Source organism: Sinohyriopsis cumingii, chromosome 1, assembly GCF_028554795.1.
Source record: "Sinohyriopsis cumingii isolate HCF-2022 chromosome 1, ASM2855479v2, whole genome shotgun sequence".
Lineage (NCBI taxonomy): Eukaryota > Metazoa > Mollusca > Bivalvia > Unionida > Unionidae > Sinohyriopsis > Sinohyriopsis cumingii.
This window is the reverse complement of record NC_142961.1, coordinates 64,323,693-64,467,871: the sequence shown is the minus strand read 5'-3', so window position 1 is coordinate 64,467,871 and position 144,179 is coordinate 64,323,693. Positions and strand designations below refer to the sequence as shown.

Below are 144,179 nucleotides of genomic sequence, written 5' to 3'. Positions count from 1 at the left end.
TGAACAGTTTTGTTATCTAGTAGACTGGTTCTGGCTGGTTTCTCTAAATGCATGGATGGAATATGAAGAAAAAAAACACTGTTGTCAATTTTTGTTTAAAGACTGTTAATTTTCAAAAGCAGTAGATTTCAACTATAAACTGTATGTGTGGCAGGCAACATTAAAAATAATAATTTGTCCTACTGCTGGTAGAATTACATGTATGTTAAAGGCAAGTGAGCACTATTTTATAAATAATCTAGATAATGTGTTCCCCATTCATTGGTCACATGCTTTGTTTTGTATGCAAAGTTTACAGCTATCGATAGAAGATTGGTAAGTAGACAATCTTCATAAAGGTGTGGGGCATACATGGGATATATATTATTAATTCACTAGTTTTTCAACCATTTGAAAATAAATTTCCTCATTTCATCAGTGTGATTGAAGGTTCCTTAAGCAAATTAGATTTCTTTTTGTCGACAGACGTGATTGGCACTTCACTTAGAATACCGGAGGGGCATAGTCTGAAATTAGAGGAGCCTCTGGTGTCAGGCTATCCAATTTTCAGCACTGTTTTATTACTCTTAAATGATTTCCATCTATGACTAATACAAATTGACACTTTTATAATCTGATAAGGAGAAGGAATTTTTTTGAAAATTCATGGATGCCATGTTAATTACTGCAGTTGTCTCCAAGATTGTTGTAATCAAAATTATTCAACTACTTTTGTCATATATTCTTGGTGTGTTGCTGTCCATCAGCCCTCTAGTAGTTGGCCAATCTTGACCACAAACTTGTCAATATATGTATCAGAGTTTACATCATTACGGTTCATGTTATCATTAGTCCACAACTATTAATCTTTGAGAAATGGGGAGGCAAGTGATCTAAAAACTCACCTTTGACAATCACGGCCATCTCACCTGTGTCCACATGGATTTGAGTCTCAGGCTCGGCAAATGTTAGTATGTAACAAAGCTTGCAGGTAGCTTCCCATGGGTTGATGGTTCCTAGTGGGGTTTTCCCATGTTCTTTCATTCAGCCATATTTCTTTAGCTAAAATTAGCCAACAGAATCTACTCATGCTAAGCAGCAAGTGCCAGTTTCTTGAAGTGACAAATGAGAAAACATAATAGAAGATGATAGGCATTCAGTTTGGCAGGACAGAGTTTTAAAAAAAATACTGCTACCATATGTTGGTGTGTTGACAAAAGATGATAAAGAAAGCCTTGTTTCTTAAGGATTCATTCTGAGGGGCTGGTAGTATGGACTGTTTATTTAATTAGATAATGAGTAAACAGTATTAGTGTGGCCCCTTACTAGTAGCAGTTACCTAGTACTCAAAATGTAGGTACATGTACCTAGGGGAATTATTTAATGATCAAATGCTTAGCAAATATTTAAAATTCCATTAAATTTTATAAAGTGATCATTATTAATATTATTTTCATGATTTTTGACATAGCTTTCATATTGGCAAATATGGTTGCATAGCATTAATTTGTAGCTGTTCTGTGCAGTGGATTATTCAGGCCCTGCCATTCCATAAAATTGTTGAGGATGTAATGAATGATATCGATACATGTAAATAATTAAGTTATATGATAATACCATATCAGTATGTTTTACAAGCATTAAGTCTAATACGAACACACTAATACATGTAATACCTTGTACTTAAGATTAATTAAACAGCTTTTGATATTTAAAAAGTAAATGCTCTTTTCTTTATTTTGCCAGGCAATTCATAATCAGGATGACTGGAAAAGAGGTATCCTCTACATGTCCAAAACATGGGACAGTCTTTTATGTTACAAGCTGTGATGCTGACCAACTTGACCAGTGCTTGCCACAAATTTTGCAGGAGTTAAACAAACATGCAGGTTTCTGAATTCCTTTTATCTTGACAGTTACATCTATTCATAAATTACTTTTCATGCTAGATCAGGAAAAAAAATTGCATCTAAAGGCGAATGAATTTTAATTTTTTGTGTAAAGCCATGAGATGCATTCAGATTGAATTATGGTTGTTGTGAATATTTTTTGTTGCAAATGTAAAATTGGTCATTGAATATTGGTCATTAAATTCAGATCTAAATTATGAAAGGCTTAAGATCTTGAGCTGAACATGCAGATTGTAGGATTCTATCAGTAATCTGAGACCATACTTTAATCACTGTCGGCATTATTACTTGACATGGCCTTGAAGATTTTCTGGCTTTGTTCGGTAATAAACAGAACTTAAATATCTGTTGCACTCATCGTCCTTTGAGGTAGTACACCAAAAACAAACAAGTACAGCTGAAGCAGCATGTTAATAGAACAACCATTGTTAGTAAAACATAGAAGGATCAACTTGAAAATAGCATACCCTGGCAAGTGGTGCATTGAAGGTATGCTACATTCAGACAGTGACAAATAATAACAGCACAAGTTTAGCTAATGCCTATATTTCACCAAACATGATGCTGTGCTTTCTGCCTTGACAATATGTTGTGATGACAATTATTTTTCTTTTAAAATACTTTTATTTTCATTCCTACAGGTAATGAGTTGAATGTTGTGCCCCTGCGCAGCAGGCACCAGTATCCTCTTCATCATGCATATTTAAAGCCATCTCAGTTTTTCATGATGCTGTGCAGGAAGTATAGCCTTTTCCACAATGAGAGAGTCACCCTTCTTTCAAATGCTGATCAGCTGATTGTTACACAACTCTGTCTGGCAGAATGCAATAAGAAGGTGTGGAACTCCAGTATCTTATGTACAAACAGATTTTATTTGTATCATTGTTTCTCATACATTGTGCAATGCAAGGGCTGAAACATGGCATTCTGTTTTAATATGTGTCTTTCTTAGGAAGTGTCAAAAGATTGTAAGAAATTGTTGAAGAGTTCTCAGATGATGCAGTGGTTAAGCATTTACATGTCACAGCAATTCCAAGATGATTAATTTTATTCTTGATCACATTATACCAAAAACGAACATTTAATATTATGTAACTTGAGGTAACTTGTTTCATAACCAAAATTTATTATCAGAATTAGATGAAAACAAGAGGCCCCAAGATCCATATGGTTGCATAGACTTGTGAAGGAGTTTTTCACCTTGAAATCACACCCGATTCCATTTCATCAAAAAAGAGATCTGGTGCAGGTTTTCAGTTTTTATTTGCATATAATACCTTTACATCCTTTACTATAATGGCGAAAAACAAAATCAACAGAAAGACTAATAATAGGAATTAAAAAAATTACAGAAGCAAACTTGTCCAGGAGTGAGTGGAAAATAAACTTGCTCTTGGAGAAATTTGGGCTTGTCCCAAACATAATATTCAAATATGAGTGAAAAAAGGAAAATAAAATGAGAGATATTTTAAAGAAGTTGTTATAAATTATTTTAGCTTTATTTTGGCAGCTCCTTAAAACCATATGCTGATAATTTAAGTTATCAAAAATATGTATGTAAATAATACATGTAGATATGTAGATGAGAATGTAGGTATAGTTAGCAGAAGCAGACATGCATATGCATATAAACTGATAAATGAATAGATAAAAAAGGATTTGGAGATAGTTTGGATTTAAGTAAGAGAGAGAGAGAGTGAGAGAGATGTTTAGATAAAAGACCTTGAGCTGAAAAGTGAAACAATAACAATACTGTAACCAGGGATACTCATTAACCCAGGATGATTGGAACTTTCTTGTACATTTTGTAGCCTCATACTGGTTATTCTTCTTTAAAACAGTTTCTTTAGAGCTAGAAACTTCATCAAGTTTCTTTCTATTGTCTAGATAGGATAAGCAGACTCATTTTATCAGCCACTTCAACAATAATAAAAGCTTGTCTATGTGTAATGTTTTATTTATATTTGCAACTAAAGAACTTGTGAACATACTTCAGAAATTTACTAAAGATCAAAGATTTCAATAAATTACCAGGTTTTTTTAAGATAAAATTCACAACCCGGTGATGCAAGAACCTTCACTTTGGTGAGTAATTTGCTTATAGCTTTCACTTCACACTGGTATAAATCACACACAGCATTGATCATTATTTGGATGTATCCAGATTCATATACAAGAATATTACTGTCTTCAACATGTTTGCACTTAATTATAAAGCGAATAGACACATGTTTAATGCCATGTTTAACTTGGTCAGGGATGCTGTATTGACTTCCTCCATACTCAATCTAACATCTCTTCTGCATGACAGGGAAGGATGGAAGTGACCATGCCTGGATTCAGTAGACCACATCACAAAGGCAATCAGTTTGGCTGCTCATTGTATGATGGCAAACACCCTGATGGCCTTTTTTAACCTGCACTGATTAGAAGAGACATACTTCTGCAGTCTTTTTCTTTGAAACCACATTATGTGTTGACCCTGCACACACTCCCTTTCTGTTCTCACCTTCTGTTTGGCAAGAAAGTAAGTGACACCAGGGCTGCTCCTTCAGCTTCCAGTGCAAGTAGCTATCTCTACAAAACTCCATCAGAGAGCATACTTTAGAAGGGCCAGTTGATACCACAGGAGTAATTCTCAGCAACAGCAGCAACCTCTTTAAACATATACAGACCACTCATACACCATGTTCCCAAAATGGGTCTTAGACATGGTTCAACTCATTTTAGTTTAAGCATCTGTCTTCCAGCTTGCTGAACAGCTATTATAAAGACTTGCTTCCTTGATAGCACTAGCATCAGCATGCAGGGTGAGTCTGTGGATCTGAACTACATGCAGCTCTCTTCCTATTGATCAGTTACACCAATCATGCAACCTGGTTTCATCTCTAAGAACAGGTTACTATTGCTATGCAACCAACAAATAACTATCCTCTCTCAGTCGATCCACTGAGAAAGCCAAAGCTGCAGGATCAGGTACATACCCTCAGATGCTATCTGAGGTGTATGGATAATGTTCACAGCAGTTGATAACAAGTATTTCTACAGATTAGGGCAGAAAAGCAAGATATAACTCGACAAGTGCTTGCCACATGACTAAAGGGTGTTATTAGATCAGAGTACTCTGAACTCCTGTAGGCTCAGATTCAACTATGAAGATTTCAGTGAATGATTTATATGAGTCTGGGCTTCAAACATAATGCCTCAATGCATGACACAGTGCAGTCATTTGATAGGCACACTCAGTCTCCTTTCGTAAGCTTCTATTTGCTTGTCACAGGATTGTAAAGGAGAGAACTGAATCTCGTTGGGCAGTTACCATGACAGCAGAACTTCAGCCCAGGGCAACATCCTGCAACTTTTGTAGGATTCATCTGTTAAACTTTTAAATGTAAGGCAATAACCGGGTAGCTGATTCCACTGGAATCTAGCTACATGTATATAAACACATAAACTTTGGTTGTGCTTACATCACATCTGGAAAAGTTTATACTTTCAGTAAAGCAATCTACAGAGTGACACAGGTAGAAGCTGGATGCTTGAGCATTGATATGATTGAGTGATTTATTTGATGAAGAAAGGAAAACTTAAGTACATCATGTTTCTCCTAAAATACTTACCTGATCACCTTATTATCAATCACTTCCACCCATCCTTGCAATGCAAACATCCTGTTATAGGTTTTACTCAAGCTTAAACTGGTTACATCTGGGATAGGGGTGGCCACCTAGTGAGAACCAGGTGTATTGACCTGTAAGCGCTACTTTCCTTCATGTATATGTTATACAGATGGAAAGGTGCTTTCTTGTCTTCCAGTTAGGGCTAGGGCAGACAGTAATCCTATTGTTAATGTGATTGGGTAAGTGATTTTGGCGAAACATAATTTACTAAAATAATTTCCATTCTTTTAGCCAGGTGTCAATGATTATTTTTGTGAGAGTTGTTTGTGAAGTATGGGAATTCCAAAAGTCAGACTGTTTATTTTGTAAATGTTTACTGACATTCAGGTATGAGTAAATTGGGTTCACAACATGTTTTTCAGTGTTTTAGACTTGTTTGTTAAGATATACATTGTCATTTTCAAGAGTTATTGCCCCTGATTGCCCCTCATTTGGTGTTTGCCATCATAACTTTAGTAAGGAATATTTCAACAATATTTATCATGCACCTTTACATTGATGAGACATTGAAAGAGTTGGATTTCCTACATTATATGTCCTCATTTGGAGTTGTGTCCCCAGATTGCTCATTCTTATGTTGTCTTACCACTGTTTAAGGCTCTGCTGAGCAAATTGTAGTGAGTAGTGCCCTTTGTTATGCACCCATCACTAATAGCAAATCATAGTCATACCCATTGCTAAAAGCAAATTGTAGTGAGTAGTGCCCTTTGTTATGCACCCATTGCTAATAGCAAATCATAGTCATACCCATTGCTAATAGCAAATTGTAGTGAGTCGTGCCCTTTGTTATGCACCCATTGCTAATAGCAAATCATAGTCATACCCATTGCTAAAAGCAAATTGTAGTGAGTGGTGCCCTTTGTTATGCACCCATTTCTAATAGCAATTGTTAGTCATACCCATTGCTAATAGCAAATTGTAGTGAGCAGTGCCCTTTGCAATGTACCCATTGGAAATAGCAAATTATAGTAAGCTGTGCCTTTGTGATACACCCATTGCTAATAGTTATAATTTGTTTTGTATTTTATTCACACTGTTTAGCAAAAACATTTTGAAATTGTAAAAATGAGGGTGTGTCAAAAATAAATACAAAACCACATTCACAATTTGTTCTAAGCTGGGTAAAAGATCTTGTTTTATATGGCATATATGTATGTCAAAGCCATCAGTTCCTACACCTATCAAAGATCTGTCAGCTTTGAACAAAACATATGTAGTTTTGTGAATGTACGATATAAGTGCTAAACACATGTTTTGAAATCAGTTTTTTTAAAACTTAATTTTTAATAGAATTTGCTTATGTTGACAGGAAAGAGGGGACTTTATGGTGGAATCAAGTGTAGTGATTGACACCAGTAACTACATCATTCACCATAAGCTGTCAGCTAATGGAGGTATGAGCAGTGAGAGTTCAGAAAAGCACCAGATCTGCAATAAGTTTGAGAAATTCCTGACTGAGTGTAACCAGGTGGATCAGTGTGATATATACAGCCTGGTCTGCAAGGATCTGGAGATAAATGAGGAACTGAGGAATGAGCTCCAGACAACAAACTTCCTGTTCCTTGATATTCCAAGAAATAGTGTTGAGGTACAATCATATTCAAGCAATGTAAAGTGAAACTGTTTCCAAAACTTCAGGATTAATTGGTTTTATATTGAAATTTTTCAGCTTTGTTTAAAATAGTAATTTTGGTCATGTTTAGTCAGTAGCACATATAATAGATATGTAATTTCATTGCTACGTTGTGTTCTTTGTAGCAGAAGCTGGATACAATTTGAAATGTCCAGTGACACTTGAAACTCAGGTTTTCAGACATTTATTGATTTATTTTCACAATGTTACAAAATTTATTTTCTTTGAAAAATTTGCAGAAAATGTGATCCGTACATAAAATTTATTAAAAGTGTTAATGCAGTAGTCTTTTTTTTTTTAAAGTGTCTGTTACATGTACAGTTTAAAATATTATATTTATGTATGTCTTTGAAGTAGTTTGGAAAGTCATGGGTTCAGAGAAGAAAATAGTGTCTGAGAATTACTGAAAACAAATATATACCTTTTGGTTAGGTTTTCTTATCCTGTCAACTCTTAGTGTAACACCATTAAAATTAAAAGTGTTGACAGTGGCCTCCCCTTCTTTCTAAATAGGGCAGAGTCAAGGAAGAATAGGGAAAAGTGAGGCATAGAACAAATTGTGTCATGGGAAAGAAAGTTCATCAAACACTTTTCTAGCTTTAATCTGAAATTTTCATAACAGCATTAGTTGGTACCCAGTAAAATAGTGGACTGTTCCATATATAAAGTGACCAATACTCTTGGAGGTAAATCAGCTCATTCTTTCTTGGTGAAATATTGGATGAATTAGTTTTTCTATGTTGAAGTTTTAGTCTTGAAACTTCTTCAGTGATACAGTATTTGGTTTGGGGTTTTAAAATCTTGGTATGTCATATGTTAGAGTTTAGGGTATGGTTAGTGGTAAAATCATAACTTAATGTATATTGGAGGGGACTAGGAGCTACAAAAATGTGTGCAAGTTGATTTTAAAGGTTTATGCTAGTGTTTCAAGACTGTCAGCATAAGTTTTACAATTAACAATGATGTAAAATTAACTGTTTAGACAGAATATCAATATGTTAAATTGGGAAAGTGGGTATGGGTGAGCTCTGATTCATGATCAGGTAAAACAACTTCACTTATGTGATATTTTGAAGTTAAATTTCACTTACATGTTGAAGATTCTAGCATCTGCTTGGTTGTTTAAAATTGATCTGATGAAGTATCTGTGTAGGAATAGGATTGTCATGCAGTTGATTATTTTACAGTTGTTGCCGGATACATGTGTATCTTTGTTTCAGTTGTCCATGATGAAGGTTTTGTGTAGGGACAAGTCATTCCTGCAGGTGGTGGTTGAAGTCCCATTAGAAGGAGAGGCTGACAACCATTTAAGTGTCACTGTATCAGATGCACAGATTGAAGATGTTATACAGGCAATGAATCAACTAAGTACTTTTAAACAGAGCACTTCTGTGAGTGAGGTGAGATTTTATGGCACTCTCTAGTACGATTCAAATAAGTTGTGTGGCCCTGCTAAGAAAATATTTCAAAATCCTCATTCATAGGAAAAATCAGACAGCATCATCTCATGTTATGTATATGTATATCTTTTGTAACTCATGGCATTTGACTGTATCAATATTATGTGTAGTTTTGTTCATGACTGTATATTGTAATGATCATCTATAATCAAGATATTAGATAGCTAATTTTTGTACACAGCTATAAAATTCTATTTTAAGATATTGATAGTGTAGCTTGCATAGGCTCTAAAAATAGGTGTTTACATAGGTGTTTATGATCATTAATAATAATATTATTAATAAACCTGTCAACAAGTTTGGGGTTGTTTCCAATTGGACAGGTCTGTCAGGTGGGTTCTTAGAAGAATTAAGTTAATTCCATTTGAATAGGTTAGGTCAAATGGGTTCTTTTATGATGTGGGATATTTGCAAAATGTCATGTAGCAAGTAGGAGTAAAATGTTGTTTCATTCCTTATGTTTGCATATACGTATGTGGAGCTGGACAATTTATCCTTTCTTATTTCTTATGTTCTTGTTGTAACATCAGTCTGCAGATGTATTTAATTTTGTGTTTAGATATTATTTGAGAGGAAACATTTGTTTAAATTACTCATTGGAACTACATCTTTACAAACACAAATCTGATTGATTCCCATTGTTGGAAAATATTCTTTTTCTTTAAGTTGTTGATTGCTGATGTTTGGTACAGAATCAGCTTTTGTTATATTGTCCTTTCAGTGAACAGTGCTACCAATATTTATAAGCCCACCATAAGGCAGAGTAATTATATTTTGATGTCCATCTGTCAGTCCATTGATCTGTTTGTTGCCAGTTTCGTTTCCACAAAATGTCTTGTTCTTGATCAATTACAACTATCAAAACTAAATAGGAGGCTTGCAGCTGGGAAAAGAAAGAAGCCTGTTGTTTTCAGGGTCAAAATATCAAGCATCAAGGTGACCTTGAATGAAAGAAGAAAAATGGTATCAGCACAAAAATATTAGTTCTGAATCACAGATCTGGGCCAAACTTTGCGGATAGCCTATAAATTTCATAGTCAAAATTTCAAACATAAAAGTCACCATGACTGAAAGAAGAAAAATGGTTTCAGCACAATTACATTAATTCTGCATCTCAGACCTGGACCAAACTTGATAGAAGCCTATACAAATTTTTGTTGTTAAAAAGTCAAAGATGATGGGCATTGTGATCGAAAGAAGAAAAATTGTCTTAGCAGAAAAATTCAATTATTGGCCATGTACCTTCACCAAAATAGGTGAATGATTTGCACTTTGCAGAAGAGGGAAGCTTATTGATTTTGAGGTCAGAGGTCAAGGTCACTGACAAAAAAGAAAAATGGTTTTAGCATAATAAATCAAGTTCTTAACCCCGTACCTTGACCAAAGTTTGTGGAGGGCTTTTACTTAAGATATGTAGGAGGCTTGTTGATTAGTGGACCAAATGTCAGAGTGATTGTAGTGCAATAAGAATGTGTTTCGCTTATGAATAAACTAATTTGCATTGCAGGCCTACGTAAGACTTGTGTTTTTGTCTTACCTGGAACTGCTGGTGAACTCAAGGTCAGAACTAGCCCTGGCAAGGGCTATCAATGTTCCAGAGAGAGGACTGGATCACAAAGCCTTCACTGCTCTTAGGCATGCAGCAAGGCACAAAAACATGACAATGTGTCAGGTAAATGAAGCAGATATCCCATGTGCAATTTAATATATTTACCTGTATGAACCATAACCATGTACAGTGTACCATATTTACTTGTATATAACAAGCACCAAACTGTGAACAGTATAGACTATGAGACAGTTCACCAGTAGATCAGAGCCAACATATTTGTTTCAAATAATAAGAAAAGAAACATGGTCATTCATGATCAGAAGGAGTGAATGATCTACACCTGTACCTTGCATTGATATCAAGGGTGAAACGATTACTCAGTAGTATCCATATTTTTTCCATATCAATACTCATACTGATACAAGAGGTGAAGTATCAATACAAAATGATATTTAACTATACAAGTTACTTTAATGTTTGGCAGTTGTGAATAATTTTTAGTTATTTGCCTTTATAAGCTATAAATCAGGAATTCATCTAAGAAAGCCATAGCAGGCACATGCATTTATTAATGTCAGTAACAAATAAAAACTATCGACAAGAACCACCTGCCTTCTGCAAGTTAGTAAAGACAAAGTGACTAAATCACATGGTTTGAAATCTCGCCCTCCCCATCCCCACCGGTCACCAATTCCATGGTGATTATTTTATCTGGTCTGCGTGTTGAGTCACTCATAACCTATATCATGGTAAAGAAGACGTTCCAGATTTGTTCACCATGTTTGATTTAAGTACATTACCAATCATTTGATCAGTTTTACGTTAAGTTTTGCTATTGCTTGTCTTCTTGTCTTGAATATTAGGGCTTCACTTCCAGTGTGTCATGAGTTGAAATATGTTTTATTCAATTCAGATTGATGCTTATTGTTTGTTTAAGTCCAGAGTAAAACAGTAACTAGCAGTCAGAACTGGTATTCACTGTGTGTCATACCAGAACTCAATCTAAATGGATACAAAACAACAGAGAAACTTTACGCAAAAGTGGGTAATAAATGATTCGTAAAATATCTAAATCATACATGAGGAGTAAGTTTTAAATGTCTCCTTTTTTGTTGATATATATAATCAGGACCAAATATAACTGGGTAACAAAAGTTAGCACAGAATTGGCAAGGAGGCTGATTCAAGCTGCATAAGTTATAGTCACCTTGTTAATTTATAAAGGAGACTGGGTGTTGTCAGTAGTTTACTTTTTCAATCAGAGAAACAAGGGTTTGTGTCTGTGGCAATTGTTTTGCATCTACAGAAAGTAAAGGATTTTCCTTGCACTCAGAATTTGCCCTATTTATTCTGTTTAGAAGATAACACCATATTACCTTCCAAATTTTAGTGAAGACATGAAGGTGTTTTAAAAGCATTAATGCAGTGTGAAACAATGGGCATTTTGTCTAAGAAGAATCCTACACCTGATCAAATGGAGCAGCCTGAAATGGCATAAAATGCTGACTATAATTCACTGATGCATAACAATCTGCCTGTTTGTCTTTTATCGTGAATGAGACTGGCATATGAAAAGATGATAAATATTTGTACAGTTTAATGTACACTAGACAGTATGGTGTATTTTGTACACCTGATGCAAACTATCCTCAGGACAATTGTCAGACTAACCGAACTGTTGGGATAAATGGATCAGATTATGCCAGGTAGACTTTATAATCAAATAAACTGTAAAAGTCAGATAAACAGTTCTAGACTGTCCAAACTTATTTTCATCATGATGCCAGGTAGACTTTATAATCAAATGAACTGTAAAAGTCAGATAAACAGTTCTAGACTGTCCAAACTTATTTTAATTATGATGCCAGGTAGACTTTTTAATCAAATGAACAGGAAAAGTCAGATAAACGGTTCTTGACTGTCCAAACTTATTTTCATTATGATGTCAGGTAGACATTATGATCAAATAACTGTAGCATAAAAGTCAGATAAACAGTTCTAGACTGTCCAAATTTATTTTCAATATGATGCCAGGTAGACTTTATAATCAGATGAACTGTAAAAGTAAGATAAACAGTTCTAGACTGACCAAAAATGCAAGATCTACACCTGTTAATGATGTAATCTTTGAATGTGCTGATGCACCTGTTAAAGATGTAATCTTTGAACATGTGTTTGCAACTATAAATGATGTAATCATTGTACATGTTTATGCACCTGTTAATGGTGTGATCTTTGTACATGTTTAAGTACCAGCTAATGGTATGATCTTTGTACATGTCGATTCAACATTTAATTACGTAATATTTGTGCATGTTCATGCATACCAGAGTAAGTTAATATGCCTTGAAAGCATATAATGACATTTTATTTATTCAGAAAAACTGCAAATCATTTTTATGGAAAATTATTTTATCTAACTTTGAGTTGACGTTTATCTCATTTTTACAATTTCTTCATTCAATCAATTGATATATGGATGGTGTTTATCTCATTTTACAACAACTTCATTCAGTCCATTGATATATGAATGTTGTTTATCTCATTTTACAACTCCTTCATTCAGTCCATTGATATATGGATAATGATTGTCATTTGTACAACTTTACAGTCCATTCCATTCCGGTCGCCTAGTGGTTAGAACATCCGCCATGGAAGCGGGAGGTCGTGGGTTCGATTCCCTGCTGAGTCATACCAAAGACTCACAAAAATGGTACTAACAGCTGCCTCACTAGGTGCTCAGCATTAAGAGATTAGTGTTAGGACTGGTTGACCTGGTGTCAGGATAATGTGACTGGGTGGGACATCATGCTACATGTCTGCGGCATGATGCCCCAGTGCTAGACATCACTATAAACTGCCATATTGCAGACCTCATAGCAATATGAGTGAAAAAATTGTTAAAGCTATGTTAAAATCCTAATCACACACACACACACCTTTATTCAGTCCATTGATATATGGATGATGTTTATCTCATTTTACAACTCCTTCATTCAGTCTATTGATATATGGATGATGATTATGTCATTTTTACAACTTCTTCATTCATCCATTGATACATGGATGATATTCATTTGAGCTAAAATTGTTTAATTCCAGAGTTCTTTTCAATATGCTATATAGTGTAAAAAAACAAAAAGGCAGGGATGAAAAAAATTTGCTTTCTTCAAGTTTGTCCACCAGCTTTGTATGAAGTGTTATTTTGTATTTCTTCACAGACAGCTCTTTCTTTCATCATGAGGTTGAGGCTTGGGGGCCAGGGTTATGCCCCCGATCCATCGTGTCCCCTGGGTCAGTATGTCAAGGGTCTGGGGGAGTTTGTGACACACATTCAGAGGATGCAAAACGTAGTGGAAGAGGAGGATAATGCTCAGTAAGTACTCTTCCTTTTATGAAAAATAAAAATGGAAGTTTTTAAGGACCCATCAGAAGCTAAAACAATTGTTGGTCCCAGTCACAATACAATTGGATTGAATGTTAAAATAAGTTTTTAAAATTGTGCAGTTCTGTCAGTAATAGCAGTTCATTCCTGAACATTTTGTTCTGTAATTTACTCTAGAAAAAATGGGATGAAAGATAACTTTACGATTTTCTGTTATTCTATGCCTTCTTTGTAGAAAACCGATGAGAAATAGAAGTCACAGTCTATATGACCATCTGTCTGTCCACTTGAGTGCAAAGTCCAGTTTCAGTTTTTTTTATTTCCCTCTATATCCTGTTTGCAGCCATTGGTTTTGTAATAAGACTTTATATGTAGGTTCGTTAGAGAATGTTACAAATCCAAAATGATCTGTTAGTAGAAAAAGAGTCTTTGGTAAGTGTCTAATGGGATTCAGTTTTAAATTATTGCAGTAAAAATGAAGTCATTCCTTGTAAACATTTTCCTTTCATCATATTAATTACATATTATTTTCTTTGATACCAGTTCCTTGATCATATTGTGGTTCTGTGCTGTCACAGCTATGATGCGTAAATCTCTATGTACACAGGTCAGCCTGCCAGCGAATTATTAACATTATTAAGAGGGCGATAATAAACTGCAAAGATAACACTATCAGGCTTGATAGCATCAACAGGGTGGCAGAGGGACTTGAGCATTGTGCCAGTAGCTACTTAGCTGACATTGAGATGCAGATGAAGAGGTCTCCTAAAAGGTCTGTCAGTAATGGTGGCAGTCTGGTGGGAAGACGGACAATATATGTGCTGCGCCATCTACTTGACAGACTGGGAAGTCAGGATGATGGACTGTCTACCCTGGACCATTTGACAGATATCTACTCGAGTCAAAAAACTCCTATTAGATTTCCATGCATTCTTTCTCAGTTCAGGTAAATTTCCACATGTATATTTGGCCTGTTACAATTTTTTTTAAAGTTTTGTTTTGCCTGTTAATTCCTTTACACTATATGAGTACCTCTGTATGAACCAAAAAACTACTTCAGTATCTTGTGTAAAGTGTCTTTGAACACATGGAATGTTTCCAGAACTGCAAACAAACATTGCTGTTTTAATATAATGGGGTGCAAGTTTACAAGTTACAAAAAATTGTTGTTTGAAGTATGAATTTCAACTGACTAGTTTTCAATACTCTTGAAAAATTCAAATAAATTAATAAAAACTTGGAAAAATCCAAAAGAAATGACACAGCATTAGAAAAAAATTGCTCTCCTTTTAGTCTTTAAAATACTTTATAGCAGGGTTTTAGGGTTTACTCCCATTAGTTATACATGCATTAGCTCAATAAGTAATCACCTTGTCTGTCTGTCTGTCCATTAGGGCTCGATATTGCTAGCCATTTTTATTGTGATTTGTATCATGATATGTGCCCTCTATGTGATGTTCACAATGGATATCCTGTACATAAATAGATTGAAAATATTTTTGTTCATTTTTGCAAAAACAGACATCTCTTGCATAATTGCACAATTCTGCTGCAGAATATACAAAAATTCCCTAACAAAGAAAACAAAATTGAGCTTTTTATTTGTGCCTTTCTTTTAAATGTTCACTTGACCACTTGAGTTCCATTAAAATAACTAAAATCATTTAAAAACATGTATTTTATAGTTAACACTTAGTATTCACTCAAGACCCAAAAAAAATCATTCAAAGTCTGGAAACTAAACACAAAATGTGGTGAGTTTCACACCTAAATATATATATATATATACTTAATATGGCACCTGCATGGCCATGTCTTGTTTTGTGTTGAATTAGAGGATATCATACATAAAGTTTATCATGTTACAGGATGTAAACTGTCATGGCTGATCTGATTTTTTACCAGCAAATGCTCTAGGACAAGTAGTTTTAGAAAACTGACATGTCCTATGTGCCTTTTCATTTGTCCCAAAATTTCAATCATTTGCATAAAAATAGATGTACAGCCTATATATTCAAAATGTTTACATTTTAAAAATTGCTAGCAAAGTTGATAACTGTTCGAGATAATGTTTGCAGTAACTGGAAATGTCTTTCCTAAAGTCATTGAATTCAAGCCATGGTTTAGTATCAACCCAATGTGGCTAAAAATGTATCTATTTCTTAGTGTTGTAAGTTTTTACGTTGTTTTTCTGCCACAGAATCTGACTTAAGTTGTACAAATAATTTAGTACACTGATTTTTGCCACATGGTGTCATTTCACAACTACTTCTAAAGTGATCAAAACATCTTTCCTAATTTAATTATTTAATTATAAACAGACAGCTCTTTTATTAGTGTAATTGTTTCACTTAAAACACAAAATTGTATTTGGACAGTTGATCTACCATATAACTGATTAAAAATGAAAGGGTGGGGCCATAATCAAGTGCAGAATACCATCATAGGGTTCTTCCTTGTACATGTGTAAAACTATGGGTCTCCAGTTGTGCTAAACCAGCATAGGAGAATTATCCATTAGTAGAGCAATCATAATCCTCCTATGTTACAGGTATTTCCTCCTTTTCCATATTCTTCTTATATAATGTGATCAGATGAAGTATTTGATAGATAAATCACATGTTTTAGTATATTATATTTTTCCAATAATACTTACCTGATCACATTACAAATGATCCCTTCCACCTTTCCCTGTAATGTGAGCATCCTTTAAGGATTCTCTGAAGTAAAAACTGGTTTAAAGTGGGTATAATGGTAGCGACATATTGGGTGGGAAAGAGAGTTAACCTGTAAGAGTTGCTACCCTTTGTGTTTTTGTGTGTGTGTGTATATATATATAGACCTCTCCCTCAATCATTCACGCACAACAGGGTCCACAAACATAGACTGCACTATAAGCGAGGCGCGAGTCACCGAGGGACCTCCAAAAATTGGGAAAAAATCGCTTTGACAGCGAGAAACCATGGTGGGTGGGGCGGGGAAGCGGCGTTAGGGAACTGGGCTGTTTATTGACTGAATCCTCATTTTATATCCACGTCGATAATAATTTTTAATAACGCACTCTTTCTAATGAAGTTGTTCGTTATTCTGTTTAAATAACATTTATTTTCAAAATGTCCAACATATGAAAGATCATTCCAACTGGTTTAAACAACCAACACGTGTACGCGAAAAAATATGTGTATTATGTCACTGCTTTTTGTTTTCTTGATGAGTCTGGTTCCCGTAGTGGTGTTTAATATTATCCTGCTAAATCGGGAGTCCCAAGAGCAGGGAACTAGACTAAATGTTGATACACCCCCAACAAGATATATTTATTTCATGTGACAATCGTCTGTGTCAAAACTCAATTTTTGTATTGTTCAATTAGTACGATACTGATGTCGTGATTTCATTGGAAGTAGTAATGAAACTTCTTATCATCCTTGAGGATATCTCTAAGTTCCAGTTCAAGAATTCTCTGAAACTCGCTTGCCGACAATGGAATGTATCTGTGAAATCAAGCTCTTTATTTTACAAAGTATTCATTTCGCTTGGCTGCCTTGCTATCTTTGATCACAGTAATGAAAGAGTCGGTTAATTTAAGGCAGTTTATGTAACATACACAATAACATTTATAAGTGTTTGATTGATCAAATGAAGTTAGTTCACCCGACATACAACCAGGGCCGCTAGATTTTAAGTTTGTTGGATTTTCATTTCTTTTAACTTTTTTTTATCCCACCTAATTTATTTGATTCAAAACACATAATTAACGTAATAATACAAAGGAGGCCAGCTTTTAATTCAGTGCAACAATATAATAAATACTTCCAGAAGTCAGTTATCAAAACAAGGTCGGCACCTAATTAGGTTCTCAGAGAAACACTCGCGGACATAGCTGTTACGGTAGATTGATGCATTTCACGTTTCATTTCAAGAGGACATATTGCATTTATGATGATTACACTTAAAAAGAACTAAAAGATAGAACACAAATTTCAATTGATAAAAAAAAATATTTAATTTGTATTTATTAAAGTACTGCCTCCACTTGGCGTAATTGACATTTTCATTGATCTAAATTTCCTTGCATATCGTTAATTGCAGTGTACTAGGAATGTCGTTTGGAAAGAAAATGTAAAAAATTGTATGACCTTTTTTTAAATTTGATATTTCATAGTGTTGATTAAAATTTCCAGGTCCTATCTACCATTTTCGATGATAAAACGAGTGATACATCAAAGTTTCCGTCACCAATTTTGATCGCGATTTTCTTTCTTCATGTTCAACAAATAGGGATCAATTTTTGGGGTATTTTCTGGTTTTAAAAAATGGGATCCACACCTGACCCTGTGTTATCAGTGGGTTTGTGAGTTATCAGGGCGCGAGTTATCGAGGGAGTGGTATATATATAGAGAGAGAGAGAGAGAGAGAGAGAGAGAGACGGGGGGCAGGGAAGACATTTTTTCCATCTTTCTGGAAAAGCTTGATTCAGAGGCAGCAGGGAAAAATTATCCTAATGTAATGTGTTGAGAATTATTATTGGAGAAACATAATTTACTGAAACAATTGCTTTCTGTTTATGATAGCCATATTTCTGCAAATTAGATATAGTTTCAGTTCATTTGACAATGCCATTATCATATTGTACAATCACTGCCACCAAGCTTTTTGTTGCAACATAAGCAGATATGGAAACAAGATGGCCGCTATTGCTTAACCGGCTTGAAGCAGCTGTTCCGTTTGTTATTGCCGTTTTCATGATATTTGTGCTTGTTGCCTGTTTTCATCTACATTATTGTGTTCATTATGTATTGGCTGTTAAATTCGTATGTGTTTCTTCATCTCCTTGTTTTGGAAATGAGAGCAATTAGACTTTTTCTCAGCTGTCTTGCTCCATTGTTTTTGAACAAACCGCCATCACATGATACTCGCCAGTCAACCCATTTATGCTACGATGGACCCTCATTAATTACTTTAAATGATCACTCTTTGGCTTTCCACACTACATTGTGCTCTAGACTAAACGAGCTGGGACTACTATCATCATTACCTAAATGTAAACAGAAGCGAAAAAAGAAACATTGTTTCAAAGCTGGCCGGCGTAGAACAGGAAGAATTCCAGTTACCTCCCTTATTTCAGCTCAACAGTTTGAAATTCGAAAGGTGGACCATAGAATGTTACCATCAGGTCTATGAAGAATCCAGTCTAAAATGTGACCATGTTTTTGGGTGGGTTGGTTAACTGACTGTTTCAGGTTGAAAACATTAATGGAATCTATGAGTTTTGATTATTTGGGTTTCTGGGACAGTCAGAGTGAAAGTTGAAATCTCCAAGAATAACCAGGTTGCCTCCCTGGTATCCCATGACCTTGCATCACATCACTTCTGCATTATATGCCATCTTGACGTATCAATCCCTAACCCTCCACCTTTATCTGCTACTAAGAGAAACCTCCATATGATAAATAGAACCAAACTAATGCACGACATCCAACCTAACTTAACAACTTGCTTACCTCCTACTGCAGAACAACTCAATAACTGCCTGTGTTCATTGCTTGACAAACATGCCCCAGCTACCAAGTGCAGAGTATCAATTCAGAAGTGTTCTCCATGGTATAGCAGTGTTAGGGACCAGCTTCGCACTGCTAAAAGAGATTGCCATAAAGTTGAGAGGCTTTGGCTCTCCACCAGACTTACTATTCATAAGCAGATGTATGAAACCTCTAAAAAGAATGTCACAGATATAGTCCATGTAGCGAAATCAGCCCACTACACTACTAAAATCATGGAAAGTTCCAGCTGCAATGGGCCCTTCGAGATTACTAACAAGCTAATGTCAAGGAACAAATCTACACCACTTCCAACTACCTTCTCTCCAGTCGACCTTCCGGACATGTTTGCCAATTTCTTCCGTGACAAAGTACAAACCATTAGAAATAAGCTTGACACCACAATTTCAATTGACTCGTCGTCACCATATGTACAATCGTGATGAAGAGTGCACCAGAGTCATGTGAACTTGATCCAATTCCAACATCACTGCTGCTTGAGTGCTTAGATCCAGTATTGCCTTCACTAACTGATGTTATTAATACCTCTCTCTCATCAGGGGAATTCCCATCATTTTTCAAAACTGCCATTGTAGAGCCTCTGCTGAAGAAACCAACACTAGACCATAATGATTTAAAGAACTACCGCCCAGTTTCTAATCTCCCATTCATATAAAAAATCTTAGAAAAGGTTGTTCTATCCCAGCTTGTATCTCATCTAAATTCAAACAGTCTTTTTAGCAATGTACAATCTGCATATCGCCCTTGCCACAGTACTGAAACTACTCTTCTAAAAGTAGTTAATGACATTCTCTCTGCGTTGGATAGTGGAAAAATTACAGACCTCACCCTCCTCGATTTTTATGCAGCATTTGACACAATAGGCCATGATATATTACTTCACTGTCTCCAGCATGTATTTGGCATTCATGATATAGCCTTACTGTGGTTCAAGTCCTACTTGGTCAACAGGACACAAATTGTATCTGCAAATGGAATACACTCCAACCCAGTTGATCTATGTTGTGGTGTTCCACAGGGGTCTGTTCTTGGACCTGTTCTCTTCATTCTGTACACTCAGTCGCACTCAAGTGTCATAGATCATCATCCAGTGTCTCACCAATTGTACGACGATGACACCCATATATACAAATCTAGCCACCCAACTGAAGTTGATGCTACAATCCAAGGTGTAGAGAGGTGCATTTCTGATGTGAAATCATGGATGACATGTAACAAGCTGCAGATGAATGATGATAAAACTGAAGCCATTTTGATAACAACACAAAGACTTTCTCATTCACATCCTTTACCTCAAACAATAAATATCAGCAACACCAACATTAAATTCACACAACCAGTATGAAACCTACATGTTACTCTGGACAGTACTCTCACATTGCACCAACATGTCATGAACATATGCAAGGTTGCATATCTTCAGCTCAATTTGTAAATATCTTTCAGTTGATGCCACTAAAACACTTGTGTGTTCATTAGTACTTTCAAGACTGGACTATTGTAACTCAATTCTGTCTGGTTCATCTCAATATCAGCTCCAGAAACTTCAAAAAGTTCAAAACACAGCTGCTCGGATCATACTTAGAGTACCACGATCAGAGCACACCTCCCCGCTGCTCTGTACCCTACACTGGCTATCCATTTGATCCAGAATCAAACACAAAATTTGTTCTCTGTGCTACGTTTCACTGTCGGACTCTAGTCCAACATACCTATCCGACCTCACCCATGTGTACACACCAGCAAGATACTTTCGCTCTTCTTCTGACAATCATTTACTCATTATTCCCACTATGAAAACAAAGTCATATGGACAGCATTCTTTTGCATACCAGGGCCCAGCAACGTGGAATGAATTGCCCACTGAACTTAGACACAATGACACAGTGATCACATTCAAGAGGGCTCTCAAAACTCACTTATTTCGACTGCAAGAACAAACTTAAAGACCTAATAATGTTTCCTACCTTAAATATTCTCAGCATGTTTTTTAATGTTTTCTAATTTCATGGTGTTTGTTTTTGTAATCATATCATTATATGTTTTTATCTTATAGGTGTTGTCTAATGTTGTAAAGCGCTTAGAGCTTCTAAAGATTAGGCGCTATACAAAGTCCTCATTATTATTATTATTATTATTATTATTATTATTATTATTATTATTATCCTGTTCTCTTTAGAATAAAAAATATTCCCCTTTAAAAGTGATATCTCGCTTATGAAAATGACAAAGCAGGAATTTCCCTTTCGTGTGAAAATCAAATGAAACAGACTGACATGTCAGCTAAATTAAAATAATCCACTTATTTGTTCATGCTGATATTTTTCTTCTCAGTATGAATGTACATAAGTCATTTAGACAGTCCAGAATGGTGTTGTGTACTCTAGATTAATTAAGCATATGTGAAAAAGAAAACTTTTGTTATGGAGAAAAATTACTTAATATTGTCCCTGCTAAAATGATTGAATTTTTTTAAAGCTACATTAAAAATACAAATCACACACACCCTGCTAAAATAAAAATTATTCTTTATCTGAAATTGCTCAAATATAACTTGCCAAATTTTAACAACCTTCCTTTTAGACAGAATTGCTCAATTTGTTGATTAGAATAACCAGCTATTTATTATATGCCATTACCATTGTAAAACAAACGGTTAGAAAACAAGTTTGATTTGTTTCATTTGAATTAATGTATAAATTGCATCAAAAGAATTCTTAAATTCACTTGCTTCAACCAGCACGTTTGCATTTGCCCAATGTATTGTACTTAAAACAGAATTTGTTCCTGCCATGATCAACATAATTTAAAGTCAATGGCTTCATAATTAAAGACCACTCCAGGACAACATGGTTGATGCAAAGGATAGGACAACATGGTTTATGCAAGACCAGGACAATGTGGTCTATACAAGACCATGTCAGGACAATGTGGTTTATACAAGACCAAGTCAGGACAATGTGGTTTATACAAGACCATGTCAGGACAATATGGTTTATACAGGACCAACACTGTGGTTTATGCAAGACAAGGACAATATGGTTTATGAAAGACAAGGATAACATGGTTTATGCAAGGCAAAACAACATGGTTTATGCAAGGCAGGACAACATGGTTTATGCAAGGCAAAACAACATGGTTTATGCAAGGCAGAACAACATGGTTTATGCAAGGCAGGACAACATGGTTTATGCAAGGCAGAACAACAACATGGTTTATGCAAGGCAGAACAACATGGTTTATGCAAGGCAGAACAACATGGTTCATGCAAGGCAGGACAACATGGTTTATGCAAGGCAGAACAACATAGTTCATGCAAGGCAAGATAACATGGTTTATGCAAGATCAGGACAACATGGTTTATGCAAGACAAGGATAACATGGTTTATGCAAGATCAGGACAACATGGTTTATGCAAGACAAGGATAACATGGTTTATGCAAGATCAGGACAACATGGTTTATGCAAGGCAAGATAACATGGTTTATGCAAGATCAGGACAACATGGTTTATGCAAGATCAGGACAACATGGTTTATGCAAGATCAGTACAACATGGTTTATTCAAGGCAGGACGACATGGTTTATGCAAGGCAGAACAACAACATGGTTTATGCAAGGCAGAACAACATGGTTTATGCAAGGCAGAACAATATGGTTTATGCAAGGCAAGATAACATGGTTTATGCAAGATCAGGACACATGGTTTATGCAAGACAAGGATAACATGGTTTATGCAAGATCAGGACAACATGGTTTATGCAAGATCAGTACAACATGGTTTGTGCAAGGCAGGATGACATGGTTTATTCAAGGCAGGATGACATGGTTTATGCAAGATCAGGACAACATGGTTTATGCAAGGCAGAACAACAACATGGTTTATGGAAGGCAGAACAACATGGTTTATGCAAGGCAGAACAACATGGTTTATGCAAGATCATAACAACATGGTTTATGCAAAATCAGGACAACATGGTTTATGGAAGGCAGGATAACATGGTTTATGCAAGACCAGAACAACATGGTTTATGCAAGACCATGACAACATGGTTTATGCAAGACCATGACAACATGGTTTATGCAAGACCAGGACAACATGGTTTATGCAAGACCAAGACAATGTGTTTTATGCAAGGGCAGGAAAACATACAATAAAATCTGGATAATAAACATATGTACTTATTTTTAACGTTTGTGAAAGTTCTGTTTGTTAACTTTTTATCTTAAGAAATTACACTATATGTAATGCCTTTTATTGTGCAATGTAAGCTTCCAGCATAGCATGTAATTATGCTTTTTATCATGCATTGCAAGCTTGCGCCATAGCATGTAACTTTGCCTTTTATTACATAATGTATGCTTGCAGCATAACATGTAACTTTGCCTTTTATTACATAACATATGCTTGCACCATAGCATGTAACTTTGCCTTTTATTACATAATGTATGCTTGCACCATAGCATGTAACTTTGCCTTTTATTACATAATGTAGGCTTGCACCATATCATATAACTTTGCCCTTTATTACATAATGTATCCTTGCAGCATAGCATGTAACTTTGCTTATGTCATCAAAAGAATTTTTAAAAAATTATGAAGTTCTTTTATACACCTGTCACAAGGTGGAACACATAATTTTGTGATGTTCATCTATCTAAACATCCACTTATTATATATTCTGTATTTCATTTCCACACAATAATTCTGCCAAATGTTGTAAATAGCATGTATGTGGGGTTAAATATACTTGGGACTTAGGGAAGGCACTTTAAGTGTCTTTAGAATTTTGTATCATTTTCATATAAACTCACTGAGTAACTAGTGTACCCTAGCAAATACTTTGTAAAAAGTGCCTTTCCTGGGTACCATGCATGTTAAATGGAACAGCCATAAAGAAGAAGCCTGTTGGTTTTGGGATTAAAAGGTCAAAGAGCAAAGTCACTGTAATGGAAAGAACAAACACTGTTTCACAACAATAACATTAGTTTTTCATCACATACCTGGACCAAACTTTGTGGATGGCTTGCACTTGGGGTAAGGAAGAAGCCTATCAGTTTGGGGTCAAAAGGTCAAATATCAAGGTTATTGATTGCTAGATGGAAAATGGTTTCTGCAAAATAATTTTAGTTCCATATTCCAGACCAGGACTCAGCTTTGTGGATGGCCTGTTGGTGGGGTGAGGGTGAAAAGATTAAAGGTTAAGACACTGGTTGAAAAATGAAAACTGGTTTATGGACAAAAAAATATCTGTTCTCGGCCATGTACCACCACCAAAGTTTGTGAATGGCTAACATTTTGGGTAAGAAAGACAGAAGTCTATTGATTTGGGGTCAAATGTTCAAAGATCAAGGTTAATGTGGCTGAAAGAAGAAAAGGGATTCTGCATAATAGCTTTAGTTCAAGACCACATACCTTGACCAAAGATTTTGGATGATTTTGGGGTCAAAGTGTTCAAGGTTAGGGTCATTGTGACTTGGAAAAATGGGTTTCACACAGTAACTTTTGTTCTTGAGAAGTTCCTTGACCAAACTTTGAGAATAACATGCACTTAGGGCAAGAAAGAAACCAATTGATTTTGCACTATAATGGTTAAAAAAATCAAGGTCATGGAAGTATAATAAGAAAATAATAGTTTCTGCACAGTAAGTTTAGTTTACAGCTGTATGCATTGACCAAAGGTCATTGAGACCTGTTCGTCAGTAATCTCTAGATTCAACCATGCCCCACTAGTGTCTACACATATGACTTTTAAACATAGGACAGGCATATAATATACCGTGCACATTATTCTTGTTTTCTCTAGGTCACCAGATGAGGAAGACAAAGAAACAGAATCAAGTCATGGCATTTCTCTTTGGGACAGAGTGAAGAATAAACTTCATGACCAACACAATAAACAAGTAAAAATATTGTTAAACATCTGTTTCAATAATTTGTATGCTATAAGGGCATAACTGTATTCAAGCCATCCAACATTCTATCAGATGATATTCTTTCAATCAGATGCATCCTAGACTCTTTTATTTCAATCACTAAACCAAGGGCTTCTTTTGAAATACAGTGTGATTGAACCACATTATCCATAAATTTCATATAAAATTATTTGGAATAAAAATTGTTCAGTCTTAGCCAGTAGTCTAACTGCCTGTTAGGTTTGCCTGTTAAAGAAGCCATTGTGAGCAATTTGTGGGGACCAGCAGTGTCATACTTTACACATTGTAGCTATTATTCTTATCAGATTTGTTTTTAATATAGTATGTCAGATATAACATTTCATTGGAGCCCAAAAATATTATATTATTAACCAGTAAATGTTATACTGTAGTGTTGTAACTTGTGATTAAATCACCCAGTTGTTGTTGTTGTAGGGTTTAACGCCATTTTTCAGCACACAATAGGCTATACATGGCGGCCAGTATTAGTGGTGGAGGAAGAACCCGGGAAAACCCCGGAAAGAACCACCGACCCACGATAAGCTACTGGCAAGCTTTCTCACATACCCACATTAGCCGAATCCAAGACTCGAACCTAAATCACCCAGAGTCAATTACATCTGCCTCAGTGATTCCTCCCACTGATAATTACATTTGTAAGTTAGTGTATCTCCTGTGAGAAAAAACAAAACTAGTGCTTTAATGCTTTTTAGGAATAAAATTGTAGTTACAAGAAGCAAAGCCAGCTACATAAACATGTATACAACAAGCAAACTAATATTCCCACAGTGATCAAGGAGTGGATAGCTTAGTTGGTAGATCATCCAGCTCCTATCTGGTGGGTTGCAAGTTTGAACATCAGTGCTGATGTGCAGTTTCACATTCCCTTGAACAAGATATCTTGCCGTAGCTTGGTTTATTAGGTCTGTTGCTTGTGGCAAATATGCATGTAGTTGGTAACAGGTATTACTGTACCTCATAAAAGTAAGAGTGTCAGTGATTGGTACATAGAATGGAATGTGTATTTTCCTCATGTGATCATGTCTCCCTCGTGTGATCATGTCTTCCTCATGTGATCATATTTCCCTGTCTTGTTTTATTCAGTATAATAAACAATTTATTACCCTTGTTTGGGGGGAGATATGAAGATTTGTTCACTCAAAAATAGTCATGTTCTATGCAGCTTTTGCCATTGAGGAACACAGCTTGAATTGGGTAAACAAATCTTTGTATCTCCTCTTAACCAGGGCAATAGATGTATAATGTTACTTGTTGAAAAGTGAAAAGCATCCTTTGTACAGATTATTGTAATAATATTAATAATACTGATAATAATAATTGTTCTTGTAAGAAGAGATAAAATACATTATTTCCTTGTAATGGTGGTTCAGACACAATTCAAGTTGTCATCATATGTTGTCACAACTTTTATTTTAGTAAGACCTTGATTCAGTAAAAATGAGAATGCCAAAGCTTATGTAGAAGAATGTATGAATATGTCATATGATTTATGAATACTCTATATTCATTATTCTTTGTGATATGATTTATGAATACACTATATTCATTATCCTTTGTGGTATGGTTTATGTATTCACTATATTCATTATTTTTTGTGATATGATTTATGAATGCACTATATTCATTATTCTTTGTGAGATGATTTATGAATACACTTTATTCATTATTCTTTGTGATATGGTTTATGTATTCACTATATTCATTATTCTTTGTAATATGATTAATGAATGCACTATATTCATTATTCTTTGTGATTTGATTTATGAATACACTATATTCATTATTCTTTGTGATATGGTTTATGAATACATTATATTTTTTTTGTGATATGCTTTATGAATGCACTGTATTCATTATTTTTTGTGATATGATTTATGAATACACTATATTGATTATTCTTTGTGATATGATTTATGAATACCTTATACATTAATCGTTGTTATATTACTCATGAATACATTATTCATTATTCTTTGAAATATGATTTATGGATACATTATATTCATTATTCTGTCAAATGATTTATGAACACATTGCCCTTATAATGTTTGAATGAACATTAAAGCTCATATAACATTACATGCAAAATCATTATTAAAAAGGATTTACTATCATTACTTTTACTGCTGTAACCACACCCTCCTAAACTTTCAGTGGGTGGAAAATCACAAAATGATTAGTTACCGTGTGTATATGGCAGCTGTATGCAAGAGGACTCTTCTCCATGACATCAGCTTGAGAGGGGTTTCAACACATAAATGCATTACGATTTCAATAACATTGAGATTTGGCCAAATATTATATTTGTGTATCAAATGCACTACAATTTCAGTAACACTGTCATTTTGACAAAACATATTATATTTGCACTTATAGCTAGAAGACATACAGTGTCACCACGCTATAACATGGTAGTTGGGAGCCATAGGACCTGACTGTATTATAGACTGAACTGTGTTGTAAGCAACCAGGTCAGTTAGTTGATGAAAATGATGCATGTACCCCAAAAAATTTGCTGGGGGTGGGTGTGGGTGGATGGTTATGTGGGTGGTTATATAATAAATATGGGCGCAAAAATACATGCTTCATTGGCACAGTTACCATCTTAAATCGATGCATATTAAATGAAAAAAACACCTCTACTGAAAACAGAGAAGGCATATATAATATTTTACTTGATTCAGAGAACCATGCATTGGTACAAATACATGTGTACTGTTTATATATACATGTCTAATGCACAGCATGAATAGAGTATCAACACCATTTACTCACCTGCGAAATAATTCCACAGACTTAAAATACTCAATAATTTTGTCACAGGTCATATAGGTCTGAATTCAGTGGAAAAAAATAGCACAATCCTGTAACAAATGATGAAGCACTTTACTTTCAGTGCGTCCCAAGTTGATTAAAGTTAGTTTGCTTTTTAAGCTGTCGTTGGTAACGTTTGTAAGCATAAACTTTTTTCTTTCAAAAAGGAAACTATTACAGCACAGTAAACGTGTTCCATTCTTCATGTTGGAAAATTAAACAATCCATGAAAGGTTCTTTGCTTTATTGAAGATTGTAGTCATCTTTCTTTGATGAAGGGTGCTTGCGTTATTGAAGTCACCACTAAAGGACAGCTTTGAAGAACCAAACAAATGCCCATTTCTTATTGTGGCGGCAACATCAAATAATTGTATTGTATGATCGAGACTGATGTTTTTTCCACTTGCGTAGTACATTCTCATATCAATCGGTGCTTCAAAGGTAATCTGTTTTCTTCTAAATTTCAGCAAACTATTTTATCTGAGTACATTTATAAAAAAGGAATTAGCCATTGTTTGGTGGATTGTAGTTACTGTTCCTCCCTGCCTAATAAATAGATCAACAAGTAAGATATAGGTTTTTTGTTTTTGTTTTTTTTTCTTCATTTGTGGTAGTGGATTGATGCTGCTTTCCATGCATGCATCAGAAATTTAAGAAAGGGTCAACAGACAATATAGACACAGGTTTTCTGATCTGATGACATGTGAGTGTTCTGAAGGATTTAATTCTGAGTGAAACAAAGAGGAATTTTATTTACCATCTACATACAAATGTCAGTCAGTGTAAATATATGAATTACTAGCAAGAAGCCGAAAATCCAATGAAAGATAGATTATGAGATAATGCCTCATCCAGTTGATCTCCGCTGCCACAAATGTCAACAAAAAAAAGCCGATATCTTACAACATATAGTACTCATGCTAGATGTCAACATAAGTGGATTATGATAAAACAATGCACTGTTAAGATGGCTTGTCAATCTGGACAAAGAATTTGTGTATGTAACAAAAGATAAATTTAAGTGAATTTTATATCAAGTTTGCAGCTTCCTTTCATGGGGCCTCTGAATTTCTCCACTCCAACCCATGGTTGTATATACAAGTTTACACAGCCAACATCGGCAATAAAAAAAAATATTGCCAGATGGTGTATTTTGCTGCCAATAAGGAAAAACAATCGCAATTTGCGGCATTGGCAAAGACCTGCGTGGTCCCTGATTAAACTTTTACACGTGATTTTTCGTGTATGAGGAAAAATACATTCAAAATTTCAGGAGCCATGCCACAGACATCTTGTATTATATATATGTGATCTCTTGTCCAAAATGATAATAAACTTTTTATGTTATTTTGTACTTTTAAGAAAGAATTTTTTGTGTATGAGAAAAATACATGTAAATGAAATTTTGGGAGCCACATCGTGACCATATTATATCCGAATGCGTTTTATAACAGAGAGTGTTATAGTGGAGTCACACTGTACTGTATAATGTAATTTTGGTTTTGATTCATGAGTCACTGTTAAGGTTGTGCAGGGTATCAGGCTATATGCAATAAAAATTATAGGGATAACCATAAAAATTGTTCCATTTTAATATGTTGAAATGTGTATGAAAGAATATAATTTCAAGGATATTTATGAATGAAATGATTTACCTTCTTTTATTTTATTGATTATAATAATCTTATTTTATATATATATATATATATATATATATATATATATATATATATATATATATATATATATATATATACACAGTAAAACCTTGTGCATTCGCGTTTCTGGATTCGTGAATTCACGGATTTGCGAAATTTTCATTGGTACCCTCTACGTACATGTTTTCTTTATTTTATTGAATTGTACCTTCGTTATATGACTTCTGTGACATATGAAGTTTACCTAGTTTACTTTCCTGACAATGACAAAGAAAACGTCAGTCATTAAGTTTACAGTCTCATTCGTTACTTGGTTTTACCTTACTGTGAGTGCAAAAGAAAACGGCAGCCAATGAATTAGTATAGGGGTAATATTAGTATACATGTACCGTGCTGTAAATGCGTTAGTGTGGCAAATACCCATTAGGCGATACTGTACTCTATCTTTACGTTAACCATTTATTTCTCTTTTTAAGGGTAATGTATTAAGCTAACTTTTAAATGAAATTAAAGTGCTTTGGGAGCATGATTTGGGTCATATTTAGGGTTTAAACCCTAGAAATAAGCATTTATTAGCATTTTTAGTGACTTGTACCAAACATTTGCGATTCCTCCTGATCCGCGACTGGTTCTGGAACCTAACCTTGCGAATGTTCGAGGTATTACTGTGTATATATATATATATATATATATATATATATATACCTTGTATTGTAGGGATCAAGTTATAACAAGAGATACCAATCTAGCATGGTCTGGGCTGAGCCACTTCATAACATCAAGCTGAACAGGAGGGAGGAGGAAGATTTGGGTTGGGTGCAGACAGAGATAGTCATACCCAGGTCAGGTCAGGTGGACTTGATAATTTAGAACAGAATGATGACATGGTGCAACGTTATATGTAATTAAATCCACTATTTGGGGTAGCTCTTTTAGGCTTCAAATAAATGAACCTGTTTTAAGCAGCCACCTGATTTAAGATGTACTTTATTATCATTTTATTTTGAGGTGACTCTTTGGCAAAGACTTTACTGCATCTGAATTGGCTTGAAGAACATGATTCTGCACTATGTCAGTTGTGCATGCCACATGAAGACAGTAGTAGCTTTTAGATGTACCTGTTCAGAATCATTAGATGAAAGCAGCAGCTGAATCTAGCCACAGATGGATATCATGCTTGATCTAGTTACAACTGTCATTTTTATGTGAAACCACAAACAGTATGATTAAGAAATTGTTTAAATTTAATCCAAGTATCTTTATTGAGAGAAAAATGGGTTCTAGGTTTATTGATTAGATGATACATTATGTTTGTAGAATAATCATCATGTACAATTACAAGGTCAAGGCATTTGCTGATATACCTGAGAATCAGTTTAAACATAAAGGCTTTACCTGATGCATAGAGGTCTAACTTCTTCCAGTATGTAAAATGTGAACTTCCAGATTTTGTATGATTCCAGTAATTACAGTATTTTTTTTTAACAAGGTGTGTTGCAATTTCCTATAGGATCTTTTTTGTACATTTTCTTGGTGCAAATGAAAAAGTTGGACATGAAATATAAATTTATGGACCGCTGGGCTTCATGATAGCTAAAAGGATCCATGGTAGTACAGGTGGTTGCAGCTTTTATGCTTGCTGAGACCAACCCTGGTCAGCTGCCACAGTGTCCTTGGGGAAAAAATATTTCCTCAGTAACATGTAGCCATCACTGTGCCCAAAGATCTGTTAAAAATAAACCAACTAACAACATACCATATATACCTGCTTGTAAGACAAGTCCAACTGCAAGCTGCAAAGACCCAGATCTGCCATCAGATAATATGCTAGCAGATCTGGATCTGTGTCGTTTGTTAGGAATAATCAGTACAATGAACAACATAGACCCTGAGTTGCAAGTGCATTATGCCACGACATATCAGGATCTTAGTTATTTGCAGTTTGACTTTACTTATAAGCAAGTACATATGGTAATTATATCCTGAATTTACTGTACATAATTTACCTTCTTGCAATACAAATATAGTATTCACTTTCAGTTTTTCTCTCATGATAAATTTAGTTTGTGGGGGTGGTGTGCAGGCATAATTTTTGTAAAGAAAAAGTTTAATTGACATCGTGACCTAATGTGCACATATTTGCCCTCCCCACCCACCACATATCAGAGACAATTTAACAAAGGGGATAAGAAATAAGGTTTCTTCTTTCCCAGGCTGACCAACAACCACCAGTTACTTGCCAGCCTACCTGTCTGTTAGCACCTGACTAATTGGGCAATCAAAGTTATTTCAGAGGGCCTTTGAATTTTTTATATGCAGCCTCCATCCCATTTGTGCTCACATTCCATGACAGACATTCCATCCAATCCAAAGAAAGCATTAATTTTAGAAAAGGGGATCAGTCTACTTTGACAAGCAGGTGGTGGATAGAGTTTGCAAGTCAATCTCTCCTGGATTTTATTCAAGGGTTTGCAAATCTCATTCCATTCTAGCATTTTCTCAAACTTGGTATGGAATATTTCACCAATTTCAACCTCATTCATCTCCCTTCCACGTATATGTTACAGATTATCAATTAATTTCACTTGCTACAGACATTAACTCATTCTGTCTGTTTTGCCTAGCTATAGGTCTAAAGGTCAATGTGGAACAAGTGTATCAAGAACTCTGGCTGTGAGATGATGTAATCCACAGAACTCTAATTATGCAGTTTTTTTTAAAATTTGAAAACTAAGTGTCAAAGGTGATGAAGAACATCAGTTTGCAGTATATATACTTTTTTACTGGCTAAAATAATTCCATTGGACAATTTATTTATTTCGGTTATACCAAGCATGTGTAACTTTCTCCAAGGTGCAGGTCGGATAAGTGATTTTTAAATCAACACTTTACGATGTTAATAAGCAAATATAATCGGGTTGTGAGCTGGATCTGGCCCTTGGACATAGGTTGCACATGCCTTGGTTATACAGTACACTTGTTATGAACCCAACAGAGCTAACCACTTATTAATGCTTTCATTTACAGCAAGACAATTGTTCATGCTGGGTGTAGTTCAGGCCTGAGGTTTGCCACAAAAGTGACAGAATCTATCAAAGATAAGGAAAACACTTACTCTGCTCAAGCAACCCTGTCAACAGGAAATTGTGATAAAAATAAACCTGTGGGAAAAGGACAGAAGCGTCCTCTGGAAGTGGAGAAAGAGATAATGCCAACATTACAAAGTCAGCCACCCAAGAAGAAGAAAGCATCCTCTCAACCCAAAACATGTAGGAGGAAGCTTTTACCTCAAATTAAAGGCCAGCAGCAGCTCACCAAGTTCTTCAGAGTCTAGTCTAACGTTGACTGTGGAAATGCACTTAACGAACTTTGACCTTTTTAACTATTCATTCCATATTAGTAGTTTGACCTTGAACAAGGTCACAAAGAGCACATATTTATTATTTTCTGTAATGTTACATATGTCTTTTAATCAAATCATGTCACGTAAAGGATTTAATTTCCACCGTATAACTTTTTAAGAACTTTGTGTGTAGAAACCAAAACAATACCTTTTTAAGGATTTTTTAAACCAAAGAGTAACTTTATAAGGATTTTGTGGGTAGAAACTAAAAAATCTGGTTCATTATAATAATGAAATCTAAGTTTGATTTTCACTTCATTCTGTCAAAATTTGAGTTATTCCCCTTATAAGAGTCACAGATTTACCTTGCATTATGAATTGTTTTTGCTTAGTAAGTTTTGATGGACTTTATTAACTTAAACCAAATTTAATGTCTTTAAAATGAGAAAATGTAGTTCAGGTTTTGATGGTGATCATTTATGTCAGAATTTGACAGAGTTACAGCCTATATATGACTTAGAAATTTATCCTTTTATCCTAGATTCTGTTTCCACTCAGTAATTTTTGAAAGACTTCAGAGACCTAGTATTGTATAAGGGTTTATATTAAGATAATTCTGCACTACTTTGAAAGATTTATTGCCCTTGGATAGGGGCATCCATGTTTGCTGTGACATTTCCAGTTATTTTGATGATTGCAATTGCACATTCAGAACTAGGTAAGAAGTGAGAAGCCTCTTACGATGATATCATAAGAATCTCTTAGCATATATATTCGATTATAAGTTGAGTTAAACAAGAAGGATCCTGATCTGCCATAGCAGAGTCAATGTTGCTTTCTACTGATTATTCCTGATCTGCCAGCCATTATGTGATGGCAGATCTGGGTCTGTACAGTTTGAAGGTGGCTTTGTCTTATAAGCAAGTATATACTGTAATTATTTGTCATCTATTCTCAATAATATTGAGGTCCATGATCTGTGATAGCCACAGTAAAGGTTAATTGTTTTATCATTTTTCACTGTTTTATCGTGGAAATACAGACCTTTGTGAAGGTTTATCCCCATTTGATAACTTTTGCCATATCTGTCTATTTTTTTCAATTAATAAGTTAATGCAGTTGCCAGTCAGTTTTTCTCTCCACTATGGTCAGATTTCTATTTAGATCTGAATTCCAGTATTAGGCAATTTAGTGCCATTTATTTAACACACACAAGGTGCCACTATTGAGTCCATTGGATACCTTAGCTTCATTTATTTAACATACACAAGGTTCCACGGGACCTCGAGTGTCCGAGTGGTCTAAAGCGCTCTCTGTTATGGATCACCGCCATCTCACCTCTGTCTGCGTGGGTTCGAGTCTCAGATTCAGCTAATGTGGGTATGTGAGAAAGCTTGCCAGTAGCCTCTCGTAGGTAGGTGGTTCTTTCTGGGTTTTTTTCAGGTTCTTCCTCCACCAATATCACTGGCCGCCATGTATAGCCTATTGTGTGCTGAAAAATGGCGTTAAACCCTACAGCAACAAGGTTCCACTATTGTGTGTCACTTACACACTTTAGCTTCATTTATTTAACATACACAAGGTGCCATTATTGAGTCCATTGGATACTTTAGCTTCATTTATTTAACATATACAAGGTGCCACTGACCACTCTGGTGACCTAATAGAGCATCCACCTCGGATGCAGGAGGTCGTGGGCTCGATCCCTGACCAAGTCATACCAACGACGTATAAAAATGGTACTAACAGCTGCCCCACTTAGCACTCAGCATTAAGAGGTTAGTGTTAGGTCTGGTCGGCCTGGTATCAGGATAATGTGACTGGGTGGGACATCATGTTTCATGCTACATGTCTGCGGCATGATGCCCAGTGCTGGACATCACTATAACTGCCACATTGCAGACATCATAGTGATATGACTGAAAAATTGTTAAAGCTAAATTCAAAATTAAAATCATATCACACACTTTAGCTTCATTTATTTAACATACACAAGGTACCACTATTAAGTCCACTGGACACTTTAGCATCATTTATTTAACATACACAAGGTGCCACTATTAAGTCCACTGGACACTTTAGCATCATTTATTTAACATACACAAGGTGCCACTATTGTGTCCCATTGACATTTTAGCTTCATTTATTTAACATACACAAGGTGCCACTTTTGAATCCATTTTGCACTTTAGCTTAATTTTTTTAACATACACAAGGTGCCACTATTCAGTCCATTAGACACTTTAGCTTCATTTAACATACACAAGGTGCAACTATTCAGTCCATTGGACACTTCAGCTTCATTTGTTTAACATACACAAGGTGCAACTATTCAGTCCATTGGACCCTTCAGCTTCATTTGTTTAACATACACAAGGCGCCACTATTGTGTCCCATTTACATTTTAGCTTACGGTAATTTATTTAACATACACAAAGTGCCACTATTGAGTCCCATAGACATTTTAGCATCATTCATTTAACATATACAAGGTGCCATTCTTGTATCCATCAGACACTTTAGCTTAATTATTTAACGTACAGAAGGTGCCACTATTTTGTCCACTGGACATTTTAACTTCATTTATTTAACATACATAAACTGCAACTATTGTGTCCCAGTAACACCATTACTCAAACATTGGTCATTACGTAGACAGAACCTTACTATTATAACTTTATATCTCAGCATATACAAATCTCAGCATTGTTCTTATCTTGTCAATTGCTAATATAAATCAGACTGAATTATTTTCAACTATCCTGGATATGTATATAATGGTTGCAGTAATATGAGAAATTTTCACCCTAAACAGCACACTACAAGTTTAGAGTCCAGCTTCACAACATGACTTATGTTGCCATTTATTTTACTCGGACAGTGGGATTAAAATATCAGTGGGCATTCACTGAAAGGAACCTAAATAATTTTCATGATAATTTATTATTTGGATACTTTTTCAGCCTTTTTGGTGTGATACTTATGATGATTTTATAATGTAAGTTGAAACTTTCCATCAAAACAATTAGAATTAACATAAGTATACTAGCGTTTTATTGAAAATAAACATAATCCGTGTTTTTAATCATTTGTTTTGACATTTGATTTTATATAACATTTTCAAGTATGTCCTGTTTTCTTCATTGTGTAGCCTGTTGCATCTGAATCATCCAGATCAATTTTAACAGAGAACCTACTGTTTTGAAGGCCCTCCAAAATGACGTAAACTGAAGTCCATTTGACCATTAAAATGGTCGACATAATCAGAATGAACAATTTGAACAAAATCTGACAAAACATTTTAGCATCAAAACCTTTTAAATTTTTACCAATAATGCAAATTTATATTTTAAAAAGAAATCACTGTTAACAAAAATTCTTAACACTTTACACCTCATAGATACTGCTTGATCAATTATGAACAAAGTAAATAGCAAATATCATAGACATTTTCTGACAAATTATAATGCCATTCATCTATCAGACAAAGTTACTATTAATATAAAGTAGAACAGCCATTGAATATATTTTATTTATAAGACTCACTTGACCCATCTTACAGATAGCACTCGGGCATGGAGGCCATAAGTTTTGCATGCCACATGGTTTAGATTTGCCATCCATAATGTTTTTCTCCTAATGAACATAAATTCTCAAAACAACAACACCAAATTTTGATGGAACATCCAATGGAAAGATATGTTAAATCTGTACAGATGATTCTAATTCACTGTTAAATACCGCAGCTAATATGAAAAATTTAATAACGTCACATGACATCATCTTAAAGCATCTCAACTAATTTTGAAGGAGTTTAACAAGGGGATTCACTGATGTGAGCTTCAAGGTCTAGGCAGGCCATAGTCAGAATAATATATTTATCAAATATACATAACACTTGGCTGTTACTTTTATTAGTTCTTCACCATTTTGTTTGTTAGAATATCTGGAAATCACAGAATGGACTGAAGTCACTGAGAAATCTTAAAGTCTTATGAGAATAAATTATCTGTAAAAAAAATTATTACTGAAAATTACTGAAAAAACCTGATTTATTTGAGTTGGAAAGCATATATACATTGAAGTCAGTTCTAAATATTTGAATAATACAGACAGTGCTGCTTATGATAATATCTTTGGTGGAATATCAGGATTTGTTCGCTTTTTGTCTTAACAGCATTTTTAATACATTATTGGGTATATATAGAAATGAGAGCAAAATGCCTTCAATTCAGGTCACACCAAGGCAGCCAACCCAGGCTGGCATTAATAGGTATTGAACATATGATCTTTGGATTAGGAGTCAGATACTCTACCAACCAAGTTGTGGGGCTCCACATCAGGCAATTAATGGTGTATGCAATTCTAAGTAAATCTTACTTTGTATCGAAGCGGTTTCTCTCACTAGCTAGGTCTTCCAAAATAAGACCATTTCTTTTCAACTGCTGAGTGTTGAAACCATCTGATATTTTAACAATATTTTAAAATTAACCACTGTGGCAGTCATATTGTATGTATGGTTGGTACCATTTTTATTTAGGACCAAGCAGAAGTCTTTTGGTGAAAACCTTGTGTGAATATGGCCATCCTTCTGGAGTAGAAATAAGACGACTTTCAAGATGGCTGCCATGGTGGCCATATTGGATGTCAGATCAGCACCATTTTCATTAGGACAAACTAAACAACATAAAAAACCTTTAGTGAAAACCTTGTCAAAATTACTATTCATAAAGAAGCAATAACAATATTTTCAAAATGACCATATTGGAGGGCAGAATAGCACCATTTTTACATTAAAACTAATAAGTCTTCTGGTGATAGTGCCATGCTGATATGACCTGCTCTTGAGGAGTAATAATATTAAGAGTTTCAAGATAGCGGCCATATTGGATGTCAGATCTGCATGATTTTTGTTTAGGTCCAACTAGTTATCACAGAACGTCTTCAGGTGAAAACCCCATGTTGATACAATTCTAGGAAGAGTAGCAATAAGATTTTCAAGATGGCCATTGTGGTGGCCATATTAGAGGTCAGATGAGCACCATTTTCATTTTGGGAACAAGTAGAAATTAGGATCCTTCTGGTGAAAATAACCATGTCTATATGACTTTCTGTTCAAAAGGATTAGTGATAACCTTATTGGATGTCAAGGACCAACTAGACACGAGAAGTATTTTAGTGAAAACTCATGTTGATATGACCATCCATTCAGAAGGAGTACAAAAACAAGATTTGCAATATGGTCCATGTTGGTGAGATGGGATTTTCAAGTGGCATCAGTTTCCTTTGAGACCTACTAAGATATCATAAGAGGTCTTTTGGTAAAATCCCCATATTGGTGTGACCATCCATTCTGGACAAGTAGCAATAAGATTTTCAAACTAACTACTGTCAGCTTTTTTCATTTAGGGCTAAATAGATATCATAGGTGATTTTCTTGTTGAAACCCTATCCCGATAGGACACCTACTTGGTTGGAATAGAGATAACAAGATGACTGCCGTTGCAACCATGTTGGGCATCAGATCAGCAACATTTTTGTTTATAACCAACTACCCCATGTTGATATGACCATCTATTCAGGAGGAGTAGCTATATGATTTTCAAGATGTCTGAGCAGCCCCATTTTGAATTTAGGATCAGCACGACTGTGGGATGAAGGTGTGTGTTAAGTTTTATGGAAATCCTTGAAGTTGTTTCGATAGATGTACTAACTGATGCACATTGGATGACAGATTGCCCAGTAAGCTCTTCTGATCTATGACCAGTATACAAGAAAAAAAAAGGGGAGGGGTCTCTACTTAAAGGAGGGATTTAATGAAGAAATAAAGGAGGCATGAAAATATGACGTGCAGTATTTGCACACTAGGTTGACTGTGAAGCATGTTTGCAAAATTAGCATGAATTGCAATTACATGTCCTAGACCCTGTTATCTTAGCACAACCTATTACTATCATCTTTAGTGAAGGCAACCTTGATATAATTTAGTCGTCTTTGTATATGCACTAGCCAATTGTCAATTTTCTATCATAAACAATTATTTTCTTTTGAAAGCTTTCCTTGCTAGCAGAACACTATAATTCTTATACCTTGAATGTAAACAATTTAACTGAGCAAAGCTGAAAATTGCTTGAACATGTTAAATATGTCAGCATTCAGAACAAAGCAACAAAGAATGTTATGCCTAACAAATTTATTTGAGTAAAAGATGTGCAGATATGATAATATAAATAGTAATAAATTGACACAAGTCACAAAATATGCTGGAAAAGTTATCAGAATGCTAAATCAGATGTATTCAGTATTTTAACATTTTAATGCTGCATTTAGGATGTTCAAGTTATAAAAATAAGTGATGTGTTTAAGATGTTCACCATAGTTAAAAATCTATGCTTGCTATTTGGCTTGATGAGAACAACCACATGCAACCTGCCAGTATCCAAGTACTCTGGGACAGATTAGACCCAAGTGATGTGCTTCCAACTTATTTATCTTATTAAACAACGAAAAAGAAAAATGCTTATACAGATTTATTAACCACAATAACAGCCTTGGAGAAGAAATTATAAAGTCAATGATTAGTACACAAGACATTTGGAAATCCTTAACAATCTAAGACTTGCTATAAATGGGCCACACTGTCTTTCTGTTGCAGTGATCTAAGAATTTTTTTTTTTTATAATGAAGAAAAATCACACTTATATACCCTTTTCTTTGCTTATTTGATCACAACAAAGTTATGATCGTTAATCTATGCAAGATGACTTTGAAAAAGCTCATTCAACTTATTTTTGGACAACTGGTGATGGGGTATTTTTTCCCCATTATTTTTTGTGATTATAATTACTTGGGCACAGATATTAAACTAAGATTAGCAAAGAAAATGTACACTAACCTATACAATTTTAAGTGATTTTACACTGCTTGGACCCTAAGCTGTGTACCAATAACTATCTTTCAAAAAGTGATACGCTTCAACATTTCTCAACTAATTATCCTGAAGCTTGAAATGTGGAATAACATGAAGACAATGCACATTACTACAATTAAACAATAACATGAAATAAAATACCTATTACTGCACTATGACAACAGTGTTATAAAAATAATGAGGCATAAAGAACATCAGATTTCAACGACTCTAAAAATTTGATTTATGCAATGCATACCATGGATTCTTGATCAATTCAGAGAAGAAAATAAACTGCTACATGACAAAATGTGGTGTCCTCTAGCAATTTTCCAGGGGGCTTTATACCAATGTTATCAGTCAGGTTATAAATTTACCCATATCATATAATACCAATTTGTTTGTTGGGCTTAAATTAGTATATCACATTTTTTTAAAAATGTTTCTTACTTAACAATCAACTATGATTTATTTAGTATTGTCACTAAACACTGTCCTGTTCTTAAATTCTTGTCTAAACATGTTTTAGGCTTTTTTTCAGTAGTAAGTAAGAAATACTTGAAAAGAAATTATAACTTTTTCCAAATAATAAAGGCCCATGTTATTTCATGATTTTCTGCCACATTGCTGAAATAGTGAAAGGACTATTATATGTCAGTCTACATGTGTTAACAAATGGGATCTCTTGGAGAAAATGGCAGTGGATTACTATTAAATTTTATCACATGCTTAAATACAACTTCACTGTAAAATACTTCCTAGAACTGACTGGAGATTTAATGAAAACAGCATAAGATCTGATACAAAATAATCATACTACTGTATTCTTCAAACACTGTCATCATCTTAGCTTGCTTTATAGTCCAATGTGAAATATTTCAGCAAGGCATGGGAAATGTACCAAGCCACATTTATAACGCTGTTGATATAAAGCCATATATGTGAAAGCATTATTAGTCAGGGATCCTCATTCTGGGAATGTTCTAACAAGGCTGTGCCATAATAGTGTACAAAAATAGAGTATTTAATTATGTTAATTAAATGAAATAATTCCAGTATCAGTGATAACACAAAATCCAGAATGGGAATCCATTATCATACACATGTTACAAGAGGGCATTGGTATACTGAAGGACTTTATTGTGAGGGATCACTTCAAGCACTTTTAATTTCTTCATAAGATATAATGTAAAATTTGGTTGAAGCATATTAAGACCATTCTGAATGTTTCCATTATTAATACCAAAACTTTTCTCTGAGTCATTTCAGCTATCATACATTGTACAGTATGTTTGAAGATCAACTCTGCATCATTGCGGCTGAAATTCCCAATGTCTCAGATTCATATAAACTGCCATTATACTTGCTTATTTTGATGGCGTTAAATCTGATGGACTTTTGTCTAAAGAAAAAAGTTTTCTCACAGATGACTGATCCCAAAAAGACCCATTGTTTTGCTATATAAATTGTGAAGAAAATTCCAGGGGGAGAAATAAATAAAAAACATTATGATTCATACAGTTCATTACTTTTCAACTGAGAGAGAAATATTTACCATTTATAATCAGAAGAGATGTTTAACTGCAAACGGTATAGACCCTGATGTGCTGTCACATAATGCACTGGTAGATCAGGATCTATGTTGTTTGGTCTACTAATTACACCTAACAGACTGCAGGAACCCAGATTTACCAAGGCACCATGCAACAGCAGATCCGTGTCTGTGCGGTTTACAACTTCTTCCCACCATATATTGCTGACTAGAGTAAAATGGGTAAATGCAAAGGTTGCACCAAGTGTCATACGTTCACACTATGCAATATGTGCACTAGTAATGGCCAAAATGGCAAAATACAGATAAAATAGTTTTGATTATGATGCTTAAGTTAAAAAGATAAATTTGGTTATTTAAAATTTACACACTTATCCTGTTGTGTTCCAAGTTGTAGTGCAAAATTGCTGCTGGGCACAAGTGTATCAAATTTTTCAGGTTGAATGTATGACACTAGGGACTTGAATTCTGACGGTTGAAACTTGTTGAAATATACAGTTAAGTGAAAGGAATTACTGGTCTGAAGAAAAAAGTCATTTCAGAGAAAGGGCTAACTGAAATTAAAACACTAGTAAAAAAAAGGTCAACATTAAAATGTAAATCTAAATGACAGATCTGAATGGAAAATTTAATAGTACATGACTTTCATGGTAAACCATATAATTGAACGTGTCCATGTTTTTATGGATCTAAGTTCTAATATCAGTCATGACTAAGTATATACTCAGAGGAATTGTTATGAAAATTGGCACTGGACTTGATATGGATTATCAGAATCAGAATTAAATAATCTTTGTATTTTAATTCAATAAATTTAGATTTGTGCAAAATTAAATCAATACAAGAATAAAACAAAATGACGTTTCAACTAGTCCCCTGAGCATTAATGGTAGTGAGGATAATAATAATTTATCTTTTAATTAGATTAGAAATCATTGTTGGTATATTTTATTTAATATTATTGAACCCATGCTCTTTGATGTTATACTTTTAAGTCCTGAATTCACTAAACGAAAGACAAGTTTTCAATCCCTGCAAAATATGTTATGGCCACACTTTTTTTTGTTCAGAAGGCAAAGTAATACTGAATTAATAACTAGTCTGAACCCTGGATGGATTTCATTCAAACTTCACATTGGTAACTATATTTCTATTTTGGGTTCAAGGCCGCTGGCGTATATGCCCATCAGCTAATCCATTTTGTGCATATTCCTTTACTACTCCATTGGATTCAAGTTCCTCACGGTGGAAACCATTGCTCATCTCGTCTCTCTTTTTAGCCTCTCTCTTTGCTTTCTTCTTCGTTATATAAGCATGAAAATAGAAGTTTCCAAACAATGTGAGCATAAAGATCATGTACCCACATAAAAGATAATGTCCCCACAGTGGAAAGTCGCATCCAGTGAAATAACTCTGAAGTGTGTGTGACAGAGTTATACAAAACTGTATCTGTAAAAAGAGTAAATGTAACATAGTGAAAATTTGTAACATAAAAATTATGTCACATGCAAATTAACACCAATGTATGTCATGTGCAAAATTAGGACCAATGTACATGTCACATGCAAAATAAGTACCAATGTACGTCACATGCAAAATTAGAACCAATGTACATGTCACATGCAAAATTAAAACCTATGTACATGTCACATACAAAATTAAAACCAATGTACATGTCACACACAAAATTAAAACCAATTTACATGTCACATGAAGAATTGAAAGCAACATATATGTGACATGCAAAATTAAAACCAATGTATATGACATGCAAATTTTAAAAAATGCAAAATTAAAAATAAGGTATATATCACAAGCAAAATTAAAATCATTGTATATGTCATATACAAAATTAAAACCAATATATAAGACACATGCAAAATTAAATATATCGTATGTCGTATGCGAATCTAAAAATATTGTATATATGTCAAGTTCTTCTTTTGTTTTAAGTAAATATTTGGGATCCAACTGTGTGGCCTACAGTATTCTACAAAATTTTGAATTTCCTGGAAACTCTGGTCGTTAAAGATAATGACCGATCATGAGTAAAACCATACAAAAATATGTTCTCATCCTACTGTAATAATGCTAATGAGTATATTGATAGGGTGGATAACAGATTTTGACCATTCACTAGTTTTCTGACATTTTGTATGCAAAATTTATGTCTGTGAAATTTTAGTAAGACAGCACAGAATTGTTTACATATTTTCATTTAAAAACAGTTCAAATGCCTTTATAGTTTCATTAAATGTTGATGAATTTTAAACATCTGTACCTGAATTTATCGGCGGTTCGAGTCTAAGATTCAGCCAATGTGGGCATGTGAGAAAGCTTGCCAGTAGCTTCTCGTGGGTCGGTGGTTCTTTCTGGGGTTTTCCGGGTTCTTCCTCCACCATTAATACTGGCAGCCATGTATAGCCTATCATGCTGAAAAATGGCGTTAAACCCCACAACAACAACAAGAACAACCTGAATTTATTATTAAAATGTATAATATATGATTATTTTGTGTTATGAATGCACTCTACATAATTTAATTTTGAGTACCATTGGTGTGCAGTCTTCTTGGTCCCCAAAAGAAAACAAAATCAACTGCAGTTCTCTAAGGCATCCTATTTGGTCCAGTCACAAGAAAGCAAGTTTTAAATTTGCAACAAGGATCCCTTGAATGGATTGACACTCAACTAGCTTGAGAAAACAAATCATAATGGATTTCCAAGCAGCAGGAGTTTCATGTAAGACCATTAAACACTGAAGTAGTCTTCTGGTGAAAACCCAATGCCAGCATCACTTTTCATTCAGTACTGATGATTTTTTTAATATGACTGCAAGGGCAGCCACAATGTGTGTCAGATCCACACCATTTTCATAAAGATTCAACCAGGTGTTATAATTAGTCTTTTGGTTAGAAACCCATGTCAATCTGAACAGCCATCCATTAAAGAGAGGGGAAATTATGAGATTTTCAAAGTGGCCGCCATTTTTTCAGGTGATTGGCAATAACAAGATTTTCAAAATGGTCACCTGGGCAGCCATATTAGAAATCAGACTGGCACAATTTTCATTTTTAACCAACAAGATATAGAAGTCTTTTGGTGTAAACCCGGTATTTATTGGAACATCTATTCAGGAGGAGGGGAAGTATCAAAAAAGATTTTCATTTTGGACTGGATTCAACTTTTAGTCCATTTAGGAGGAGTAGAGCTAACAAGATTTTTAAAATGGGTACATGGGGCAGCCATATTATATGAAAAATCAGCACTATTTTAATTTAGGACCAACCAGACATCATAAAAACAAAATTTGAAAGTGAAAATCTTGTGTATATTGACCATCTGTTCAGGAGTAATAGCAATTACAAGATTTTAAAAATGGGTGCAGTGGTGGCAAAAATGGATTTCTGAGGGCATCACTTTCTTCAAGGACCAGCCAGACCTTCAGATGAATGTGTGTGTAAAGTCTGGTGGCATTCCTCCATATAGCTTAAGAGGAATAGTAATAAGGACTTTGTACCAATGGATGCCAGACAAAAGGCTATCACAGTATCTCTTTCTACCGTATGACTGGTAGAGTTCAACAAAATTTGGCAGAGAGATATTCCATGTAAATTTTGGTCAAGACAAATTTTTAAAAAATACAGCATAATATTCTCATATAAAAGTTACAAATATGCAGAAACATTTACTTTTGTTCATAAATTGCTTTTTAAACAATGTACTGAGAAAAGGTCAGCAAAACAAAAATGGAAATAACATTATCCAATATAGGAAGGGGCTCATAAATTATGAAATTCATCAAAAGCAGAATTTAACTGCAAACATACCAACTGAAAATTTGTTATATGTCTTTTCCACCAAAGCTTTTCTCTCAGGGATGGAATAGCTGACAGACCATAGTAGGAATACATCACCACATGGACCAGACAATTAAGGCAGGCACCAAAATAGGCTGAAACAAAAGAAAACATTTTACACACTTGCTGCTTATGCATGACATCTTTCAGAATAACATTTAGTTAACTCTGCCATTTGACTAAAAAAATTAATTAAATATTTTTACTGTAGGCAGATTTTTACTTTGTAATCGAGATACTGGTAATTAAGTTCCCAAAGAACTCACCCAATTTACACTGTATATGCCACTCACCCAATTTACACTGTATATGCCATATAATTACTAATATTGTCATTCTGCTGTTTTTTTTTTGTTATTTTTCTTAACGACAAACATTGTGCAATGTATGCAGATGAGAGGTACGAAGTGTTGCTGCGGGGAAAAAAATTGCCATGGAGCCTCAAATGTACATGCAGTTGGATACAAGATGATAAAGAATGCAAAACTCATGTACTCCATTAACTCCTAAATTTGGGTGCACACTTGCACATTTCTTTACTTTGTGAAATCCACATAATACTCAAAGTCAACAACACTTCAGTTTAGTTACTAATGTCCTGCAAAATACACATCATGTACACAATCTATCCAAATGGAAATTAATGAAAATGATCTGTCACACAGTTCATTTTAGAGAACAATTCCCAAGTAAGTGCCTACCAAAAAAAATCTGACCTGGTACGATTTCCCAGTAGCACCTGTGAGGTGACAGTGACAACATGAAAATGGTTTTAGGTTAGAGCCTGCTATTGCATACAATTTACTGATACATAATGGTATGTATATTTAATTTAAATAGTTTGATATAATTTTTTTAAATTTCATTACATGTTATTGTAATGTAACAGTGTTTGCTGGACTTGACCTTGTCCAAAATTGAGTTCATTTCTGCTTGACCTGATTGACTTTTTTTATTTTTTTATTTTGCTTACGTAAACAACTAATAATAGCTTCATTATTCTCCATGTGTATGAGCTTATTATCAAAATTAGTATTCAGATAAACAAAGAAGGAGTAAATATGTTGATCAGGTCAGAGTTTTGGAGATTCCTAAGTGAATTTTGTAGGCTATTGTGTTGTAAATAAACAAGGCACATTAGATCATTCTAAAAGGTTATTTTCCATTATGTTATAGTTGATTTTAAAACTGCTAATTGTTACCTAAGGTCATCCAGAGAACTATATTATCTTGTGACTGAGGATTTTACCAGTCATGCTTTAACATCTAGCACTTTAAGCTGTATTATGTTGTGACCAGTTTGGGCTGAATTTTATTTTCCTCATTTTACTGAATTCAAGTTATTATTTTCTCTGGAAATATAAAAGTGCTATGATAAAATTCTTGGATAAAGGCATTCACTGGAATTTATACTGAATTCAAACCTGGAATAATATTTCTGTGATTCAACAACAGACTGTTGACACATCAGTACTTCATAGGCTATAACAGACATGTAGTCACCTTCAGTTTTGGATCTCTGCAGGACTTGAATTGAGCTTTATTCAGGACTTGTGTCTGTGATTCTTGGATTAATTTTGGATTTAATTCGCAATACGGTAAGTTCTTTTTTCTAATTTTTCACTTTGTATTCTAGGAAATAAATTATTTGTTAAATTTTACAAAGCTTGTTGTCTTCACTCTTTTCTGTTTCTTATTCAAGAGCATACACTTGTAACAGTAGACTTCCAATGAAAAAATGAAAATGGTATTAGATTAGAGCCTGCTATTTGCATAGAATTTACCCATACATAGACTTCCAATGATAAAATGAAAATGGCTTCAGGTTAGAGCCTGCTATTGCATAGAATCTACCCATACATAGACTTCCAATGACAAAATGAAAATGGTTTTAGGTTAGAGTCTGCTATTGCATACAATTTACCCATACATAGACTTCCAACGACAAAATGAAAATGGTATTAGGTTAGAGTCTGCTATTGCATACAATTTACCCATACATAGACTTCCAATGAAAAAATGAAAATGGTATTAGGTTAGAGCCTGCTACTGCATACAATTTACCCATACATAGACTTCCAATGAAAAAATGAAAATGGTATTAGGTTAGAGTCTGCTACTGCATACAATTTACCCATACATAGACTTCCAATGACAAAATGAAAATGGTATTAGGTTAGAGCCTGCTACTGCATACAATTTACCCATACATAGACTTCCAATGACAAAATGAAAATGGTATTAGGTTAGAGCCTGCTACTGCATACAATTTACCCATACATAGACTTCCAATGACAAAATGAAAATGGTATTAGGTTAGAGTCTGCTATTGCATACAATTTACCCATATGTACAATTCCAACGACAAAATTAATTTTTTCTGGTAATTATTTCCAGCCAATTGGTAACCTTCATTCTTTTAAATGCAGTATTTATTACATTCCGACACAAGGGTTGAATCCTTAATTCATAAAATATTTAGTTGCATGTTACATGTACATGTACCTATAATGATGCTTTTACATTCATAGTAAGTATTCGCAGCCTATTGCCTTGAAACCTCTTGCAGATCATATTGTCTTACAATTACCATTTTGAATATATTAAGGAATTTGTTTCAATCTGGAAGTCCACTAACAATGATAGAATTTTTAAATTTGCAAAAAAGAACAAACGTTTTCCCAAAAAATAAAATGATGTATACAAAAAAGTATTTTGGTTCTTATAATTTCTTCATCGAGATCCCATCAAAACATTTCTGTTCTGCCGTGTGAAAGAGTTAAGTATTTCAGTGTTGACTGTATGAAGAAACTACTATGATGAGAAAATCTTGCAGTTTTTGAGGGAATTCTGTTTATATAACACAATATTAGTCATATGTTTAGAAGATTTTACAGGTGTTACCTTTCTCTTCTATATGATATCTATTTTACAGGATTGTAATATTTTTTTACCTTTGATATTTTATCCACTGGTAATTCATGTTTGCATTTATTTGAAGGGGCTTATATTCCAAACATTTGTTTTGTAATTTGTAATTTGTAAATAGATGTATTTAAAACTTTAGTTTGCACCATATGGCCACTATTATGCTTAGGTGCCATAAAATGCTACATACATGCATACATACATACACCCACCCACCCCCCACACACATACACATCCTATGTCAATATATAATGCATATCTTAAATATGCAATGCATATCCTAAGCTAAATGAATTACAACATGCATTGTAACATGATTCTGACCAAGGGGAGAGGGGCCCCAATAGGCCGAGTGGTCTGAAGTACTCACTGTTAATGGATCACTGCTATCTCACCTCTTTCGGTGTGGGTTGAAGTCTCGGGTTCAGCCAATGTGGGTATGTGAGAAAGCTTGGTGGTTCTGTCTGGGGTTTTCCTGGGTTTTTCCTCTAACAATAATACTGGCCGCCATGTACAGCCTATCATGTGCTGAAAAATGGCCTTAAACCCAACAACAACAACCAAGGGGAGATTAGATGGGATTGATACATAGGCTCTAGGTAATACAAAATATTCAAAAATTGTAGCATTTAAAAAAAATATTTACTGTCAGTGAATATACTTATATAAAATCAGTAGCATTTGTTTTTCTTCCTTTAAAGAGGTATGTGTATTAAATGTTTATCTAAAAGGTAGTCATGTACAGTGATTGCCATACAAAAGGGAAATAAAATCTTAGAACCCACTCCATAATCAAGTTCAATTTTTACAACTTTTGAAAGACCAAGTCGTCCTATTCAGCATTTATAAAATTCCAAGTTATGATTTTATCAATTATAAAAAAAATAATTTCCTCAATGAGATGTATCACTGTAGCAAAGGCGGAGAGAGAGAGAGAGAAAGAGAGAAACCCATAATAAATGTTTGAGAAAACTTATTAGTTATGGAAAAATCAGATATTTGTTTATCAAGTTTTCATCTTAATGAAGCAAGATACCAAACTTAATAGAGGCCATGGAACCTTACTTATTTATCTGTTTTTGTCTGGTACATGGTTTGACAAAACATTTAAAAATTCAATACTTTTACACAAACTTTAGAAATTGTACATTATTTCCATAACCTTTCAAAACTGCAATCATCAAGATCCACAATGAAGGCCATGAACTGTAAAACATACCTATATGTGCTTGAATTTATGACAAATTTTTATGGACAAATGTTACTGATATCATTAATATTAATAGCAGCAGGGGGGGCGAATCCTACAAAATACTTTTCCGAAATACCCCTTTCACGGAAACTATTCTCGATAGAGGGCTTATTTCGACGAAATAACACTTTTATTCAGAAAACAAGACAAAAAAAAATGTCTTGAAAATGCTTTGTATTTCCGCTGGCGCGCGAGTTACTTCAATAAATCCGACTCGTATCCGACATAATTTCCACGGTGAGGTATCATCGAAAAATTAGGTGTAGTTTGCGCCCCCTCTGCTGCTCTACGAAATGAGTTTCCAAGAAAACATTTTTATGTTAACCATACAGTGTATCAAGGCCGACGCGGTATCGTGTCCGCGGGTCGTGTAAATTTATTGTCACAAATCCATGCGGGGTTCTTTGAGCGCGACTAAAGAAATTTTTAAACTTATTAATATCCATATCGCCGCTACACCAGGTTTGATGAATATTTCTCAGCGTGTGAACATCAACTCCATTAAACACCGCAAGAAGATTACAGTTATCCCTGATTACTTTTGGAATTTGTGTATAACGCTGAGTAACATAAATCACATCAGTGTTTTTATGACGACCTCGTGAAAATATTCTTGCAGGATTTTTTTGCTTGTCCAGCATCACATCATCATACACTACTAGGTTATTTATTTCCCCGTTAAGGTCTTCCACGGACGGAGCTTCTTCAATATCAGTTATAAATTCAACAACATCCTCGCCGTCTTCACTCAGCGCTTTTGCACTCTCATTAAAATCTTTTATAACATCATAACAACGTTGATCATCCACAGACGGAGCTATCAAGTATAGTTTGTCCCATTTCATCCACTTCATTATCATGTTCAGTAGCAGTTGCGTTTTACCTGATCCTGACGGTCCTATGATGATCATTCTGATAGAATTTGGTAGCGCGGAATTATGCTTGACTGGTTCTTTCCTTCGCGTCGCAGAAAAATCAGTGATCTCCATTTGTATATAAGGAATAATAATTATGGATCTATATTGTGTGAAGTGTAAGGCACAAACCCCTACGAATGATCTAACAACCATTACAACAAAAAATAACAGACAAGCACTTTCTGGTAAGTGTGCGCGATGTGGCACAAAAAAATTTAGATTTCAAAAAAAAAGCCTGACAAAGTCAGCGGAGGTGACATCGCAGCAACCCTCGGACGACTTCCAGGTACCCCTTGGGCTAAATATCCGGGAGAAAAACATCTCCCAGGATACAATTACTGCGGTCCAGGGACACGACTAGATATCAGACTTGATGAACAGTCTAAACCAAAACCGGGAGAGTATCCGATAAACGCTATCGACGCAGCGTGTCACATGCATGATGTTGCTTATCGAAGTAAAGATCTGCAAGACAGGCATATCGCGGATGTGAAATTAATTCATGCACTAAGCGCCATAAAAAATAAATCATTTAAGGAGTCACTCGCTAATTGGTTAATAAGATCAGCGATGAAATCTAAATTAGCATTAGGCGCTGGATAATTAATAACAATGGAAGCGATTTATTATTCCCCGGCCGGATACTGGAGAGGTAATGCAGCAATTAATAAACTCGCCAACGCGGCATCAGTAACACGCGAGGTTGCCAAAAAATGGCTGTCAAAACAAGCAATATGGCAAATCTACTTACCACCACCTCGACAAATCAACTTTGCACATTTTGATGTTAGTACCCCCAATGAAGTTCATCAGGCTGACATACTATTCCTGCCTCATGATACTGTCCGCAGAAAAATATACAAATACGCGCTAACAGTAGTTGATGTTGCCAGTAGATACAAAGAAGCAGAACCGTTAGCGACTAAAACAGCGTCCGAAGTTGCCTCTGCGTTTAAACGAATTTATCAACGAGGACCTCTAAACTGGCCACGATTATTACAAGTTGATCCTGGCAAGGAATTTCAGGGCGCGGTGTCATCACTGACAAAGCAGCATAACGTTACCATACGACGAGGGCATACTGAAATTCATCGGGATCAGGCAATTGTTGAGCGATTTAATAGAACACTCGCTGAGAGATTATTCGGATACCAGTACGCGAGGGAATTCATTTACGATACGAGATCTCGTGAATGGGTTGCAAGACTGCCAAACGTGATAGCCGCGCTGAATAATGAAATTACCAGAACAACAAACATGAGACCTGTAAATGCAATCACAAAAAAATATATACCCCGCGTCAGTGAACGTGTTTCAACGCAGCTATTTACGCTAGCGTCCCCGTTGCTGGGTAATGTCACCGTTAGGTATTTATACGAACCCGGCGAACTCGAAGGAGGAAAAAAAAGGGCAACTGATCCTATATGGAGCGTTACAACACATAAGATATCTAGCATAACCAGATCAACTGGGAGAAACGCAATCTACAGATTAGATTCGACTGCTCCTCAGCGTGGGTTCACACGCGAGCAACTTCAGGTGATTCCCACGGATACACAATTACCACCTCGATCACTTAAATAACTGCAGCAACACCTCTGCGTCGATTACACTCAAGACAGGTCAGCATTACATTTTCACGCGTATGACCGAGATTGCTGTCTATTCTATCCACTGTAAATTGTCTTGGGTCGTTTTTCGGATACTGCCACAGCAAAAAACAATTACAACTCGCACAGTGATTATTCTGACGCTCACGTAACGACAACACAGCGTTGATATCCAGGTTAAACTCTCTATTATTTTTCTTGTCGCTTTGTCGGTAACTGTCTAATTTTTTTCTTATTTGATCTTTTTGCGTTAACTCAACAACGGCTGACTTCGTTGACGTATCTAATACAATTCTTCGTAACTGAGCCATCTTTCTTACTCTGGACACGGCTAAATAAACTAAATTTGACCATTCGATGCGGTCATCAACGATCCAAACAGTTGTATCAGAAATAGTTAATCCTTGTGCTGAATGAATCGTCATAGCATATCCTAGTGTCCACGGTGATTTATTTATTGCTAATGCATCTTCGACCGCATCGACGTTAACTGTTACTATATCATTCAATACTAAATTTTGTTTCTCTGGTTTTCCGGGAATATCAACATCAATATTCTGCAATCGTGTATCATCTGGTCTATAACATAACGGCACTTCCAACGTTGGAAATTTCTGCCGCTGTAACTGAAATAGTCGCCGCTGAAGTGTATCTCTGACTGATTTTCTACTTGCAACAATTAAATCATCTGGTTTCCACGCCGTTAAAAAGTTATCAAATGAAGTCTCTGGAATTATTTCACGCATTATTTCACATTGGACTTTATTGGTTTGTAGCCTAATTAGTTTTTTAAACTCCTTTAATGTGTCATCAAGCGCTCTGATGTCATCACGCATTTCCTCGTAATAATCAACAAACGTTCTCAACCATTCGTGGGGGGATTCGCCGACAAATGGTGGTGGTTGACCATGATCGCCGCACATCACAACTGCGGTATTTTTCGTTAACAACCACGTCAGGAACCGTTGTAATGTATCCAGCGGCACAGTGTCTATTTCATCCCAGATGATTTTCTCCGGGATATACTTCGTTCCCATTCGTGTAGGAGTCCATGTACCGCCGCTGTATTTGAAAAAGCCGTGATAAGTGCAGGCCTTTACTCCGCGTTGTATCATTTCTCTGGCAAGTCTGTGTGTTGGTGTTAGCACGACCAAATCAGAACCGCGGAATAGTTCGATTGCACGAGTTGTCTTACCACAGCCTCCAGGTCCGTTCAAATAAACTGTTCTGTGTCTAGCAATTGGATCGTACACAGAAGGCAACGACAAAGTTGTCCACGACAAGGTTGTTGATTTACGATATTCATCTTTAATTTCAACATCAGCTGATTCACAGTACGCGTGCAACTCTTCCTTTTTTACTCGCCATGTTCCCCATTGATCATCCGATGTTGGTAAATCTAACGCTGTTAAATCGTCTTCGTTAATATAAAACGAATCTGTTGCAACCCTTACCGCGAAGGGAACTCTATTCACCATCGACAATAAATTTATAGAAACATAAGCCAGCATAGAGGATCTCAAATGAGTGTACTGAGCTGAATCACCGTCGATATAACTAACAACTGTTCCTAATCGTTTTCCAGGCATCCCCGGCAATGATATTATTATATCCTCGCGGCTACAAAATGTATCTTTCGCAGTAGTATCAGCGATAATGAAATTTAATTCTTCTTCATCCATAATTAATCGACTGTGATGTCGTTTATGATCATATGCTCCACCTTGAGTAAATTTACCTATCAATCTTCGGCCGAGATCTTTACAGTTGCGCTCATCATGTTTATACGCCAGTGTGCGTAATTCTTCTTCAGACGCTGTAGGATAATTTAATTTTAAGTCAGAATAACACGCAGTATCAGTTGGAGTTGGTAACCAAACTGAGGTTTGTTTTGAGTAACAAATAATCCCCTCACTGACAACAACAGATGTTAGTATTGTTTTGTCAACCATAAACCGCAACAACGGAAACGGCACCCACTTCCTTTCGTGGAAATGTCTGCCAAACCAAGCATAATTAATAGGATGTAACCGTGTTGCAAATTCGAACGATTCCACGCGAGCAAATCCAGTCAGGTCAAAATCAGGTAAAGGTCCGTTAATAGCTACTCTTGTCATTAAATTTGTGGGATGTCCAAATCGTTTAAAGTATTCAGCGCATTCGCCATAGCCAAGAAAACTTCCTGGATAGCACGCAATCATATCCACCGATACCATATTATCACTAACAAATACACTATTCCATAAACCGCCGTGTCCGTATTCGATGCAACTCTGCTGAACATTCTCGAGAAAACTCTTCATGGTTGGTTTCCAATTATTTTTTTGTCGTGCTATATGTGCGGCAACACTTGGAACAGTAAAACAATTAGTTAGTAATTGATCAACTTGCTCAGTTGAATATTTTTCTGTGAGCGCTTTCATTTCATTTTGTAACTCCGCAGTTCTATATATTTCTCCGTTCGGGGTCACGAACTGGTCATAATCACCAACTTCAGAACTTCTAAACAACCATACCGATACCGGATCGGTTTTACTCATTTGATAAATACAATCAAACATACCCGCGGAATAATACCTTATAACACGATCGCGTGGAAATATTTTAACTGATTCCGTCCAGGCGTGGCTGTTATGATCAATAATTGTTATTGAAGCTCCACTACGGTTGTATTTCGATTTATACAATTCCTCGCCTGTTAGCGATAATACCGTTATAGGAAATCTTAATAATTTTTCTAGCGCGGCAACATCCTTAATTGTGGCCCCTGTATCTTTGACTCGATTAGCCCATGTTGTTATTTTATTTTTTCTGATCTCAGTTAGACCATTTCCACGTGCTGCGTTTTTAAAATGTTCCATTACTCGCTCAGCTACACAATTTAACACCACTGATGTTTTCATTGGCGTGAGTTTATCTACACTTGGTTTCTTTATCGGATATATTCCGTAAACGACTGCAGTTACTGGATACGATCTGGCGTAATACGGTATATCAACCCCCGTCAACATTCCTGGTCTAGAATTATTGCTCAACAAAATAGTTTTCCTTTTAATGTCAAGGATAGGATCATTTTTATCACGGATAATCCACGTGTCATCGTCGTTTTCGTTGACCACTTTGACAATAAATTTTATCTGTATGAAATATCTTCTATCGTCGAGATACCCAATTATGTTACGCGCGATTGTATCGTTCATGGTAGCATCAATGATAACGCTCGCGTCGGGGATAATTTTATATGTCGACCACACATGTGCGGCACCATCACGACGAAACTCTTCCTTGGCATTCTTGATAACACCAAGCAGTTCCTTTAACTCTCTTCGTCGACGATCAGTGGTTAACCGGTCAAGATCGAATCGACCGCCTGCGGGTTTTATTCTGGATAGTCTTTCAAAACTCATTATTATAATTAAGACAAGTATTTAAATAGACAAAAATATTATATATAATGAACGAAAACTCAAAGAGTTTCTCCGGCGATGCTAGCATCGCTCATGCAAAGCATTTCTCTGGTGCGCCCGCGCACTCATGCAAGTGGATCAAACTAAATTCATCAGCGCCGTGTAGCAGACGTTGCAGAGGCGAATACTGTGGACAACATGCTCAACAGGTCCGCGGTGGGAGTCTAGGACCGATACCGTGTATCAGATGCGGCATTGGAGTACGAGGAAAAACGCAATTATGTTCAGCGTGTGGGGGGAAACGCTATCGAGAACTAAAACGGTATTATGATAAAAAAAATCCAGACTCGAACACGTTCTCGGAGCGTGATTACATAAATAAGTTTTCAGACAAATTATGAATTAGACAAATGATTTGCTTATAGTATAATGAATCAAGAATTCACCCCCGAACAAGAATTTGTTCCACATCCAACTATTCCAAATTATGAGGCAAACCGAGATGGCATAGTGAGAAACTACAGGCTGAGGAAACAAGTTGGTACAGTTGATAATTCTGGTTATTTAAGATTTACTGCCACGTGCTCAAAGAGGTATTTATGTCATCGTTTCGTCTATGAATGTTTCTTTGGAGTGATCCCTAAGGGTTTTGTCATTGATCACATTAACGGTAACATACTTGATAACTCTATAAACAATCTTCGCGTGGTCACTCAGAGCAAGAACTGCCTACTGGGTAACACAGGGCGTTGTAAAACAGTTGCAAGAAGAGCTATTAAATCTATAAACGCAATTACAGGTGAAGAAATTGTATTCCAGTCAATAAACGCCGCCGGTAGGTATTTCGGTATTTGTCCACCTTCTGTACAGCATGTCGCAACCGGGATCCACAAAACAGCATTTTCAAAGAAGCTCAAACAGAAGATTTCATTCTGTTATATAACTCTTATCGCTGACACAAACGACGATAACTCCTCCACGAGTGTGTAACGCTTTGCAGAGTTGTCGTCGTCAGAGGATTTGCTCCCCTGAGAAAGCCACCTTGATAAAATATTTTATCGAGTTCATAACATGTAATCATTTATTTACCGTAGAATATATATTTTTTTACAAACAATATCCTCGTTTTACTGAATATATCCGACTGTTTTGCTCTTCTGTGCTTGTTATATGACCGCGCTTAAGAAAACATACAATTAAAATATTTTAAACAAGTCCCGCCCACTGCTAGAGCGAATTTCCAACTCGCAAGTAACAGTTGGGTTATATACGAAATCGCTCCCTAAGACCTTTGGGTCGATCGAAAGTCAGCACGCGCAAGCAAAACCATAAATTTAATCCGCCAATGGCGGGTGTTTTTACACCATCCAATGGTCGATTCAATGGATGGTTTTGCTCTGCTGCTGACCGTAGAAAATGACCCACCTGTATGTTTGTGTCGTCATAGGATAAGGTCTTAGGATAAGTTAGGATAAGATTACATGTTCATTGTGCCTTTACTTGCTGTCATACTCGAATCAGAGGTAAAGGTTGTCTGTTCTGTACCGTCTCTTAGGATAAAATTACATGTTCATTGTACCTTTGCTTGCTGTGATACTCGAATCAGAGGTAAAGGTTGTTTGTGTTGTCAAATAAATGTTTGCCGGGCCTGCTAGAGAACTCGATCCTAGAAGCCAGGGCTGTCTCGTCTTGTAAATAAATGTGCCTCTGAGTCACTTGGCAGTCAGAGGGGTCCGTCCTTAGGATAAGTTACGTGTTATATGTTTGTCCTTGTCAATTCACTAAACACGTCTTCTTGAGCCTATAGAACGTTATTTGACGATCTAGAGGCTTGCAGGGGATAAAGTGTTTCGTGTTACATGTTGTATTGTCATGTCGGAAGCAGTCCTCGTGGGGTTCTAGAACGTTATTTGACGATCTAGGCCCTTGCAGGGGATAAATGTTTCCGACTGTCTCGTTTTGTTTTGGAAAGCTAGCGTTTCTCATGCAAAGTGTTTCTATTAAAAATATAAAAATATATAATAATATGAATCACGAAAATATAAATACCATACTTGTTGAAATTAAAGAATTACAACAGCGAGGTTTTAATATTTTACTAGACACTGAAACAATTATGTCAGATTTTGAATCCTTGAATGAGCTATCACAATCGGGGAAGAACAATCTCCCTGCGTGTTATAGGTTCATTAAGGGTTTGCAAGATCGCATTTACAGATCACTTGCCGGGATAACTGAAAATCAGGTATCTGAATTTATTCCACTGTGCCGTGCAGTTGAGAAGATTCGTCTTGTATTGTCAAGCGAGTATGAGACTCGAAAATTAATTAGCACCAGGGTGAGACGGTTAAAAGGTTATATAAAGAATCTAGACACGGAAATGCCTTGCATTTCTGACGAAAATACTAGTATTTGCGACTACGAGGCCGACAAGGAAGTATAAACCGCCGCGTGTGACTCACAGCACAAAGTGAAAGTAGAACCTGAGAACGCTAGCCCCCCCCGGAAACTCAAAGAGTTTCTCGAGTGTAAAGCACATTTCCACGGGTAAAAAAAAAAGTGTATTATTTTTTTTGCCCTTGGAAACTCAAAGAGTTTCCCAAGTGAAGGGCGCTTTCAGATTTTCAGGATTTGCTTAAGCGTTTCAACATCAATACAGGAATGAGAATAGTTCATAATCTGTTCTCGTTGACACCAAACTATGATCATATGATTTTGCTGTAGCTCTGTTAATTGTGACGACGTTAACAAGAAGTCTTCGTCACCATACACGTCAATAACTATTTTAACGGGGAAATACTGTTCTGGGAATGTCTGTATTTGAAATGCGGTTTTTATTGCCTCGTAAAGAATTTGCTTATCATGAATATGAACTCGTGCATGAATGTACTCGGGTTGATACATTATACACAACCGTTTTTTTTTAAATGCGTGCTAGCACTTTCAACGATAACTTATGCTGGTTTTGATAGGGTATTTGCACGATAAAATGACGAAAATGGATCAATGCAGAAAAAAAAACTATTATAAATATTATGGATCCCTTGACTTAGGACTTCACCAGTAAGTTTATACTAACAGTCTCGCCACGCAGGTCCAACAACCCCCCCCGTTGGTCGGTGAGTTTGAAATTTATCGTTGACAACCACGGGTTATGACACCGTAGATAGACCGGATTGATTGGTTCTTGCACAATCAGAAAACCAGGGGGGTCTCTTGGTGTGAACGTATACAGGATAAACCCCTGTTGTGCCGTCGTAGTATCTGATGCGCTGTAACTGCCATCGATGACGTCACATACAAGATTGACCGCAATAACATCTGTGATATTTACGATCCCGGGTGAGATGTGTCTGCCATCGGATGCTGTACTGTTGTCGTGTCTTAAAATAACAGGTTGTGGTTTTGTTCGCGTGTACGTGGCAGAAATATCTTCGAAAGATTCCGCGATGAGATCAGAGACTGATTTTCGTAGCGCAGGTGCGTTATATCCAGGAAATTTAAAATCTGGAATATCCTTCACGGGAATACCATATCGGGTTGCAAATTCTAATCTAGTTTGCTGTCCATATTCCCCCAAGACATTCCGAGGATCCTCCTTAAACGCATCCGGATCCCCGAGATCCAACAACAACTGAATTATTTTTAGATTTATGATTTCCATCGCGGATGCGAGTTTGTTTAGTTTTTCTATGGTTGTGATAATGTCACCGCGTGGTCTTGTCGTATCGGAAATATAATCTTGAAAATATCCCCGCAACAATTGTAGCTGTTGCTGATGTTCGGTCTTGATCGGAATAAAAAATTTAGATTCTATATCATCAAATTTGTAATTATCTGCAATGGGGGTTCCATCATCACGTGGAACCTGGACAATCCAAAAATTAAATATATCATTTGGTGGTCTAAGATCTCCTGTTTTTGTTAGTAATCTATCTGCAAGGGAAAAATAATTGCTGTACGCGAGGTCGTGTATTTCTTCCTTGGTGGTCTCGAAATCAGATTTTTTAGGTTTTGGTGGACCCGGTTCGACCTCGGGTCGTTTTTGTGGCCATCCTAATACTGTTCGAAGAGAGCTGCTATAAATATCCACGGCGTATTCCGGTGTTGAGATTTCAATGACCGCAGACAGAGTTGGTTCATGAGCTGTTATAGATATTTTGGCGTCCTTGCCGGTGATTCGTTTTATTTGGCGTTGTATCTCATTGTTGATTTCTTCGATCTGATAACTCCCAGTGGGTAGCGTAATTGTATCCCAGTCGAATTCGTCAGAGTCGGCTTTGGTTTTCCACGAAAACACAAACGAATTATTTGGCTGCTGACCGCCAAATGATTCCGCTCTGACATTAGGCCAGCTGTGATACGCACTGAGCTTCGACAACGCGATTTCGTTCACGGCAATTGGAGTTCGAAAATTAATGCTGAATTCTGGTGTCGTCGAGGACACTGAGATCATTGTGGTCCTTACCGGCGTTGTGTTTGTGACTATTTGTTGAAGCAGTTCCTGTGGCGTTGCCATCAGTGACATTATTTATTTGTTTAGTTTTCAAATAGTCATTGTACGCATCTGACATTAGTTTGAATTCAGAATCTGATATCAACGCGGCGTCGCTGGATTGCGCGTCTAACGATGATGATATCAGCGATGATAATTTCTGATATGCGGTCGTGGCTGTATTTAATTTTGTCGTGTAATCGTGTAATTTTGTGTTAGCACATGATGATATTTTTTTTGCTATGATGCCGAAAACTCCTGCCGTGGTTGTGGTCGCACAAACAGAGATCGTGGCAGCGACTACTGCAGTCACTGGAGTGACCGCTGATAGTATTACTCCCGCGGATGCAACAACGGCAGATACTGAATAAACCATAATATCCAGCACTGTTATGCGGCGCTTGTATTTTTTTACTTTTTGACTGGTTACTTCGATGACAGTTTTTAACTCAGATTGCCACTCACGGACTTGATTGTATCGATATTGTTGAGCATCTGGAAATCCTTCGGATTTCAACGTTGACATATTATTTAAAAATCGCTGCCGATTTTCAATTACGCGGTAACCAATTGAGGTGTTGAAGCGACGAATTCCAAACACCACCAGTAAGATGTTGCTGTTAAAGTATCGTCCTCGGCTACAAGCATAAATGCTTCCTCGGTTCCGCTGTTTAGTATTACGGTTACAACCCCGGAATACTTATCGGTGGAATGTCTCCAAGGATATCTTGTAAAGATTTCAAATTTAGCGGCTGAAAACACAGACAACCTGTAAACACCGGTGGCTCTTGCTGTATATTTGAAAGTGCTATTTTGTCGTGACCATGTTGCGAATCCCGATGATATCGTGAATACGATGTTGGTGATATGCCCGGGAGTAACTCCAACGGGGACTTTAATCAGACTGGTTTTGTTAACGATCTCAGGAATACCCGATACGATATCCTGCTGTCTTTGTTTGATCGTGTTAATGTCGGTCTTTACATCAGCGAGTTTCACATCGACGACTGGAGGAGTTCCAAAGAACTTATCCACGGTTTCACTAGTTTTTTGCAAGTTTCTTTGGAGTCTTTTAAACCCGTTCACGTGAACATCATACTCTGACCGCAACGTGGCTAGTTTATCATCAACGGTGTCTACGTATTGTTTGTTTGCGGCATCTTCGAGACCTTCCGGATTTTTTAGAACGGTTATTTTGTTGCCGTTCATGCTGAGTTCTCCTGTCATTGTGTCACCGGCTTTTTTCACACATTTATCAACACCTTTATCAATACTGTCTTTGATGCTTGCGATTGATATGTTCGAGTCCTTGATCCGGCCGTGGTCACTAAATGCAACGAAGTTATCCTTGGTAGCTCCAAGAACTTTGCGAATTATGTCATTGAACTTAATGTTGCTCGTTTTTAGTTTTCCCTGCTTGTCCTGAAAAACAGCAACTTCATCTGGGTCAACTCCGGCTAAATTCAAAAGATTATCGACTTCATCTCGGGTCGCATATTTTGAGAGATCAACATCTGTGCTTGGTTTGACTTTTCTTGTGAAAGGTCTTCCGTAAATATCCACCATTATTCTTATTGCTGTTTTTCAAATGCGTGAGAAGTCCTTTGGACTTCCAGAAATGCTAAGCATTGGAAACGCTAGCGTTTCTCGATGCGGTATATTCATGCACTACTCGATGCGGAGACGTTGCTGGATTTCTTGAGATCGCATCGAGAACATTTAAAACCTCGTTCCCACAAATGGGCGGATCAATTAATGTTTGTGTTGGTAGCGTCGACTGCCACACTGGAACATTATAAAATCTGCTGTTGAGAGTGCGAGGCACTCCGCGGACATACTTGAGAAACTCAACTGGCGGTGCTAAACCGTACGAATCAAAATAGATAATTCCACGTGGATCGATCGCGTAAGCAACCCAGTGAGTTCCCGGACCGTCTTTGTTGTCGAGATTGATAATGCCAGTTTCTGGATTATTCGGCCGCGTCGGTAATTGATCTCGCATAAATACTCCTCTGAAATGTTTTATACGCAATTTTTTAACAGCATCGAGTAAATCAAAATTGGACGCTGGAAGCTTCAACGGCGTTAGAATTTTTTTGGATACCATGATGGTGGAGTTCCTGGTAGTCTTAGCCCTGATCCGCGAGTGGATCTCCCCTTTTTTTTCTTATACCCGTGTCCGGTTGCTTTCTTTAGTGCCATTCCAGCTGCGGTTCCAACTGCACCAAGTGCTGCTGCCTTTGCTACGGCTGGTGCTGCCGCGGCAATCAACGCCGGTATTGCTGCGAGAAGAGGAAATATTCCACCGGTTTTAGTCATGTCCTTGATAGCTGCAGCAGAGAAATTAAGTCGGACACCGGTTTTTGCTGTTAGTGCCTTATTAAAATGTTTAAGCTGAGTATTAGTCAACGACAATTTGTTTGGACCACCAACAAGTTGATCTCGTTTTAGTGTTATTGATGTCCCGCACGTGCTTGCGTTCTTTGATTGCAATTTCTTCGTTTGACCGGAAGTCAAGGTGACATTAACATGACTGTATGACATTATATCCTAAGTTTGATTTTAATTGCGTTACATATTCTCGATTGGAGCGTCAATGGCCCTCATTCGTCCGCCAACACCTTCAAGCAGCATTGCCTTATCGGAGAGTATGACAGCAATCGCTCTGTAACCACCAGCAGGAGCACCTACACGAGCTCGGAAATGTAGGTCGACAACAGATTGTTTAACCAGATCAAGATGTTCCAGCGAAAAGTAATAAATCGGATATAAACTCATAAAGTCTCGCTGTGATATTTGCAGGCCAGTGTCTACATTAAGGTCGCGCCCCATAAATGACATCAGACGATGATACGCGCGTGCGACACGATGATGTTCGAAATCTATTAATATATCCTCAGATGGCTCCTGATGCCCATTTATTCTCAACGAAACTTCAGAAACTCCAAGTGTATCAAATACCATTGGATTTCTTTCCTGATTATCTATTCTAGCACGGTATTGAAATGCAATGAAAATATGTCGTGGTGCTGATACTCCTTGTTGCGATGATATATGCCATGTAAACAACCCGCCGTGATCACCCTGAATAACGTCCGTGGTTGTTGTTTTCCAGGATAGCAGTGATTTACCGCCCGTGTCCATAAAAGACAACAGTCGTTGTTCTTCGGTGATTGACGGAGACAACACTGGCATCCACAACCACAGTTTAGTTAGTATTATTTGACCAGCGGCAACAGCAGCATCTCGCCAGATAGCGTCATTATCATCAGGTTTTCGCACAAGTACAACTGTGTGTTTGGCACCAAATATGACCTTGTGGACATCTCTGCAGAATCCAAAGATGTGAGACAATGGAATCACACCTGAGAACTCTTCATCTCCACTTAACATCGATCTACGTGTTGCAAAACCCAAATTAAAATTTTCGTTCATCGATGCAACTTCGGTACCACCAGCATTCATTGTTACATTCCTGTTCTCGGGGCTGTCGGTTATATCCTTTGCAAACATCATTGATGGTCCGGCTGATCTGGTGTAATCATCCGAGTATCTCGCCAACCCGAGAATTGTTGTGGCAACGTCGACGTTATCATGAATTGTTTCAATTTCTTTTCCATCTATCATATAAATAGCGGATTTAAATAACGCCATGATCCCGTTGTTAACAAATCCAACTCGGTCGCCGATTCCGTAGCCGGTGTTATCATTCTTTAAAAGCCTACCTTCAACTTCGATGAAGGCCTCAGCGGGCAAGAAGTATCTACTTGTATCCTGGACCTGTAGTTCAATTCTTCCGCGTTGGTTAGGATCACGTGCTTCATAAGAATAATATTGAAAATCACGTACAGAATCATCTTTAAGTACTGGTTTGGACATATCAAACGCGTCATTGGATTTTCGTGCAAACATTATTATTATTTGTGATGATCTAATTAAAATGTTATCGTCACCGGAAACCACTACCAGCTATCAAATTAGCAGTTACACTATCTTGCAACGCTTTGGAGGTAATTCCTGCTGTTGCGATCTCAGCTAATTTCTGATTTACGGCCTTATTTACTACGCTACTAACATTTGCCGGCATAGCTTCAGTGGATGGTAGTTTTACTGGCACCAACCTCTCGACTGGGGTTTTTTTTCGTATCAGCTGTGCTAGTCGATCCTTGATTGATTGAAATGCTTTTCCGGCAAGACTACCAACAGTGCCAATGGCTTTATCCTTGACAACATCAGCGGCTTTCATCGCGAATTGTTTTACTAACGGTCCAGCTTTCGGAGCGATTCTTGTGACTAAATCCCTAACAACATCACCGACTCCATCTCCGTAAACAACCTCGTATACTGGTAATCGTGAGTTTACTACTCTGACACTTCTTGGTCTGCGAAAAGAATCGTGTAGTATCATTTTATTTAATTATTGTTTCTCTAACTAAATTTATTAGTCGCTGTGGTAACCATCCGTGAGTTCATCAATGAGTCCCCGGTAAACGCCGATATCCATGATGCCACGCTGAAATAGTCTCTGACAGATATTTGCGGCTTCGTTTATAATTTCCGGAGAGTTGTTTCCGGCGCGTCTTCCTCCTATGAGAACTTCTAACCGTGATACGTCATTGACGATATTATCAGGGCAAGTAATGTGACCACCAAGACCACTACCTGTAGCTCCAAAGAGGCCGAGATCTCCGAGAACATCACTGCCTTCATCTGGACGCTTCTCTGGTGGCGGTGAATAGGGAGGAGGAGATCCTTGTTGTATACTTTTGTCAATTTTCTTCATTGCGCCTATAAGTGCTGAAAATTTTGAATCGTTAGATTTAACCGTTTTCTTGTCGTAGTATATACGATACACCCACTTAACAAAATTGTAATCAGCCGTGGACTTATATTTCTTGTTTAAAACTTTTTCTTTGTTGCGTAAACCCCCTAATATCAATTCAGGTAATTTTTCTTCTGGCGTATTTTTAAGGAATTTAATAAAACCCGGATCAAATCTCGCAGTTAGTTCAACAATTTCCTTTGCTGGTTGGGGTGTAGCAGCTTCGGAGACTTCAGCGACTTCAGCGACGGGTGGAGGCTGAGCTGCAGCGACGGGTGGAGGCTGAGCTGCAACTATGTCAGCCGGAAGATCTTGTAAAATCTTTTTTGTTTGCTTCGTTCTTTTTGCTATTTTTTGAGTCAACGGGATAATACCCAACTTTTCTCTCTCCTCCTCTTTAATATCGCCCCATATTGCCTTTTCAGCGGCTGTTGCGGCTTTTTGTGTAGCTGTTGTAACGGGTTTAAATAATTCTTCCGCGCCAGCTGCAAATTCGATTTTTGCTTCTTGTCTTGCTTGTAATTTTTCTCTGACACTATCACGGACAGGAATAAATTTTTTAATTGCTTCGAGTCGTTCTCGTGCTAGTCTAGATGCGCGAGATTCACCAATATTTGCCATTATTTATTTGTCCATGATTTAATTCCCCCGCATGGATTTGTGACAATAAATTTACACGACCCGCGGACACGATACCGCGTCGGCCTTGATACACTGTATGGTTAACATAAAAATGTTTTCTTGGAAACTCATTTCGTAGAGCAGCAGAGGGGGCGCAAACTACACCTAATTTTTCGATGATACCTCACCGTGGAAATTATGTCGGATACGAGTCGGATTTATTGAAGTAACTCGCGCGCCAGCGGAAATACAAAGCATTTTCAAGACATTTTTTTTTGTCTTGTTTTCTGAATAAAAGTGTTATTTCGTCGAAATAAGCCCTCTATCGAGAATAGTTTCCGTGAAAGGGGTATTTCGGAAAAGTATTTTGTAGGATTCGCCCCCCCTGCTGCTTTAATTATACATTAACTTGGTATGGTATCATAAACGGTATAAAACTTACACAACAGACAACCTGATTCCTAATATTATGTTCAAATTCACTCAAAATGTCTGATTAAACGGTTGTTAGGGGTTGGGCATAATTTATCTGGGTCCATTTTCCTGTGGGTGTATTTCTTTCTACCAGGCATAGACAACTAATTCAGTTGACATACACTGTTGACAAACACTAATATTTGGCCCAGCTATCAAAGACTTGCAAAACATGCTAATATCCAATTCTGGACCTATTCATGATGAAACTTCTAAAGCAATAAATATGATATACCACACCGGTAACTTCTGAGAAAAATTCTCAGGTTAAGGTAGGTACCTGCTAAAGAGTCTCCATAATTAAATCCCCCATGTGGCTTCAGTGATGAAATGAAATTGGCTTTAGATTCAATCCAGCTACTATGTACAATTTACCCATAAGCTTTTTCTGAAAAAATTAATTGCTTCCAGTAATTTCTTTCAACGGAAAGGCAACCATCATTATTTTCAATGCAGAATTTAAAATACCACCACACATAGCCTGCATCCATAGCTCACAGTAATTAGGTGCTACTGAACATTTGTATGTTAAAAAATAATTGTGCTTATGATCAGTCATCAAAATCTGAGTTTGAGTTTGCATTCAAGTATGGGAATTTTTTAATAAAACATACAGCCCAATATCCATTCAAGTAGGGGAATTTTTTAATAAGACATACAGCCCAATATCCATTCAAGTAGGGGAATTTTTTAGTAAGACATACAGCCCAATATCTATTCAAGTAGGGGAATTTTTTAATAAGACATACAGCCCAATATCCATTCAAGTAGGGGAATTTTTTAGTAAGACATAGAGCCCAATATCTATTCAAGTAGGGGAATTTTTAATAAAACATACAGCCCAATATACATTCAAGTAGGGAAATTTTTAAATAAGTCATACAGCCCAATATCCATTCAAGATGGGGATTGTTTTTACAAGACATACAGCCCAATATCCATTCAAGTAGGGGAATTTTTTAATAAAACATACAGCCCAATATACACTCAAGTAGGGGAATTTTTAAATAAGTCATACAGCCCAATATCCATTCAAGATGGGGATTGTTTTTACAAGACATACAGCCCAATATCCATTCAAGTAGGGGAATTTTTTAATAAAACATACAGCCCAATATCTATTCAAGTACGGCAAATTTTTAATAAAACATACAGGCCAATATACATTCAAGTAGGGGAATTTTTAAATAAGTCATGCAGCCCGATATCCATTCAAGTTGGGGAATTTTTAAATAAGTCATACAGCCCGATATCCATTCAAGCAGGGGAATTTTTAAATAAGTAATACAGCCCGATATCCATTCAAGTAGGGGAATTTTTTAATAAGTCATAAAGGCCAATATCCATTCATGTAGGGGAATTTTTCAATAAGTCATACAGCCCAATATCCATTCAAGTAGGGGAATTTTTAAATAAGTCATACAGCCCGATATCCAATCAAGTAGGGGAATTTTTTAATAAATCATACAGCGTGATATCCATCCAAGTAGGGGAATTTTTTAAAAAGTCATACAGCCCGACATCCATTGAAACTCCTTAAGATGAACACTTAGACTCAAATATTGTTACTTCAGATGGCACCATGTTTATTATTTGCATCAATTAACTTCCTAAATTAAATGCTTTCAATCTGAATACATGTACATGTATTGAAAATGTAAAAAGTTGAGATGCTTAATGACTATGGGATTTTATAATACTCACACTGTCCTCCTGGTAAGAATGTCATGACAAACCACCAGATGTTGAGTATGCTCGCATGATGAAACACATGGAGAAATGTCACTTGTCCATTCTTCTTCCTAAGGATCATTAATACTGTGTCCAGCAGTTCTATTGCCTTGGAAATGAAGAACCACCATAGTACCTTGGCCACCTTCAACAAATCAAGTGATGTATTTATCTGTACCCTAAACAAGTGTATTGATCAGTAGGATTCATTGTAACTAAGTTTTACTTTTACACCTTCAGTCCTTGAAAAAAATTGGTCTTTCATGTCACAGGATTATTTTTACCACTAGGTTTTTTTAAAGTGACCCTTCACTTTATGTGCATCAGATTCTTTCCTGTTGCTTAGCTTGGCTCTGCCCTCTAGTGACAATAAATTATTATTTAAATATTGTTATTATTAGCGGTAGTAGTAGTAGTAGTAGTAGTATTAATCATTAAGTTTTTTTACCACCTTCCTTTGTAATAAAGTGAACTATGTATCCAGGATGTAAAGCCTAAAGTGAAGAAAATGAATGCATCACCACATTTGGTACCCATTGAAACCAGCTGTTAGCTTGCATCCAAATTTGTGTACCTTGTTAACAGATACTTGATCCATCTTATTTCTTCTATTATTTTCTAGTTCTTTTTTAGTTTACACCACCTCATCATTATTCTGGTTCATTTTATTTATCTGTGCCAAAATGTAAATATTTATTGTTTTATGCACAGCTGTGTGTGTGTGGGTGTGTGTTTACACTTTGATTATTTATTAGGTTGCCATGCAAGTGTGTCTGGTACCTATTCATGAATGCTTATATCCACAAGTAGGCTGCATCTTTCAGGGGGTGGGGAGAGAAGAGAATATAGACTCAGTTGAAAGTGTACTGGGGTTGGTATGTGCAGGCAAGGTGATGGATGCCATAACCCAAAGACCCAGGTTCAAATCTCAGTAGGGGGAAAAATGAAAAATTTGATACATATTCTATAATATACTTTTCACTAGGAATCCTGCATATCCCAAAATGAAATGCTTGGCAAAGTTTGACTCTAATCTGTCCTTTGAGAGTTTGTGTGCTAAGATTAATTTTTACATCTAGGTATTATAAAGTGATACCCATTTAGCTGTCTTTGTTTTTCCAGCAAATGTCACTGTCAACTCATTCTTCACGTGGCAAGAAGCATTCTCTAAGGTCAATACAGCCATCAAGTTTAAAGACTGTACAAACAAATGGGTTAGAGAAACTAAGCCATCTGAAAACAAGAGTCCATCTATGGAAATGATGGTCTACTGGCTAAACAATTTTCCAGGAATCTTAGTGAAGTCCATTTTAACATCTTTAGTCTTTTATACAGAAAACAGAAGAAGAAACTCCAACATACCAATTTTGGTAAAATAAATGTTTTCTTACATGTCTGAATCAACATGCTTACAAGATACCTGTAAGTACACTACAAAATTCTTTGTAATGAACTTTTGACCTTGAACCTCATACCATGGACAACAAAAAATCATTGAACTTGTCATTGTCAATGCCAAGATACACCAACATGCCAAGTTTGGTTAAATCTATAATTAAAGTATATTGTTTATTATTTAAGTGGCATCATTCAGGGTATTGATCTGATATATGCACACATTGGGCTGGATAAATATTCATTCTTATTTGTTTGTATTATATGCATAATGTTTCCCCCACATCAAGTTGTTATTTCTGTGTGCCAGGACTTTTTCCCCCAACAACTTGCCTTATTTTAGGTTGCAAATGCCTATATTTTTTTGTTTCTTGAGGATGTTCCTTATATGCATTCAATTTTCTTTCAAAGAATTACTGCCACATTATGTTATGCTAGGAAAATATGAATAGAGAATCAAATCAATACTGAGTACAACCACATCAAGGATTTCACAGAGTAAGGAGTAAAAGTGTATAAAGGATGCTATTCCTGCAACTTTCTGTGTAGAATACATATAAAACCAGTAAAGCTAAAAAATTATTCTGCTAAAAAATTATTAAATCACCAAATTTCAAGCCATATGACTCGACTGACACCTTTACTTACTGCTTCATGGGTATTTATTTAAGAGAATTACTCACTTACAAAGCAGGTATCTTCAGTAACTGACTTGGCCTGATTCTCACGATTGGTCTATCATTACTGAAGTGTGTTATATTTAGTCATCTCCACAAATTACTTTTGAAGTTAGTAAAATCCTATGTGCTCAATCAGTAATCTATGAGATTTATGCTCTACTATCCTAAAAGAATTTCTTGGAATTCACAATAATGTTATGAGTCTATGCTCTTAAAACAAGTAACAGAAAAGAGTGAAAGACAACAAGCTTTGTAAAATTTAACAAATGTGATGTGATTTGGATTTTTAATGTAGCTTTAACAATTTTTCAGTCATATCGCTACGATGTCTGCAATGTGGCAGTTTATAGTGATGTCTAGCACTGGGGCATCATGCCGCAGACATGTAGCATGATGTCCCACCCAGTCACATTATTCTGACACCAGGCCAACCAGTCCTAACACTAACCTCTTGATGCTGAGCGCCAAGCGAGGAAGCTGTTAGTACCTATTTTGTAAGTCTTTGGTATGTCTTGGCCGGGAATCGAACCCACGACCTCTCACATCTGAGGCAGATGCTCTGATCACTAGGCCACCAGAGCGGTAAAATTTAACAAATATAATTTAGATCCCGAGAATAAAAAGTGAAAATGAGAAAAAAGAACTTATGGCATTTCAAATTAAATCCCCAAAAAATCAAGAATTACAGACACAAGTTCTAGTAATATAAAGTCCTGAATAAAACTCAGTAAAAGTCTGAAGAAATCCAAAAACTGAAGGCGTTGATGTGTCTGTTATAGCTTATAGTGTTGATGTGTCAACAGTCTTTTGTTGAATCAAAGTAATATAATTCCAGGTTTGAACTCAGTATAAATTCCAGTGGATGTCTTTATCCAAGAATTTTATCAGGGCACTTTTGTATTTCCAAAGAAAACAATCACTTGAACTCAATAATTTGAAGAAAATAAAATTCAGCCCCACTGGTCACAACATAATACAACTTGAAAGTGCTAGATGTTAAAGCATGAATGACCAAGTCCTCACAATCACAAGATTATATAGTTCTCTACTTGACCTCAGGTCGCAATCAGCATTTTCTCTATAAAAAAATTACCTACTGGAAAATAACCTTCTAGAATGATCTTGATGTTTACAAAATCAAAATCATAACCAGTAAAATTCATGTAGGAAAGTCCAAACCCCTAACCCAAATAGACATATTTACTTCTTCTATTAATAAAGATCCTGATATTAAGCCCATACACAGAGAGAATAATTTAGCTATGTATTAATTGTTTACACAAAATGAAATATTAAAAAAAGTCAGTCAGGTCAGGCAGAAATGAACTCAATTTTAGACATGGTCAAGTCCAACATACAATGTTATATTACAATAGCATGTAATGAAATATTTAAAAAATCTTCAAACCAACAAACAATTAAATTGAATATACATAACAATAAGAGCATTTCTTTTTTTTTTAAAACTTCTGACCGTTGAAACCATTGTTGATATTCTTGAGATATAACAAGATTGTCAAATTGGCCATTGTGGAGGCCATAATGGATGCTGAGGTTGACACCAGTTTCATTTAGTAAATGGAGGACATCATTAAAGTCTTGATCATCCATTCAGGAGGAGGCTGCACTCAGACTCTGCACAGGGTTTGGTTTTAAAGAAAAAGAATTCCCCCAATTTTCCTTGCTGGCTATCCTGGTTATGGGGAGAAAAAAACTTGTGTACCTTAGGTATTGTTAAGAGAATGTTTAATTCCCTTTCTCTTTGTGTATGACTGATGGGTGTAATTTGGGTTATAGAGTATACACTTTGACCCTACTCCATTTTAATCATGCACCATTTCCACAGCTACAACATGTAAAGAAATTTCAGCCACATTACATAAAAGTAGCCAAAAGGTATGCCAACATTCTTTTCATTTTCATTCTGAACAATCTAGACATCACAAGAAGTCTTCTGGCAAAAACACCATGTTGATATAACCAACTGTTCAGGTGAAGGCATAATTGACATGAGAGTGGGACCATTTTTTTTATAGAACCAACTGGACATCATAAGAAGTCTTTGGTAAAACCCAGATGATATGACCATCCATTTAGAAGGAGTACAATAACAATATGTCCAAAATTGGCATTCATAGTGGCCATACTGGTCAAATGTCCAAAATGGCATTCATAGTGGCCATACTGGTCAAATGTCCAAAATGGCATTCATAGTGGCCATACTGGTCAGATCTGCATTGTTTTCATTTAGAATCAACTGAACATAAGACATTTTTATTTGGTAAAATCCTCATAATTATGTGACTATCTATTAAGGAGCACTAAAAGATAAATGTATGTTCAAAATGGCCACCATACTCGGGTGAAAACTTCATGTCAGGAAAAGAAGTATTAAAAAAACATTTTCAATATGACCACCATGCCATCCCTTTTTTTACTCCACACAGCTTATTTTGTTTAAGTTGCACAACTAAGCATCATAAGAAGTCTTGAAGTATAAAAAAAACAATGTCATTATGACCATCTTTTCAGGAGTACTGGCAATAACAAGAGATTCATATGAATGGAGAACCAACTTGAACCTTGAGATAAATGTGTGTATAAAGTTTCATGGCAATCCTCCAGGTAATTTAGGAGTAGCATGCAAATGGATGGACAACAGACAACAGGTTATTGCATAAGTTTTACTGGTCAGTAGATCTATAAATGTAACATAATTGCAAAAGCATACAAACTAGAACACTGTTAAGTATTTTGCCTGTGGTAAGTAGTGCATTTCATCCAGTTTCATGATTGTACATACAAATGTATCAGAGAAGCTAAGCTAAATGCAAAAACTTAATGCCGACATGTATGACAGTGAAAACATCATTGTCAAAAAACCAATTTCCATGTCTCGTCACTGCTTTGCAAGCATGTCTATATAAGTTGATTAAAGTTACTTCCACAGTCTTAAAAATTATTAAGAGAACAACAGGGCTATGCTTTATTCTTTACGAGAGTCTTCAAAAACCTGACAAAACCGATGCAGTATACTACAATATGTCTAATACTTCTATATAATGTGGGGAATTCTAAAGTCTAAAAAAATACCCTCATTTCCTTGGGGTCTTTCCATGTGTTTTGGTTATATGGAGCACACAACCAGGGGTAGCCTACAACACCTGTACTTAGCAGGATCTGAAAAAGAAGAAAACATGATATGTATTGTCCTAAAGGATTTTGTTGCATACAGATTTTCTTTCCTGCAGATAAAAAACAATGGTTTCTTTGAATACTACCTTTGTTATTTCAATAATTTGGGTGAAAACCTGATTACCAAGGAAAAAGAAATAAAGAATAAAAAACATTAATTTTATATTGTAGCACTAGGAAATGAATATTGGACCTCATGACACTTCAAAGTAACACACTATAGGCAAAAACCCAACTAATATCTAATTCAAGTTTTATGAATAATTGAGCTAAGTTCAGTGCTTCCTGAAAGTGATGCTAATACAGTATCTATACAACATTCACCGCACCTCAAATAATGTGTACCAATATCAACCACTACATAATGCACACACAGATCAAAGTCTAAACTCTTTCCTTAAAATTAAAGAACGAGAAGTTTCAACTCTCAACAGAATGGCAGATCAGGAGCTTTTATTCAGTAATACACAAAGGTCCACCACCCCCACTAATGTCCACCCCCCCCCCCACTAATGTAAACTACCAACATACGAGAGCATCCCCCAGATCAGTCAAAACTGAAGCTTCAGTTGTTTCAACAGATGAGACATGTCATAGCAAGGTGTGACAGCTTAGGCACTTGCTTTTTACCAATGAGCGAGATCTGGTTGAACTGACAGAGCCAGAATGATGTCATTAGCAGCCATATCTGAGGTATGCTGTAAGATTTTCCAATGAGTTTATATGGTGTTTGAAAGTTGAAATAAATTCACTGAATTGAATGATATTGTACAAAAAATTTACATACATAAACTGAATGCATCAGGCTTTCTGTTAGTTTCTTTAATTTGTTAATGAAAAGCTGATTTTGCCTTGGTGTACCTTGTTCAAAATGGTCAGTTTTGGTGGTCTCAGATTGGAGTAGCTGCCAGGCCCATCATTTTGGCAAAATAAGCAGACTGTCGTCTGCTAGTGACTTTGGTGGGAAGCATCAATACCTATAGTAGGGAGCGACTAATCACTCCAAGACTACCCCAAGACTGTCCCAAAACATTCTCACCTACCCAGTATGCATATACACAATAAAAAAGTAATTAGTACAATTAGGCACTGTATAATTATTGAGTAACATCAGCAGAGTCTTTCTCTTATCAGTCATCGCCAAAGGAAAGACCCCCAAGAGTATCCAAAGACTACACCAAGAGACCACTAGACTGTCCCAAAACACTCACCTACTCAGTATACATATATACAATTTAAAAAAATCAAATAAAAAAAGTCATCAGTATAATTATGCCTTGTATAATTATCGAGTGTTTTACCTTGTCGGTTATCACCAAAGTAAAGACCCCAACACACCCCAAGACTGTCCTAAAACACTCACTTACCCATAATACACACACACACACACACACACACACACACACACACACACATATATATATATATATATATATATATATATATATATATATATATATATATATATATATATATATATATATATATTTACACACACAATTAAATAATGTCAAATAAAAAAAAAGTAATCAGTATAATTTTGCAATGTGTAATTATCGTTTAACATCAGTAGAGTTTTTACAATTTTTGGTCATCACCAAATTCTTGGGTAGTCTTGGGAAATCTTAGGGTGTTTAATCGGGCCGCCTATAGTAGTACATCATATGCTTTAGTGATTACCTATCCACTCTCTAGCACAGGTGCTCGACGCGAGCTTCATGTTGAGAAAAAAAACAATAATCTGAAGGAAAAAATCATACAGAGTGACAAAAATACCTTAGATTACCCACCCCCCATGACCCGTTCTGACATAGGACCCTCTCTATTATAATATATGAGACATATTATGATAGAGAGGGTCCTATGTCAGAACGGGTCATGGGGGTAATCTAAGGTATTTTTGTCACTCTGTATGATTTTTACTATGATAGAGAGGGTCCTATGTCAGAACGGGTCATGGGGGGTAATCTAAGGTATTTTTGTCACTGTATGATTTTTTCCCTTCAAATTATTAGTTTTTTTTTTCTTTCTTCTCAACATCAAGCTCGCGTCGAGCACCTGTGCCCCAGACAACTATTTACCATTACGGAGGCAATTGATAAAATGATAATACTCTGTTTTTTTCATAATCATTGTTCTCTCTCTCTCTCTCTCTCTCTCTCTCTCTCTCTCTCTCTCTCTCTCTCTGAGGGCAAAGTGTGTCAAGCCGGTGATTTCCTCAATAAATAATATGCATGTACATTTGCACTCAGTAAAGAGGTCACGGTCGCCCGATACGCATTGGATTGTTAATGAGTTAAATATCACTTCTTGGTTTAGTCATAGGACCCGATCAGTTTGATGTTCTGTACAACGTCCATACGGTGTAACTTTCAACTTTGGTTCGTGATGGAGTCTTATTTAATTAGGACACTCTAAACGCGAAATCCAAAATTAGGAAAATAATAAATCGCTCGAAGGTTACTGGAAGGAATATTTGCCCTGTTTAATTATCCATAATAAAAGATATATGAGGTAGGTGTGCAAATCTACCGCCCAACCACCTGGATGTATCATCCGAAGTCAGGTGAAATCTACATGTAAAAAGTGTCTGCTGCACCTTGCCTGACTATATAAAAAAAAACTAATCACATTTAAAAAGTACAGTAAAAACTTGAGTTACAAGTACAAACTTGAGTAAATTGAATTTTGTTTTAGATTTTCAAGTTTGAAAAATTCATTGTTATCACATTTCTATATTCACTATTCAAACTGGCAATCTGTTTAAAATCAAACTCTATTTTCGGTAAGTAGGGGAACCACTCCGGTGGCTTTGTGGTTAGAGCGTCCGCCTCGTATGCGGGAGGTCGTGGGTTCAATCCCCAGCCGAATCATATCAATGACTTATAAAAATGGTTCTAACAGCTGCCGCGCTTAGCGTTCAGCATTAAGAGGTTAGTGTTAGGACTGGTTGGCCTGGTGTCAGGATAATGTGACTGGGTGGGACATCATGTTACATGTCTGCGGCATGATGTCCCAATGCTACACTGCTGTCGGGCATTTCTGCGCACCTAAGGTTTTCGTTTCCAATATTGAAGCAAAACGCATACAGAATTCAAGCGATTGACAAAAATAAAATACAGCAATGCTTACCATTTGAAAAGATGCAATTGTCACCAGAATCTTCTGTTCAAAATAATATTAATTTTGGACACAGAGGATACCACCACCCCTATTTTCCTGAATCGCGATGTGTCGGCCTATTCTGCGCATAGCTTTGAAAAGATGTAATGTTTATCCATCGGGCTATATAAATGAAATACATTACTTTCGACTGTTTCTGCCAGTAGTTCAGGCGAGTAATTAGGTCAGGTTTATAGCTAGTTTTACAAAATTCAACGTAAAAATGCCAATAAATGGCAAGAGATATTAAGCAAACTAAACCGATCTTGTAAAAATAAGTTAGTAAAGGTCAACATTTTATGAAAAATAAGCTATTACGTGGAAGAGAAACAACAATGAATAGGATGTAAGGTGTTTAAAACGTCTTGTTGATGGGGAAAAATTACTACAGAATTTAGAAACTGACTATACGCCGGGGAATTTGTTGAGAATTTATGTTCTAGCGGCAAGTAGACACGTTGGGTAGCAGACGATTTTGTACGTGTGGGACAACTTCTTGCAAAATTGGAAATTTGGATTAAAATACAGTTTTGTTTTAAGGTACACATTCCATCTTTTATATAATGTATTTATTTGTATGATTCTAAAAGATGCATAGTAAATCAAATTCTCTGGGTTACATGTTCAAGAAGGTCATGGAGTGGGTCTTCACGTTGCCATTTAGAAATCACATTTTCAGGTGCATTTCGAGTCTAAATGTGGGATATTTTTGTACACTTTATGAATATCACTTTTCTTAATGTACGATTGTTCTTTCTGGATACAAAATGGATTTTTGATCCAAGATAGCACATGATCCAATGTTCAGAAATGACGTATCGTTTCGCAGAATTACCTGACGTGCAGAATTGGCCGACATGGCGGTATACATCACTATAGACTGCCACGATGCAGACATCGTAGCGATATGACTGAAAAAATTGTTAAATCTATGTTAAAAATCCAAATCGCATCACACACAACACACAGATCTGACAATGGTCAAGAGAATCGGAACAGATGCCGTCACATCTCCGTTACATCGGAGATCGTAGTTGGAATCAGATTGCCACAGCTTGCATCCGTGTTCGGGGATATACAATAACTAACTCTTGGCTAATCAACAATGTACATATGTGTACACGGTTATCCCCCAAGCCCCTGTACAGGTCAGATTGTATATTTTTTCGTAATAATGTGGTATTTAAAAAGTTACATCCAATCATCTACTTTGATGATTCTAGCGTGGACAGAGCATGAGAAAAAAACGTTTAAAACAGTGCGTGAGAGATTTAATAGAAATCCCAAAACGTGGTTCACAATGACCTACTTTTGTGATAGTGTAGTATTCACCAAGATGCATGTACAATTGGGTAATGGGTAAACAACCAGAGCTAAAAACTTAAACTAAGCCATTAAACTGTGATATGTAAGTCAGAGACCTTCTTTTCTTGTAAGGATGTGGTACTAACATGGAGCATACAATCAGGGGTGTATTAACCATTAAGCAGACTAAGCACGTGCTTAGGGCACCAGGGCCAAAGGGGGCACCACAAAGTTGTGAAAAAGGTAAAAGAAAAAAAAAACGAATGAAGATTTGTAAAAAAAATTGATAAAATTAGTGCAAATTGATCATAATGTTCTGTTTCTTGATCATGGTGCACCCTAGGGTTAACAACTAAAATGGACTGGGTCAGCGTGGAAAGGAGGGGGGCACCAAGATTTGTCAGTGCTTAGGGCACCAGTGAGCCTTAATCCGCCCCTGCATACAATCGTCAAGTTGTGTTACTCCAACATTAACGATGTTTGAGAAATAAACTTAAAACACAAAACTGAACCAAAATGAGCAAATGCAATGTGTGTATGTACAAAGTTAGCCCCCTGAGACGCCCTGCCATTGGGATGGAAGTGTTTGGTGATGTTATGAATCCCACTCCAAACTGTTCCCAAGGACCACGAAATAAAGAATGTCTATTTCTAACTTCATAGAGGTGAGCTAAAATGGACACAGCCCAACTTAATCGATATTTGTTTCAAAAGAAGCCTGTTTTTATACTTATAACTTGAATGTCAGGACGCAGGGTTAATTTCAACTCATATAAAAGCTTAAAATGATAATTTTTTTTCTTCACTTTTCGATTTAAAGTATAGTTTCCATAACGTTAATGTAATATTTGCCGCATGGTGCAAATTGGTCACTCAACAATTTTGTTCCTAAGAATAAAATGATACAACATTTTTTTAAGTCAAATTATGAAGGTACTGCTCTGTACTGTACACGATAAAGTTACTTTAGAAGATACCTTGAATTCTGCACACTTTAAATTACGTGTTTAGATTGGCTCGGTAGATAGGGTAAATCGTTAGTATGATGTTTCGAGTTCGAATCATCACTCACATATAACGAATCACAGAGATATGGCGGTGGTGTGCCAAGCGCATGTCGGTCACACATCCCTGGCTCATGCATACCTCCTGATGAGTGAACCTAGCATAGGTGCCAGTATCCGATGATTGTAGAACGCATTCTTGCCGAGTGTGTCGTCTTCAACCCTGTGAGACAAAAGTCTTTTGACGTAAAATCATGGAGAAACTGTAATGATGTACTACGCGACAAATCGTGAACTTTTTGAGCGAATTGTGGATTATATCACAAATTTTGGCCGTATGTTTGAAGGACTTTATATGTTTTATCGTTAAATTGATTTTTTAAATACATTTTACAGAATATTAACATCTTTACGTTTTATGTTTATCTTGATGTAATTCACGATTACATTCATTTGGAAGGGTTTATCATTTATATTAATCAAACTTTACCTTTAGCTGGTAACATATAGCCACTGTTGTGTCTAGGTGTAATAAAACATAAAAAATATTACTAATTACATACACACCTGTCGGAGGCATATGTGTATATATATATATATATATATATATATAAGACAACAGTCGTTGTCAACTGAAGGGTTCATTAATGGGCGAATGCTTCAAATAAATATCTCATATCACTTAAAGAACACACGCATCACGAAATTCTTTAACTGACATCTGTTAGTCCTGTTTCACATTTGTATGGCTCGTCAGTAAGCATCTCCAGGTCGAAGATTTGTACTCCATGCAATATACCACACAACACGATCCAATCATATAATACAAAGAATTATTCCTATCTCAAATTACTAAACATGAATACCTAAATATATTCAAAGAATTCCTTATATTAGGAAATTGGGGAGGGTCAATTTTAAGAAACTAATCATTGCTACCATAAACTCTCGTGAATACTGTACGTTATGCGTTTGCTCCAAGAAATTGATAAATATCTTACCAGCACCACATCCTCGTGATCCAACATATAATCACTAATATCAAACAAATCTTGAGATGTAAATACAAATAGAGGTGTTGGTCAGTCGGGGGAGCATAACACTTCTAACTAATGACGTTAATATTTCAATGTAATCAAGGTCTCCAGTATAATAGTGCATAGTAGCTCTGGCTGAAATGCAACATACCTTCGTACATTTATACTGTGGAAAATACAGTTTTGGACGAAAGGAATCAGGGTCATAATTCTTCCAAATGATATGGTCCATAAAAGAAACAAAAAAAAAATATGTTTCCGGTCGGCCGACGGTCCATGTTTTTTGTTGCCGACCCTAATACTCCGCCCACCCCCACCCCCATAAAAATAAATAATAAAAAATTAAAAATGATATACATTTTTTTAAATTCCAGAATATGAGTTGTACATCTAATTAAGCCGGTTTAGTGCAGTTTCTGAAGTGCTTAGTACATTATATATGTATATTATATACTGATAGGCATTCAGGGGGTCAAATGTTTCCTAAAGAAAACTAACACTTTAAAAACCAAACGTAAGTCTACGAGCCAATCTTCACACCAAATTGTATCAGATTATTTTGACTGGTTCGTGTGCTATACTGGTTACAAGTAGTGGAGATAACAGAGATAAAAACGGTAATAACAGTCAAAACTGGACTTGAAGAGAAGAAAACTGACATCTTAATGTAATAAATAAATTACATATTAAATGTCACCCAATTTATCAGTAAGGTACAACCTACATCAGCTGGTGACCTTAGACATATCACCGCGATCAAAGTCCACGACTTATCCTTAGACCTTAATATGCACTTTTCCCTCTAGTGAGACAGAACTATATTCTCCAAACCGTGTCTACACGAAGCTGCAACCACAGTTATGTAGAGTGAATCCACGTCACAAACATTTGATCAACACATAATTTTTTCTCTCCAAAATTTGCATTGTTACAAGCTTATTCTGATTAAATTTTCTGCATTTTAAATCGAGTCTGAGTTTGCGTTCAAGCAGTTTCGATTTACGAGGCCAATGAGCATAACTGAGAAACAAACTCTTATTTTCATGCACATGTGCCTTGAATGAATACACTAAGTGAATGTACATGTATACCTAACTTTTATTCGAATCCGTTGAGCAGTTTTAAAAGTATGGCTTTTTATTTTAACAAATAACCTCGACCGTCAACGAAAGTTGCTATCATTGATACGCGTCCATTCTGTCAACGATCAATGGTCTATTCATTCACTGTTTCCATAAAGTTCATTCTGGAACTGTTAAAATTGTCAAGCAGAACAACAACGTTACAATATATGGCAAATAATGGATAATTCTTCAGATCAAGGAGAAACACAAGAAACCAGCATATAACGCTGTCCGACCTGTGCAACCTACTCCAGGAACATACCGCTTTTCACTACAGCTAGATAAATGGAAATGATTCTGATACTGATAAGACACGAACTTTTTTTTCCCATAAAATCAAATCTAACCAAAATAAATTCAAACGTCTTACCAACTTTCAAAAAAAAAAAAAAATGAAAGTTACTTTTAACTGTCACGTTAAAGGAAGAGACAATGTGGACGCTTTACAGATAATATGAACTTCTGAAAGAGTGTCAGGTGTTAAGTTAAACTTGTTTGCATTTGCAATATGCATAGTGGCGAGAAAGTTGGCATACCTCTATGTTACTTTCATGTACTGTGGATGAAATTTCATAGGATATTGTAGTTGTGGAAATTGTACATGATCTATTCATACAGCTAACCGAAATGACTGACCTCATGTACTCGAAAAATCAGCCTGAATTAGCCTAAAGCATACTATCTTTAGCAGTTATTTAATAGGGAAAATTAATTTTGCCCGACTAGACAATACCAGCTTCTGAAATGTAAAATAAAGTTGTCGGTTCTTTTCTTTTTTTTTTTTTTACAATTTAACTATGAAGTCCAGGAAGTGAAAATGACCAAGACGAGCTAGCAGCTTTTTGATAGGTCGATATTTGTAGTTGGACCAAACTGTATACTCTATAACCCAAAATACACAAAGCAATGGTGCACCAAAATAGAGGGACTTAAAAGACATTTTTTTAAATAAAAAAAATGCCCAATATACATGTATTTTTCAAATAGCCAATACAACAAGTGAAGAAAACATCGCCACGAAACAACGAAACAGGTATGGACAATTACCGCTTTCACAGTTGAAAAGCTTACAAGTATGACAACAACAGGTACATCGGAAAATTCATCGATTATGGAAAACAATCTGAGAAAGCATCCCTTACAAAAATGCTAGAAGAAACACTTGGGCAATTTTATAAATAGAGTACATTTAATAAAATCGGACTGTCACAAAGCAGTTCGTTTCGTTAAAAATCTAAATCGATGAAAGTGCAACAATCAGCTTGCAATGAAGGAGAATATTAGAAACCCAGGACGAAATACAAATGTTTTCCAAACATCTCATTGCCACCCTGGAAATTATCTCCGATATGTCCTATCAGAAATATATAAACATTCAGCAGTGTTTATTACAGGTACTAACTTTGAAAAGTTTGTGACGTTGACACCTGAACTGAGAAAGGGTACTAAAAATCAAGAATCTGTATCAGAACTTCACAAGTTATTAAATAAAAAGAAACCCTGCTTTCGTCTTTGGTCATGTGACACAATCTACAACATTAATTTCATTGAGTGAGGATGACCAAGTTTGTCAGCAATGAGGATAATGGGTGGTAGTGATGGGGTCAGGGAACAATGATTTCCAGAAGATCAGTTTCGTTCCAATACTTTTCTTGACAGCAACCATTTCTCTCTCTCTCTCTCTCTCTCTCTCTCTCTCTCATTTACATAGACATTTTACACATAAAGGTGCCATCTCTTTTGTACGCCTTGTTGAAGGTATGTATGGATTTTATTGCATGAATTCAATCACATATTCAAGGTTCTGAACATAAAATACACAATTATAATGGTACTTGATTACGTGTTAAACCCAAAGACGTATTACCAGTCTAAATGATAACGAGATACTTGGTGATTAGGTCAGTAATTGATATAGAACTGCAGTGAAATGCTTCTAGAAAAAATGCCCCACCCCACCCTCCCAGCACGGCTGACAAGGAAAAGAATTTTACAAAAATGTACCATATGCTTAAAGCTTCTAACCTCTCACCCCAATATCTTACCTCAACAAACATATAAACTGACAGCCCCACAAGACTGAGGTTGTACACAATCATAAAGATCTGAAGGTTGTATGGATTGCGATTTTTCATCCATTTTGGTCCCAGATAAACGAACAATAAGTAGATCACAGTTATAATCCATACAGGCACAGGTGTATCTTCAAGCAATGGCCAGTCCTTCGTCCGGGGGTCTGAAATCAAGAAGAAAAATAATGGTGTCTACTGCATAAATGGTCTCAATCAACATATCCCGATTTAGACTGGGTGTAACATATGTCTCACTAAACAAGCTCAAACCAGAGTGAAATTACCGATTATTTTACTCGAAATAAAAACATTATATTCGTATCAACGAAAGTGGAGATATTTTCTTATAATTTTTTTCCAAAAACAAAACCATTCTTCTTAACATATGCTTTAGAAACTATCGTTGTCCAAGCACATAGGGCATATTTTACTGGTGAAAGTTACAGGCTTTGAGTAACACTGGGATGATTGCTCTAGAAGCTCTTATTATTGTTTAACCATAAAACCCAGATTTTACTGGGTGAAACCAATTTTTTTAAATAGTAAAATTGCTTTTTTTCGGGAATAATTATCCAATCATGATACATTATGAGAACCACTATGACCTCGCAAATCCAGCACTCCCAGGTTAAAACTTTTTAGCTAAAAAAACTAAAAAAATTATCTGCCCACCTAGGTGGCAGTTATATAGTGATCTCCCCTTGACACTTCAGAACTCGCATTGGGTCCTGTAGATGACCTTGAAATGAAGTGTCCAGAGTAGATTGAAATTATTACTAATGTCGGATTACTCATGAACGGTAGCCTGTTCTTAGCAATGAAAGCAGGGGGCTTCATAAAGTATATTGATCCATCTTGTCATAACTGCATGAATGTGGTTTGACCAATAGGAAATGTATTCACTTATTTTGCCAGCCGATCGCCAAAGCAGCGATCGTCAGGAATTGTACGAAAGCAGTTCAATTAGTGTATTGTTCAGCTAGGCTAATACCCATGAATGATTCCACTTGGACAAGGATCCAGTGTCATTGATCAGATGAAAACCAACCACACAGAAGATCTGATAGGTCTTTGGTTTGTCCAATATTGTTTCTTCCATGATAACACAGCGTGTCAGTAATCGTGGAACGTACATTCAATTGTGATTGGTACTAACGGTTTCTCATCGAAGAGTCATAGAAAGTTAACTATTGTGTTATGGATGCCAACATTGCTATAAATGCTGTCGTGTACTCCACTGAGAATACATTACATTGCCTTCCTACGCCGACCGCTCCGGTGGCGCAGGAGTTCGCGGGTTCCAACCACAGCCGAGTAATACTCAAGACTTCTTCAAATAGTACCAACAGCTGCCTCGCTTGGCGCTCAGCATTAAGAGGTTAGTGTTAGGACTGGTCGACTTGGTGTCAGGATAATGTGACTGGGGGGCACATGATGTTACGTGTCTGCGGCATGATACCCCAGTGATAGACATTACTATAAACTGTCACACTGCAGACATCCTAGCGATATGACTGAAAATCTTTTAAAGCTACGTTAAAAATACTTTTTAAAAACCACACATAAACGCCTCTAACGCGGCTGGCCATCTCTCTTGAGGATTTGAGAACCCTTTGTTCTTAAGGATGTATTTAATAAGATCCAGACATCCAAGTTCAGTAACTCTGGGCTGGGATGAAACACCTGCCATCGTGGTTGCTTAATGCAGATGAGGAAATATCTCGATTCCTGACAATTCTGTTGTGAGACTGATGAGGTTGATCCAAGATTCCTATTTGAGTGATGTAATCAGGATGAGGACACACTCCGATCCCACCGAGCATGTATTGAGTGAAAACTGAGGGATGAAGTGACCATTCGTTTGCATTAGTTCCTTATTGCAGGACACTGAGTAAGCCAATACATTAGCCAGCCTTGAATTTGTCGAACTTGTGGTTTTGTCGTTGAGGGTACAAGTCCAAGCTGATGTTTTCGTCCCTCATGCTATGCTACTGCGTCTTCCCCTATGTGCCCAAAGATTTTACGACAAGTTTGACTTATGTCCATAACATACAAGTTCGACAAGTATTCAAGAAATTACAACCGGTCTCACTCATGCTCTAAATCTGAGACAAAATAGAGCAGACTATAAATACACGTAGTTTATTGCATGCCATGCTTTATTAACTTAACTTAATTACATGTATAAACCGGACGCTATTGAGTAAACCACGATAGAAAAATGAATTGTACTTATTCGATCACGGCGGAAGCTATACATGATATCAACAAGTTTTCTATACTACACAAAAATCCTGCACATAAAAAAGGAACTGAAGCGTCATTATTAATACTTACGCAGCAGATGCTACAATAATCATTATGAGACATTGTTATCTGCAGCTGATTTTAATTACATGGACGTCTAAAGGACTTATGGTGAACCTGAATACGAGGCTGAATTATACTCTAGAATTGCATAGAAATGAAATAGAGAATAGGCTGACCGACACACAGGTCCATGATACGTTACGTTCTGCCTTACGCCATAAATATAAAAAAATATCCTCTTACAATTATTATCTATATATCCAATAAGTATCTATGTGTTTATCTGAAGACTGAACAACTCTTAATTCGACCTTTTTATTCACATGTAACGATAAAATACATGAAGGTTTGATGAAGCCGACAAATGTCTACTCCTCGGTTTGAATGAATTCGCACCCATCAACTTTTTCCCCAGATAAGTTCGCCAATGTACTGAATAATAAACCCTCGTGTTTGTTGTATTTTTAAGGAATATAATACAAGCAAGGAATCTATGGTTACCTATTATTCATTTATAAGTTAATGTGGGATTTAAGTTCGACAGATTTAATAGTATATAAAAGCATATAAATTTAGCAGATACTAGAAATCAAGAATGCTTCATTTTACTTGTATGTCGACCGCTCCAGTGGCTTAGTGGTTAGAGCGTCCGCCTCGGAAGCGGGAGGTCGTGAGTTCGAACCTCGGCCGAGTCATACCAAAGACTTACAAAAATAGTACTAACAGCTGCCTCGCTAGGCGCGCGCTCAGCATTAAGAGGTTAGCGTTGGACTGGTCGGCCGTGTGTCAGGATAGTGTGACTGGGTGCGGCATGATGCCCCAGTGCTAAATATGGTTGAATTTTTTTTTTAAAGCTACGTTAAAAATTCTAATCAAACGCACACGTAGATGTCATACTCAAAATAAACATGCTTAGGTTTAAGTAACTGTAAGAAATGTAGGAAATCAGTCTTCCTATAACAATTACAAATACAGTGAATAATAATGCTGCCTTTTATAACTAGAATATAATCAACGATTACTTAGTTCACCTCTACTAAACTTTCAATAGTCGATATCAGCCACTGTACGTATCATGTAAATAACATAGTAAGTAACCTGGTCTACGAGATGTTGGCCCTGTAGCAACCTTAAATATACATTAAACAATAATAAAGAACATTAAGTTTCTATGATATAAACCCAGATATACTATAGTTGACACAAAATAGACAATGTTTTCGTTGTTTCCTTTAAATCATTGTCGTCCAATTCTGCTTTAAAACGCTATTATTATTATTATTATTATTACTGTCCGCCCACACAAGCCATATTTTACTTATTGAAAGTCGCAGGCTTCGAGTAACCTTGGAATAACAGCCAGGACGACCACTGTTAGCTGCATAGTTCATGTATCAGTCATTACCGGCCCACTCTTCTTATTCCTAACCTATTGACATGTACAATACAGTTAACCTGTTGAGTGTAGCCTATAAAAGTATATAATGTATAGTCAGTCAGTAATCTAGAAATTTCCAATTAATTCGACATATCTGTTCCTGCTTCTAGCTGCAGTGATGGCCGAGTAGTCTAAGACTTTTACAGATCACTGACATTTAACTTCTTTCCGCATAGGTTCGAGTCTCGGGCTCGGACAACGTTGGTGCGTGAGAAAGCTTGCCAGTAACTTCCCGTCGGTCAGTGGTTGTTCCCGGTGTCTTCCCGGGTTCTTCATACATCAAATATACACATCACAATGAAAAATGGCGCTAAACCCACAAAACAAACAGTTTAAATCCAGTGCTCAAAAAGGCTATAAGCGTATGTCAGGAAATGCAACGTGTAAAAGTATACGTGGTCATTAGTTCAACAAAAAAACTAACCTATTATAGTAAAGCATCAAATGTAGGCCGCCACAGTGACTTGTTGTAAGGGTGTAGTAGTATCAGAGATACACCCAATTATCAAGTTTCATGACTGGAATACCAACAGCGCCCCGTGTATGAACTTAAACCACAAAATTTCAAAAGTCACAATGAAGCATGAAATGTAGTTCACAGTGACTTCTTTTTCCAATATAGGTGTAGTACTTTCCAACATGCATTCACTCACCAAGTTTCATGATTCTCGGTAAGATTGTATGCCTATACCATGCCCAAAACTCATGTGGTCATGAACTAAAAGATAAAACTTTACCAAAACCAGTAACAATCTAAATTAAAGGCCATAGTGAGCTTGTTGTGAAAAAATTCCGTCTATAATAAATCTTCACATATCCAAATATCCCCTGGCGTTCGCTAACTACTTTGGTCAAGTCCCAGAGATGCATTGCCAACAATTTTGAAAAGGAAAATGGCAAAACTTGCATCGAAGAAGGTGACGTTGGTTGCTGGTCCTGTTATTTCTAATATTTTAACTGACATGTATTATAAAGTACATGTTTTAGTTACCTTTCGAATTCCAGGTACACTTATTTTCAAGTCTAAAGCGAAACATTTTGTTTTAGGGAAAGTTATTGTCAGAAAAGTTCTGTTCCGAGTGACGTCTTTATTTTCTGAAATGCGAAAATTACTTTTTATTGGTGACTCGATATGTGTCCGTCTAATCTCCGTCATGTGCTGGACTCTTGACCGAAAGGGTCTGAGTTCAAATTCTACCGTCGGAATAGCCAGTCATGGCTGTCGTGGGTGTCCTTTGTCAAGGCGCTTTACACTAACTGTATCTGTACTAAATGACATAACAGTGTAGTTGTGCAGTAAAACACCAAAGTGGGTCGTTGAGTATATAATTAGCACACTGAGAAAGCCACTAAAACAAGCAGATATTTTGGACAAAGAATTTATCAATGGTTTTAATACTCTCCGGAGGGCAGGCTGAGTGTCAGCACTAATATCATTATAGTTAAATCGGAAATTGGATGACATTAATAACTCTGTACAGTTAGTTTACAAAATACTTTATTGTCCCATTATGATATAATGATATTGGGAATAAGTACTGACGACCTAATGAACAACGTGTGGGGTTAAGGTAGCAATAATAATTTTAATAATAAAATATTTCATGCAATCAAAAGTAAATCGATATGGATTTAATTTGACTCCAAGGTATAAAGTTCACAGTAGCTTCCTCTAAGACCAAGGTACAACATGTAACAGGCATGCGTTGCACTTTGATATTTGCACTTTCAAATAGTTTACTATGACGTCATGGTCAATGTGTAGGACAATGTGTGTGAGAGAGATTTCAACACCAAAATTTAGGATAGATAACTGAATCACGTTCGATAACGCCATGCACAGATCAATGTCAAATAAGCATGTACTATAATCTCATATTTTGGTCTGAAAAGACCCAGATTACGTTTTGAACCAAAGAATGCCTGTGTTTGATCCTTGGGATACTGTCATGTAAGTATGCAAAGGTATGCGGTCTCAGGCTGATTGACTCTTTAAACTATACATCATCATTTCCTATATTTAGGCCAACACAAATTTAGGTTGACTAGTTCGTTAAGCCAGACATGTTTTCCTATACATAGGCAGACAAGTATGGCGTTTTGGTGGTGCTTTGATCAAGAACTTATTTCACTTTGATCATTGGTTGGCCGGTTTGGTTTGGTTTAGTTTGGTTTGGTGTTTTACGGTACTGCAATGCAAGTATGTTATTTTTTAAATTATATTTTGCCAAGACATTTGAAATAAAGTGCCTTGCTAATGGACACGTCATAGGCTGGTCAGATGGTCAGATTCGAACTCGCACCCCTTCGATTACAAGTCTGACACGCTAACCACGGAGCCTCCGCGACTCCCAATTCACCATTTTTGGAGGCCTGGTTGTGGTTGTGTGATGTCACTCTTGAGACAAAAATGAGAGAAGGCCTTATCGTCGGCTAAGAAAATGCAGGGATGCTGTGGATATATGATAGCCTTTAGACACGGGCACAATGTGTGTCGCCCAAGAGAAATTGAAAAGCCAAAAAAAAAGAAAAAAAAAAAAGAACAAGTTTCAGTTATAAATAAGTTTCATTAAGAGATAAATAAAATATTCGCGAAGAAAATACCACCCCACCCCCCAGTTATCCCAACCCATCGACAGAAAATAAAATGGTATATAACTTAATATTAAATATCAAGTTGTAGGGGTCATTCTCTCGAGATTTCCCCTTTTCTACCTTCAGGACACGTGGAAAGTCGATTATTTGTATGATGTTATTGTTGTTCTTGTGGGTTTAACGCCATTTTCGTTCAGCATATGGTAGAATATACATAACGGCCAGTATAAGTGGTGAAGGAATATCGGACACGCGCTGATTCATTACTATTTTTCGTACGTATAAACAGCCTATGTTTTATTGATTGAGGGTGTAAATCTATGTATTTAGAGACAAAATGGGAACATCAGGCCTAAACTATTCCCTCCCACGACAACAAATATTTGTACACAGCAAACAGCATACCCTTTCTGTATGGTAATTGCTGAATTAAGAACAAACAATTTACAACGTTCAAACTTTTGCTAAAGTGTTTAGACAGACAGACAAACTGTATAAGATCCCTATTCGATGAAGTACGCAGGGGATATTAGGAAAACGTACATGATCCATAATTGTTGAAATAAAGAGTCAAGACATGGAAACTGCACACGATCCCTATATATTCTCGATGCGTTTAATTCCTAAGACACAAAAACATTAAGCTAACCTTTATTTATTGAATCAAACGCCTTAGTTTCTTATAATAAACCCAATTTGGTTAACAGAAGAACACCCCCACCCCACCCCGCATAATAGGGATAATACACGGCTCGCTCTGTGCAAACATTTCCAGGAATACTCTGGAAATGTAATCTTAAGGTTTTATGGCTTTTCTAAACCATACAGCAACTATTTACACACAACAACCCGTGTATGGTTGTTATTCTTCTGTGATTAGTTACTTGCGATCATAAAGTGTATACCAAATTCCTACAGAAAAGTGTTTGGGGGAACAAAACAAAACAGGAGATTTTTAAAAAAACTGTATTCACGAACAGTTAGATGATTAAGTATGGCTAAGTAAAAACAAACCCTGTACAACAAATTGAATCCGGTCTTATCATGTAAGAATAAATAACATATCAAAGAGTTGGGAACAGGGTACAATGCAATAAAATATTAATCGTCCATGATACTAAATACACTCCAACTGAAGAATGCCATGTGTTGACAAAACCACCAGTTCGCTGCTGTTGTAGTCTCTCTTTAGCAATTATGAATAATGAGCTCTCTCTCTCTCTCTCCCCATCTCACTCTGTCAAATTCTGTAAATTGTATTGTCAGTCGACTTCAGCCGATGATCAGTTAGAATTGTGTATATTCTGCTTTCATGTTATTGATACAGCACGAACCCAGTCATTTAACCAAAGTGTTAAAATCCGTTGTACATGTACAAGTCACAGTGTTTAATGAAGTACCAAAATCCTGAACGTCACTTCTTACCTTGAGGTATATTAAAACTTAATGCCTTTGTCTAGAAAATACAAACTCACAGAGCACGATTATTTTGTTGGAATTAGTTTATTTCATGTGTAAACTCTATACTCAATGATTCTTCCTTTCCTTGGAATCAATTTCCCAACGTGCAAACATTTTTGGCGCAACTTCAATCGATTTCAAACAAAAACAAAAACTGCATTATTAAAATATGACCAAGTCTGGACTTGTATAAAGCACATACTAACGTTGTCCATCTCAAAACCTTCAAGGTTTCACAATCCGAAATGTTTATACATGTATGCAATGAGTTGCGTGAATAAGCAGTCAGCGGGTTAAAAACTATAACGTAAGATACTGCACTGAATACGATTTAAATTTTCAAGTACAGTCACACACACCAATGGGATTCATGGAATCGTGATACAAACGAATACTCTAAAATATAAAAGTCTTTAGAACAGGTTTCATACACCCACGGTAGATAATCATTGACTATATCTGAATTCGACTGCGTGGGCTAATAAATAGCGTGGTCCTAAATTGACAAATATTTAATGTATTCATGAATGTCACGTTTCGCTAGGGAAAATAATCGAAACATTGGTGTAGTTAGGGTACATAAGCATGGGGGGGGGGGGCACCTTCATACAAATCTGGATAAAGTGTTTTGATAATAGGTGTGGAATCCTTAAAAGATTTCGAATAAATTGTCTAAAATAACAACTATCTAGTTTGCAAGCTTATTATTTATCCCTGCATTTCAGCATCGAGGCTAATGTAATACCTTCTGTATGACAGTCTGGGTTGAACTTAAACATTGTCTATTAGTTATGAATATAGAAGTCATGTGCTGGGGTGGGGGTGTAATTTATGGTTCCATCCCCTGGGTTCCATAGGACAGGTCCAGTGTCAACAAATAAACGAATTTCATTTACACTTTAAAGTTTCAAATACTTTAAAACCATAACTAATATGTGGACTCGAATGCAGAGATGATGAATGACGATCTGTAGAAGAAAGATACATTATACACAATGGAGTTCAGGTTAACTCTGGGTCCCTGTTTAGGGGTGTGGAAGAGTAACGGATCTGAAACGACACTTGTTTCAAATTAAGCAATGTGCAGTAAAAGAGGGGGTATTTGCGATGGGTATACATCGAAGTTAAACCTAATATGACTATTAGGCTACAATATAACATCAGGAGAATACACGCTGGGGATATAGTAAATTTCCATGTTTTGCCTCATATCGATACGCACTTAAGACTACTGTCTAAAACTTTATTGTTTTTTTTTGGGGGGGGTATGACAAAGCAACACAAGTAAGTTATTACGTGCCTTGCCGAAGGACACACCAAACTAGCCAACTGGAGCTGTCCCGAATTCGAACCCGTACCCTTTCCATTCCGAGCAAAGCAATGAGTCACCATGGCTCATATCTCCATTTTTAGTCTCTTACCACATGCAGAAAGATACAACGAGACTAGTCCAAAGCAGCGAGTCGCAACGCGTGTTTAGAAAATCTGCAAGAATCAATGAGATGTAATACACGTCTCATTAACATGCCTGGATAAGGTAAGAAGATTTGCAATGTTTGGTAACTAGGGCATAGTCAACAATCGCGTAGCTCATAGCTGCAACGTATCCGACTATCCGTTCTAGTTTACTGCCAGTAAACGTTTACAAAATTGGCGACCATATAAACGATGGCACCATAAATAGCCCCAAAAGCACATATACATAGATGTCAGCTGTAGGTCCAACGTGTAAATAGTCGGAATGGTTGAATTTCGAATCGATTCGATTAAACGCACATAGCGTCCATTATTATATACAGTAAACACGAAGAAACATTTTAATAACCGTTGCGGTTTTAACAGCAGACAACTACGAAGTTTTTAGCAGCCTCCAGTAGCCACTGTAAGACATTATCATGCATAACTTAAGTTCAGTATAAAGTAGTCGTGACGAGGAATAATTGTCCCCTGAAGCAGGACATAAATGGCATAAAACAGTATTTAACAAAAGAGAAATACAAAGAACACTCTCTTTCATTATATCACAGAAGCACTATAATAAGTTGATAAAAAGTCTGAGATTTTACTTGTTCTTGTTGATTAAAACATTGTTCTATAAAATCTCCTTCAGTATCTTTTATCATCGTTCATTCGTAGGTGCCACCGACCTTGAGTTACCTTGGAGTGTCAGCAAGTATGAACTAAATCAGAAGTATGGTTTAAGCGTCAGTCACTGCCTTGATTAGCCACTACAACTGCCGACTAATAATGAAATGCTTGTAATCCGTGCATTCATCTGTTTCATATACTGAGTCACATGTACAATATACAACTAACTTATTGAGGGTAAACTCTCGTAATACCCGATGCCTAGTCATTAATATGGAAATGTTGCCATTGAATAAACATTTAGTTTTCCTTTCATCTCAGAAAGGGTTATTGCGTGGAAAAAATGTGGCCAAGCGTTCATCACAAGTACTTAACCAATGTTAGTGAGACATAAAATGTAGGTTACAGTGACCTTCTTTGGCCGTAATGGTGTAGTACTAACAATGATGTATTCATTTATCAAGTTCAATGATTCTAACAAACATCACTCAATCAATTACATTTAAACACAGAATTTAAACAAAGTTAATAAAGCATGAAATAAAGGTCACATATACTTAATTTTGTAATAAATGTGTTGTACTTAGGCAGAAAAATAGGTTTCCTACTGCACTGGTTTTAAAATTAGGGTAGGTAGATAGGTTGTTTAAAATAAAATATATTTTTTATATGTGTGTGTGTTTTACAATGATTAGTATATATAATGTACTGAGCGCTTCAGGTACTGGGTTAAAGTGGCTCAATTTGATGTACAAATCAATTTAGGGGAATTTTTTAAAATTTTATTTATTTATTTAAACTATATATATATATATATATATATATATATATATATATAACCAAAGTCAGCAGAGCGTGCATCATAGGCAAAAGTGACCTACATTTATTGGTGCAGTACTCATCAAAATGCAATTCTTCATAAAGTTCGTAATTCCAAGTATAACAGTATGTATACAAAATGCTAGAAACCTGTGTGGTCATGAGCTAAACGCAAAAATGTAATCTAAATCAGTAAAATAAAGTGAAATGTGTATCATAATGACCTTCTTTTCCTGTACAGGCGTGATGCTAATTGAGCAGCAAGTAATCATCAAGTATAGAAAGGGGATGAGAAATGAATTTCAAACACAAAACTGATCCAAGTCAGCGAACAATCAAATATGGGCCATATTGGCCAACTTTTGTGTTGACTATTGAATACTCATCAAGAAGCACTTCCTCACAAACTTTGGTGATTCTGGGTAACGTAACTGGGATGCTTGTTGTTCAGCTTCGCCACGAACAAATCCAGCAAGGATCTCCCCCAACAGTCTGAACAGGGGCTCTGCTACGGATTTGTATAGCGACTATTCCGTGAGGACTACCTTGACTCCCCTGGACGAACTGTTGCCAGGAATATTCTTCATGCCAGGAGTATGACGAACTGGGAAGATAATCCTTTCCAAGCATGTCCAATGAAGTATGTTCCAAAACACCACGCAAAAGAGATGGTGCATAACTGCACCTTGTCGTCTGAAGCACCACTGCATGACTAAAATATACCACCCTTGTTTGCAATTTGTTTATCCGTAGGGCATCAGTTTCTTCCAGGGACGAAAAAAAGCCTCAAGAATTATTTATTCCGGCTCTGAATTTGAACCCAACCCAGAGTTTAAAGCATCGGGGCGTATGTGAGGACTCCGGTCAAACATCTGGTCCCAAACGGCCTACCTTATCAAACTGCGTTAATATTCTGATCCATGAGAAATCCCAGCTGTCAGGGTATCCATACGCAATTTCCTATTCTCCCAGCCGGGACAGTATGGATCTGCAACGTGATAGATTTTGCCTGACAGACTCTAAGAAGCCACTCTGGATCAAATAGTTGTCGGAATACTTCCTGAATTAGCAGTCTTCACCTTGAATGGTACCTTACTACGAAACATGCCTGACGCGAAACGATCGATAATCAACTAAACTTTCCTTCTTGTCGATATCACGACATCCGAAAGTAGGCCGAAAACTGGTCGTTTAATATCCTTTATAATGCGTCCTTTTGTATAAGCTGTCCATCTTCCTTGAACAGCATCGTATTTGACTGATGGACAAGCCTACAGATTCTTGCCAGAGGAGAATGTTCCCAGAACTAAAGCCGGTTATCCTTATGTACAGAGAGAAGCCGCCAATCGTACGTTGTGCTCAACCAGGCCTCTGAAGGAAGGACTAGCCTAACACTGACGGGAAGTCTTGGAAGAGGGATGCACAGCAGGAGAGATCGAATCCCTGGGGATACCCCCTCCCCAAAAAGGGAGAAAGACCCACAAACTTCCTCCCTGGATCTTCCTGGCGACTTCGACTGGCTAGAGAAAGGCGAAAGGGAGGCTTCATTTGGGTTGCTTCCTGGACTGGGGTTGCATTTGTTAAGGCTCCAATGCCACTGTTACATGCTAAACGTCGTGTATGCCAAAGCATCTGAATAATATTGAATCTTGAAAGATACTGGTCCTAACCACCATTGTGTTCCATGAAAACCTTGATAATATCGACGTTTAATCAGCTGAGCACCAATATCCACGTTTCTTCTGCTCAGATCCGCTTTAAAAATGCGGGTCTACCTATCTCCATTCCCTCTCAAATCAATGTATGCGTCATGGTGTTGTTATTAGATTAATTACTAGCCGACTTTGTTGAATTTATCACTTCACTACTTCTGGACCACTCCCAAAAAGAAACGGAATTATCAGCAACTTCGTTGACTAAGTTAATGGGTGGAACTTACTTTAAACATAACATCTTGATTATTTCAAAGAACGGTTTAAGTATTAAAGCTTTTTAACAAATCATTTCTTTCCATTCAAGCTTTAGTTAGATTGGAAGAATGGTGAAATTTATGATAAACGCGGTATCGGGGTTTTAACGACGTTCGCTAAACTGTAAGAACACACATAATAGCTCGTTTCAACGGGTCCGAAGCGGGTGCCAGGGACCGATAATGTTGGTCATTATGGTCCAGAGATACCAAGGACGGAATGAGACCTCCGAAAATGGTATCTGCCTCCAAGACAGATGCCCTATGAAGGTTATTGCTGTGATCCAGTAAAACTGCAAGTGCCCAAGAGATCGGCGCTCGGACATCGGCATGTTTTGGAAACCGCTGAAAAAGTGCTCTATCGCGACTCGTGACAAAGGTTCCTAATTTGGAAGACCGAATTAGGCGGTGAAAAAGATCTGCATGAGAGATTATAGTGACAACCAGCATGATCTTAAGTTTCAGCACCCCAGACTATCTCCATCGAAATTCCCACTTGCTAACTAAAGAAACTTCTTACGCAGTTTAGCAAACTCATGACCCATACAAAACCTTTGAAAGATCTCCCGAGCATTATCTGAATGGAGTGAAAAAGATCTGTTTTGGGGTAGCGCCCGCGAATCTCTCGAAACTAGAAAGAATTTAATTCTTCTCTTGAGCCCAATAACTTCAGACAAATCTGGAGAAATAAGCTGTAAACTTCGTTTTCTGTCTTATGAATGACCAGATCTTTTCACCATCCTCCGCCTGACGAGATGGGTGGAATGGTGCAAGTTATCGGAAGGGAGGAGGACGCGCAGTCTCTGCAATGGGTTGAAGGAGGCAAGTGACCGTAAGGTAGAATGAGGCGCAGTCTCATCCAGTAACTCGGTGCACTTGCTAGAATCCACTAAAACCGTCAGTACATCATTGTCCTGCCCTCGCTCCTTGGTGACAGGACTTCCCATCAACATTGTCACGGAATCATATAAATCCTTTTATTTATAAAATACATGTACTCGAGTTTCGTTTTTTGCGTATAACGATACCCGAGAGTGATTTATGTATATTGTATAATATTTCGAAACAGTGAGTTTGATTCATCCTATGCCGCACGTGCGATGTGCTTTCGATGGGAAGAACCGAATATATTCAGCGCACATTGTCTGTGTATAAGTGCCTCATCGTAAAACTAAATATACACATTAATGGACGTCATGTCAGTGAGCGGTCTACTTTAAGGACTTGCACATCTTCAGCTGTAGAGGTATGTGAGTTATTTATTAATTTCTTGTAAGTTATAACTATTGTACTACCACGTTTATTTTTGTATATATTCTATGTAGCTTCGGCTTACACAGTATAATGCAAATATTTTCTATTCTTGTTTGTGACTTAGCAAGAGATTTATATTAGCAATATAAAGTTGCATTTTTAAGAAAGGTTTAGTACCGTATGATTCTTATCGGGCACGGGTTGGTGTATTGTTTTGTAATTATTGTGCCGATAAGGTAATCTGTGTAACTTACCGTATACAACGTCATTACGTTTTATCGTATATGCCCGTATCATGCATAGTATACGGTGTTGGATGTATTTTCAGCTAATCTTAGCCAGAGCTGTAGAGCTAATCGGATTCTCAGCTGTAGTGCTGATCGGAGTCGACGTGGTATCAGCTGTAGAGCTAACCATAGAAGATGACCATAGCAGCTGTAAAGCTGAACCAGAGCAGCCGTAAAGTTGACAGTGTTGCTGGTCGAGTGGCAGGTGATCGGGTGTTGCTGACCGATTGGTGGGCACTGATTGATTGATTGACCCAGGAATTGAATGGTGGTCGGTGACTACCTGGAATATTGACTGTTTGACTGAATTGACCAGTGTGACTGGTAGCCGAGTGTGCTGGTGACGGAGAGTGAAACTCCATACATGTAATCTTTTAGCCGTGGGTTAATTGTTGGGAGTTTGTAATACTCAGCGTTTTGGGATTGTAAAGACATTTAGTATATCAGTCCCTTTGTTTTCATCATTTTACTTTTGAGTAAAATACCTCATTTTTTTCACTATCTGAGTGAACACATTTTACTATATGATTAAAGTACCACATTTTTCAATATCTAAGTAAAACACACCATCCTTTTCGTCGTGTGAAATCACTGTGAATCACTCACCTTTGTCCTTGTACTGTGTAAGGTCGTTTATTTGTATTTTCATTTGTTGCATTATTAGGTTCGTGCGGATTATGTTAATTTGTCCAATATTTGGATCTTATACACGTACGTGTTAATCATAATTCTTTTCCATTCAAGTCATTCATCATTAAATATTGTATTTGTATCACCATCAAAAGCGTTCTGTTGTAAATCCGAAATCCAACCCGGTTATCTTGTAACATTCATGTTTCTCTCATTAGGATGATACCTGGGGGTAGTATATTCACGTGCAGTAAGTAATCACACGGAGCGATGAGACTGTCCATAATAGCATATTTTGCTCAAAGAGAACGCTTCTCATCGTTCTTCGAACATCTGGGTTTAAGAGACCGATGCTCCTCCATTCTCTTGACTCCACACAAGCAAGTGATATAGGTCAGCGCCTCAAGCGTCAGCACGGTTATGAGGCGACGTCTTTGGTATCAGTGGCCCCACAACTGGGAGGCACAATTCAACTCCTGAAATGGATGCCTACACAATCACACCCTTCTTTAGTCTGGCGGATGTACGCCGAATTCATGTCCCCAAGGAGATTCATCGGTAGCCTTGCGAAAGGGCGGTCTCGACCTCATCCTTCTCCACGTATCTGAAGCGGCTCCAAGGACAAGTCACTTGTATTCGAAGGCTGGTGAATAGTGACTAGTGTCGCTGACAGATCACCGGTCAATGAACGGTCAGACAACTCTAAACTGATGGAGAAGCTCTCTTTATATGGAGGTTCGATCTGCTTGTCGCGGTCACTGGCTTGAGGGTTGAGAATGGGTGCTGTTTTTCCTTCATGGTGGGTGATGACTCCCTCAATACCGTCACTAGCCTGAGGACCTGGAGAGGGTGCAGCACCTCCCTCATGGAGGTGAGGGAGTCGCGACTCACTATCCGGCATAGTATTTCTTCCATTGGCAACGACCCTTGACCTAACCTTAACAGGCACTAACTGGGTCGGAACGACCGTTAGTGGGCCCAGAGTCTTATATTTCTCCATCGAGAATTATCCGATATCCTCCTATGAGAAGGGCTCTTTTCCACTAAAGATATAATCTTCTTCGGGGACCACAAGGGCCAAGAGAATGGCCCCATATCCTTTTGGTACCCAAGAGTGCTCCTTTAAACGAAGAGGAGAGCTGTTGTACTACACCTATCGATCTATTCTTCTTCGGGACCCTTAAAGGCCAAGAGAAGGATACTTTGTCCTCTAATCTAGGAGTGATACTCTAAATGAGCAACTATTCTTCTTCTGGGACCCTAAGGGCCCAGAGGAGGGTCTCGTATCTTTATGGGACCTATAGGTGCTATTCGACGAAGAGCTAATCTTCTGAGTCCTTAAGAGCCCAACAAGGGATCCCACGTTCTCCTGGATCAAATGGTTTACTTCTGAGAAGACGAAGCCTGGCCTCGAATTCCGGAAACATCCACAAATAATTGGATTACTTTTAAAAATAGGAACAGATATCACCTACCAGATCTCAGAAGAGTTGTTGTTGTTGTGGGGTTTAACGCCATTTTCAGCAAACGATAGGCTATACATGGCGGCCAGTATTAATGGTGGAGGAAGAACCAGGGAAAACCCTGGAAAGAACCACCGACTCACGAGAAGCTACCGGCAGGCTTTCTCGCATACCCACACTGGCTGAATCCGAGACTCGAACCGGCGCATACAGAGGTTGAGATGGCAGTGATCCGTAACGGAGAGCGCTTTAGACCACTCGACCACTCGGGGACCCCTCTCAGAAGAGTAAGAGTATATAAAAGGTGCATAATGAAAAAAAAAACGGTATAAAATGCCTCCAAGCTCTTTCGAGAGCTTATCCGACTAATAGATATACAATAATGAGAGTGTAAACATTCTAAAAATACGGGGGAAAACAGATTTGAATGCCCGAACACGTCTTAGACGAGAGAAAGGGCACATCTTGCTGAAAGCGTAACCAAATGAAACCGAATACAAATAGCATCCATAAAATAAGAGAATGGCTACTTTACATTTGCCTAAGACATTGGGGACAGAGTGGGTCTGTGTTCTTTCAAGTTCTGAACTTCTAGAATTTTTCATCTGATGGGAGGGATTTTCTTATAAGGACCATTGTAATTTCCGTCCCAGAAAGTTAAACAATATGATAGTGATACGTAGGGTATTAATTATATTAAACACCAGAGCTAAATGGAAAAATTTAACAAAGAATGACTAAAGTTAACCCCATCAGTATCCTCCCCTGGTGGAAAATGCCATGAAACGCGTTCGAAACTGCTGACTATAACCAAAAAGAAAGAATGATTGAGATGCAGTTCGGTTATTCATGTGTATGACTTTTTATATGTGAGGAGGCCGGCGCTGTGGTCAGCACAACAGCTGTCCTCTGCTTTGTAAAGGTGAGTCATAAGTCTGATCTAAATGGGGTCGATAAAGTTTTGACAAACTCAGCCATCAGATGCAAAATCACCTCAAACTGTACCCATACAACATCTTCAACATCACCAGGTTTAATGAAAATCGGATCAGAAATATCGTCTCTAATGTGGTAATTGTAATATATCTCCGCCAATGAAACGACATTCACCTTATAAATATGCAAGCATCTCGTGCATTATCAAACGCCTGCGAGATCTTGATTATATAGAATTCAAAGATCAGTCCAGTTCCGATGAAACATATGACTCACAGCTTGGTAATTAGTCCATCCAATCAGTATGTGTACGGGGTGCCAAAAAACCATCTATTTTCTCAAGAGCTAATGGACGCAAAAATTACTTTGAGCAAAATAGGATGAAAACTATATCTTCCATAGTAATTAGCTCGGTCAGTCCGATGCAAGATCACTTCACTGATATTAGTAAACATTGCCCATTAACGAACCCATCTAATATCTTAATAATAAAAACCCACATTCCGAGTTTGTTCAAAATCGGGTCAGAAATACAGCTTCCAGAATGGTAACGAGCTGGGACAATCAAATACAAGATTATCTTATTAATAAGCTTGGATCTCGCCCATCAATGTAATCGTCCGGTATTTTGATGATATAAAATTTAAATTTCAAGTGTAAAAAAAATATGGATGAAAGACATGGCTCACAGAGTGGTGACAAGCAACTGTTACGGACTGACAGACGCCAGGGTCCACACCATGAGCTTACCTAACCTCACGGTTATGTGAGTTCAAAGATGATTTCTAAGACAGAGGAATTTCGAGCGACAGGTCTGTCACAATTCTTTTAATGACTGGCCATTATCTGCAGAAAATGGTGATGGGCGGGGGGGGGGGGGGCGGCACGGCAACACAGGAAGGTTACATGGCATCATGTCAGTTAGAGTAAAGTGTCCTTGCCCAGGTACAAAATATGGTACCCCTTCCAAGGAAATCAGTCATGTCGCGACTTCTGCTCGCTAACCAATCAGCCACCGCAGATCCTTGAGAAGATTTTGAAATAAAGGCGTATACAAATAGATAGATATACTAGCATGGACGAATAGAAAAAAAAAAGAAAATGTCAAGACTTCAATTGCATCTGAATGTGTATGCGCTCGGAATATTGGTGAATGCAGCCAATCTTATATTATGACCACGCCCTAGGAAGAAAATACTTCAGTTGAAACGCGGATAAATTAGTCTATTAACAGTTCATTCTTAAAAAAGTAACGCCTGCTCATCCACCCTCTCCGGTCCAATTCCCTGTTACATGATGGTTGCGATAGAAATGACGTATATATCAATGGGCAGATACGAGTGAAAACGGGAAATATAACATTTATCCGTTTAATCTCTGCCTGAAACACGTTTGCGCGCGCGCGAGAGAGAGAGAGAGAGAGAGGTAATAAGGGATAAATGCATATGTTCCAACCTTTATATACTTTGGCCTCTTCGTATTTTCGCAACAAATGCGGTATTACTGGCAAACTGTTCATTTTTCTGAAATGTAAAGGAAGTTAAAATAAGGACAAGCGAATCAGCCAATCGGATTAAAATCAACTTATTGATAAGCATATCTGAGAGTTACCAACCACAGCTAATTTTTTTTCGACCTTTTGATTCACCAATCAAATGTCAGCTTTCGCTGTGTTACATGAAAAGTGTTTTTGGAACCTATCTTTGATATTGGCAACTCTTCCAAACAAAAAATGTGACGTTTTACCTAACTGGCCAATAAACCTAAGTGGACAGTGAAATAATCAAGGCCAGCATAGCATGAACTTTAAATGGTGTACGTGGGTTCCCATCTAAGATCTCAATTTTGACGGGATTGGCAAATCAGCCGAAGTTGTGTCCAAGTACCGTAAGAACTCACATGGCAGTTAGCTTCCACGTGTTACCGCTTCGCTACACTTGTACTCGTTAAAATGGCAAGTTATAAGAATGCTGTAATCTACACAAAAAATGTGACCACAGTCTATTTTTAAATGCAATTACATACGGAAATAATGTATGTATGTATGTATGTATGTATGTATGTATTTATTAGTGTCTGACTGCACCTCAGTACAACATTGGTTATATAATGTTAAATAAAAGTAATATTATAAAAATGTAAAAAAAGAAAGAAAGGACGACTTGCACAGAAACTCTAAACGGATAATCCTTCCAAATAAATGTTGTGTTGTGATTTGGATTTTTAACTTAGCTTTAACAATTTTTCAGTCATATCGCTACGATGTCTGCAATGTGGCAGTTTATAGTGATGTCTAGAACTGGGGCATCATGCCGCAGACATGAAGCATGATGTCCCACCCAGTCACATTATCCTGACACTAAAAACTAAAAATAACCCTTCCTACGAACAAAGAAAAAAAAAGCGTCGACACGAATTAAACCAAAAGCGTCGACACAAATAGAAGCAAAAATAAATCTTCCAAAGATTTCTCAAATTGGTGTTACTTTACCGTCGTTGTCTTTTTTTTTTGTTCGTAGGATGGTTTATTTTACCACGTGGACACTTTATTGAGGTCGCGCCCTCTCTGCTGCTCATAATTAAAAAATTGTTATATTAAAAATAATTGTACATCCAGAATCTCATACTGCAAGAATAGCACGAGAGAGACTAGAAGCAATTAAAAAATTTCTTCCTGTCAGAGACTCATTCAGAAAAAATCTACAAGCGCAGCAAGAAGCACAAGTTGAGTACGAAGAAGACACTAAAAAAACTGTTTAAACCCGTCACTGCAGCTACTGAAAAAATTACAACTGTCATCAAAGAAGATCTTCTTCCGGTATCAAAACAAACAGCAGAACAAACTGAAAAAATAGCAAGAAGAACTAAACAGACAAAGAAGATTTTAAGAGATCTTCCAACTGATATAGCTGCGGCCCAACCTCCACCTGTTGGTGAGGAAATACTTGAAGGTATTGGAAAACTTCGTACTGAAATCATCGACACGAAAAAAGAACTTGAATCTAAACCTAAACCAGTAAAAGAAAATATAAAATTGATTGCAAGATTCAGAGAAGGGGTTGTTGAAGAAATTAGAAATACTGAAAGAGAAAAATTACCTGAAAAAATATTAGATTATATATCTGACAAATCTGGTATTTTAAACCCCCGTCATGAAAAAGTAAAAAATGATGATCTTATTAAATGGATATATCGCGTATATAGAAACAAAAAACAGGTTAAAGGTGATGATTTGGAATACAAAGCTCTTTATGAAGAAGTAGAAATACTTTATAGAGAGAGACTGGAACAAGAAGAACTCTCCCAGCAGGAACCTTCATATCAGCTTCCTCCACCTCTGCAACGAACAGAACAAAAACAATCTTATTCACCGCTGATGTCGAAAATTAAAGAGATGTTTGGAATGACACCATCTAAGAAATCAGAAGAAGAAGGAGCAACGGGGAGTGGTCTGGGAAATAATTTTGCTTGTCCTGATAATATCATTAATGACGTATCACGGTTAGAAGTTCTCATGGGAGGAAAACGAGCTGGAAATAATTCACCAGAAATAATTAATGAAGCAGCTGATATTTGTCGACGATTATTTCAAGGTGGTATCATGGATATCGGCGTTTACCGAGAACTTATCGATGAACTTGTTGATGATTAGAGTGACTAATTGTTAAATAAATAGCAAATAAAATAAGATGATCATACATAATAATCATCGTAAATCCGTATCGGTCAGAGTGGTAAACTCACGATTACCAATCTATGAAGCAATTTACGGAGATGGACTTGGTTATGTTGTACGGGGATTATTCACAAGGATAGCTCCAAAAGTAGCACCTGTTGCAAAACAATTATCGATGAAAGATATTGATATTGTTCGTGAAAAAGCTCCTGGTGCAATTGTCAATGTTTTTGGTAAGGCGTTCTCGGCGATCAAAGATAGACTAGCACGATTAATGCGACGAAAACAACAACCACCAGTGAAACTGGCAAGTACTGAAGTGATGCCCGCAGACGTAAGTAAAATAATAAATCAGGCTGCAAATAAAAAACTAGCGGAATTATCTGAAGAAGCAGAAAGAAATATAACATCAAATTTAATAGCAGGAAGCGGTCTTCGTCGACGATGATTTAGATCACCATTTGGAAAAATAGTAATTATAATAAAATGTTTAAACGTATATCCGACTCAGCTTTTAAAATGGATGAACCGATCCTCAAAGATGAATCGGTACGTGATTATCAGTTTTATTCCTATGACGCAAGACAACCAAATCAGCGGGGGAGAATCGAATTACAGGTTCAGGATACAAGTAGATATTTCTTGCCCGCTGAGGCGTTTATTGAAGTAGAAGGTGAACTTGTAAAGGCGGATAATACTAACTACGACATCAATGACCGAGTTGGTTTTGTCAACAATGGGATTATGGCACTGTTTAGTAGCGCCACATACATGATTGATGGAAAAAATATTGAATCAATTCAGAATGATGTTGATGTTGCTACAACAATAATTGGTCTAGCGAGATATTCTGATGATTACACAAGATCAGCTGGTCCAACAATGATGTTTACCAAGGATATTACTAACCACGCTGATCATATCAGGTATGCTAAAATACGAACACCACGAAATACTGCATCTGATCCACAGCCAGTTGCTGATGGTCCTGAATACGCAGCCAGACCAGGTGCTGATTTTGATACTGTACGAGGTGATAACGCGACTTACAACTTAGGGTTTGCAACACGCCGAGCAGCGTTGTCAGGAGATAATAGAAGTTTCTCGTGTGCGATTCCATTATTTCACATCTTTGGATTTTGCAGAAATGTTAGAAAGGTCATCTTTGGAGCTAAACACACAGTTGTGCTCGCAAGAAAAGGTGATGATAATGATGCAATCTGGCGAGGTGCTGGTGCTGATGATGCTGGCAAAGTAAATATAACGAAGCTTTCATTGTGGATGCCAGTAATGATTCCATCTGTTGCTGAAGAACAAAAATTACTCTCTTTTATGGATCAAGGCGGTAAATCATTGTTATCATGGTTGACAGTAACCACAGATGCTGCTCAAAGTTCTATTCATGGTTTATTTACATGGCTTATAGCAGCACAACAAGGTGTTTCTTCACCACGGCATATTTTTATTGCGCTGCAAGATAATGCCCGGACAAATAATCAAGAACGTTCACATATGATATTTGACAAACTTGGAGTTAATGAAGTTTCCGTGCGGATAAACGGACAACAAGAACCAGCTGAAGATATATTGTTAAATTTTGGTCAAAATCACGTAGCGCGTGCATATCATCGTTTGATGTCATTTATGGGACGTGATCAAAACGTGGATACTGGGCTGCAAATATCACAGATAGATTTTACAACATTATATCCGATGTATTACTTTTCGCTGGAGCATCTTGATTTATCCAAGCAATCTGTCGTTGATATACACTTTCGAGCTCGTGTTAATAAACTTCCTCCTGATATAGCTGGTCCACCCCTTATTCGCGGCACCTACAGAGCAATCGCGGTCATACTCAGCGATAAAGCGATGTTACTTGAAGGTGGTAGTGGTCGAATGAGAGTCGTTGATGCACCAGTGGAAAACCTTTAATCATGTTATTTAGAAAAATATATTTATATAAAAAATGTATAGTTGTGTTAATGTTACTCTGACCCCTGGTCAGGTCAAAAAACTTCAATCAAAAACCGCCAACAAATGCGGAACTAAAATATCACTAAAACGAGATCAGATTGGTGGTGGTCCAAACAAATTATCGTTGACAAATAATCAGATTAAACATTTCAATAAAGCCCTAGAATCAAAAACCGGTGTTTAATTCCATCTTTCTCCGAGCGCCATCAAGGACATGGTTAAAACAGGTGGTATATTTCCACTTCTTGCGGCCATTCCAGCGTTAATAGCTGCCGCTGCTCCAGCCGTAGCAAAAGCAGCCGCGTTAGGTGCTGTTGGAACAGCTGCCGGAATGGCTCTAAAGAAAGCAACTGGAAATGGATACAAAAAAAGGGACGCGGCCTAAGATTACCGGGATCTCGTTGGGGAAGAGGTCTGAGGCTTCCAAGTTAGATGTTCAGCATCAAATTTTGATTTACTTAATGCTGCTAAGCCATTAAAAATAAAAGCCTTTAGAGGTGTTTTTATGCGAGATCAATTACCAAAACAACTGAACAAACTCGAAACAGGTATTATTAATCTCGACTCGAATTCAGGACCTGGTATTCATTGGGTATCATGCGCGGTTGATCCACGTGGAATCGTTTATTTTGATTCATACGGGTTAGCTCCACCTGTTGAATTTATCAAGTATGTCGCACCACTTCACGCGTAAGTTTGGTATTCAACGCTACCCACACAAACAATGACAGATCCGCCAATATGTGGCCGTGAAGTAATTAATGTACTTAACGCTATATCAAAATCATCCAAACCGCCACATAAAGTTGTGCATGATTACACAAGCAACCGATTCGTTTTAAACAGATCTTAGATCTTATATAATGGTTGATATTTACGGAAGATCTTCTTCACGCGTTGAGAAAAAGTCCGGCGACGTTGATTTGTCAAAGTACGCGACTAAAGATGAACTTGCTGATATCATGAACCTGGCTGGAGTTGACCCAGCTGAGGTTGTTATTTTTCAGGATCGATACGGAAAACTAAAAACGAGCAACATCAGATGGAATGATATAGTTCGACGAGTACTCGGTGCGGTCACGGATAATATCCCTGTGTTTACTGAGAGCGGCAAAATCGCTTAAAACCATCAGAGATGAAATTGCAAAAAGTGTTGCTAATCGCGTTTAAAATACCGGTGACACAATGACAGGTGAACTCAGCATGAACGGGAATAAGATAGTAGTGTTAAGAGATCCAACATCCTACGAAGACGCAGCAACAAAAAAATACGTTGATGTCAACTATAACACCGTAGATGGTAAATTATCCACGTTGCAGGCCGAGTATGACGTTCACGTGGGCGCTTTTGGAAGATTTCGAAGAAATTTTCAAAAAACCGATGAATCCATAGATAAATTCTTCGGCACTCCGCACTCCGTTGACATAAATCTCGTTGATATTAAGACGAACATCGACACGATCAAACAAACACAGCAAAACATCGTAGCGGGGATTCCTGAGATCGTTAATAAAACTAGTTTGATTAAAATTCCAGCCGGAATAACTCCTGGGCATATTACCAACATCGTATACACTGTATCATCGGGATTCGCAACATGGTCGCAGCAAAATAAAACTATCAAATATACCGCAACAGTCACTGGCATGTACAGGCTGTCTGTGTTCAGTGCTGAAAAATTTGAAATATTTAGAACGTATCCATGGCGTCATTCAACTCATAAGTTTTCCGGGGTTGTATCTGTTATATTAAATAGCGGAACCGAAGAAATTTTTATTCTGGAAGCAGCTGATAAGAAATTAACCGCAACATCTTACTGGTGGTGTTTGGAATTTGTAGCTGAAACACCTCAATTGGTTACTGCATAAAAATATATGGACGGTGCACAATACAGATACAATCAAGCGCGTGAATGGCAGGCAGCATTAAAAGATCGGGTCGAACAGTATACAGTAAAAGTAAAAAAATATCGATGACGATTAGTTATCGTTGATGTGACTGTTTATTCAGTATCCGCTGTTGTTGCTGGAACAGGTGTTATATTATCAGCTGTGACAATGATGGCACCAGTAGCCGTAACTATTTGTATTTCAGCAGCAACAACGATTGCAGGTGTGCTCAATATCATTGCAAAAAAACATATGTACTTGCACAAACGAAAAATTATCCGATTACATAATAAAATTACACACAACGACGGTAGCATATTCGAAATTGTCCTCGTTGTTATCAGCAAGTCTCAATGATGGAATTATATCTGATTTCGAGTTTTCAATGATAACTAAAATATATGACGAAGGTATCGGTATTAAAGATACAAGTACTAATAATGACAGAATTACTCTAGCAGATCGTGACTAATACAACTCCACCAAAGATAACGATGATCTCGGTAAGTTCAACTAATCCTGAATTTAGTATTAACTTTCCTACTGCAATTCCAGTAAAGGACATAGCACTAGCTCAATTACGGGTATATTACAGCTGGCCAAATATCAGATCAAAATCATTTAATGGTACACCAGCAAATAATTCACTTGTATCTGCTAACAAGAACAAACCAGATGGTACTCCAGACTGGATAGATGTTGGAATACCCACTGGTATTTATGAAATTGAGCAAATTGATGAGGAATTTCAACGTAGAATAAAATCAATAACGGGAAAAGAAGCAAAAATATCAATTAACGTTCATGAACCGACGCTGTCCTCGACGATTGAGATACATTCTCCTGATTACGTCGTTGATATTTATCAGTCCACGATAAGATCCGTGCTAGGTTGGCCTGAAATTCCGCCAGTGTATGAAGGACCACCAGAACCAAAATTAATTGAATTTCTCACGGACGAAGCCAGGTTTATAACAACTCCAAAATACCGAAATTTGTATCCATGGACTGATAGGGAAAAATATAACATTTGGCATGATGGTAAATTATATCCTATGGTGCCGTTTTCCTTGACTGATATTGATAAAAAAAACTTTAACTGAAATTATTTATGAAAGAGATTTCAGATCAAGGGCTAACGAAATTAAAACTGAGTACACAACTACATTAACGACATTAGCACGTTTATTTAAAAATTATATCCTGGAGTATCCCAATATCAATCTGAAACATCAGATCATTGCAACGATACAACATTTAAATCAAATTATTTCAGACCTTAAATATTTTAATCAGACTATTATTGAAGTAATAAATGCTAGTACTTATGATATAGGAAGTAAAGTGGATAAAATAACAACCATCAAACGGATATACATCAATCATTATAAGATGAATGAAGCAGATTTATTACATTTTACACTATCAGGATTTGAAACCAGCGAATTGATAAAATCACTCAACGATATTATCAACAAGAACTTTCCTAAAATACTCGATGCATGGAGAAAAATAGCCCCACCTCCAACTGTTCTCAGATATAATAATGATCCACACGGAGGCGACAAACACGTATCTCCGGGAATCGTTAATATAACCAGCACGATCGTGGTCTATCTGGTTTATGACGTAATTGATGGTAGCTATCAAATAGATCTCGGAAAATCAAATCAAGCTCAACAAGGATATATTTTATATACATTCATACCACAGGTATCCCCTGGAAGTTTAATCGTGCAAGAACCAACTAATCCTGTGTATTTGCGGAGTCACAATAATGTGTTAACACGAATAAATTTTAAGCTCACAGAACACCTTAATCGCTTAATTGACCTACGTGGAGAAGAGCTTGTAATAAATCTGTATGTGAAATCTTAATTAATCAGGTAAATATTATATATTGTACCAGCATGTGAAGGTTTTTATACATGACAAAGAAGTACTTGAAAACGCCATCAGAACAGCGTTTCACAACCTCCAAACACAGAGCAATTTAACGTTAATTTAGTTATTGATGAATACGGAAACGAGGATTTCTTATTAACACAAGAACAGTTAGATGAGCTCCGTTGAGAACATATTATCGCGATCATTTGTAACAGAGATCAGATTCTAAATTATACACACTCCTGTATTAAACTCGATCAACTTAAAAAAATAATATTTCAGAATAAATAAAAATATTTCTAAATAAATAAATAAATAAAAATATTTTTATTGTTTATACAAATTAATCAGATTGTATAATCTGAAACAATTTATTATTATTCTGAAATATTTTATTTTTTATGAATTCGACTCTGATGGGTAAATTAATTAGCTTTGCAAAAACAAATTATTCTGAAATATTTTATTTTTTTATACAAATCAATCTGATGGGGTGATTGGTACTCAAAATTATGCAAATCAATCAATTTATTAATTCTGATGGGGTAATTGGTACTTAAAATTATACAAATTAATCAGTTTTCCAAAAAATACTACAAAAATTTTTTTATTATTATTCTGAAATATTTTATTTTTATTCTGAAAGATTTTATTATTATTCTGAAATATTTTATTATTTATGCAAATCAATCAATTTATTAATTCTGATGGGGTAATTGGTACTCAAATTCGTGTAAATCAATCAATTTATTAATTCTGATGGGGTGGTTGGTACTCAAATTTGTGTAAATCAATCAGATTTGTAATTCTGATGGGGTAATTGGTACTCAAATTTGTCTAAATCAATCAGTTTTCAAAAAAATACTACAAAAAAATATTTTATTATTATTCTGAAATATTTTATTATTCATGCAAATCAATCAATTTATTAATTTTGATGGGGTGGTTGGTACTTAAAATTATGCCAATTAATCAATTTATTAATTCTGATGGGGTGGTTGGTACGGAAATTTGTGTAAATCAATCAGTTTTGTAATTCTGATGGGGTGGTTGGTACTCAAATTTGTGTAAATCAATCAATTTATTAATTTTGATGGGGTGGTTGGTACTTAAAATTATACAAATCAATCAGTTTTCCAAAAAATACTACAAAAAATATTCTGAAATATGTTTTTATTCAGAAATATTTTTTTTTTTATGCAAATCAATCAGTTTTGTAATTCTGATGGGGTGGTTGGTACTTAAAATTATGCAAATCAATCAGTTTTGTAATTCTGATGGGGTGGTTGGTACTTAAAATTATGCAAATCAATCAGTTTTGTAATTCTGATAGGGTGGTTGGTACTCAAATTTGTGTAAATGAATCAGATTTGTAATTTGGTACTCAATCAATCAGATTTGTAGTTTGGTATTTAAAATTATGCCAATCAATCAGATTTTATATTTCAGAAATAAAATATTTCAGAATATTATTACTCAGGGTTGCTTTGGTAACTTGTAACTTCGTTACCTGCTGACATAATTTTTCTTAAGTATCTTATGCGGGTACTGATTGTTTTTTTCGTTTCGTACTCGTTGGATAATCCCGATCTGACCTTTTCTACTGCAACAGAAAGAGGAATAAATTCATTTACTTGATCATCGCTCACCATAGCTAGTGACTGAAACATAGCTGCATGAATCCGCTTTATGAACTTATATTGAGATGATAGAACATACTTATTTTCATTTTTAAGTTCTTCTAACGTTTCAAAATCAGATATTATTTTTTCAGGATTTAGTTCATCAGGTATATTAATTCCGTTTTCTTCTAATTTTTTAATAGCAGAAATAATGTCTTTGATATTTTCATGGTTCATTATATAATATATAAATCTCTAAAATAAAAAATATATCCCTATGGAACCCCTATCGAGTGTTTTAGCGAGTTCGGAGGGATGTTTCAAGGATGGCACAACATATAGCATTTACATATTTACAACCCAGAACTCGTAGCTTCCACCGCATTCAACCAAGTTCAACGGGCAGACGAAACACTGTCCCCTATGAGACCCCTAACCCGTCAAACAACGGTCTAGAGGCCCAAGAGGATGAAGACAATCCCCATTAAACTCGTAGCTTGCCACCGCATTCTACCAAATTCAACGGACACACGAAACACAATACGTAGTTTTTATAATATATACAATGAATGAATCAGCATATACAATGAATAAATGAGTATATACAATGAATGAAGGACGGCACAAACATACAATGAATGAATGAAGGACGGCACAAACATACAATGAATGAAGGACAGTACAAACATACAATGAATGAAGGACAGTACAAACATACAATGAATGAAGGACAGTACAAACAATATAGGCTCAGCAGAACACCCCCCCCAATAATCAACCCGTGGGTGATACAAAACATGTATCAACCACCAGTGATTGTGGTTGGAGGGTTCTGCTGAGCGGGTGGGGGGTTTTGGTGGAGCCCCCAATTATTACATAAATCGCAATTATGCGCACCACCGACAGTTGTCAGCCATGGGGATTCGATCCTGGACCGCGAGCGTCACAGTCCAATACGTTACCGATTGAGCTGTCGAATCAGTTAACAGTATATGTTTCAGAAATTATTATATAGCTAATAATCACTGAAAAGGAACTGATTTCAAATATTTTTGCTCAAAATACAATTCTGAACTCAAGAAATACGTTTATACAATATATTTTCACCAAACAAGTTAGATATATAAAGCTAATATTTTTCTGGATAATAAAAATAATTAGGGAATTCCCTATTTACTATGCCGCTTATGATCCACGCCATCTATGATAGAACAACCCGGTCTAGATCTTACAATGACTCCTCTTATACTAACTTAACTGCTAGATTTTTCCATCCTCCCCTATAACTGTTCAATGGAGAAAGTATATTACGAGATTTCCCACTCGTAAATCTGTATCCGTGAAAAACACAGTCAAGGGAGTATTTAGTTGTAAATATTACTCGATAAAAAAAAGAAAAATAAATAACCACACATACGTACACAATCTCTTATTATATATATTTCTGCACTGAACAAGGAAAATGCAACTGATTTTTAATTCCAAACACTATTATGCACGTATTTCTGTAATCGAGTCAATATATGCAGGACCCATGTACTGTACTGTGGATCTAAAATTAACCCGCCACGATCGATACAGATTAGACGCTGGTTTCTGCACTCAGTAAGCTGAAATGTACATGTCATACTGCGCTCGGTTTTCTGTATTTTAGTTGAAATATACATGCATTTTATACGCTGTCTATATATAGCACGCTGTTCTAAATGTTTCACGGACAGAGCAGAAAATACACGGATCTAAACATATAACCGTATATTTTGCAAGTTAGAAACCATAAATATCTTTCTACGGGTACAGTTACTATGTAGATGATTAACGAACTAATTATGACCATATACCGAGAAAAGCAATATATCATAAAATTACTTCCCTTCGCTCAAGTCGAAAAATAAGTAGTATAATAATGAAAATTTCTGACAAAAAAAGATAAATAATTAAATAAATAGTTAATAAATATAATAATTGCTAGTGATGATAATTATTGATATCAGAAGGTGATTCTCTGTTTATATTTTTTTTGAGAAAGCAGATCTGGTTATATTTTCTGCGACGTATTTTACCATACGCGAGTTAATATCAAAGTATTTCGCAGCCGCGTTCATTGATTGAAATATAATTTCTTTGTCAGTTTCTATGTTTGTGGATTTTACCGCCCTCCTTACAATTGTTCTCTCATATTTACCAGTCCCTCCCCGTGCAGAGTTTTCGCTCTGTGTGACAACTCGAAGGTTGGATAAACTATTATTTTGAGGATCCCGTCAATATGATCGATCACAAGACCATCTTTGATCAACCCCTTGTGACACTCGTATATGAAACGATGACAGAGATAATTTTTCTTCCTAACAGTAAACATTAGATAACCAGTATTAGTAACAAAACCAACCGGTACTTGTTTCTGACAATTTCTGATCACACCATCAATATTTGATTCGTAGTTTGTTATGACAGGATGTGGGACAAATTTATTTTGCTCCGTTATATAATAATATTATTTGTTTAAATCATTGTCTGAAATCTTGATATATAATCCTCCACGGATTTTATAGCGTTTTCACTGTTATTTTTTTTTTGGTCATAATATCTCTTAAGTTCTCTGAACCGTTTTGCACCGCAATTTGCACATAACCCTGTTTTTCCTCGCACTCCAACACCACATCGCAGACACGGTATTGGTCCTAGACTTTCCCGCCGTATACTTTGTAAGTGCATCCAACAAAATTCACCTCTGCAGGATTTGTTGCAGCGATTTACTGAGCCGATCATGAGCCAAGTACAATGATTCATCATGTATACATAATATTTTTATTTAAATACTTGTTTTAATTATATGAACGAGTTTAAAAGATTATCCCAAACTAGGCCTTCTAAATATAAATTTAATCTCGACAGATTATCTCCTGACTCACCAGTACGAGATTTGGTTGATCCGAAAAATAAAAGTTTGATCTCAAAATTTCACGACGCCAAGAAAGAATTTTACACAGATGGTGCATCTCATGTATGGTCAACGTTCAAGATTATTCGCAATGCTGTCAAGGACGTTACAATGAATGACAAACGAGCGGCAACTATCATTAACTACATCACTGAGTACGACGGCGATCAAAAATATTTCTTCAGAGTAAAATTTATTGTGTTAAAAGAAACAGGTAGTTGGATTATCCGTGATAAATATGATCCTGTCCTTGGTAATAATAAAACTGTCATATTAAGTAAAAATTCCAAACCGGGTCTATTGACTGGTATTGATAAACCGTATTATGAGCGAGCATACCCTGTAACAGCAGTTATTTATGGAATCTATGAGATAAATAAAAAAACCAGCGTTGATAAACTGGCACCAATGAAATTTTCAAGATTAAATTGTGTAGCCGAACGAGTAATAAAACACTTTACAAACGCGATGCGTGGAAACGGATTAACTGATTTAAGACGTGAAAAAATAAACTCGTGGGCTGATTCAGTTAAGGATACCAGTGCTACAATAAAAGATGTTGCTGAATTAGGAAAAATATTAAAATTTCCAATAACAGTATCAACGATAACCGGAGAAATATTATACGAATCAAAATATAAATCGAAAGGAGTTCTAATAAATATTATTGATCATAATGCGCATGCATGGACCAGCGCTGTAACAATATTTCCACGTGATCGAACTGTTAGATTTTACCCCCCAGATAATTCTGGGGGAGGCATGTTTGATTTTATTAACGAAATAAGTAAAAACGATCCTGTATCGGTATGGTTATTTAAAAGTGATGAGGAAGGTGAATTTGATCAGTTTGTTAAACCGAACGGTGAAATATATCGAACAGAATCTCTCCACGACGAGATGAAAAATCTCGCGGAGAAGTTTTTCACGGAAAATACTGACAAATTACTAATTGTTTCACCGTTCCATCTGTTGCGGCTCATTTTGGTAGAGAAAAAAATTTATGGAAACCAACACGATTTGATTTACTCGAGGACGTACGCGCAAGTTGCGTCGAATACGGACACGGTGGATTATGGAATACCAAGTATAAATACAATGATGTTATTTCAGTTGATATGGTTGCATGTTATCCGGGAAGTTTTCTAGGATACGGAGATTGTTCTGTGTACTTTAAAAGATTTGGTCACCCTACAAACGAGATGACGCGAGTGCCAATTAATGGACCATTACCTGATTTTGATCTGACTGGATTCGCTTGTGTTGAATCATTCGAGTTTAACGAAAATCTCCACCAAATTTGTTATGTTTGGTTTGGTAGACATTTTTGTGAAAAACGTTGGGTGCCTATAGTTTTATCACGATATATGCTAGATTGTGCGGTACTGACATCGTTGATTGTCAGTGAAGCAATTATATCATATCACGCGCAGACCGAAGTTTGGTTGCCCATGCCAGATTCTATTAGTCTCGATGAAGTTATTAAGGAATTTAAGGAAAAATGTCCTGGTGTTTCCGAAGATGATATTATCAAAGAAGCTCCTACAGTTCTCGAGATTAAACTTAAAAATAACGATAAAACCGCAAAAAGATCTCGGTAGAAGAATTATAGGTAAATTTACTCAGGGTGGTGCATATGATCATAAAAGACATCACGCACGATTAATTCTAGATGATGCCGAATACGATTTTATAATTGCTGATACAACAGCGAGATATATATTTGTAAATCGAGAAAGTGTTTATTTATCCGACGGAACAAAATTGGGTACGATCGTTAGTTACATAAATGATGTCTCCCCACAGTATACTCATCTAAGATCTTCTATGTTGGCTTATGTTTCTATAAATTTATTATTGATGATTAATAGATTTCCTGAGACCGCAGTCAGAGTCGCAACAGATTCGTTTTAAATTTCGAGTAAATATTTAGAGTCTGTTATGAAATTTACAAGTAATGATGAACGATGGAGTTCGTGGAGAATAAAAAAGGAAATATTACACAATTATACAGAATCAGCAGGTGTTCCGATGAGAGATTTTTATCGTAAGTGTAATATCAGAAATGTCGAAAGCGCCGTCAGTGAGTGATCCAATAACTAGATATAAGACAGTATATCTCAATGGACCTGGTGGATGCGGCAAGACGACTCGAGCAATTAATGTTTTTAGAAATTCAGATATGATCGTGCTGAAACCCACACATAGACTTGTACGATAGATGAAACAGCGGCAAGTACAATCGTGCACGTATCATAGTTTCTTTCGGTGGCGCGGGGATACATGGACTCCTGAACGAATGGGAGAAAAATATATACCTAAAATAATTATTTGGGACGAGATATGTACGGTGTCATTGGATACATTAAAAACGTTTCTTGATTGGTTGTTGAAGAAAAATACCGCTATAATAATGTGTGGCGATCATGGTCAACCGCCGCCTTTTGTTGGACCATCTCCACATGATTGGTTAAAACATTTCGTTGATTATTACGAAGAAATAGATGATGATCATAGAGCTCTTGATGAAAATTTAAAGGAGTTTAAAAAATTAATCAGATTACAATCAAACAAAATTCAGTGTGAAATAATACGCGGAGTGATCTCAGAGACCTCAATGAACGATTTTTTGAATTTATGGAGACCCAACGATTTGACAGTAGCAGCAAGAAAATAATCAGAGACGCTTTACAACAACAGTTATTTCAGCTGCATAAAGAAAAATATTCAGAATTGCCCGTACCGTTATGTTATAGACCATCAGATACACGAAAACAGAATATTAATGTTGATATTCCAGGGCAGACTGAGAAGCAAAATCTCGTATTAAATGATATTGTCGCTGTTGATATCAGTGTTGTCGAAGATGCATTACGCGCTGACAAATCTCCATGGGTATTGGGATACGCTATGACGATCCACTCGTCTCAGGGATTAACTATTTCTGATATACGAGTTTGGATTGTAGACGATCGTATCGAGTGGTCAAATTTAGTTTATTTAGCGGTATCAAGGGTTAGAAAAATATCTCAGTTACGGAGAATTATAATTCCTGAAATCGTTAATAAAACCAGCATCATCATCGACGGTGATATAATAAGAAAAAAAATTAACAGGATACAAGCAATCTGATAAAAAAATAAACGCGACTTTGATCTTGATGTTGAATTTATTATTGAGTTAAAACAGCAGCAGAATAATAATTGCGCAAGTTGTAATTGTTATAATGCTGTGGAGGTACTCGAATAATGATTCAAGACAATTTACCGTAGACAGAAAAGATAGTACTCGCGGTCATACACGAGAAAATGTGATGTTGACCTGTCTCGAGTGTAATCGGTGTTAAGGCGCCAGCGCCTTGGGTGCTAGTTTAGTGATCGCGGTGGTAATTGTGTATCCTCGGGAATTACTTGTAATTGTTCACGTACAAAACCACGTTGAGGAGCAGTTGAATCTAATCTGTAGATTGCGGGTCTACCTGAGGATCTTGTCACGGTGGATATTTTGTGTGTGGCAACACTCCAAATAGGATCAGTCGCTCTCGCTTTACCACCTTCGAGTTCACCAGGCTCGTATAAATACCTGACAGTGATATTACCTAGCACTGGCTGTGTTAAATCATGTCGTTGTATTGGTATATTTTTTTTTGTAATTGCATTAATGGGTTTCATGTTGGTCGTTCGAGTGATCTCGTTATTTAACGCTGCTATCACGCTTGGTAATCTTGCAACCCATTCACGAGATCTCGTATCCTGAATAAATTCCTTTGCGTATTGATATCGAAATAACCGCTCAGCGAGTGTTCGATTAAATCGTTCAACAATTGCCTGATCGCGATGAATTGCAGTATGCCCTCGTCGTATTTTGGTATTATGTTGCTTCATCAACGATGATACTGGACCAAGAAATTCCTTGCCAGGATCAACTTGTAATAGATTTGGCCATCGTAATGGTCCTCGTTGATAAATTCGTTTAAACGCATCGGCTACTTCAGATGATGCTTTCGTTGATAACGGTTCTGCATCTTTATATCTACTTGCAACATCAACAACAGTTAACGCGTATTTGTATGTTTTTCTACGTACAGTATCGTGTGGTAAAAATAAAATATCTGCTTGATGAACTTCATTAGGAACATTAACATCGAAATACGCGTACTGAATTTTCTTAGGACGTGGTAGATAAATTTGCCATATCGCTTGCCTGGATAACCACGCTTTAGCAGTAGAATGTTCAACCGCTGCTGCATCAGCAAGTTTACTAATTGCTGCTTTACCTTTCCAGTATCCTCTTGGACTATAATAAATTAATTCCATTATATATTACCAGACCCAAGCGCTAATTTACCTTTCATCGCGGATCTTACTAACCAATTAGCTAATTTTTCTTTGATATTTTTATTTTTTATGGAATCTAGCGCGTGAATTAATTTCACATCTGCAATATGCCTGTCTTGTAGATTTTTACTCTTATACACAACATCATGAGCGTGACAAGCTCGATCAATAGTGTTTACTGGTTCCTCGCCTGGTTTTGGTTGATCCTGATTATCAAGTCTGATATCAAGTTTGGTACCAGGACCGCAATAATTATATCCTGGTAGATGTTTTTCTCCTGGGTATTTAGCCCATGGAGTACCTGGAAACTTTGACATCAAATTAGCAATATCACCACCGCGCTTATTAGGTAAAAACGAAAATTTCTTTCTACCGCATATAGAACATTTTCCACCATACGCTATCTTTTTATTTTTTGTTGTAACCGTAGCTAAATCAGTAGTTGGAGTTTTAGATCTACAACGTAAACAATATAGATTCATGATATAAAATATATGGATATAATTGATTTCTCAGCAACTCGGCGACGAGAGCCAGTTAAACACCACCCTGCGTTACCCAATTCCATCAGAATGATTATCATAGGACCATCTGGATCGGGTAAGACACAATTACTACTTAATTTGATAATGAGATGGTTGAAATGGGACAAATTATATTTGGTAGCACCATCCGTTGATGATCAGAGGTGTTATGAAGTATTAAAAGACTTTAACGAAAATGCAAGATTAATAAATGACGGTGAAAATATTATTAATTTTATAACAGATATCGAAGAAGCACCGTCCGTAGATGATCTTGATGGGTTTATTAATAATTTAGTTGTATACGACGATGTGATGCTAGACAAACATCCAATCCAGCCAGGATATTTTCTCGTGGCAGACATGAAAATACAGATGTCATTTATGTTACTCAACGATACACACAAATTCCGAAAGTGATCAGAGATAACTGTAATATTTTAGTTGTGTTTAATGGCATAGACACACATACGCTGCGAAATATTCATCAAACTTGGTGTGGTGGTGACATGGATTATAATAAATTTAGAAATTTCTTTTCACGAGCTCAAGTTGCACACGGATTTATAACGATAAATTTACATGATCCAAAAACAAGATATCGTGTCGGTCTTGATAAAATATTTGGATAAAGTAATAGCAGCAGAGAGGGCGCGACCTCAATAAAGTGTCCACGTGGTAAAATAAACCATTCTACGAACAACAAAAAAAAGACAGCGACGGTAAAGTAACACCAATTTGAGAAATCTTTGGAAGATTTATTTTTGCTTCAATTTGTGTCGACGCTTTTGGTTTAATTCGTGTCGACGCTTTTTTTTCTTTGTTCGTAGGAAGGGTTATTTTTAGTTTTTCGACGCTTTTTCGATCTTGGTCTGTTCGCCCTCTGTGCTGCTCCAAGCCGACCAGTCCTAACACTAACCTCTTAATGCTGAGCGCCAAGCGAGGCAGCTTTTAGTATCATTTTTGTAAGTCTTTGGAATGACTCGGTCGGGGATGGAACCCACGACCTCCCACATCCGAGGGCGCAGGCGCATGCTCTAACCACTAGGCCACCGGAGCGGTTCCAAATAAACGTAAACATGAAGTACAACAAAACAGAATATACTGAATAAATATGCTAATTTTCTGGAAAAGGTATATGAGATACAAAATAAAAATAACATGAGAATCGCGCTTTCTCTCAATTACAATATTTTTTGTTTGTTTAAGGAAATGAAATCTGAGTGCCAACAACACAAAAAGACAGCCGACCAATGTTCCGTCTAAGGTGAGCGGCTGCGCGTCCGCGCAGCTTATTAGAAAATGCCGCGCAGCAGTTTCAAAGATTAAATTCCACGCACAAGTTTTGGTAGCAAATACCAAAGTCTAGTTTAGTTTAGTGTTGCATTCGTAATCGTAGCATGACATTTTCATTGCGATAAAGTATGAAAACTTACGTGATTTCTAAGCCATACATCTTCTTTAATAAAAAGACGTTAATACAAACGTGTATGTAGTCAGTATTTACAATTTACAATCGGAAATGTTTCTGAAACTTCATTTGCTCATGCGGAACTGAAGCTGCTCAAACAACCGGCAGTTCCGCGCACACGCTCTACCGATTCAATTACCGCAGCTACCTCGCGATAATCAAGATTCCCAGAGTAAATAATAAATTCAAGAAAATTATAAGTGGTAGTTATTTTCATGGAAATACACTGAATACGCGCAAAAACAAACCACTAAGTATTAATTTCATAACTGAAATGTATGTCTTTATGATATAAAATATGAGAAGAAAAACCACTGAGGTATATAACAGACTACTATTAATGGTAGGCTACAGCATATAACAGGCTAATACATATGGTAGACAACAGCATATAACAGGCTAATACATATGGTAGACAACAGCATATAACAGGCTAATACATATGGTAGACAACAGCATATAACAGGCTAATACATATGGTAGACAAAAGCATATAACAGGCTAATACATATGGTAGACAACAGCATATAAGAGTCGAATGCATATGGCAGACAACAGCATATAACATACTAATATACATGTTAGATTTCAGCATCAATAAATTAAGTCTGTTTAATTTGAGGTATTCAATTATAATTATTTCTATTTTTAAAAAATCAAGAGGTTAAGCAATTCTTTAAACTTGAATAGTTGTTTGTATTATGTCTGTGTAATTTTTATTTTATTCTACAGTTCTTTCATGAAGAAAGGACAGTCATATAAACAGTGGACTTCGTCCTCCAATTTTTGGGTTTGGCATACATTGTGTAATTTCTATTTATTCTACAGTTCTTCAGTAAAAATGGAGAGTCACATAAACTGTGGACTTTGTCCTCTAATTTTTGGGACACGAATTAAACATTTGTTCAACTCGACGAATATTTCCCATCCAATGTTTAGTTGTTTTCATATTCTACATTTTGAAATAAATTTTCTACAGTTATCAGGCAAGCATAGAATATATAATTTAATTAAAGTTCAGTTTTAAATATCATATAATTAAAACCTCAAGATGGATTATTCAAATGAATATATTAAGTCTGAATGAATTGATCCGTTAAATGTCTCTCAAGTTCCTCAAATAACTATAATGGACCCTACGTGAATAGTTTTGTTCGTGTAAAATATATGCAAGAACTGTGTTTTGGGATTATCTTTCGAACCAGGATATTTTTTCTCTTTTATCTCAAGATAATATTTAAACCAATATAATATTCACAATAATTTTTTTTCTTCTTTTATAAATCAGCGCAAGAATATTTTTCAAGTTATTAGAAAGTCTTAATATGTTTGTTTAGTTTTTTTTTTACTCCAGCCCTCCCCCCTCCCCAAGAAAATATCAAATGGTTGGGTCCCAGGGAGGAAAATCTTTAAAAAGCATCCACAAATGTCGCAGAATGACGCAAGTAACCTTCATTCGGTAACCTAGGCTGATAGACTTAGACTAGTTACAAGCTTCAATGAGTATTAAAACAAACTGAACTTAGAATCATTCTATGATTTATCCCTGTAGGCAAAAGCCCAATCTAATTCAAATCAGATCTCCACTGTCCTGGGTGAAGATCTGACAGCGACCGCTTAGAGGTCATGTTTTTATGACATTTGAGTTAGCCAATAGAAATGTATCTGTCAGAAATATGAAAGTGAATCAAATCGTTCGGTACACACTGATGCTCTTCGTGTATACTGCCCCATCTCCCCAACGCGAAGATTTAAAAAAAAAAAAACTTCATCTGATTGGCTGATAAAATTAACAATTATGGTAATAGCATAGGTCGCCAGAATATGAGCCCTAAGCGGTCGCTGTCAGATCTTCGCGTAAGACAGTATAGATCAGATTTTAATCAGATTGGGCAAAAGCTTAGCTTTCCGATTTTTTTTTTTTTTTAACGATAACTGATTCCATTATGCTGACGCCTCATAGCTCCATCCCAGCATGTCATGCTGGTTAGGACTTAGTTTGTTATCCCTTGTCATCCCATATAAGTGTTCTATGTTTGAAAAATAAAGTTAAGTTTAAATTTTGAAATAAATTTTGTCAGGGTTGCTGTATGAGATGGATCATAAACACGCGGCCCGCAAATTGATTGACGTCACAAGGTATCATGAGAGATAACAAAAGTTGGTTTCCTTGCCCTATCCATATCAGTTCCTTACATTAATTGTTAAGTGACAGTTGCCAAAGTCATTCTTTGCCCTTTTGTGGTGCTGTTATGCATGTAATTGTTGTATTGCATTAAGTTCTTAGCAAAGCATATTATTAGAGTTGTAACTCCGATCTATTCATATCATTTTTTTAAAATAGAAAATATGTATTATTGATGTTGAAATATAATATAAATAAAATAGAAAATAATGTGTCTAAGTGCTTGTATTTTTGTTTATGCTTGTGTGTTTGCAGTTTTATTAGTTTTATTTGTTGTTTGTACACCTTGTCGCACATTCACTAACAAATGGATTCTTGTTTTCAGTGTTATATTCTTATGATAATTGATTCCACTTTGTAATAAAACACTTCTTTCAATTACCAGAAGTTTTCATAATGATATACGCCGACACGTTCAAGTTCACGTATTAGTTACATTGTGCTCGAAATGGATGCCATATATACCGTTAAAAGGGGCGAAGAAAAGGACTCGAAAGCGCTTTCTCTGCTATTCCAGTACCGCCCACCACCACCCACCCCACCCACCCACCCACCCCCCCCCCAAAAAAAAAAGAAGAACCGATATACTTTATTGTATGACTGCGGTTTTCTTCCGATAGTTATATTACCAACTCTCTTCATTATCCAGGTCACTCGTTTCTCTTGTGCATATCTTTCCCGGCACTGTTTTTTTTTTTTTTTTTTTTAAAATGTTACATCAACTGTGAAGGTAAATGTAACAAATTTACATACGTATCCTTCCCCGGCTCCGTGTTTTTAAAGACTGGTGAAACCATGGATTCAGACTAGGAGAATCTATGATCCAATTGGATGCCAGACAAGACTGACACAACAGTTCCATTATGTAAATCGGCTCTCCCCATACGATATTTAAATAGTTATTATGATGATAAGATATATTTAACGTGTGGTATACTAGATTTAGAATTGTGTATAATTGTGACCTGAATGTGTCATCTATCAATGCAAAATGTATTAATGAAGGATTGATCAGTTATTTTACCTGTCAGTTAGGCACCAGGCAAGACTCAGTAACTCTCTTGTTATTTGCACTCTTTATGCAGTGCCGGATCATCCATTAAGCATACTAAGCTCGTGCTTGTGGCACCAAGCAAACATGGTCACTTCAATCTGCATGTACGCGTATTTTGATTTGGAATGATGGCAACACTGGTATTCTCCTACCTTTTTAGCTTTTAATATTATTTTTTTTAGCTTAACATTTTGTAGGAAAGATGGGGAGGGGGCACCATAATATTTCCAGTGCTTAGGGCCCTGGAAGACCTTAATTCTGCACTGTTTTTATGTATGAATTAACGCCAATGTAGCCGGAAAATTTCCCAAGTGGTATCGTCATTACCAAAGACATACCTGATATTCGTTTATTATATGCAAAAAATGTGGAAAATTTAGGGGACACAGTAATAAGATCAGAACGTGCTGCGAGTCACAGAGCAGTTTTGTTTGATACGGCATCAAAATTAAGATCAATAAAAACAAAGATGATTGTCTTTAGAAATAGTGGACCACTGTGAGATTAAAAAAATGTGGAATTATCAATGAAAAAAGAGAAATAGTTCGGTTCGTTAATTTAGGACATCCACACTAAAAATGGAAATGGGCGCAAACTGCATCAGCATCACAAACCTAAACGATAGCTAGGGACCGACCACTTAATTTTCGCTGGTGATATGAGGAGAGGGAGAGAAGGGAATCTTGTTTTTTTCATTCTCGCTTGGATATATATTTTTTCTTTTATCTCACAATTTTTTTTTGCAATTAACAGAATAGACATTAAAAAAATTTCTCCATAAATCATAACAATACTATTTTTGAAAGCTATTGAGAGTAGGATTGTTGTTTTAAACAAAAATAATAGGTCCCTTACCCAACCCATCGAAAATTAAATGTCAGTCCCTTAATTTAGCAATTGCTCATATGAAAATTTGAACGTGTGAAAATCTACCCTATGTCCGACATGTTACCAACGCTATGCTATGAAGACAAAATCTGGTGTTGTGAATATTGGGACACAATATATAATGTGCATGCAAACTCGTGCAAAGATTTTGAGGTTTAACGTATACTGTATGCCATGTGTAGCTCTTGATGAATGTGGTAGATTCCATATATAGGCAATATTTTGTGTTAAATATATTGAATATTGGCGTGTACTATCGCATATGAATAACCAGTGATACCCACAATAAATTATTTATTTGTAGAGAACACCCATTATAGACAATTGAATGCCTTATAAAACGTATAACTATGCTTCAGCATACCTAGGTCATATGTAGGCCATATTACGTACGAAAATCAACTGATAAAGTTTGATGTTCATATCGACGGTTAGGACTTTAAACAGCTCAGATATACTACCCATAATGTCTACATTATGAATTCCAAAACCAAGTTTCAGTGTCAGTTTAAATACATATTAAACAAAAAATGGAATCGATAATAACCGCATTGTAAGAAATTTGTATTTTTTTCTTCTTCTTTTTTTAAATCAGGAAAACGATAAAAGAGCCTGATGCGTGTTCTGCTTGACCAAGCCACTTCAGTGTCACAGATGGATTGTCTCCCTTGACCAGCCACCTCCAGTGTCACAGATAGATTGTCTTCTTTGACCAATCCACTTTCTATATCACAGTGGGGTTGTATTTCATCAACCAACAGGTTAATCACCGGTAAATTTCGCATGTAACTTTTTTTCTGAATATTCTTTTTTTTCGCGTATGTATTTTGAGTTCATTTGTCTTAATTTCTTTTTTAATAAGAACAATATTTTAATGGAATTTTTTCTCAATAAATAGCTGTATGCATGTAATTTTAATAGATGTATGGTTGGGAGGGGACATATATTGTACAATTTATTATCAAAGTGTTACACTACCTTGTCCTATTTAATCTTCCATAAACTTTGTAATATATATTTATTGGCAATATATTATTCTAATTAAACTGTATTCACTAAGTCGATTTATAATATCTAGTATCTCCCCCTCTCTCTGTCTCCTAGGAGGTCACTGAGGGAGACTGGAGTAGTAGCGACTGAGTGGTCAGCATGCCAGACTCGTGTTCCAAAAGGTACGGGTTCAAGTCCTATGTTTTTGATGAGTCAGGATGTCAGAATTAGTTGCTGTTTTGCGTCCTTGCGCAAGGTAATTTATTTTAACTGCATATGACCTAATTACTGCCTGTAACACTTTACAGACCACCATTACTGATGCATCGTATAAGATATTCTTGGCATATTGATCAGTAGTCATGAAAACGGACAAACGGCCACTACTTTCTCCAGTCACATTTATAGCTATGGGAACTGACTATTCGGCAGTCAAAAATACTCATTGATTGATTGCGGCTGTACTGTGCACCAGCACTGAAGGGTACATAACGACGCCAAAAAAGGTTATATGACAAATGATTGATGTATGAAAAGAAGTCCACTATCTAGGAATGATAAAAGACAGAACAAAACGATGTGATGGTGAGGATAGTATATGGAGGTTCCCGATCAACGGGAAATATTGTATGCAAAGTGTAATTAGATAATAACGATAATTTAAACCCTTACCAATAAGTATTTTTTAAATGCCAGGTTTAAAATCAGTGCATGGTATTTTAAAATCAGATGTAAAGATCGTAGTTTGCTCTTTAACACCGACATGAGTGGGTAACCAACAGTACGAAGAGTATCCTGACATCTTGTAAATCTTGCGTCAGATTGAAAGGTATAGTGATTCAAAAGATTAAACCCAATGTATAAAAGATTAAATCAAATATGTTAACCACCTCCCCACCCAACCTTAAAATTAAACATGAGAAAACTGGGGTAAGAGTAGGGGTTTTTAACAGTTTGATGAACAACAACAAAAAAAGTCAGGCCATCCCTAGGATGTGCTGGACCCAAGGCAGCATGCTGGGCTCCAATGCAGCATGCCATGTGCGGGGCCCCAAGCAAAAACATTGCATTGCGGAGATGATTCCCTGATAGTGTGAGGCCTAAGGCGGTTTCCTCGATCGCCCTGCTCTAGGGCCGGGCCTGAAAAAACGTATGCCTCAAAGCGTTTAAAATGCACGAGCTTCAGTGTACTTCGCCCCCGGAGCCAACAGGGATTCCATTTCACACACCCATTGTCTAATTATTTACGCACCCACCCACCCTTCCTAACGTAATTCCCTTGAAAACCGTATATTTTATATTGTTATTGGAAACAGTTATGGTATTCTATAATATTAATTTGGTCTAAGTTCAAATTTGACTTTGTTTAAAATGATTTAACTGTGAAATGGGACTGTCGTAGGGTGTTAAGAATTATATGAAGAAAATCAAAAGCACACTTACCTGTGCAGATCTAGTAACCAAAATAGTGCGTGTGTTAAGTTTCTAAGGGCAAACGAGACAGCTTATTTTGTCGGTTCATGCCGCGAACATGTGTTTGACCCGGTAGGATTCACTCTCGCCCTTGCGCAGTAAACATACCACTCCCAGTTAGCCAATAAGGTTTCAAGCTGACTATGGGCTTATCTTTGACCACAAAGGTCGATAAAATATTGTCAATCCGAAAGTACTTGTTCTATTTTCCGACTTTTTTCTTTCAGTCATGTTGAGCACTTACAACACAAAACAGACACAATCGAAGAAAAGTGGTACTGCGACTTGTCCAATGGTATGAAAAGATACGTGTTTTCCATGACTAGACCACAATCCCCTTCCCGTTTCGAGTGGCTAGATGGTGAATATAACGGTCTAACCTTAATAGCAGAACAACTGTCGAGCAGTAGCATCTAAAATTGACTGACCTTATGACCTCTCTCTCTCTCTCTCTCTCTCTCTCTCTCGATCGCGATTTAACATTTATATATGTTGCTTTATATTTGTCTGACTAGACTTATGTTAAAATGTATAAAAGCACTAACATGTCTTTACCTAAGGCACCATTCATAATGTAGGTATGGACGGTGTTAAAATACATTAAAAAGGGGGTTGTTGTTGTAGGGGTTTAACGCCATTTTTCAGCACACGATAGGCTATACATGGCGGCCAGTATTAATGGTGGAGGAAGAACCCGGGAAAACCCCGGAAAGAACCACCGACCCACGAGAAGCTACTGGCAACCTTTCTCACATACCCACATTGGCTGAATCCGAGACTCGAACCCACGCAGACAGAGGTGAGATGGCAGTGATCCGTAACGGAGAGCGCTTTAGACCACTCGGCCACTTAATAAAGGGGGAGTTTTTGAAATAGAATTTAAACTTTTCTAAAAAAGAAAAAAGAAGGAAACTACAGCAAGATTCGTTAGTTTTTATTACATGGTAGATAGTTATTATTACTAATATGTTATTGTTGGATTTAACGCCAATTTCAGCACAAGATAGGCTATATATGGCGACCAGTATAACTGGTGGAGGAAGAACCTTGGAAAACCCCGGGGGGGAAACACCGACCCACGAGAAGCTACTGGCAAGCTTTCTCACTTACCCACGTTGGCCGAGCCTGAGACTCGAACCCACGCAGACAGAGGTGAGATGGCAGTGATCCGGAATGGTGAGCGCTTTAGACCACTCGGGGACCCTCCTATTATGTAATGTCATCTATATCACAACACTTGCTTTTGGGGCTCGAAAATTTCATTGTCGGGGAAGGGGGCCTGAGATTTTCTTTCGATCAATGATATTATTTTCTTCTGTTACCACTTGATATTTCTTTTTATTCAACTTACATAATTGATATAATGTTGTGGGGATTTTTGCTGTCAGTGAGAACAAAAAATTTCAAACTATTTGAGAGCCGGGAATTTTTGTTTGTTTCTTTGTTTGTTTTTGCTGTTGTTTTTCAAAATCCAAACCTCCCACCCCCTTCTCGTTTTTCAAAATTCAAACCTCCCACCCCCTTCTCCCTCCTAAAATGAAACGACCCGTCCCTTAAAAATTAATCGTTATTTGTTGTACACGCACTTTCCGAGAAGACTCTTGGGTCAGGAGGTCTTGTTTTGCTTCCTGCGTATGTTGGAGCGTTGGCGTTATTATTAAACTGTAGATACAGTAAATTGTTTTAATACATTTTGTTTGCCTACTCGCGCAGAGGTTAGGTTGATGTTGTGGTGTGTGTGTGTGTGTGTGTGTGTGTGTGTGTAAATGAATTTGAAATGAAAAGAAAAACAGCGAAATCATGCTTTTCTATAGACTGATTGCAATTTATTTTACTTTTTTTGATCCCTGTAACACTGTATTATTGACAGTAATTACCTGTTTAAAAATAACTATATTATATTTTTAAATTTAAAATATTGAGAAACGCACCCTGTTTCTGCGTTTTTCTCAGCCATTCACTGCTAACAGCTTCGTCTACACAGGGACAGACTGAAACACAAAACTTTTCTTTATAATTTACATCCATACAACGTATCCAGTCATATCTAGGCGTTCAAAGTGTGTCTCAGACGGTGTACAAGTGAACGCTGTACATTGTTTGCGTAGGTTCACACGAACAGCATAAAATCAATCTCAGTCGGCTACCTTGGTGTGTCCTTGACTCGCTGGTCAAGGCATTTTACTCGATTCGCCTCAGTGCCCCAACAGGACATGGCATTCACGTGTTGCACTACCGTAAAACAGCCTAAGTCCAATCAAAATAATGCCCGTACTGATTTACGTTTACATTGTACAGTTAACCTGTTTTTGAGGATACTCTATCGCATTATAGTCATGGACATGGAAAGTTTACCACTGAATAAACACTTATTTTTACTTCCATTTGCACTGGACATACAGGGCTGTTTCAAGCTATTTGTCAACACATGATAGTCTATTCATGGCGGCCAGTATATTTTTGGTGGAGGAGGACCCCAGGGAAGAACCAGGCATCGACCCACGGGAAACTACTTGCAAGGCCTCTCACATACCTCGTTGGTCGAGACTCGAACTCGCGGGGTCAGTTTTATTGATGTGTTGACGTCATTTTTCAGCACATGATAAACGATACTAGTACATATGCATAATTTGGTGGAAGAAGATCCATGGAAGACCTCGAGAAAAAGCACCGACTCATGAGAAGCCACGGTTTAAGCTTTTTCCTATATCCACGTTGGCAAAGCCAATACTATGTGGCTATGACCTAATACACTGAATCTAAGTCAATAAAATGTTATCAGAGTCGGCACATTGACCTTATTTGTTGTAAGGGTTTTACAAACAGAAATGCATACAATCGGGAAGTTTGATAATTCTGACGTGAACCGTGCGTGATAAATGAACGCATCACACACAATTAAACCAAATAATTAAGCGTGTAATAGATGTCACAGTAACCTCCTTTTGTGCAGACGATGTAGTCATCAAGATAACCTCTTTACCATGCTTCATAATTACAGGTGTAACTTTATGTATACAGTATGCAAGAAAACAATTTGTGGTCATAATCTAAATGCAAACGTTGAACCTAAGCCAATAAAATGTGAAATGTAGGTCACAGTAACCTTCTTTTGTTCAATGGTTGGTACTGGCAGCAATGCATACAGTAAGGTAGTTTGATGATTCTGTATCAAGAACATAGCTTTAGAATATAAATTAAAACATACATTTTAATCGCAGTCTTTAAAGCGTGAAATATGGGTCAGTGTGCGATACTTTGTGATTAAGGTTTATTGGTCTTCAGGATGCATCATCTCGTTTCATGATTCCAGGTATAACAGTGCTTACACGTTGTGCAAAAAAGCAAAACGCATAAATCTTGGGCAGAAACTATTGTCCGTGCACGTATAAAGTTAACCTTTCCTTAGTTCGCCACTCACACACTTTTGCTTAGGACTCTGTCAGAGGTGGGAGATGTATGATCTCCACTTCTTATGATGCTTTGGTTATTTTTGTCTAGGAGATGATCGACCACAGTATTATTGCCCAGATCGAGTAAACAATAAAATAAAATATTAAATTTATGGATGGAATAACAGAGATCCGATCAGAGATATAAAATAGAACAACACGAGCCCACGTACATAAAATATAACAATTTAATCAATTACATACACCGAATGAAATTGAATTATGACATTTGAAGGATTCGCTTTCTCTAAGAAATAGAGTTAACAATTTATCCGACACTCAATTAGCCCTTTTGTTACATGGATAAAACAAATTTAATCACATAATCGAGTGACTGTTCGAACTCAAATTGCCCGGTTGTCAGCATCACCTGGTTGCTTCCGGTCTTTACCAAATCACTGTTGGTGATAGGTTGGCGATGCCATACTTCATCTCTCTCTCTCTCTCTCTCTCTCTCTCTCTCTCTCTCTCTCTCTCTCCTTTTTGGGTCATCAGCCGTTTTGGTTTCAGACTGTGCTCTTTAGAACTGTGCAGGACAGGTATGGAGCTATTATTTCACTTCAAATGAATTATAATACCCAACCTAAATACATGTCAGGTTTTTCCATTATGGGATTGAACAATACTCCCACTTTTTTGTACGCCAGGTATTGTCTTATCATAATTCAACAGAACTAACATATGGTCAGTTCGCAACCTGATACTGATCCACAAACAACATATTAACGTGAATGTATGTATTCTCTAGCTGCTCCTCGGATTTCTACACGAACCATGACATAATTAGACCTTTTAGATAAACTATTACACTCATCTATGGGCTATATATCACTCTCTGAAATTATGACAGTCGACATACGTCCCTAATGCTAACACCATCGATTCTCGGTTGAAACGAATTTTCAACTTAATTACAAAAACGAATTAACGGATTTCATTCCTTGTCCTAACTAAGTTACTTTACTAATTACATTTCCAGACATAGAAAAATCAATTCTCAGCAAACATGATACAAATCATTTAAGACAGATAATTTACTTCCACAATTCATATCAGAAGATGTGTATGAAATCTTAAGGATATATGAGTCCTAAAACATGCAAGAGAAATACATTATTTTTCACAATGCGTATCAGAGTAATGCATGAAATTCCTATACTACATAATTTATATTACATTCAAGCCACTAAAGTTGAACACATACATATAATACACGTGTCATATAACATGTCATATAACATTTGACACAAATGCATGCAAACCCTTAGTTTCTGAACTCTGGAAAAAGTGATATATGAATTTAAGAGAATACATTCAACAAGTGACAGCAAAATTACAGCAATACTGTATGTGATTTCGACAATATCTTTGTGCCTTTCCGAGCCCTCGCTCGCTTATCATCGGAAAAATCACTCTGTATCTTCCCTAGTTCCTGTTCCCTCAAATTTTCAGACTTCCTGACCCTATGACAATTTATATCGGGATAGTACCTCCATACTCCCCAGGAGTCAAGAAGTTCTTGATTTGGCATAAAAACTTGAACAGCCGAAAACTTCGTTGTTCTTTTCGTGTTTTAGGAGTGTCTTTGGTCCTAGGGCTCGTCATCGTAGTTGTTGTCATTTGTTTTTGCCCGCTTTTTCTTCCGTCTTTGTGTTGTTGCTTGTGTCCTGTGAGTTTCCATGTCATCATCCGTGTTAGTATCTGTCTCGGTCTCTGTCACAATCGAGGCTGCCAGTTTAGACTGTTCCTTTGTTTCGTGCTTGAAAATCATTTCCTTTGTTTTGGATGTTTTGCTCTTTGGAGATCTGTTCTGTCTGCGCTTTGCACCCTTTTCTTCCTTTGGTCGTGTCGCTATCTAAGGACAAATTTGAATACTGTAAGTTCCTCTCACATTTTTCATTTTATCACTTTAATCATTAAATTGTTTGTTAAGTTTTACAAAAGTTCATTGTTTTGCTTCTTTTCTGTTACTTAAGTTTGTGACCATGGAGTCGTAACAGAAAATCTGATCTCGTCCGGGATAAGATTTTCAAAGAAATTTAAATTGTTTTGAAATTTAAAATCATTTTATTTCGGAATTCTTTTAGTCCCTAAACCTTTTTTTTTTAGTGAAACCAACAAGCTTTCACAATGCCAGCTAAGGTGGAGAACTTTATTTTAAATCCTAGCTAAGAACGGCTAGAGAAAGGACGGATTGCTTCAACTTGCCAGACAATATGATCTTCCAGAGGCAAACCATCTTTATTAAAACAAGAAATAAAATACATATTGGTTCAATATTTGGTACAAAAGAATATTTTTTATGAAATTGCTTTGAGTTTGGTTGGTAAGTCCGAATATTGCTATAATTTGCAAGTTATGGAATTGCAATTAACATACAAGAATGAAATGAGGTTAAGAAACTTGAGCTTCAATTACAGAAGGGGGAAAGAGAGAAACAAATTCAAAAAGAAGAAAAAGAAATGGGATTGAAAATGAAAATTCAAGAAAAAGAAAGAGAACGGTAAATGCAGATTCACAAAGAAGAAAGAGAAATGCAAATGAAATTTCAATATCAAAAAGAAGAGGGAGAGATGGAAATGCAAGTAAAATTAAAAGAAATAGAAATGGCAAGTAAAATGCACTCCGCTCATGAAAGTTCAACATTTTATGTTACAAAAAAAATATTAGATCGGTACCTCCTTTTAATGAAAAGCATGTAAACCATTATTTTTCTCTTTTTGAGAAAATAGCAGATAATTCAAAATGGCCAAGACAGCACTGGTTTTTGCTATCACAAAGCATACTTAATTGCAAAGCTAGTGATGTATATACTTCACTATAAGCATAAGCAAGTGCTGATTTTGATCTACTCAAGAAATGTATTCTGAAGGCTAATGAGTTGGTACCTGAGGCATACCAACAGAGGTTTCGGAATTGTAAAAATGAAAATCGCCAAACCGATGTCGAGTTTGCTCGGGAAAAAGAACAATTATTTGAGCGGTGGTGTACATCTAAAACGATTGAGAAAAATTATGACAAACTTAGACAACTCATATTAATCTAAGAGTTCAAGAGCTGCGTCCATAATGACGTCAAAATTTACCTCGATGAACATGAGGAAGATACTTTAGAAAACGTTGCTCGTGCAGCTGACGAGTATTCCTTGACTCACAAAGTTTCATTAGTCAATAAGTCTTCCTCTCAGCAAACGGTTAATGGGAGACCAAATCAGTCTCAATCGAATACTTACAAATTTCAATCTGTTACAACTAATCAGAAGAAGAAAAAATTCGTGTAAGACTGATCAGAAAACCTCATCTCTTCATACGTGCGGTTATTGCAAGAAAATGGGGCACTCTATTTCTGACTGCTTTAAGTTAAAAGGATAAGCAACACAATAAAGACAGCAGTTCCAGATTCGCTTGTTTTTCATAGGTCAAGGTCAAGATCTTGTATTGGAAACAACACAACTGTGGGGTCAAATAAATCCCAATTTCAGTCTGATTCTATTATGAAGAATTATGAACCATTGATGTCGAAGGGTTCTATATCACTTATGGGCGATTCTGCCAATCCTATCCCTATTAAAATATTTAGAGACACAGGAGCTTCTCAGCCTTTTATTATCAGGTACTTTGCATTTGTCTTAGAAGTCTTCTTCTTCTGAAATTTTTCTTGTTCAGGGAGTAGAGTGCGTTTTTTTCTTCAAATTCCTCTTCATAATGTTAATTTAACATCAGACTTAGTTTCAGGGCCATGGACTGTTGGCGCTGGAAATTCTTTACCCATTGAGGGTGTTCATCTATTGCTTGGCAATGACTTAGCTGGAGATAAGGTTGTGGTTAATCCACTTGTAACTGACAAATCTTGTTTGGATAAAAAGGTCGATCCTATGGAAAATGAAATCTCTGATTTATACCCGGCTTGTGCAGTTACTAGAGCTATGGCTCTTGAGAATAAAGTTGATCAGGAAATTATTCCTTTGGCTGACACATGTAATGGTCAGGCTTTTGATGAGGGGTCACTTTTGCTTCTGTTACTGATCAATTAAAAGATATTGATCACTGTGATCCTCTTTTAATCTCTTATGTCTAATCAGGGTGACAAACGACAATCATTTTGTCGTCGAAAAAGAAAAAGAAACCGAGACCTCCTGTTTGTTTCAGAGGGCTAGTATCGAAGTTGACACCGTAGTGGCATCGAAGTCTTATAGACAGGAAATTCCAAGTACAGCTCGTGAAACTCATTTGACCGGTAATTCAGAAGTCATTAAGACTTACCACTAGGTCTTACATGATTTTTATTTGCCGCATATTAAAAGTGATGTTTCTAAATGTTGTAGATCTTGTTTTTGTTTGATAAATTGACTCCTAGCCCATGTTTCAAAATCCTCTTCAAAGTTCAATATGATGGTTCTTACTGGTACGTATATTTGATTTAATTTATTTGTTTGTTTTGATTACTAGGAACTCGATATTTTTCAGAAAATAGTTTGACCTTGATTCTTCCGTTTTAAACACCTAAAGCTGACATAGTTCCCGACCTTAATTCAGAAATCACTGAGACAAGTAAACAACGTTTTATTTTTATTTTATTCTTAGAGTAGAATGATTGTTGTTTTTTCTTCAAGGTCATACTGGGACTATGCGCTTTTAGACGTAAATACTTCTCGAAAAATCTGGAGAGTTGACCCTCATCCGGGAATCTGTTTTGCGTTTCAAGTTACTGCATAATCTTTGTTTATAGAGATATTCGTCAGTTGGTGCTTTTTCTTTGCACTGGAAAGTGTGTTTGTGACCAGTTTGGGAATTACACTATAATTTTTCTTCAAATTGTTTGGATTCTAAAAGATTAATTCTTTTTCCTGGAAATATTTGAGTCTCATACAGAGTTCTTATACAGAGGCATTTATTTAAATTTTATTCGGAAATTCAAACACCGGAATATTATTGTTTGTGGATTTAAAACGGACTGCACACATCAGCTCTATACTGATTACAATATACTTCATCGCCTTCCACGTAGGATTTTTCGCTGGGACTCGAACTTGAATGCATTAGAACATTTGATTACAAAGACTTCTAAAATTTAATTAGTGGATGATTCTTGGATTATTTTTACATTTGACTCTTAAGAACCGTAAGTTCTTATTTTTCATTTTTACAGTTTTTACAGGAAAATTAATTATTTGTTAAATTTTTAAAGCATGTTGTTTTCGCTCATTCTTTTGTTACTGTTTATTAGAGTCTAAACACATAACATTATAACGTTAAAAGGAAAGTGGTTTAAATTTTATCGACACTCCTGGGAGGCGGAAATATAACTAACTCTGTCACCAGTCATATATGTTCCAAGAGTAGGTTGATTGAGATAGCTTTGGAAATTATTCGATAAACTAAGTTGTTCCTGTCTCACACATTGACGATTTAAATTATGACGTACAACCGGAAATTAATGACTTTGGTTCAACCAGTCTTCAAAATTCTGAAATATTAAAAAGCTGGACAATAAACTTTCACATCTACGTCCACAAGAAAGGAATGAGTTAAAGCAGATAATATATGAATATGAGCACTTGTTCCCAGATGTTCCAACTCGAACAAACAAATCTACCACGATGTCGAAATTGTAGATTTAAAATCTGTAAAACAACATCCTTACATGATGAATCCTCTTAAATAATAATGTTTGAAGAAGGAAATTTAATATTTGTTGGAGAATGACTATTGAACCAAGCAAAAGTAACTGAAGTTCGCCGTGTATTCTTGCGCTGAAACAAAATAACTCTTTCCGTATGTGCACAGAGTACAGAAAAGTGAACAGTGTCACTAAAACAGGCTCATTTCCAATGCCAAGAATTGACGACTGTATTAACAGGATTGGAAATGAAAAATATGTCACCAAGTTTGACCTGTTCAAAGGATTCTGGCAGATTCCACTTACGGATAGAGAATAGAGAAAATAAATTTCGGCTTTTTCAACTCCAGATGGACTCTATCAATGCAAAGTGATGCCCTTCGTTATGAAGAATTCTCCGTCTACATTGCAGCGTTTAATGAACATCTGGTAAAGATGGCTGTGATGCATACATTGACGATGCCATTATTTACAGCGAGTATTGGAAGGATCCCCTGGAAACTATCTGGAAATTCTTTGTTCGCTTGAGTGAGGCAAATTCGACAGTTAATCTAAATAAAACTGAATTTTGCTTGTGCCAAATTTTTAGGGCATATCGTGGCACATGGACAAGTTAAGCCAGTAGAATCTAAGGTGAAAGCTATCTCTGAATTCCCTGTGCCTATCAGTAAAAAGCAACGGATGCAATTTTTGGGTATGGCTGGATATTATCGTAAATTTTGATCAACTTTTTCCATAATTGCTGAGCCCCTGACCAATTTATTAAGTAAGAAGACCAAGTTTGATTGGTCTGACAAAGGTCAGGAGGAATTCGATAAATTAAAGGCTATACTAAAAGAGTGCACCAGTTCTTTCAGCTCCAGATTTCAATCAACCATTTAAAGTATCTGTTGATATGAGTAATTTAGGGGTTGGTGGTGCATTAATTCAGGAAGATCAAAATGGTGCAGATCATCGTGTGTGCTAATTCTCAAAAAAGTTAAATAATCACCAGAAAAAATTATTATATTATGGAGTGTTTTGCTCTAATTTTGGCTTTTCAACACTTTGAAGTGTATATTATTTCTGCTCCTTCTCCAGTTATTGTATTAAGTGATCACAACGCCTTTACCTTCATCGGCAAAATGAAAAATAAAAACCAGAGGTTGTTGAGAGAGAATTTGAGGTTGCAAGAATACAACATTGATATTTGGCACATCAAGGGAAACGAAAATGTAATCGCAGATGCACTTTCACGTGTATAAGAGTTTCATATTCCTTTGTTTTGCATGGATTTTGGTAAATTCATTATACCTCTGCCTTGCAAAATTTTGTTGTGTGTATTTGATTAATATGGAAAAAGAAAACTTTATTGCAGAAAATCTCTTTTCTTTATGAGGGGATGTATTATTTATATTTTCTGTAGCTTCTGGTATATGATTTTATTTAATTTTTATTCATGATCATAAACTGTATAGAATATTTTTTTAATAACTTGTGTGCATAGTTTGGCTCTGTTGAAAACACCAAATCACGTAGGATCTATAAATAGTTGTTTACATGTTGACAATTAGTAACAATAATTGTAATAATAAGACTTAAATGTCGCCTATGGCATAGTTTCTCAATGAATGATGGGATATGGAAGTTTCAAGAAGAATTCTGTCGCTTCCCCCATTGGTTGCATGAGGTCATGTGAATTTAATGTCATGACTTAGTACATCAAAAATCAATAGTGTGTGTTGTGATATGTGGCCCATTTGGAAATACAGTCACAATTTACTGTGAATATAAGGAGAATGTTAAGCATTCAGTCTCATTCTAATTCCTGGAGTCATTCACACTTTTTGTGCTCCTGATACAAGTCTGCAGATGCATTTTATGTTGTACCTAGATATTTTCCAAGAGGAAAAACATTTGATTGTCCAGTGGTAATAGAAACTGCTTATTATTTGGCCAATAATATTATTCTGGAACTTTTATAAATTATTCAAAAGAGTTCTGGACAACGTCATCTTAACAACTTCACAGTTCTTGGAGGACCAGTACATTTCCGGTATTGAAATTATATGGGACTTTTCATTTGTTTAGAACTTTCAGAGTCTTTTGAAAGGAAACATTTGGATTCACTTCATTATACTGCAAGTTCCTCTTACATTTTTCATTTATCACTTTAATAATTAAATTGTTTGTTGAGTTTTACAAAACTTGTTGGTTTTATTTCTTTTCTGTTACTTAAGCTTGTGACCATAGAATCATTGCTGTTGTAGTTGTTATAGGGTTTACTGTCATTTTTCAGCACAAGATAGGCTATACATGGCGGCCAGTATAAATGGTGGAGGAAGAACCAGGGAGAACCCCGGAAAGAACCACCAACCCACGAGAAGCTACTGGCAAGCTTTTTCACGTACCAACACTGGCCAAGCCCGAGACTCAAAACCCATGCAGACAGGTGATCTGTAATGGTGAGCAATTTAGACCACTCGCCCCCCCCCCCGAATCATATATATATATATATATCTCTGTGTGTGCTTGCGTGTGTACATGTATATGTATGTATGTATGTATGTACAACACAAATTAAACTGAGTAAATCTACAAACATCCTACATAAATAATATGATTGGCATAACATGAAATAGTAAATAGGCCAGTGAATTGACTTTTCACTGCATACATCTTAGCTGCACTCCATATGAGCACATTTTCGTCAAAATTCAACGGTTTTTTCATGTTCTTCTTTTTCTGTCTGTGCATCTTTACTGCCTATTGGCGTGCCTGTCTGTTCAAAAACAACATTACTCACCCAATCGTTTGCATGTATTCTCATATCCATACGTGTGCCCTACAGTAACCCCCATTTCCACAGCCCTATAACAAACCCCTTTTCCATAGCCTTAAAATAACCCCCTTTTCCACACTGCTATTAAAGCACTCAAACTGTGTGCAAAAGATGGATACAAAAGATGAAGAAAAAATATAACAACTGCCATATTGTGAAGTCCACTTATTGAATGAAGCACATAGCCCATTAATTGTAAGCAAAGTGGTTTTATTAGATAAAGAATCTTTTCTCTCCAGTGCTTCAATGCATTTTATTGTAAGTTTGGAGTTATGAACTGCTGAACATGCAGTTTAATCCATGCAATTTGCTAAACAATTCAATCCACATAAAATGATAACATACACTTTCTCTCTCCATTTGAAAAATGAAAAATAGAAAATCTCTATTTCGAGAGATTGACTTCTGCCCTTCAATCTTCTATTTTCTACTAGACATTACAAAAAGCACTATATGGTGTTTATGTAAAATGGTGCACTTTAAAGACTCATCTGATGCTGTAAAAAGATAACAGAGATTGGTTTGTCAACGAAGACACGATTCTTTCATTTAACTCCACTTTAGAGTAAAAATGTTGGCAAAGACAGATGCATCCATTTTATTGTTAAAAGCATTTAATTTATTTGTCATGTAGAGCTATATTGTGTGACTTTTGTCCATGATTAAGGGTAGAGTTTGTTACAACCAGACTTTTGTTGTTTTTTAAAAGATGTTTACTTGGATATTAGTTCATGGATTTTCCCTGGGAAATTCTATTATGTTTTAGTTGAAGTGAAGTATGTATATAAAAGGATTTGGCAAGGAATTATTAATTCTGTTTTAATATCAGTCCTTGGGAATCTATGATCAGAGTTTATGGTTGTGTTCAGTTATGATTTGATATGAATACTTTATTTAAACTATTCACTGGAATTACAAGGTTCTCATTGACATTTTGGATTAAAACACTACTTTGGGATTATTGAAGACTCATTCAAACACATTTTGGATTATATCATTGCGATACATCAAGACAACCAAAACTGTTGGAATTCATTTGGAACATTCTATAATTTTGGATTTGTGATAAAATATTTAGGATTAATTTGGATTTAGTTCATAATATTGTAGTGCCTTTTCAATGTTTACTATATAATAATGGGAAAAATGATTTGTTTTATGGTTTTGGTTATTTTATTTTACTAGTTAAAGACCACAGAGTCCTGACAGAAATTGGGGGTTCATCCAGGATCTTAATTTCTTTAAAACATTTCATAGATATTACATATGGTTTTTAAAATGTAACTGACTTTGTTTCGGAGTTTTCAGTGTCCTTGGTAAAGATTTTAATTTCATACATTAGAGAAATTTTTGTGAAACCAACAAGCATTCACAATGTCATCGAATGTAGAGATCTTTGTTTCAAATCCTACCCAGAAGGGGTTAGAGTCTATGAAAAAGGATGAGTTGCTTCAGATTACTAGATGTCGTGATCTTTCTGGTTCAGTATTTGTTAGGAAAGAAAATGTTGGATGATAGAGCTCTGGCACTGACTAGTAAGTTTCTTTCTAGTTTTGATAGGAAATCAAAGAAATTAGTTTTTAAAAAAATAGCTTCACAAAGATATGATGGCATTTCAAATTTAGAAAGAGGAAAAGGAGAGGCAAATACAAATGCAGAAAGAGAATAGAGAGAAAAATAAAAATTCAGAGAGAAAAAGAAAGAGAAATACAATTCCTGAGAGGAAAGGGATAAGCAGAGAGAAAAATAAGGTACTACTATTGCATGTAGTGGTGGGGATACTTCTGGCAGAAGTGGATGTATTATCAAACCCATGAAGTATATGCATACGACTCATCACCATGAAATACTGGTTCACGACCCGCTTCTACTATTACCAGTCATTTTTCTCAAGGCTATATGTCTCTTCCTCTCTTTCTCCTTCTGGCTCTTAATCCTTCCTTAAAAAGGGATCAGCCACATGGGTTCTCCTTCTCCAGCTGTCACCAGTACCTTTTGCAGTGAGTTTCTTCTGATCCTACTGTACCACATCCATCCAGCTTTCCTTCTGCCGTCCTCAGCTCTGTTGTCCATGCACTTCTGTCATCATGATTCTTCTGATGCAGCTGCTTTCTTCCCTCTGTTTCACATTCCCATACCACCGTAGTTTGGCTTCCTGAACCCTGTCTGTGATATAAGCTACTCCAAGTTAATTGGTGGATGTCTTCATTTCTTTTCCTCTCTTTAAGTGAGATCCCAAGTATCAAATGTAGCATTCCCATTTCTGTTCTGTAGCTCTTCTTTTTCCTCCTTAGTGACCATGCTTCTGCTCCATGTATCAGCACTGGTCTTATCATTTTGTATAATTTGTCTTTAACTTGGACTGGCATCTTTTGATCAGACAACACCTGATAAGTCTTTCCACTTTTGCCAGGCTGCCTTGATCCTCTGCTTGACATCCTTCCCTTAGCTTTTAACACTAGTCCCAGATACTTTAAGGTCTCCACTTGCTTCAATACATTTTCTTTGCTGTTAGTGATTACCAAAGGTACCTCATACAGTGGGTTCTCTTGCTAGCATTGATTTTAAGTCCTTTACTTTCTGAGGCACTTTGCCACCTTGTCTGAAAATTTGTTGCTGAGTCTTGTGCAACAATCAGATCATCAGCGTACATTATGTCCCACGGTACCTCTTGCCTGGCAATTTCACTGACAGCATCCATTACAATTATAAACAGTAGTTGCCTCCGGTAAGATCTTTGCTGAACACCAACTCAGATTTTAAATACATCACATCACATCACATCACACACTGCTTCTCACCATTGCTCTTGCTCCTTTACAGCAACAGTACATTTTTGAAACAGCAAAAGTACATGTTATAACAGCAAGAGTATGTTTGTAACAGCAAGAGTACGTTTTTGTAACAGGACTAGTATGTTTTGTTGTTGTTGTTGTGGGGTTTAACGCCATTTTTCAGCACACGATAGGCTATGTATGGCGGCCAGTATTAATGATGGAGGAAGAACCCAGGAAAACCCCGGGAAGAACCACCGACCTACAAGAAGCTACCGGCAAGCTTTCTCACATACCCACATTGGCTGAATCCTAGACTCCAACCCATGTAGACAGAGGTGAGATGGCAGTGATCCGTAACAGAGAGCACTTTAGACCACTTGGCCATGTGGGCCCCCTTTGTATGTTTTGTAACAGCAAGAGTATATTTTATTACACCAAGAGTACATTTCTAACATCAATAGTACATGTTATGACAGCCAGATTATGATTTGTAACAGCAAGAGTAAATTTTTTTAACAGCAAGAGTATGTTTTTTTCCTTTCTAGATTAGGATAGTAGAAAAATACTATCTACTTCTAATTAAATGTTAATTTTAGCTGTAACGGTTTATTGCCCATAGTAGAGTTTAATGCTGTTTTAGCAATATTTATTTAAAAAAATACAAGCGCATTTAAGCAACTCGTTAAATTGTGCCCAAATAAATTTTGTTGTGCTCATTTGAGCCATGTCTTCCATTGATGCAATAGTGAAATAAGATCCAGATGTATCAAGCTGTTATCTCGATATGATGTAAAATGCCAGAAAATACCATTTTTTTTGGTGTGAATTGTATATAATTTATGTACAAAGAGTTCTTTCTTTCTTTCCTTATATGCATTTTAACTGTCATTTTTTGTGATTCTTCTTTTCATCATTGATACTCACCAAAGGTAAGGCATGAAAGGGCCAACACTACTGTCTGAAAAGAATTTCCAGGAATTCACGAGAAAAACATTTTTTCTTTCTTTTTAACTGCCGAGTGTTGATACCATCTCTGATATTCCTGAACTACAAGATTTCTTTTTCAAATTAGCCACTGTGACAGCCATATTTATGTAAGATCAGTTCATTTTTATTAAGGACAAACTGTATACTGTTAGAAGACTTTTGGTGAAAACCCCAATGTCAATATGGTTTCCCATTTAGGAGTAGCAATAACAAGATATTCAAGTTGCCAGTCAGAGTGGCCATACTGAATGTTATTCAGCACCATTTTCATTTAGTATCATGTATAAGAAGTCTTTTGGTGAAACCCCAACACTGCTATGACGTTCCATCTTGGAAAAGTAGCAAGAAGATTTTCAGGATGGCTACTATGGCGGCCATATAGGATTTTAAGACCAAGCAGATACCATCAGAAGTCTTCCAGTGAAACCCCCATGTTGATATGACTGTCCATTCAGGAGGTGTAGCAATATCAAAATTTTCAAGATGGCTGCTGTGGCTGCCATATCGTATTTAAGCTTGGCACCATTTTCATTTAGGCCCAACATAGGAAGTCTTTTAGTGAAAATCCCATGTTGATTTGACCATTCATTCAAGTGGAGTAGTAATAATATTTTTAAAATGGCCAAATGTAGTGGACATATTTGATGTCCAGACAGGAGAACTTTCATTCAGGTCCAACTCGACATTACAATAAGTCGTCTGGTGAAAACCAATGAGAATAAGACATTCCACTAAACAAACAGTAGCAATAACAGGGATTTCAAGAAGACTGCTGTGGTGGCCATATTGGTAATCGGATCATTCAGAACCAAATCAGCATTTTAAAAAGTCTTTTAAAGAGAACCTCATGCTGATTCAGGAATAGTAACATATTCAAGATAGTTGCTGTAGTGGCCATATTGGGCATCAGAGTGGAACCATTTTAATTTTTGGACAACCCAGACATCATAAGAAGAGTTCTAGTGAAATAACATGTCAATATAAATTTTTATTTAGGAAGAGTGGTGATCACAAGATTTTCAAGATGGCTACCATGGTGTCAATATTTGGTGTCAGACCAGCATCATTTTTATTTAGAACCAAGCAGACATCATTGTAAGTCTTTTAGTAAAATCCTTTGTTGATACAACCGTCCATTCAGGAGGGGAAACAACAAGATTTTCAAAATGGGTGCTGTGGTGGACAAACTGGATATCTAAGTGGAACTATATTCATTTATGACAAATAAGACCATGGGATGAATGTGTGAGATGTTTTACTGCAATCCTCCAAGTAGTTTAGGGTAAGTGGCAATAAGAAACTTGTGCTAACAGAGGATGGAGTGACAGATGTTTAATTATGGACAACAGGCCATCCCATAGGTTCCTCTGGTCTATGACCATTAGAACTATTAATAGCATCAAATATTTACTTATAGTAATTAATGGAAAGTTTGAAGTCATATAATCAATGCTTGATAATAATAATAATAATAATAATAATAATAATAGTAGTAGTAGCAGAATTATTATTATAATTGTTGTCACTGTTGTTCCTGCTGCGAGACATGAGATTAAAAATAATCCAAATACAGATTCCAAAATTTTCCTTTAAATCATGGTGGAATTAAACAAATGCTATTCTGTAAAATTTAGACAAGGATGTATTCCTGGTCCTAATTTCTTACATAGTTTGAATTTTTAAAATCAAAATTAATTGTCAAATAATAAAGATCTTGAGATTTTTTTGGATTATTTTTCAGATAAATTGTCAGACAGTTATTTTCTTGATATAAAATTTCTGAACTGCTCAGAAATAATCTTCTTTTCAAAATGTTCATGCTGAAATACATCAATTTTACATCAAATAAAAAGTCATGGCATGAAAAAAGTCTATCC

The 144,179-nt window shown here is 36.4% G+C and overlaps 2 protein-coding genes across 3 annotated transcripts in view; one reads left to right on the top strand and one right to left on the bottom strand.

Moving 5' to 3' along the window:
* LOC149807006 (PCNA-interacting partner-like) overlaps nucleotides 1-33,939 on the top strand; it is a 35,605-nt gene extending 1,666 nt beyond the window's left edge. Inside the window, exons 2-11 of the mRNA XM_089960570.1 lie at nucleotides 1,726-1,868; nucleotides 2,531-2,724; nucleotides 6,879-7,157; nucleotides 8,423-8,602; nucleotides 10,170-10,334; nucleotides 13,436-13,590; nucleotides 14,207-14,545; nucleotides 24,964-25,060; nucleotides 30,304-30,428; nucleotides 32,614-33,939. Of these exons, the coding sequence (XP_089816696.1) occupies nucleotides 1,742-1,868; nucleotides 2,531-2,724; nucleotides 6,879-7,157; nucleotides 8,423-8,602; nucleotides 10,170-10,334; nucleotides 13,436-13,590; nucleotides 14,207-14,545; nucleotides 24,964-25,060; nucleotides 30,304-30,428; nucleotides 32,614-32,920 (1,968 nt within the window). The 5' untranslated portion in view covers nucleotides 1,726-1,741 and the 3' untranslated portion in view covers nucleotides 32,921-33,939. The remainder of the gene's footprint in view (nucleotides 1-1,725; nucleotides 1,869-2,530; nucleotides 2,725-6,878; nucleotides 7,158-8,422; nucleotides 8,603-10,169; nucleotides 10,335-13,435; nucleotides 13,591-14,206; nucleotides 14,546-24,963; nucleotides 25,061-30,303; nucleotides 30,429-32,613) is intronic.
* Nucleotides 33,940-39,107: 5,168 nt separating this feature from the next.
* Nucleotides 39,108-126,939, bottom strand: LOC149807005 (very long chain fatty acid elongase 2-like). 2 transcript variants are annotated; one of them, XM_089960557.1, is made up of 7 exons: nucleotides 126,617-126,939; nucleotides 101,187-101,254; nucleotides 82,455-82,645; nucleotides 72,676-72,762; nucleotides 67,481-67,652; nucleotides 45,221-45,345; nucleotides 39,108-42,840 (listed from the first exon to the last, which is right to left on the bottom strand). In XM_089960557.1, exons 2-7 carry the CDS (start codon nucleotides 101,248-101,250, stop codon nucleotides 42,553-42,555), a joined length of 927 nt encoding a protein of 308 aa, XP_089816683.1. In that variant the 5' UTR covers nucleotides 101,251-101,254; nucleotides 126,617-126,939; the 3' UTR covers nucleotides 39,108-42,552. The 2 variants fall into 2 exon arrangements, with proteins under 2 accessions (XP_089816683.1, XP_089816690.1); XM_089960564.1 differs by lacking the exons at nucleotides 82,455-82,645; nucleotides 101,187-101,254; nucleotides 126,617-126,939 and adding an exon at nucleotides 78,317-78,453.
* Between the last annotated feature and the right edge of the window lie 17,240 nt (nucleotides 126,940-144,179).

Bases quoted from the DNA above. Each gene is read 5' to 3' on its own strand.
- LOC149807005 (XM_089960557.1), bottom strand. From the start codon at position 101,250: ATGAACAGTTTGCCAGTAATACCGCATTTGTTGCGAAAATACGAAGAG. The intron at 82,646-101,186 runs GTTGGAACATAT...TCTTGATTTCAG, and splicing joins AGAGGCCAAAGTATATAAAG to ACCCCCGGACGAAGGACTGG. The intron at 42,841-45,220 runs GTATGTTTGCAG...CTCTTTTTACAG, and splicing joins ATATAACAAATTTTCAGTTG to ATACAGTTTTGTATAACTCT.